Source organism: Aquarana catesbeiana, linkage group LG11 (genome assembly GCF_042186555.1).
Source record: "Aquarana catesbeiana isolate 2022-GZ linkage group LG11, ASM4218655v1, whole genome shotgun sequence".
Taxonomy (NCBI): domain Eukaryota; kingdom Metazoa; phylum Chordata; class Amphibia; order Anura; family Ranidae; genus Aquarana; species Aquarana catesbeiana.
Window position 1 is genome coordinate 61,372,346 of NC_133334.1, and position 144,179 is coordinate 61,516,524.

The 144,179-nt window shown below is 42.4% G+C and overlaps 1 protein-coding gene across 7 annotated transcripts; it reads left to right on the forward strand.

The window, feature by feature from the left end:
* The first annotated feature begins 3,291 nt into the window (after positions 1-3,291).
* WT1 (WT1 transcription factor) lies at positions 3,292-113,022 on the forward strand. 7 transcript variants are annotated; one of them, XM_073604484.1, is made up of 11 exons: positions 3,292-3,883; positions 20,426-20,548; positions 24,708-24,810; positions 73,789-73,866; positions 80,876-80,903; positions 85,695-85,714; positions 91,182-91,284; positions 103,855-104,002; positions 105,541-105,630; positions 107,833-107,916; positions 112,038-113,022. In XM_073604484.1, exons 1-11 carry the CDS (start codon positions 3,496-3,498, stop codon positions 112,157-112,159), a joined length of 1,287 nt encoding a protein of 428 aa, XP_073460585.1. In that variant the 5' UTR covers positions 3,292-3,495; the 3' UTR covers positions 112,160-113,022. The 7 variants fall into 7 exon arrangements, with proteins under 7 accessions (XP_073460585.1, XP_073460588.1, XP_073460587.1 ...); XM_073604487.1 differs by lacking the exons at positions 80,876-80,903; positions 85,695-85,714 and adding an exon at positions 31,185-31,187 and having other exon boundaries at positions 107,833-107,925; XM_073604486.1 differs by lacking the exons at positions 80,876-80,903; positions 85,695-85,714 and having other exon boundaries at positions 107,833-107,925.
* Positions 113,023-144,179: the final 31,157 nt, after the last annotated feature.

A 144,179-nucleotide genomic window follows, 5' to 3' on the forward strand; every position in this document is an offset into this window, starting at 1 on the left:
CACAAACACTACTGCACCAGAATCCCACTCCGCGCCCATTCATCTACGTCGCTTCCCCGCCGCATCTACCGCTGCTTCCCTTTCATCGAGAATTTCTCCCCCAAAAAAGAAATCGTTTGGAAGATAGATGCCTAGTTTTGAAAAAAAAATATTATATGATTTGTGTTTCAAAATAGAAATAATATATTATAAACGAGTTCTATATATAGTATATATAAATATATATATATATTATATGTATATTATATGTATTTATATTATCCATTTATATGCTTTATTTTATTATATATGTTATATTTATAAGTGTGCGTGTCTGTATGTGTATGGATAAAATATGTATTATGTTACAATAGAATTATTATTATTATTTCTATTTGCTATTTTTCTGTTTGCTATTATTTTTCTTTGGCCTAAAATGAAAAATTGTATTTCAATGCAGTAACATATAAACTATTCATCTTTGGCCTAAATCTAATTATATTATTCTCAACTAATTGATTTTCATTGTAGGAATAGAAAAGGGTTTTGGCTTAATAAAACATTCTTTCCTGTAATTTCTATAGTATATAAAGATATCACACTATACTGTATGCCTATGTCGGGAGTATATTTCCAACAATGGACAAGTGCAGTGATAATATTCAGTTACACCTGCTTTATATATTGATTGGTTAAGATATTAGTAGGTTGGGGTCGGCTTGTTTCTTGTTTTTTTTTTTTTACATGTGTTGATGTCAAAATGAACAATAATAATGAAGAAAAAGAAAACCTGTTTCAAACATGTATTTCGTGTATTTTGTGTTGTAAAAGAGTAGTCACAAATGTTTTTGTTATATCGATGTTGAAATTTGTGAATGTAATATATTAGATTTATCTCACAGTCTGCAACTCAACTATCTATCTATCTATCTATCTATCTATCTATCTATCTATCTATCTATCTATCTATCTATCTATCTATCTATCTATCTATCTATCGCTCTATCTATCTGTTTTTTTCAACATAATGTAATATATTTTTTCACAAAATGATTTATTATTATACTCATCATGACATATAACATTAGTTGTGTTACAATCTTTTATGAGTGTGACGCAATAAGGAACCACGCATTTTAATCAGCTTAAATTCGTTTCTTCTCATCCTTGCACTGTTTAATGCATATATCAAGAAGCAGAACAAATATGATATAACATAATAATATAACATAAACATAATATAACAAAAACATAAGAAACAACATAATAATTTTAATATGGATTTCCTGTCTTTGATTTTAATCAAATATAACATGAAACATATTCATGTAGATTGCAATTACAGCATTCAATGCTTTCCCAAGAACACTCCATTATCTATAATATATATTTATATACAGTATATATAATACTTTAGCTATAAAATATACATAAATATATGTGTGTGTGTTTATAAAATAGATAGATAGATAGATAGATAGATAGATAGATAGATAGATAGATAGATAGATAGATAGATAGATAGATAGATAGATAGATAGATAGTATACAGTATACTTGAGCTGTAATATATATATATATATCTATATATCTATATAGATATATATAGATATAGATATCTATATCTATATCTATATAGATATCTATATAGATATATATATATATATATATATCTATATCTAGATATAGATATATAGTATAATTGTTAATATGATTTTTCCCAAGGTAACACTATCAAAATCCCATCCAGGGGCACGCCAGATGTTATCTCTGATGAACCTGGTTTATTTTGTTCTGCTGTACACTCATTACAAAACCCATCCAGGACAGATCACACGGGTGCAAATCACAGAGAAGATCAACTTAAACAAACTGACCCATCAGAACTTTGTCTCACTTTTCAGGACCGTGTGAAAGTGGTTAAGAGAAATAACAAGTCACCCTGAAGTGATAGGGAGGAGGTGAAAGTTCATTATCGTTTAATGTGAATTTAAGGGCTTGCCACTCTAGGTAATGGATAGCTCTCCTGTACACTGGTGACAGTCTGCTATCTCTTGGGAGCATCTAGGATCGGGCATGCAGAAACGATCAGCATCCCCATACATCTGACCTACACAGATCCCCTGTCATGGCATTTCAATTAATACTGTGCTGTCACTGCTACTAGCTAGCTCTGTGCAGTGGGGCTGATTTACTAAAGGAAGCAGAGGCTGCGAAAGTTCACTTATGTTTTAGCAGCTAAGGAAAAGTCCTGTTCAATATGAATACCCAGTAACTGGCAAGGGTAAATTATAAAAAGTAAAATAGTTTTGCTTGCACAGGATTGTGCAACACAGTCTATAGTTACTAAGATGAATGAACATTCACTTTGCAAAGCGATCAGTCTCTATTTTACACTTTCAGTAAATCAGTCTCAATGTAATATGCATGGACATACAAGATGGATGAATGTTTAGCCAGAGGTAGCAACAGATGTGCACTGTGATGTCATTGTGTCTAGCTTTCAACTCTTATCTTCTCCATTGCACATCTACTGCACACATTACATTATACATATAGAGAGAGAGAGAGAGAGAGAGAATGAATAGGGCTCATTACTAAGTTGGTAGAGAACGTTATCTATTACTACATATACATCTATCTATTGCACATCACATATATATATATATATATATATATATATATATATATATATATATATATATATATATATATATATATATATATATATACACACTTCTACCTATTGCAAGCCATATTTATATACACTGTGTATATACATCTATCTTTTGCAAGTCATATATATATAGATCGATCTATCTATCTATCTATCTATCTATCTATCTATCTATCTATCTATCTATCTATCGATCTATCTATATATATATTTGTATATAAATTTATCTTTTCACATCTATGTATAGCAATGGATCTCTCCACCTGCCCCTTGTACCTATGATCTTACAATATACACAACATATTCTATAGCCTACAAATCTGCTGCTTGTCCACACTTTACACAATCATCTAAAAGTTCCATAACTGTAATACATATTCACAGAGAGCTTAATGTAAGTATGTATTTTCATATAAAAGTTGTATGAGGATGTAGCAGGAGGGGAGAGGTGGATGGGGATGATGATACTTACAGGACCCAATTAATTTCTGCAGCATCCTTGAACCCATGCACAGCCCAGCAATGTTATTTTTGTTTCTTATATGAGACGTATTAGTGCGTCAGTATGAGGTTTGTAATAAGTAGAAGAGATGCCCCCCTCCCTCCCTCCTATGTCGGTGGGTGCAGAGTGTGTATGAATGGGATCCGGGCTCCTCCTCCCTTACTATCCTCTATTAGAACATTAGGGACCTGGCCAGGAGGAGACACACGGCTCCGGCAGCTCCCACACTGCACAGCTCCACCGGGACAACGCTGGGGACTGTCAGCTCTGAGTAGTCACCTGTGTCTGGAGTCTGGACCGAGCTCACCGGAGGACCGAACCTGAACTGACGGGTCAGATGGGGTCCGATGTGCGGGACATGAACACCCTCCTACCCCCAGTCTCCTCCCTGACCGGGAACAGCAGCTGCAACATGCCGGTTAACAGCAGCGCCCAGTGGGCCCCGGTACTGGACTTCCCCCCAGGGGCCCCGTACACCTCCCTCGCCCCCCACTCCTTCATCAAGCAGGAGCCCGCCTGGAACCCGGACCTGCACGAGGACCAGTGCCTGAGCGCCTTCACCGTCCACTTCTCCGGACAGTTCACCGGCACCGCGGGGGCATGCAGGTACGGAGCCTTCGGGGCGCCACCCCCCAGCCAAGCCTCCACGGGGCAGCCTCGGATGTTCCCCAATAGCCCTTACCTGTCCAACTGCCTGGAGAACCAGCAGGGCATCAGAAACCAAGGTAAGGGCACTTACCCACCTTCACCAAGTATATCCCATAATAATACACCCAGAAAGTCTGCATGAGATGGGTGAGACACCAAGGAGAACCTGTTATATCATTTTCAGCTGACATTAGATTATATATATATATATATATATATATATATATATATATACATATATTTATAGATAATCTAATGAAAATGATATAACAGTGTCCATAGGTAGGTTCTCCTTGGTGCATATATATATATATATATATATATATATATATATATATATATATATATATATATCGTGTATATATGGTATATATATATATATATATATATATATATATATATATATATATATATACAGAGATAGATAGATAGATACATACATACATACATACATACATAATATTACATAGCTATCTATCTATCAATCTATACAGTATAACTCTAGGGAGAAGTATGTATATTTTTTTTCTGTGAAACACATAGGTAGCAATTATAATATAATCTTATCAATCTTTTTTTTGTGAAACATGCTATTATTTTATATCTTTCTACAAATCTATCCATTTGCCTATTGTGATATATATATATATATATACACATATTAACATATATATAGTTGATATATCTTTCACTCCCAAGCAATATACTGTTATTTCCAGTTATTTCTACGCATTATGCTATAATAGCAGTTGGACAAGTATGTCAGTATGTGCAGAGGGAAATGGTTTTGTGCAGTTATTGCTGATATTTATATTTTAATTAATCTGTATGTGCAATATCAGCATGGCTAACTTGTGCAATCGTTGTACATAATTTGGTTTATTTTTTTAAAAAAGAGGAAGTATTGATAATATGTAGTAACTAATGTACAGAAATGAATAGTAATATATGAGAAATATGTTTTATGCATTTTTCATAATTTGTTTGGTGGTTCTGCCATATTTTCATTATGGAAAGTATGTGTTTGATCAACTAGGTTGTAGGCAGATGTAAGGACATTGGGGGTTATTTACGAAAGGCAAATCCACTTTGCACTGAAAGTGCACTTGGAAGTGCAGTCGCTCTAAATCTAAGGGGTAGATCTGAAATGAGTGGAAGCTCTGCTGATTTTATCATCCAATCATGTGCAAGCTAAAATGCTGTTTTTTATTTTCCTTGCATGTCCCCATCGGATCTACAGCGACCGCACTTCCAAGTGCACTTGCAGTGCAAAGTGGATTTTCCTTTCATAAATAACCCCCATTGAGTCCTAAAATTATATTTATGAACTGGTTTATATATAGTGGTTGTAACAATATTCATAGTATTCACATTTTTGCAAACGCTTGAGAAGAACAGGTAATATTTCCTAAGGTGGCATCTAAGCATTGCTAATCTCCTGTCCAGAAATCCCACTGATAACTGTCATTTTGTCTCTTTCAAAGATTGCTAAAAGAACAACAGGCTGCACAGATATATAGCAGAGAAGCATTGACATATACATAATAAAGTGCCCATACACCTTACAATCTGAATGTATGCATTCTCCTTAGAACTAATAACAACTATAACATGATTTGTTATAAATTGAATGGATTGTTAAGGCAGACACTTGCACTGCATAAGTATTTGTATATCTAAAGGGGATGATACACAGATTGTACAATCTGATTGTTATGAGTGTGTCTCTTTTTATTAATAGTTCCTAATGAGGATGATTTACAATGGAGCAAAGACTGTTCACATAGCTTAGTGGATACAGTGAATTGTGTTCTCTTCCTACCACAAATCACTCCCAAGTTTGAGTTTGCAGGCTGAACCCCTTGTTGGAATATTTTCGACTGCTATAGTAAATTGCATCCTACCCTATGATGGTTTCGGGCTGCTTGTGGTCGCTATTTATCTGATATGTATATAGTTATATATATATATATATATATATATATATATATATATATATATATATATATATATATATATAGTTTTTGGAGATACATGATAAATGATAAATATGTAGATGATTGACAGATAGATAGATTTTTGGGGGGTTATAGAGTCCCTTAAAGTTCAAGTTCAAGAGGAAACAGTAATACAGTGCACATGAGGGGAGGTGGGGGTTGGGAGGAGGGCAGCATGATGGATTATAAGAAAAGGGATTACTGCTGACTGCAGACCTCCTACATAATCCCAATACACACACGTACAGTGTGATCGCACAGACTGGTCTGCTAACTAATGGAGTTTGCTGGTGGCTGCCTGTCCTAAACCTGACACATGAATATGCTAGCAGTAGTATTCTATAAGGCAGTATGCATAAACCGTATAGCATGGAGCAACCGATCCAAATCCCTCATTGATCAGTCCTCAGTGAGCTGGATCTGATTGTATGGATTAATACACCAGCCTTTAGCTTTTCAGCAGTGAACAAGCATGCACTATAACGTGATAAACTTTCAAATATACATTCTGCTCCCTATGGAGGCTGAATTAGGAGTAGAGATGGTATTTTAGCAAAGTTTTGTAAACAAGGTGTTCTTATCGAGGCATTTTTCTTGAATTCCCCGTCTCACCTGAGTATTCAAAGTGAGCACAGGTTCATTGTATTAAAGTGTACTAACATACACTTTGCAAATGAACATTCACTTTGTAAACGAACAGCCTCAAAAACGAATATATCAATGGAAATTGTATTTTCACTGGGTTTAGTAAATAAGGTAAAGCTGTGTTCATAATAAAGCAATCACGTGCTGGTTAGTTTTGATCTGTTTTGCAAGTTCCCTTTTTCACATGCATGGGGGTTAAAATGAATACAGGTTCACTTTATTTACCAGCATCACTATGCTAACATATACGCCTGTAAAGAAACTCTATTTTGATTTAAAATTACTGTTTTTGGGTTACTTTTAGTTGCAATCTATTTCAATCCTCAATAGCCTAGTATGTAGATCCGGGGCTTTTTTTATGTGTAACATGCTATCTATCTACCCACACACAATAGAAGTTGCTAGTGCACGTAAGTTTATTACCATAAATTTTACAAAAATAGCTGTAATCACTGACAGTGAAACATTCTTGATTCTTTTAGATATTAAGGAATTAAATGCAATAGTAAAGTCAGTTTTAAGATTACTTTTTTTTTATAACAGCAAGTAAAACAATTCATCAATCTTTAAAAACAATAAAATATGTTCATTAAAAAAATCTAAAAAACTTTAGAACACTTTGTAATAAAAACAAACAAAAAAAAACCATAATGAGGTCAATTTCATTCTACAGTTGTCAAAATAATTACCATTATCATTCGGTAATTTGGTATAAGAGCAAAAATAACATTGTTAAAAAAAACTGTTAATACATTTTTGTGTTAAATAATTTTCTTCTGAAATGCTGGATTGAAGAAAGAAACCATTGGTGTTACAATATGGATTACTGGGATTAAATTTAGTTAAACAGCAGTAATTTTTGTAGTTTTTTTTTTCAGTTTTCAAAAGAGCTTTATTGTAAATAAAGAAAGTAACATTAGGGCAAAAATACACCCACGCAGGGGTGGTGGAGGGATATTTTTGTAGTTTTATGCTATTTATGTTTTATGTTTTGAAGTGCTATACAGAAGCGTATGAAATAGTATAATATAATGGCATGACGTATAGGACAAAACAAATGATCTGATCTCAAATCTAACATTAAATATAGTGTAAATACAGTATGTACACAAGATATATAATGCACATTATATATAACACATCTATCTAAGAGAATTTACTATATATAATCAATCTACAATTTACTTTTATGATATGCAAATAATATCCACCACAAGAGAATTGCAGATGAAGATGTACTGAAGCTAATTTACAAAGAAGTTGTACACAATTTCACTTATCTAATCTTGTGAAAATAAAATTCCTGTTTACTTACTCCATCTGCACAAGATTGGATAAGTGAATGTTCACAATGCAATTGTGTGCAGATTCTCAGCTCCTTTAGTAAAACAGCTAATGTATATATATATATATATATATATATATATATGTATATTTTTTTCAGCTAACATATATATATATATATATATATATATATATATATATATATATATATATATGTTAGCTGAAAAAAATATACATATATATTAATATGTATTGTGATACTAACATTATGAATAATCACTCTCGATCTGTGTAGTTGATATCTTGGCAATATGACAATTGATTGAATGTAATTGATTCAGCATGGTATCTGAAGACAGCACTGTACTAATTTCCGTTAACAAATATCTGGGATTCATCGTCCACAGTGAGGATGGAGAGTCTCAAGGTTAAACCTTCCATTCTTCTCTTTGGGCATCGTGGGAAAAGCGTTACCTTGTTGGCACAATCCCCCCTTGTGCCAAGTGGTGGGAAGGTCTCCTTTAGACGTGTGCCCAGTTGTTGCCTTGCCATGGGGGCAGCCACCCCCTGTGTGCAGACAGCTGTGGACCATTCATGTTTTTCAACACGTCCTAATCAGCCCAGGCGGCGATAAGAAACTAATTAAAAAGAACTTTCTATGAAAAGATTCCCTTAGTACTGGCGAGCCTTATCGGATTCCTAAAGCTTTGGGTCAAGCGGGACCTGGAACCGTGACCGATTCATGGCTCTGCTCCGAGGATGGGCTTGTCAAGGTCACAGATGAGAAGCATCATTTGGATTAAAATGTGTGCAGTATACAGCCTGCCTGTCTATAGGACACCAACAAGGAGCAAATATTATATCTCCTGCCAGGGGAGTCCTGTACAGATAGTTTGTGAGACTGAATTTCTCTTTGTACACACACACCTCTATCTATCTATCTATCTATCTATCTATCTATCTATCTATCTATCTATCTATCTATCTATCTATCTATCTATCTATCTATCTATCATTTTAATTTTATTTATATATCTAGAAATAGATAGAATTGTGTATACATTTGATAGATAGCTGGATAGCTAGATAGATACTGTAAAGATAGATAGATAGATAGATAGATAGATAGATAGATAGATAGATAGATAGATAGATAGATAGGAGGATAGAAGGAATAGGGTTCATTACTTAGTTGAGCATGTTTACTCAATAAATCAAGTGTATATTTACTTTACTTATCCAATAATATGAAAAGCAAATTCCTGATTACTTTACTTATTTCATCTGCACATGGTTGGGGTTCAAAGTGAACAGACATTCCTTGTTCACAAAATCGGATAATTGAAGTGAATAATCACTCAATTTGTTGAGTAAAGATTCTATCTATCTATCTATCTATCTATCTATCTATCTATCTATCTATCTATCTATCTATCTATCTATCTATCTATTTATATACATTTATATGATTGTTTTATTTTTTCTGTTTAATTATCAACTTATCAATTTATTTATTTACTTATTTATTTTTTTGCATCTACGTTTATTTTTTTTCAACACAATAAAAATAGGACATGTGTGTCCAAAACCTCTACTAATGTAAAGTGTCACACACACACCTTATCATTATTACATTATTATTAAAATCTTATATATAGATATATATCTATATATATCTATATATATAAATATATGGTGGACAGTGTTAATATCACCATATACCTCTTCTATTGCATTGCCCAGTCTTGTACACTTTAGAAACAAACATTTCATACCATCTAATTTTGGAACTTGGGAGATATCTTAAAAAAATGTGTTCAGAATCTAATGGGAATTAAATAATGACAAGCCCATTTTCCAGGCCAGACTGTACAGTGCAGGGTGTGAGATAGGTGACAAGGAGGACAGAGGATAGTGCTTTGTTGTAATTTGTTTTGGATATTTTCCCTTCGCTGGCCCTAATTAATGAAAGTGTCTCCTCACCACTTGATGGATGGTCAGGGGCTGCAGAAAGGGCTGACTCCATTTGTTTGGGATACATATTGAAAGTTTATTTTCTGACAAGTAATTTTCCATTCGGTGGGGTACTGCTATTTTTAACTGTTTTGTTTTGCTAAAAACAAAAATGGACCCAAGCTTTTTACAGTAAGTTTGGCTTATTTACCCATCTCATCAGATACAATACACATATGAATACAGCTATAGCACTCAGATAGAGTATTTGCTGTCAGGATTGAATGCATTTAACAATGATAATTCAATGGTGGAGCCACATCTATTCATAATTAAATTTAGAATATAAATTAACATCTAAAACAATAATACTAATTATAGTAAAAATGAGAATTTTTGCAGTAAATATAATTATTTTATGATGTTAAACAAAATATTTAAAATGTGTTAGATGTTCTCAGAATTGTTTTGCAGTAATGTTTATTTTTTTTACCAGATCTGCAGATGTTTCATCGACAAATGTTACTAGAGTAGTTAAGGATTGCTCCATGAAACCCACAACATCTGTCAACCCTTTATATATACTATATATAGATAGATAGATATATCTATATCTATATCTATATCTATATATATATATATATATATATATATATATATATATATATAGATAGATATAAATATTTATATATAGATATAAATATTTATATCTATATATATATATATATATCTATCTATATATATATATTGACACATTAAAAACATGTTATGTGCAAAGATCGAATTGCATTGGCTTTTTAAATTAAGATATAACAGTATATATATTTTTATAAAGGTGTATATATTACTTTATATAGATGTGGGACACATTTATTAAGAAAGGGAATTCTCCTCTAAAAATTGCAATTAATTTTGCAGTGAAATTTTTCCCTAGTTATAAAAAAGTGTTTGTAGAAAGTAGCACAATAATCCAGTGATAACAGTGCATTATAATAGACAAAATTGTTGAAGTTCATTCTCAATGAATTTAGTAAATAAGGTAACGTTGAGTTCACATTCTCAATACTGTATTTTGAATTTGAACAAACTTAATCCTCCCTACAGAGGAATATGACCTGGTCAGTTCATATTAATGGTAACACTGTCAACTATAATATAATAAAAGTTAAAGAAGAGAAATACGTAGGTTGCCATTGCTGAACTCTATTGTAAAACGCTAGGTGCCTGGCTGTCTCTGGCATTAATCATTTCTAAATCACTAACCTTGAACAAGTATGCAGCAAGTGAAGTTAGTCAACTGCCTGATCTGCAAAAGTATTCCAGGTCACTGGCTTAAAATACTGTAGCGATTGTATCAGCGTGACAGCCAGATAACTAGCAGTTCCAGTCAGAGTTGTCATAAACAGCAGTCTAACATATTTTTCTTTGTATAAATTTCATTAAATAGGAGATTTCATGTTATTTCTATTTCCTCCTATTATAAATGTTCCAGAGTGAAAGCTCATTGATATTTGGAATGATCTACTAAAGAAGTAGAGGATGTTCACTTAACAAAATGTTTACTCTTCAAAGTGAAATAAATTAAACCTAGGTGTTGAATACCCAATCACAAACAAGGAAAATGCAAAAACAACAGTTTTTTTGCTAAAATTGATTGCTTGAGCGATGTGAACTCAACTTTACCTTATTTACTAAATTCATAGAACATTTACTTTTCTTAGTGAGTTGTGTATACTCATTTAATAAATCAGACCTAGGATATCTTTATGTATCAAAATTAGAAAATGCTTTTCTGAGAGGGCGAATAATGGCATTCACATTCAGCTTGAAGTAGTTAACCTCCCTGGCGGTATGATTATTTCAGATTTTAGGTGCTGAAAGCGGTACAATTATTTTGCACAGAAATATGGCGTTTCATATTGTAGGCCTGTAATTCTTAGGAATAGTTCACTTAAATCTGTCCAAACAAGAATCTAGTAGACATCCCGGGTATGATAAAGTTTGAAAAATGAAATAAAAAATTATAATATAATAAATAACTATAAATAATTAAAACACATAATAATATAATAATAATAAAAATTATATAATAATGTAATCAAATCAAAAACACTGAAATTTGCACAGTTGCAGAATTTTAGCTTTTATTACTTTTAGTGTTTGATGACGGATCTCCCCACAAATCACTATCGCTCAATTCTGCAAGTGATTATAATTTATTATCGCTTTTTTCTAGCTGGTCTAAAACCACTTTTGATGTAAAGAGACAGTTTTGGTTGCTATGGACAATCTCCAGTTTCCTGGCAGAAAGAACAGTTTTATATATATAAAACTGCATGCAGGACACTGGGCAGACCACTAGGGACAAAGGGGATGTGTAGTTATTTGATACAGTACTGTAATCTGTAAGATTACAGTATGCTGTATCTATACTATGTGTTTTCACTTTTGAATTTACCGCCGAACTCCGTCCCCGTGCGTCGCAACGCTCGCAGGGAACGGAGCTCGGCACTGTGAATCGAGCGAGACACAGCGGCTCGCCGATCACAGCGGGGAGACATCGCAGGAACCAGGGGACAAGGTAAGTAATCTCTTCCTGGATCCTGCGATGCAAGCCCGAGTCTGGCTCGGGGATACCGCTTTTGGTATGTAAAATCCACCCCGAGCCAGACTCGGGAATACCGCCAGGGAGGTTAAAGCAGTCAGATATGCAATGAAAAATGTTGATGGCTTGATATTTTTTTATAGAGCATATTGTTCTTTGTTTTATTACATGAATTCCATTAGGTTTAATAAATATTAACTGTTATCTTGTATCAAGGGGTCATCTTAAATAGTAATTCTTGGAAAACCTAGGAATTAATAAATGGATGATTTCCACCAAAGTTGGTTGTTTTCTTCCACTTCTAAAGTCCATATTATTATTATTATTGTTGTTGTTGTTGTTGTTATTATTATTATTAATAACAATAATAATAATTTATTAATATACATCACTTTAGAAAATAAAAGGTGACAGTATATTTACTAAACAATTCAATACAAGAATATTTGGAGGGCCTTGCTTATAATGTACAATCTAAAAGGGAGGGGAAAGCGATACAAAAGGTATATACTATTTCAATCCAGCAGGCCTGGTTTGCTGTTGACAGCTAATCATAAATATGGACATTCTTCTTTGCAATAAGATTTCATTAAAATAAGCTCATGCATTCTACGCCAGAGAAGAGTTTATGGCCAATTGTAAGCTGGAATATTTTTATGCTGACTGTGTTTGCCTCAAATATCCAGCAGGGAGAAATCTCTATTTTAGGTTTAAAATGATGGGCCGTGAACATAGGCTCACTGGACCATTGTAAAAATGACACTTCTATTTTATCCTTTATTGAGTAATTACATAAGGAGCTACATTTATTATGAAGGGATCTGTGAAAACGTTAGCATTGACTTGGTGTTAAAAATGAACCAAATAACTCTTCAATTGCAAATCAAGCAGGGCTTTTTTTCTCGGAGAATAGGTGCAGGAACTCCCCCCGTCTGAGTTACCCCTTGTCTCTACCCCCTACCCACCTCTGACCACCATCCCTTGATTCCACCCCCTACCCACCTACCAGTACTGCCCCTTTTAGAGAATACAGAACCAAGTATCGTTTTGTGGTGCTAAATCATTTGTATGAAACATGTTAATGATAAAAAGAAAAGCAGTAAAATAGATCCCCTGCAGCCAGCAACAATAGAATCCCAGCAATAGATCCCCACACAACAACAGACTCCCCCAGCAACAATGGACTCCACCCCAACAACAATAGATTCCCTGCAGCAACAGTGAACTACCCACAACAAAATATCACACCCAGTAACAAAATATCCACCCAAGCAACATTAGACCCCCCCAGCAGCAACAACAGATCTCCCAGCAGCCAGCATCAATAGATCCTCCAGCAGCCAGTAAAAATAGACCTCTCCCTCAAAAATAGATCCCTTCCAGCAACATAAGACCCCCCAGCAACAATAGATTCCCATCAGCAACAATAGACCCTCACACAAAATCAGATCCCCACCAGTGACAATAGATCCCCCAGCAGCCAACATCAATAGACCCTCCAGCACACCCCACACCCCATGCTATTACATATATCCAGTGCTGGAGGTGCCAGGAACTGTATTCCCCCGTGTTCCCGCTGAAAAAAAGCCCTGAAATCAAGTAATAGGTTTTCTTTTAAAGCTGAACCCCAGGCACAAAAACTTTCATTAAATATATTCCTCAATTGCCGCAAAGCATAGAAATCTATTTTGGGTGCACTGAATGTCTTTGCAAACCCAGATGTTATCTTGTAAAAGTAATGGTGACATCATCACTGTGCTGTGCATAGCCTGTGCAGAGAACAAAGCTGTGGGAGGGACCCAACAGGTCCACCCACTACAGACAAACAAATGCAAAAGGGGCGGATACAAGACCAGTCACTCTGCATAAGAAGAGAGTGCAACAATGACTGGTCTTTGTTACAGGAAGCTCACGCACAGAGGAAGTTTCCCACTGGATTACTGCACACCAAAAACACAAAGCACACCAAGATTCAAGAAAGAATACACATGCTTCTTGTATTTAGACATTTGGTTATTCTGGAGTTCTGCTTTAAAAATGTGTTTTCAAAGGCCAGGTGTAAATATTAGAGGTTTTGTGCCTTTTCAGTTGTATTGATAAGCTAAGTTTTGGACTGAACTCAGTTTGGTCCGATCCTACAGGAAACTTTCACATGATGGAAGGCTGCTGGCCCAACTCGCTGCGGATGTGGAATTCTGCTCCCTGTTGTAACAAAGGGGTATGAATGCCGGTGATATCATTGAACTAATATGGCCACATGTCCACAATAGCTTAATGACAATGTTCAAATACGGCCATGTGACCATATTAGGTCAATGATGTCACAGGCATCCCCTCCCCTTAGTTGTGGGATGGGGAATTTCATGTCCGCAGCTGATTGGGCCAGCAGTCTGCTAATATTTGACATGACATTTAACAGTTTCCCATGGACAACTGAGTTTGGCTTGAACCTTAGCTCATCTCTATTCCGTTAGAGAACAGTATGTGTTGTTTCACACAGTAAATGTAAAAAGATCACAACACATAGGGCCTAGGTTCTTTATTGCTATCTACTAATTGACATTCAATGGGTCTGATTTATTAAAGGAGTAGAGATTGCTAATGTTCAAGGTCCTCTTTTTCTATTTCCCTTGTACATGACTGGGTATTCAGTGTGAACACACCTTCAGTTTACTTAGCTAAGTGTATCTTCATTTTGCTAAGTTTGCAGTTTTTACTCCTTCAGTAAGCCAACCCGAAATTCCATCTGAGGCCAAGTTGCATGCCATTGGAAAAAAGCCAACAATCCAAGAGGTAATAGATGCAAAGCTACTATATGGTATTAACTGATCACTAAAGAAGGAGCAAAACTACCACTGCAGGCATAATTATGGCACAAACAAATGGTCTGAAGGAGGAACCTGTTATGGCCTGTACACACGATCAGAAAATCGTACCAAAAATAACCCTTTTAAAGCGATCGTCCGATAATCTGCTTGTTAGTACACAGCTTTCGAGAGCCGATCACGACAATTCGTGAGTAATTATCCGATGGGACAAGCATGAAAATTTTTCTCATACGATACCAGATCATACAATTTTCGTTTAATCAGTACAGTTGTCGTTCGAAAATACAATATAAATACACTACAACACATTACATCACTTCTGAATTTTTATTCTGTCGTAGGAGAGTTTTCGTAACTATAGTAAACTGTTCATTTTCGATATCAGACTAGCATTGAAAAAAAATAAATAAATCATTCGTCTGATAATCTCATTGCGTGTGAAAAAAGAATTGGTAAATATAAAACAATTAGTGATATGCTTAGAATGACAATGCATCACAATCAAAGTCCATATATTACTTCTGGTGATACTTATGTATATGAAACAAAGTCCATAAGGTGCCAAAATAAAATGCTTAGTGCTCAAAAAACATCCGCTTTAAAATTATTCTCCAGTGATCCAAACGTGCTCCTTTTAAAAAAAGACAGCCGCTTATCAGATAATATGGCTTTTGGTTACAGAGATCAAATGAGCCTATGTGCAGTCTCCACAAGGAACCCCCAATGCTCAGGAATAGTTATGATGCTCTCTTTTATTAAAAAGTTAAAATCCACTTACAACGAGGATAAAATGACAAGTGATGTGCACAAAAGCCTGCCGCGTTGTCACCCGAGCTCCGGCCGCGATGACGTCACACGTATGCTCCGCCCAACGTGTTTACCCAAAAATGCCACCTTCAGGGATTGGAGGATTGGAAAAGACACCATTTTCAGGGAAATGCGTCAGATGGAGCATATGTGTGACGTCATGATGGCCGGAGCTCGGGTGACACGGCTGCCAGTTTTTTGTTCACATCGCTTGTCATTTTTATCCTAATTGTAAGTGGATTTTAACTTTTTAATAAAAGTTACCATTCTGGTACACACTATGAGGTCTCTCCCTGCTTGTATCTACACATGTTCCTGGAAAGCGGCTCTCCATCGGAGGTGTTTGATTCCTTTCCCAACAGCGAGAGAATCACAACTACTCCTGAGCATTGGGGCTTCCTTGTAGAGATTGCACACAAGCTAGTTAGATCTCTGTAACCGAGATCCATATTATCTGGTAAGAGGCTGTCTTTTTTTAAGAGGAGCATGTTTGGATCACTGGAGCACAATTTTAAAGTGAAAGTTTTTTGAGCACTAAGCACTTTATTTGGCACCTTATGGACTTTTTTCATATACATATACATCACACGAAATGTCATATGGACTTTGATTGTGATGCGCTGTCATTGTAAGCATATCACTAATTGTTTTATATTTACCAATTTATTTTTCACTTTTTGGAGTCACACTGGTGTTTGCACCAATTTCAATTTATCATTTAAAGGAATAGTGCACCATTTTTTACACATTTTTTAGCAAACTAGTATTTAGATTTTTGGGTTGCAGCCATTCATCACATTTATTGGCCAAGTGCATAAACCTTTTCTTTTTAATCTCATCGCGTGTACCAGGCATTAGGATGGACATATGTAAGCTGCCATTCCATGGAGGATCCAAGTAGCTCTTCCTTGGTCTGTATCAAGTTTAATAACACTTATTGAAAAGTCAGAAATGGAGTTTGTGGCTTAAGTTTTTTTTTTTAGACCATATGTCATTACTGACTTGCTTTAAAAGATGCATTCTCCGGAGTCCATCTGGTGGATCAGAATTTTGTAACAAGCATGCAGCCAGTAAAGTTTTGGGGGAACATGATATGCGCATGCCTGTTACAGGTCAGGGATTCAATGTGGCTGATTTACTAAAACTGGAACGTGCAAAATCTGGTGCAGCTCTGCATAGAAACCAATCAGCTTCTAGTTTTTTTTCTGTCAAAGCTTAACTGAGCATCCCGATGTTAGAAGCTAATTGGCTACCATGCACAGCTGCCCAGATTTTGCACTCCCCCATTTTAGTAAACAAATCCGAATATATCGTAAAAATAATACCTTTCTACTATGTGTTTCTGGTGAAAATTGTGAGCACATCTAGTAGTCTGTAGTATGATGGTGGCACACAGGGTAGCATATCTGTGTGGCTTTGCCGGTATTCTCTCAACCAGGGACCTTACGGTGAGGGAAAAAAAGTATTTGATCCCCTGCTGATTTTGTACGTTTGCCCACTGACAAAGAAATGATCAGTCTATAATTTTAATGGTAGGGTTATTTTAACAGTGAGAGACAGAATAACAACAAAAATATCCAGAAAAACGCATTTCAAAAAAATTATAAATTGATTTGCATTTTAATGAGTGAAATAAGTATTTGATCCCCTATCAATCAGCAAGATTTCTGGCTCCCAGGTGTCTTCTATACAGGTAACGAGCTGAAAGGGAGTGCTCCAAATCTCAGCTTGTTACCTGTATAAAAGACACTTGTCCACAGAAGCAAGCAGTCAATCAGGTGCCAATCTCTCCACCATGGCCAAGACCAAAGAGCTGTCCAAGTATGTCATGGATCATATTGTAGACCTACATGAGGCTGGAATGGGCTACAAGACCATCGCCAAGCAGTTTGGTAAGAGGATGACAACAGTTGGTGCGATTATTCGCAAATGGAAGAAAGACAAAATAACTGTCAATCTCCCTCGGTCTGGGGCTCCATGCAAGATCTCACCTCGTGGAGTTTCAATGATCATGAGAACGGTGAGGAATCAGCCCAGAACTACACAGGGAATCTTGTCAATGATATCAAGGCAGCTGGGACCATAGTCACCAAGAAAACAATTGGTAACACACTACACTGTGAATGACTGAAATCTTGCAGCGCCCGCAAGGTCCCCCTGCTCAAGAAAGCACATGTACAGGCCTGTCCGAAGTTTGCTAATGAACATCTGAATGATTCAGAGGAGAACAGGGTGCAAGTGTTCTGGTCAGATGAGACCAAAATCGAGCTCTTTGGCATCAACTCAAATCACCGTGTTTGGAGGAGGAGGAATGCTGTCTATGACCCCCAAGAATACCATCCCCACTGTCATATATGGAGGTGGAGTTAATGCTTTGGGGGTGTTTCTCTGCAAAGGGGACAGGACAACTTCACTGCATCAAAGGGACGATGGACGGGGCCATGTACCTTCAAATCTTGGGTGAGAACCTCCTTCCCTCAGCCAGGGCATTAAAAATGGGTCGTGGATGGGTATTCCAGCATGACAATGACCCAAAACACTGGGCCAAGGCAAAAAAGGAGTGACTCAAGAAAAAGCACATTAAAGGTACTGGAGTGGCCTAACCAGTCTCCAGACATTAATCCTATAGAAAATATGTGGAGGGAGCTGAAGGTTCCCTCCACATATGTTTTGCGAAGGGGCCGTATACTTATTTCACTCATTAAAATGCAAATCAATTAAAGGGGTTGTAAAGGTAAAAGTTTTTTCACCTCAATGCATTCTATGCATTAAGGTGAAAAAACTTCCGACAATACCGCCGCCCCCAGCCCCCCGTTTTACTTACCTGACCCCTCAAAAGTCCCGCGCTCGCTCCCGACATCCATTTCGCCGCTCAGCCTGGCCGCTGATTGGCTACAGTGGATGGATTGAAAGCAGCGCAGCCATTGGCTCGCCGGCTGTATCACGGGAGCGCGCACGCAAGAACTAACCACCATGCGAGGGAGCTTGCATTAAGGTGGTGAGTCCTTGCGGGGAGGAGCTAAAACAGCCGCCGAGGGACCCCAGAAGACCAGGTTCGGGGGCCACTCTGTGCAAAACGAGCTGCACAGTGAAGGTAAGTATGACATGTTTGTTATTTAAAAAAAAAAATGACCTTTACAACTTTTTTGAAATGCATTTTTCTGGATTTTTTTGTTGTTAGTCTGTCTCTCACTGTTAAAATAAATCTACCATTAAAATTATAGACTGATCATTTCTTTGTCAGTGGGCAAACGTACAAAACCAGCAGGGTATCAAATACTTGTTTTCCCTCACTGTATGTACATAGTGTGTTTATCCTCTCTGATTACATTGTGTTTTTCCAGGTATAATTCTTTCTTCCTTTAACCCCCAAAACACACAGTTTTTTGAGGTTATGCAAGTAAATACAACTTCTGTGAAGATGTAGTCATTCAACTGTAAGTGGGAAATGAGACTGTAAGCTCCTCTGGGGAGGGGCTGACAGAGGTAAATGGTTTGTTGTACTCGTACTTGTATTGTAGAAAGGCTCACTGTAGGTCACTTCAAATATCCAATCATATGAGAGAGAATTAAAAATATCATTATTTTTGTTTGCATGTGATTGGATGAGCACAACTTATGGACTAAGCTACGTGGACATTTATTTTGCAAAGTGAACATTTTGAACACTATTAGTAAACCAACTACTATTAGCTCTGTTCACACCTGAGGGATTTTTTTTATGCAATTGCCAAAGTGAGACAAGAAATTTCATTATTCCCAATGGGGCGATTCACACCTGAGTGTTGTGTCACATGTTGTCTTTCATCTATAACTCAAAAAAGAACCTGAGCTTCTTTGGGGTGGAATTGTGCATTGTTGGCCCCATAGACTTTAAGGGGAGTGCCTTTAAAATGTTTGAAAAAAATGCATGTTTGCATTTTTTTGGAACTCCCATTCACACACAATTCTGCTCCTGTACTACAAGTCATGTATACAAACTGCATATAAACGCTAAAAAAGAAGCCTCTAAATTGCCTAACTGTGCTCAGGCTAAATAAGTGCTAAAGGTGACTTAAAGGGATTGATTTATTAAAACTGGAGAGTGCAAAATCTGGTGCAGCTCTGCATAGAAACCAGCTATCAGTTTTTTTTTTGTGAAAGCTTAATTGAACAAGCTGAAGTTAGAAACGGATTGGCTACCATGCACAGCTGCACCAGATTTTGCACTCTCTAGTTTTAGTAAATCAACCCCAAAGGGTATGTTCAACCAAAACTTGACGGAACGTGAGAGGAAATCTTTTAATGGTTTCCCAGTTAGCAGTAACATCTAATAGAGGTTCTAACCCTTCCCAATGCTATCAAAAACTTAGCTGGACTTGCACTTTAATAAATCTATAGCCATGACTGATAAAACACTGCAGGATAAAACAAAAAGACGTTGATCATGCCTTCTCAATAAAAAAGAAACATCATCACTTTGCATTCCTTAATCTCAATGTTACTCTCTTGTTTTGAAAGGATACAGCGCAGTGGCTTTTGATGGAACGCCAAGTTATGGTCATACTCCATCTCACCATACGGCACAGTTCCCCAACCACTCCTTCAAACATGAAGATCCCATTACCCAACAATCCTCTCTCGGTAAGTCTTGCAGATATGTCATTCTCCATTGACATCCACTGAAAATTCTGCCAAGCCAAGCTATTGTTACTACTGAAATTCTAAACGGTGCCTGTAATTTAGTGGTAAATAATCTGGTCTTGATGATGGAGAGTAGGAAGAGGTTCAACATAACTGTTCCTTCCCAATGATGAAGAGTTTAGTTTATGTAGCAGTATTGGGTAAAGATGTAATGTTCATAACTAATGTAACCTTTGAGTTTCACATGAGTATATTTTAAATATCCACTGTCAATTAAATTTCCCTTAAAGGAAGCCTTTTAAGTGAGAAACTTGGAAACTGCCATTGCTGTCTGCTGTTATTAAAAATGCATATCATTAAAGCTTAAAGTGGAATTCAAGCTTATACTAACTATTCTTAAAAATGTTCCCTCACCCTTCCATTCTTCCTAACCTGCCTACCCTGTATTAAAGAGATCTGTATGCTTACCTTTCTTTAGTCCGGTTTGGTCACGTGGTCCTGCAGCTCTGGCTCCTCTGTATCATGGAACGCTTGACAACGGCTCGGAATTATGGGAATTGTGATCTCATTTTCATGGCCTTGACATTGTCGCATGGAGGAGCTCATCTATGAGGATAGATTAGAGGAACTGAATTTATTCTCTCTAGAGAAGAGGAGATTAGGGGGGATATGATCAACATGTTTAAATACATATGTGGTCCATATAGTGAATTTGGCGTAGAGTTCTTTATTTTAAGGTCATCACAGGGAACAAGGGGGAACTCTTTAAGTCTGGAGGAAAAGATATTTAATCTCCAAATATGGAAAGGTTTCTTCACAGTAAGAGCTGTGAAAATGTGGAATGGACTCCCACCAGAGGTGGTTCTGGCCAGCTAAGTAGATTGTTTTAAAAAAAAGGCCTGGATTATTTCCTAAATATACATATTATAACTGGATACTAACATTTTTAGGTAACGTTAATCCAGGGAATATCCGATTGTCTCCTGGGGGATCAGGAAGAATTTTTTTTACCCTCGCTGGAGCAAATAAGATCATGCTATATTTTTGTTTTTGTTTTTTGTTTTTGTTTTTTTCCCTCCTCTGGATCAACTGTGGGTATAGGATAGTCACAGTGTATATGGAGGTCTTGAATTTGTTCTGTGTGTTTTTTCTCTGTGAGTTGAACTAGATGGACTTGTATACTTTTTCAACCAGAGTAACCGTGTATGTAATTATGTATGTATGTCATTGCTGTCAGAAGACACAGCTACTTAACACATGTAAACATATTTTTACAAGATTTTACATATATGCATGTCTCTTGAGTAATTATTGTTTGTTAAATCTGCATTTATGCACTCACAAAGGGGGGAGGGGAAGCTGCCCCGGGCGCTATGGTTTACTATAGGGATGGCAGTGCCTTCCTTCTGTTACAAGGCTGGGCAGTTTGGCATATGCATACCTCCCAACATTTTGAGATGGGAATGGGGGAAACCTACTAGCAAACGTATGTAGGCATAGGACATGCCCCCTGCCACACCCCCTTTAAAGGAGAATTAACCAAAAACAGAAGGTTAATTAAATCCACAAGGGCTTTTTTTTACCACTACTATTCCTTTACATTGGCTTTTAGATTTAGATGAAAGGTTTAGCACTGGGAAACCCTTTTTGAAAGATAAAAAGTGCATTTTATATACAACTATATAGATCAGACCAAAATGAGGGACAAATGAGGAGGAATGAGGGACATTGCTGCAAATCAGGGACAGTCCCTCGAAATCAGGGACAGTTGGGAGCTATGCATATGTGCCCTGGGCACTGGATGACCTTGTCCCAGCACTGGCTAGTGATGTAATGGGTGAGTCGGCGTCCACATATAAACCAGGTTGGGAGGAGCCCTAGGCACTTGGGGCATGGGAGCCAAACACCCCACACCAGTACAGACGTAACCAGCTTTTGGAGGCCCTGGACAGGCCTGGAGGCCAGGGAAGAGTAGACCTGTACCCAGGAGAGTTGGCTGTAGACTTCCTGACCCTTATAGAGGTGGAGGCTAGGGCGTGATGCAAAAGGCCTTTCAGGCCAGGCTAAGTGTTACCTGAGGGATTCCGTAAGATGTGTACCTAAGGAGGAGGTACCTACAGAGAACCCAGTCCTGTGAGTACTAATGACTCCGGGTGACAGGAGAGACTGTTTGAGGGAGATGGCTGCTCCAAGTGCTGCCTACAGTATGCTTTCACATGTGACTGCTGCCGACCGTCCACTAAATGTGATTAACTATGAATATGTATGTTGATGTGATGTGACTGTTATGCCATTACCTGAGTACCATCAGTAAAGTGCATCAACCCAATTCATATGTGGACATTCCTTCCTTGGGATATAAAAGGCACCGGCTGGGAATGTCATGTGGAGGCCCCAGGAAGAGAGTAGGGCTCTAGATGGTCGAGGGATCAGCCTCAGCAGGAGGGACAGTGTTCTAGCAAAGACAGGAGCGGGGCAAGGACTTGTGCTCTTGGCACAATTATTAGCCAGTGGCAAAGCCCCTCCTACACGTTAGTGCCAACAGGGCCACTTACGGCTCAAATTGCAGCCGATTCTGCAGCAATTGATGGAAATTCAAGTCATGCATGGCCAGCTTTAGGGGTATGCTTATAAAGCAGTGAACATGACATTCACTAAACATTCACTGCAGGTGAATCTTCCTGTTGCACATGTTTCAGTCTACAGTGATAGATTTACCTGCATTTAATCACTTCACTACAGGTAAATATAAAGGACAGCTGTGTTGAGAAAGACACTTAAAAGTGTATTTTTTTAAAACCATGAATGTAACATTCACTGCTTTATAAATATACACTTTTAAGGCTCCATTCACACCGATGCGTTTTTTCATTCTTTTTGCAGAAACGCAGGACATGTTTTTTAACATTCACATCAATTCATTTTTGTGCCTTTTCGTTTTTTGAAAGGGCCAGGGACTTTTTTTAAAAGCGAAACACTGCTTTCTTTGCTTTTTTGGTTCAATAGACTTCAATGGAGATGCTGCAGAAAAGCATTTAGTGCATTTTTAGCAAATTTATTCTGCCCAACAAGAAGTTGGCCAAAAAAAAAAGAAAAAAAGGATCAAAAATGCAGGAAACGCGGAAAGCACAGCAAAAAGCACTGCGGAAACGCTCATAAGCAACATGCATAGGTGAGAATGGAGCCTTAAGGGTTGATTTACTAAAGGCAAATAAACTGTGCACTTTGCAATGTGCAACTGTATTCTGCAAGAGCAGTTGCTCTGGAGCTTAATAAATGACCAGAAGCTCTGCTGACTTCCATCATCCAATCATGTGCAAGCAAAATTGCTGTTTTTTTTTTTTCTTGCACGTAATTGTTTTTTTTTTTGCAAAGTGAATCTTTATCTCATTTACTAAGCTCTGGAGCATTTGCTTTTGCAGAGTGCATCTGCACTTTGCAAAGTGCACAGTCTATTTTCCTTTAGTAAATCAAACCCAGAGTATTGAAACTAATAGAACAGCAGGACAGACAGCTAACATTTTCCAAAGGAAACTAACAAAAAAACACCCAATCACGTGTGAAAGAAGTGAAAAAAATAATATAGTAAAAAAATTTAAATAATAAATAGAAATAAAATAACAAGATTTTTTTCAAAAAGGGGTTAAATCTGCATTTATACACCCACAAAATGTTACTAGGGACTTAAAGCGTAACTAAACCCTCCTACCATTTTCAGCCAAGGAGGTGAAGGTATTTTGCATACATACTTGTTGATTAGTTGATTTACTAAATTAGTGTACTTAATTGGAGGATGCTGCTTTAAGTTTAATCAACCAATCATGTTTTTTGAAAAAATCTTGTTTTTTTATTTCTATTTTTTATATTCATTTTTTTATTATTTTTTCAGCCTCGGTGTTATAGAGCAGATTACATTTTCTAATAATACAAGAAGCCCTGAGAGTTCCCATTGATTAGATGCAGACTGCACTGTCTGAATGCTGAGATCTCATTTATACTGGTTATGTATAGGGAAGTGCAGACCATAAATCAGCAATGAGCGGTGCAGTCCCCAGGCTGTGATCTGCTTGTGGAATGTATGCAGTAGACAGGAGGAGTAATGGATGTGGATGGTGAGTGATCACTGATGGTTTACTAACTACATATCATTTCCCTACAGGAGACCAGCAGTATTCTGTACCTCCACCAGTCTACGGCTGTCACACCCCTACTGACAGCTGTACCGGCAGCCAAGCCCTCCTACTGAGATCTCCATATAACAGGTATGTCCTACACAGCCATCACATGGGATGATTAATCTGTAGATCAGTTTAGTGGTTAGCACCTCTACCTGGTGGAAATTGGGTTGTTGGTTCAAATCCCAACCAAAACATTATCCCATGGGGTATGCATGTTCTTCCTGTGCTTGTATGGGTTCTCTCCCACACTTCAAAGACAAGCTTGTGGGTTTCTTGGCTTCTCTTTTAATTGGCCCTAGTATGTGTATGTATGAATGTGAGTTAGGGACCTTAGATTGTAAGCTCCTTGAGGCCAGGGACTGATGTGAATGTACACTGTATATGTAGAATGCTGTATACAATTATTGGCACTATATAAACACTCCTTTAAAACAAAATATAGGATCTCTAAGGCATTCACTGGAAAATAAAGTTGGTGTAGACTCTAACCAAATGTCTTTTGGTTTGCTAAAGCGCCGTTTATTATGAATAATTGTATATACATATCCATTCATTTGTATGTGGCTCTCATCAATTCTATGGGCCAGCTCTCTGGGCACCATGTCTGATGCGCTTAAAGCGGTAGTAAACCGCACCAATTTTTTTTTTTTTTTTTAACCCTGCAAGGTAAAGGCATAATGTGCTAGTATACATTGCATACTAGCACATTATGAAATACTTACCTTAGAACGTAGCTCCCCAGCACCGCGATGTCACTGCTAACATGCGCTTCCATCTTCACCCGTTCTTTTTCTAGGTTCGCGTCCTCCGGCCGTCTGATTGTCTGCGCCGCAATGACATTATTCTCTCACATGCGCGCGGGAGTCACGGACCATGGCACGGAGCTCTGAAGGCATGGCACTGGTATACTGTCCCTTCAGAGCGCATGCGCCCGTGATGTCACCAGCTGCATGCAGTGTGAATATCTCCTAAGCCGTGCAGGTTTAGGATGTATTCACTGTACCTACAGGTAAGCCTTATTATATTTACTTCCACTTTAAAGCGGAACTTCACCGAAAAAAGGCAAGTTGAACTTTTCCGTCTGATACCCCTTCCTCTTTAACTTTTGGCACTTTATTTTGTATGGGGGTGGGGGGTGGGGGCAGATATCTGGTTTTGACAAGTACCTGCTCCCACTTTCGATCCCCTCTTTGCCCGCAGCCTTTTGGGACACGTCAAAGGTCTCAAAAGGATAGCATGTGCAGTAGGAAGCTGGCTGTTACACTGCAAGGAGTCACAGCTGACTTACCATACTAAACATGCTGGCTCTGTGAACCCAAAGACTGGAGAAGAACCGGCCCGGATGAGGACATCACTGGATCCTTGGACAGGTAAGTGTCCTTTTATTAAAAGTCAGCAGCTACAGATTTTTTTCTTTCCAGGATGAAGATCCTCTTTAAGAACATTTCCCATAAAATTTTCTTTACCAGATCTTTTTCTCTACCCCTTCCCCCCTGATAGCTCGGCTTGGAACCAGCATGCAGAATTCGATAACACATGTGCATAGCAAAGATAGAGGGGGCCAGTTAACTCACCAGCAAAGATATGCCGTTGGATGAGGAGAGGTGGGCTTCCTCACAATTTAGACAGGAGCCAATTAATGCAAAGTGTTGGTAGGTTAATTATCTCCTATGTAAATTTGGAGGAGACCCATGCAAACAAAGCGGCAAAATGCAAACTTAATGCCGATAGTATTGTGGCTGGGATTCGAACCGAGGACCGCATTGAGGCAAAGCAGAAATACTAAACACACCTTTGTCACATCTCTGTGCTGCTGAGCTGCTACACCTGTCTACATGCACCCCAACATTGGCGGCATGTCCTTTCTCAGTGCAGCTTTCCTGATGGTGACAACAGTGGACCATGTCTGCACTGTGTGGGTTCCAAAGATCACCTGTAGTTTTCATCAGAAGCCTGGATGACAATGCAGGAGGACAATTTGGAGAAAGGGAGGGTGCTTTGTCACCCTGTAACCAGAAGTACCTAAACCAGGATAGCAAGATCTCTAGGTATTATTTTAATAAAAGCTGCAGAAATAAAAAAATATGGAAAATATGGAAAAGTACTTCTGAAATACCTTTAAGCAGTGGCTAGACTACCAGCACTTGCGACCCGGCCCTGGCGTTCCTCCACTGTGGGGGGTCCCAAGACGGCAGGAAGGGGGCCCACTGTTCTATCGGGTTGAGGTCAGGACTCTGTACGGTCCATTCAAGTTCCTCCACCCCAAACTCGTTCATCAATGTTTTTTTGGAACTTGCTTTGTGCACGTGTCTAAATCATTTGGTGGAGGGGGGATTATGGTGTGGGGTTGTTTTTTCAGGGGTTGGGCTTGGTCCCTTGATTCCAGTGAAGGGAAGTCTTAAGGCATCAGCATACTAAGACATTTTGGACAATTTCATGCTCCTAACTTTGTGGGAGCAGTTTAGGGATGGCCCCTTCCTGTTCCAACATGACTGCGCACCAGTGCACAAAGCAAGGTCCATAAAGACATGGGTGAGCGAGTTTGGGAAACTTTGAGTTTTGAGGAACTTGACTGGCCTGCACAGACTCCTGACCTCAACCCGATAGAACATCTTTGGGATGAATTAGAGCGCAGACTGCGAGCCTGGCCTTTTCGTCCAACATCAGTACCTGACCTCACAAATGCCCTTCTGGACGAATGATCTACCATTCCCATAGACACAAACCTAAACCTTGTGGACAGCTTTCCCAGAAGAGTTGAGTGTGTAAAGGCAGGCGTCACAATACTTCTGACAATACAGTGTATACTGTTCACTTTGCAAAGTGCAGTTGCTCCAGAGCTTAGTAAATGAGCAGAAGCTCTGCTGACTTCCATCATTCAATCATGTGCAAGCAAAAATGCATTTTCTTTTTCTTGCACATGTTTGGGTATTCTGTTCAAAGTGAAACTTTACCTCATTTACTAAGCTCTGGAGCAACTGCACTTTGCAAAGTGCACAGCCTATAGTAAATCAACCCCTAAGTGTCCAGAAAAAAACACCACCACAGTTCATGTGCCACAAGTCAAGGTAAACATTCCACAGTATCAGAAATTGTCCATCATGGACTGCCACCAAAGAGTGTCACCCCCCTGCCCGGGTGTCTCCTCACCTGATTCTATATGGACCCCTGATAGATGCAAAAAAGATCCAATAGAGTACTATTGTCAGTGACTTTTTAAACCCCTTCACGCCGACCGTATGCAAAAATGCGGCCTCGGCTTGAAGGGGTTGTATCGGGGTGATGCCTGCAGCTGCAGGCATCACCCCGGTACTGTTTTTTAGATCCGGCAGTTGGGTTTCTTGGGATAACAATCAGTGTGGCTAAGAAGTCTGCTCAACTGTTATCCCAAGCAGCAGGAGGGGACATCACCCACTCCTGTAGTCATAAAGGGATGGACATGGTCAGCAACAATAAAGGTAGGCCGTGGCGTTTAAACAATGGTTAATTGGTACTAAGGGGTCCAAAATGTGCCAAGAAAATATCCCCCATGCCATTGCACCACCAACTTGAACCGTTGATACAAGGCAGGATGGATCCATGCTTTCATGTTGTTAACGCCAAATTCTGACCCTACCATCTGAATGCCACAGCTGAAATTGAGACTCATCAGACCAGGCAACATTTTTTCAATCTTCTATTGTCCAATTTTTGTGAGCCTGTACAAATTGTAGCCTCAGTTTCCTGTTCTTAGCTGACAGGAGTGGCACCCGGTGAGGTCTTCTGCTGCTGTAGCTGATCTGCTTTAAGGTTCGATGTGTTGTGCGTTCAGAGATGGTACTCTGCATACCTTGGTTATTTGAGGTACTGTTGTCTCTCTATTATCTAGAACCAGTCTGTCCATTCTTCTCTGACCTCTGACATCAACAAGAGGAATGAAGAAACTGTCTCTACCTTCCCTCCCCTGTGTGGAAGAACTTGTCAGTAGTTATCATGCTAATAACAGAGGAACGGAGCAGCAGAAAGACAGGGGACTTAGGGCTTTGGAGAGAGATAAGTAAACACTACAGATATACTGTATGTGCCCAGGGCAGATTTCATGAATGAGGATAACATCCACTTTAAATCACCTTTCTTCTCCACTCTGATGCTCAGCTTGAAATTCAGCAATGCGTCTTCACCACGTCTTGATGTCTAAATGCATGACATCATGAGTTGCTGCCATGTGATTGGCTGATTAGCAATTTGTGTTACCAAGCAATTGAACAGGTGTACCTAATAAAGTGGCTGGTAAGTGTAAATATACTGTTTAAAGCCTCGTATACACGATCGGATTTTCCGATGGGAAATGTGTGATGACAGGCTGTTGGCGGAAAATCAGACCGTGCGTATGCTCCATCAGACAATTGTTGGCCAACTTTTCGCGGACAAATGTTGGATGGCAGGTTTATAAATTTTCCGTGGACAAATATCTGTTGTCGGATTTTCCGAGCGTGTGTACACAAGTCCGTCGGACAAAAGTCCAAAGTACAAACACGCATGCTCGGAAACAAGGACGAGCCAGAAGCGGTCGGTCTTGTAAACTAGCGTTCATAATGGAGAATTAACATTTGTGACGCCACAAATTATGAAATCTCGAAATGCAGCGCACAATTCTCTTCTTCTTTAATGGGATAATAATGAAGCTGCTTTGCTGGTGATACTGATGGAGTTATTGCAAACAAAATTTCAAACGCTTTTTTTTTCTAGTGATATCAAGAATATTATTATTATGGTTTTTTTTGGGGGGGGGGGTTTGGGCAAGGTACTACAACACCATTATCCCGTAGTTTTTAAGATCAAAGATACAACTATGTTGGTGTCTCTTGTCAATTTTACATTGTATTTTTTAAAATGTAACTGCCTACTCCCAAACTGTCATTTGAAGTAAAACACATAGCCAAGTATTATTCTACACAATTTTTTTATTGTGCATTAAAAAAAGAAAATAAATAAAATTAGACATGCTATCTGCCAATAGAACTTAACCAAAAAGTGCATTCTATGCATCCAAAAATATAGAAAATATACCAAATCAAATCATTATTCAACCAAAAAAATTATGTCAAAGCAATAACTCCAAGGCCAATAATAAATAACATGTTATCTCCTCCGATTCCGCAACATGTCTGGTTGACGAACGGCCATTCAGAAACGAACTAAAAAGCACGAAATGAAAAAACGCGAACTGAAAAGCGCTAAATGAAAAGTGCAAACTGAAAAGTGTGAAATGAAAAGCGCAAATCAACACTCACCAAACTTCTACTAACATGAAATTAGCAGAAAGAGCCCAAAGGGTGCCGCTAAAGAGCTGAAAAACAACGTAGTACATCACTACATTTGTAATTGTTAGCCAACAATTGTGTGGCCGTGTCTATGCAAGACAATTTTGGGCCAATGCCCTTCGGACAAAAGTCCACGGTTTTGTTGGCCAACAATCCGATCGTGTGTACGAGGCTTTACAGTATAGATCTTGGTGGTGGGGTTCCATATAAAGCAACGATCCCTGAAGGGTCAGAAGAACCTTCAGCGAGGAGCTCAGTTATTTATAGATACACCCTTAAAAAATCTACTATAAGATTTCCAGTTTTTCTTAGCAACTGACAGAAGGCTTAGGCAAAGTCTGGGGCACACTTAAAGTATCATATTCCCTTTTCATAACATGTTCGGCAGTGACTAGGAAATCATTTCTCAACTCTCGGTGAACTTGGATGCAGTCCTGTATCACCCTGATAAGGCCTGTCTGGAGACTGGTACACAAAGCCCCGCGCAGCCAATAAGGGAACTATGAGCTGGATATGACACCACGTCCAGTAAATACTGCTTTGCCCCTTACTGGCCAGAGGTCACCCCTTACACTTTCCCTGCTCTGTAATATATGACGTCAGGGGAGATGGTTAAGGCAAGCTGAGGTCAGGTCTGGCCAGTGTAACATGAAACTTAGTGTAACCTCTGGAAGACTCTCAGAAATTGGGATTAGTGACTGAGCTTTCGGGAGAGACCTCATGAGCGACCTGCATTGTCCGGAATTGCCAAAAGTAGCACCAGAAACAATATATTCTCATCAATGATGCATTTCTTGCAGGAGCATGGCTCCCTTGACAAACACAGATGTTCCGGAAATAAGATGTCAAATAAATCCCATATTTTGCTGTTTGAAATAGTTGTGAAACAAGACAGAGTTACGCAGAAATTTGAAGAAAACAAGTACGATGAACTGATCACTGTCAAGCTATAAATATCAAAGCTGAACTACGGGACAAGCAAATATTGTCTAAATATAAGAGGCATGTGTATTCTTCCTTGAATCTAGGTGTGCTTTGCGTATTTCTTCCAGATCTGTGCAGTGATCCAGTGCAAATCCTTGCCTCAGGAGCTTTATAGACCTTGCTTTGTGTACTGGTCCAAATCATTTGGTGGTGGTGGTGGGGGGTTATCAGCAGGTAGAAATTTAGATGATCAGAAAAAATACATGCACCAATGGAAGGAGCCACAGACCAAGTAAATATTTATTTATTGGTTTACAGTAAAAAAAACTGCCAACAGGTTTCGGGGGTCAGAAAAAAATCCGGCTTCATCAGGGCTACAACAAAACACAATAAAATATAAATGTAAATGTGACTGGTATAATCATAAGTCTAACAGTCATAGAAAATCATAGATTATATATATATATTCAAAAGTATTGGGACACCTGCCTTTACACACACATGAACTTTAATGGCATCCCAGTCTTAGTCCGTAGGGTTGAATATTGAGTTGGCCCACCCTTTGCAGCTGTAACAGCTTCAACTCTTCTGGAAAGGCTGTCCAGAAGGTTTAGGAGTGTGTCTATGGGAATGTTTGACCATTCTTCCAGAAGCACATTTGTGAGGTCAGGCACTGATGTTGGACGAGAAGGCCTGGCTCGCAGTCTCCACTCTAATATATGCCAAAGGTGTTCTATTGGGTTGTCAGGACTGTGCAGGCCAGTCAAGTTCCTCATCCATGTTTTTATGCACTGGTCCAAATCATTTGGTTGAGGGGGGATCACGGTGTAGGGTTGTTTTTCAGGGGTTGGGCTTGGTCCCTTAGTTCCAGTGAAGGGAACCCTTAAGGCATCAGCATAGCAAGACATTTTGGACAATTTCATGCTCTCGACTTTCTGGAAGCAGTTTGGGGATGGCCCCTTCCTGTTCCAACACGACTGCACACCAGTGCACAAACAAGGTCCATAAAGACATGAATGAGCGAGTTTGGGGTGGAGGAACTTGACTGGTGTGCACAGAGACCTCAACCTGATAGAACAGCTTTGGGATGAATTAGAGTGGAGACTGCGAGCCAGGCCTTCTCGTCCACATCAGTACCTGATCTCACAAATGCACTTCTGGAAGAATGGTCAAACATTCCCATAGACACACTCCTAAACCTTGTGGACAGCCTTCCCAGAAGAGCTGAAGCTGTTATAGCTGCAAAGGGTGGGCCAACTCAACATTGAACCCTATGGACTAAGACTGGCAAGGCCATTAAAGTTCATGTGCGTGTAAAGGCAGGCATCCCAATACTTTTAGTAATATAGCGTATAATAAATGTTTTGCCTTGATACTCCTTTAAGCAAGTGTTTTTTTTTTGTGAATCTATTACTAATCTATCCCTAAGTTTCTTACTTCTAGCAGCTGCCTTGCAGTTAGCAGCAACATAGTCCGCCTGCTGTGCAAGCTCCTTCAGATGGCCATTGGGCAAAGGCTCATCCTGGGCAAATTGACAGATTCTATCATACATGAGATCCATCAGTGCAATCCCAATATACACTTGCCCAGTTAGTGGTGCTCCTAGTCAATATACCATGGGTACACATGTTGTCTGCCTTTACACAGCCCCAAAACAACAAGCCCATATGCCCTACCAGGGAACACACCAAGACGTCAAGATGGTCGGTGGACCCTCTCTATCCTATCTACTGATAATCGGGGCATCTCTATAGAGGGTTCAGTTATTGGGTCCAGTGGCACTGGTCATTGAGGCTAGCAATAATGGTTATAAGTGAGCGTTTATCTGTAACAAATAAGGTAGGTAGACACTGGTAAGATGTGGTCTGAAACAGAGGAAATACGCATGCACATCCAGAGCATAAAATAGGTAACCCGTGAATTTCTCATGGGACAGGCTGGTGAGCAGAGGACATTTATGGAACAAAAATGACAAGCAAATGATTATTTGAACTGGTGTCCTCTGCAACCTATGCCCATGGAATTTAAACTACTCTACCTAAGAAAAATTCACTTATGAGAGGTGCGTGCACACAGTATATAGAATTAGTATGGTTACAAAAAGATACAATTCCATCAAGTTTAACCAATAAATGTTCCAATTATAAATACAGACATATTTTATAATATTTTAATTATGTTTGTTTGCCAAGTATTTGGCTATCTGCATGCTTGGTTTGCATCTGTTGAACCCAACCCCTAGAAAGCCCCCCTGGCAGCAAAAAAGCTATCCCTATAACAGAGTGGGGGAGTTAAGGAACAGATTAAAGCTCTCTCCACTGCGGGGGTCAAGAACTTACTCTGCAGGCCAAAACAAACTCAAGATGATCTACTACTGAGTTCCTTTAAAGTTCCTACTTTTCTCTAAATCTAGATTTCCTTTCATTTGACTCCAAAGAACATTAATCCAGCCTCATCTTTCCATACACATAATGGTAGAGGCAAAATTTAGCTGCACTGGTTTGGTACTGGATTATTTTTAGCAGAAGCTGAATGGAAATTCTGCACATTATAATGACATAGGAAAACAAGAACAAAAAGGAGAACCGCTAACTGAAATTCATTCACTAACTTGGTCAATGTCAAGTAGTTGTATGTACCGTAGAGATAAAAAAATGAGGGGCCACTCTCAAACTGAGAGTTCTGTTCAAAAAGAGATCAATACTACATGTGTGGACAATACTTATCTGATTTGATATATAAAAAACCCTTATATTTAGACTCTCATTTTGAACTCTCCATTATTTGTCTCTACAATTCTTATAGGAAGTGCTCTTGTAGAAACTCCAATATATATTAGCTGCCTACCCGATGCTCAACACACCCTGGTCCTAGCTGTTTCCTATCTGGGATCCAATGCCTCACCCTTTTTCCCCAAGTGGTTTTATATGGCCTTATTACTCCACAAGGATCCTTGAAGTCATCCATATCTAAAATACCAGTACATAGGAACTGAGTTATACTAAAATTGCAGCTTCGCTAAGAAAATCAAAACTCCACTGTGATGCTGTATGTTCTAATGTACCTTGCTCTATATCAGGGTTTCTCAATCAGTGTTCCATGGAACCCTATGGTTCCTCCAGGGGTTGCTAGGGGTTCCTTGAACAATAAGGCAGGCTATAGGTGCAGTTTTCTATCCTGCAACATGTGGTACCGGGAGAATAATCGCATGCCGAAAATCCAGCATGCTGGTTGTACCCAAGTTGATTGATGGATCGACTTGGGTACATTTGGCCTGCCCATAGATGGTTCAAATCTTGGCCAGTCCCTGCTATGGATGGCTTATGTGATTTCTGCCACTCAGATGAGTAACCACTGACATCAATGAACTTTTTAGCTCTCTGTAAGAGGGGGGGGGTTCCCACAAATATAAGAAGCATTCTTCACACTGACCATAACTACTAATGTACTGTAAGCTGTAGAGGTAATAATTATTAGTAATTATTAGCAGGGGTTCCCCAAAGCCAAAAAGTTATTTTAAGGGTTTCTCCATGTTAAAAATGTTGAGAGAGGCTTTTCTAGAAAAAGAGTATAGAAAATAGCTGTGAAAAATTAGAAATGAATGAAAATTGGAGATTCCGAACATTCATATTAATATCATAATATTATATGAAATAATGCAGAACAGGCATCCCTTTAGATTACGCTTTAGAAGCATCACATTAGTGTTTCAGTAAATGTTTCTAGAAAGCATAACCTGACAACCAAAAATACCTTCACTGAACCAGCCAGCTATATGTTCCATACCACTGGTTTATGGTACGGAAAAAGCCCTAATATTTTAGAACCATTTATTCCTAACTGCACACTTCTGTTTCAAACTTGTTGGCCATCATCAGTGCAGTGCATGGAAACAATAGCTTCTATGGAGTAGGGTTTGGGGAGCAATGAGATAGTATAACCCAACAGGTAATGGTGAAGTGAAGTGAGGTGGGCCAAAGGATACAAAAAGCTCTATACTAACGCTGGTCATACATGGATTGAAATTCGGCTGGTTCAGCAGACACTGGATGAATTTCGGTCCATGTGTGGGCAAGCTGGTTGTCCACAATCTATTGATTGACTATGTGGACAACCAGCCTGTTGGAAAAATTTCTCTCCATCAGCACCGCCGGCTATGGCCGGTGGTGCTGATGAGTGTACTCTGATGGTGTAGATAAGTCACATTTTTATTTGGCACTTGCAGAAAATCTTTGACAGCTGCCTCAATGTCAGCTACTTCAGTCAGTTTTGAGTAAACTTCAGTTAAACTACGGTATAATTAATCAACTAATCGCATGTTCCAAGTCATCTGAAATGTTGCATTGTAATCCATTGAAAAATGACAGGTAAATGGTCTATTCGGTACATGCATTTGATGACAATAACAATAATATAGAAACTAATGTTATGGTCAAAAATAAAATGTAACTGCGGACAAGAATGAAAAATGAATGTCTCACCGCACAAATGCGCTTCTGGAAGAATGGTCAAACGTTCCCATAGACACACTCCTAAACCTTGTGGACAACCTTCCCAGAAGAGTTGAAGCTGTTATGGCTGCAAAGGGTGGAGCCAACTCAATATTCAACCCTAAAGACTTAAGACTGGGATACCATTAAAGTTCATGTGCATGTAAAGGCAGGCATCCCAATACTTTTGGTAATATAGTGTAGTTATATTACCTGTTCGTCCTGCCAGTAGATCCATTATTTTTCCACTTCCTTTAACAAGGTGACAACGTTTCTTCTGCATTTTGTAGCAGCAGTGTCACCTTGTAGATATGTATGTAGATAGATAGGTATGTTTTTTGGTCCGCCACTCACAGCTTTTGGGGATTGTTTACATCTTTACTTCCCACGCCAAGTCTTCCTCTCCAGGCCAGGCTGATGGCCTCATATTCATCTATGAGAGGGTAATGCACAGGTCCTGCCAGCAGAAAGAGTCTTGTGGTATGGGATGTAAATAATCCCAGAGGGCCAGAGGTGATAGATCTCATTAAGTTCAGATCTGTGGAGGGAAAGGGTGGGATGGTTAAGTTCAGGGCACTTATTTTTTTAAACTAAGAGACAAAAAAATTGAAGCAGAATTCCAGCTAATACCTTTTAGGTAGATACAGCATTTTTTTTTTATTTAGAAAAAAATGTAAATCAATTTAATAAAAGTAGACCATTGTATTACCACCAGCAGTGTTACATGATTCATCCTAAACATGCCATTTTGTTGGACAGCTCAGCTTGTTAAGTGGAAAAATAACAGATCAATTATCAGGATCAACAGGCATAAAACTATGTCAAAGGGAAGGGAAAAAAAAATAAACAAAAAAAAAAATCCCCAAAGAACAGCTGTGTTTTTGCTAGTAAGGGACTGCATCATACATGTCATTTTTTATTATGCCCAAAGGAACTGTTTAAAAACTAATCAAGACAGGGGACATTTTAGATGACTTTTAGGGGCGTTAGGCAGGAGGTGACACCCATCAAACTTGACAAGCTGCATTCAATTCGCTGTGTACAGCCCCCTCTGGCTATGTGTTATCCTTTAGGTGAGTGGTCTGTGAGTGGTAAAACTGCGATGCAAACTCCTCTTTTTTGCCGCCCCCTTGCCACCCTTGTAATTGAGCACTTAAAGTGTGGGTAGGAAGGAAAATGAATGAAGGTGACCACACATGGAGCTATCAGATTCAGAGCCATCACAGTGTGTGTTTACAACCAAATCACCAGTGTGTGTCACCCCTGTGATCTGCGGTACTTACCAGGATTGGATCAGTGAACTGGAACATCTCTAATGCCGCGTACACACGGCCGGACTTCCCGACAGAAAAAGTCAGATGGGAGCTTTCGGTTGGACATTCTGACCTTGTGTATGCCCCATCGGACTTTTCTGTCGGCATTTCTGACGGACTCAGATATAGAACTTGTTCTGAATCTTTCTGTCGGAAATGCCGACGGAGTTTAGCCCGTTGGCAAGTCCATTCGTGTGTACGCGGCATAAGGGTTTAAGAAAGCCTTCACATTTTCTGGACTTACTGAAGCTCTTCTCTAAAAAAACTGGAGACGCTTTTTAGCAGTTGATCAGCTTAAATTTGATTGATGTTTATAAAGTACACCTCCACTTACCAATACTCACACTGGTCGTTACCAGATTCATGGCTGTTTCATATTATTGATATAAATGTACAATGTTTGCTATCAGTGTGAACATAGCTCCCAACTGTCCCTGATTTCGAGGGACTGTCCCTGATTTGGAGTAAGGTCCCTCTGTCTCTCATTCCTTCTCATTTGTCCCTCATTTTGGTCTGATCTATATAGATGTATATAAAATGCACTATTTATCTATCAAAAAGTGTTTCCCAGCACTAAACCATTTCATCTGATTTCTAAATTGCTGCATTTGTAAATTCCAAAAGCCAATAAGGAAAGGAATAGTAGTGGTAAAAAAGCACTAGGTGTTTACTCAGGGACAATGAAAGAAAATATTGAATCAAATGGTTTCTACAAGCTAATTGATTTGGTTGTTTTTTTCCATGCCTCTTTATTTTTTCTGTGCAGTCCATTCTTTTATCTCTTTTGGATTTTTTTTTTCTTTGACCTTTTACAATGGATCTTGTAACGAGGAATATTAGATGTGGTGCCAGTAACTTTTTTTTATTTATTTTATTTATTATTATTTATTATTTTTTATTTTTTACATTTTTTATAATTATAATGTCGCATACACACGATCGGACATTCCGACAACAAAATCCATTTTTTTTTTCTGACGGATGTTGGCTCAAACTTGTCTTGCATACACACGGTCATGCAAATCTTGTTGGAAATTCCGAACGTCAAGAACGCGGTGATGTACAACACGTACAACGAGCCGAGAAAAATGAAGTTCAATAGCCAGTGCGGCTCTTCTGCTTGATTCCGAGCATGTATGGAATTTTGTGCGTCGGAATTGTGTACACACGATCGGAATTTGCAACAACATATTTTGTTGTCGGAAAATTTGAGATCCAGATCTCAAATTTTGTTTGTCGGAAATTTCCACAACAAATGTCTGATGACGCCTACACACGGTCGGAATTTCCGACAACAAGCTCCCATCGAACATTTGTTGTCGGAAATTCAGACCGTGTGTACGCGGCATAATTTTATTAAAATTGTACATACAACAAAACAAAAACAGAAGTAAAGATATGGCAGTTCACCAAAAGAGGAGTGTCAAAAGTACAACTTAGGTCTCCGTGGGAAAGGTCGTCTAGAGCTGCAAAGTTCCTTTGATACAGTTGAGTTGCCATTGAATATAGTGATGATTCAGCAGTAAGTTAATCTCCAATGCCCTCACATTGGTCATGTATACGTTACGCAAACGATGCAGACCCAGCTCTCCCCCGGGCACCAAAAGAGATCCCATTTGGGGGTTCCTGGGGGAGTGACGTAATATGACAGCCTATATTTAATGTATAAGTTATAGTACAGAGTTTTCTGTTAGTAGATCCACCAACATGTATCTGTATATTATTTTGTCTGCGACACTGTGCAAATGTTGTACAATGTACTCATTGTTTTCTTATGTCTTTATTAGGGATGAGCTTCGTGTTCGAGTCGAACCCATGTTCGACTCGAACATCGGCTGTTCGATCGTTCGCCGAATTGCGAACGTTATGGGCCGTTCGCGCTAAATTCGTGTGGCGCGTCACGGCCCATAATTCACTGCGGCATCGCAGTGCATTGCTGGCTGATGATTGGCCAAGCATGCACTATGACCCGCATGCTTGGCCAATCACAGCGCCGTCAGTAGAGAGAGCTGTAATTGGCCAAAGCCAGGGTGGCTTTGGCCAATTATGGCTCAGGGGATTTAGTACACACCCCACACTATATAAGGCCGCCTGCACGGCGGCCCTGTGTAGTGTGTGTTCCGGTGTGCTGAGAGATAGAGAGAGAGAGAGACAGTGTCATTTGATTTGAGTTAGATAGATTAGGCAGAACAGTCAGTCAGTTAGCTGCACTTACAGTGTATTGTGTATATATATGCATCCCAGGTGTTGCATATATATATATACACTGTATTCAGTTTAGCTAGATCCGTTCCTGTTATCTTCTATCTAGACTATTTACATTTAATGCAGTGCGTCCTGCTCACAGTGTTCAGCTAGATCCGTTCCTGCTATTTACATTTAGTGCAGTGCGTCCTGCTCACAGTGTTCAGCTAGATCCGTTCCTGTTATCTTCTAGATAGGGATGAGCCGAACACCCCCCGGTTCGGTTCGCACCAGAACCCGCGAACGGACCGAAAGTTCGCACGAACGTTAGAACCCCATTGACGTCTATGGGACTCGAACGTTCGAAATCAAAAGTGCTCATTTTAAAGGCTAATTTGCATGGTATTGTCCTAAAAAGGGTTTGGGGACCCGGGTCCTACCCCAGGGGACATGTATCAATGCAAAAAAAACTTTTAAAAACGGCCGTTTTTTCGGGAGCAGTGATTTTAATGATGCTTAAAGTAAAAAAAAAAAAGTGAAATATTCCTTTAAATATCGTACCTGGGGGGTGTCTATAGTATGCCTGTAAAGTGACGCGTGTTTCCCATGTTTAGAACAGTCCCTGCACCAAATGTCATTTTTAAAGGAAAAAATCTCATTTAAAACTGCTTGCGGGTTTAATGTCATGTCGGGTCATGGCAATATGGATGAAAATCAGTGAGACAAACGGCATGGGTACCCCCCAGTCCATTACCAGGCCCTTTGGGTCTTGTATGGATATTAAGGGGAACCCCGCACCCAAATTAAAATAAGGAAAGGTGTGGGGCCACCAGGCCCTATATACTCTGAACAGCAGTATACAGGCGGTGCAAACAAGACAGGGACTGTAGGTTTGTTGTTAAGTAGAATCTGTTTGTAATTTTGAACATTTTTAACGTGTTTAGCTCCAGCCAAAAAATCTTTTCTAAGCTTTTTGGAAAACATAGGGAAGGGTTATCACCCCTGTGACATTTGTTTTGCTGTCTTTCCTCCTCTTCAGAAGATTTCACCTCACTTTTTTGTCCCAATGAAAAATGTTTTTTGAAAATTTGGGTTTTTTTGTGGAACAAGGATTGGAAAGCATCAGTGGAAAGGAGAAATTGTTTTCCCATATTAACTCTTACAGGAGAGAATTTCCCTTCCTAGGGGTAGATTTCATCTCACTTCCTGTTGTCTCCTTCCGTTTGCAAGTAGGAGTCGTTTGTAAGTTAGATGTTTGAAAGTAGGGTCCTGCCCTATATACTCAGCAGAAATTTGGGCCTTAGGTGTTGCTGTGGCCACAACACTGTAAGCCCTCACAGGGCCCTGCTGTGAAATATTAGATCAAGAATTGTAATTACATGCCCCTGTTGAACAGGAGCTGAAAAATTAGGCCTTAGGCACTGGTGCTGGTGCCACAACACTGCAACCCCTCACAGACACTCTAGTTGGAACGCAGGAACGAGCCCTGCTGCAAATTATTGCTTCAAAAATTGTAATTACACGCCCCTGTTAGACAGGGGCAGAAAAATTGGGCCTTAGGCACTGGTGCTGGTGCCACAACACTGCAACCCCTCACAGACACTCTAGTTGGAACGCAGGAACGAGCCCTGCTGCAAAGTATTGCATCAAAAATTGTAATTACACGCCCCTGTTAGACAGGGGCAGAAAAATTGGGCCTTAGGCACTGGTGCTGGTGCCACAACACTGCAACCCCTCACAGACACTCTAGTTGGAACGCAGGAACGAGCCCTGCTGCAAAGTATTGCATCAAAAATTGTAATTACACGCCCCTGTTAGACAGGGGCAGAAAAATTGGGCCCTAGGCACTGGTGCTGGTGCCACAACACTGCAACCCCTCACAGACACTCTAGTTGGAATGCAGGAACGAGCCCTGCTGCAAAGTATTACATCAAAAATTGTAATTACACGCCCCTGTTAAACAGGGGCTGAAAAATTGTGCCTTAGGCACTGGTGGTGGCGCCCAGAACCAAAAATGTTCTTACAAGCTATCAGCGTGATGATTGAGGAGGAAGAGGATAATTACTCAGGGATAGTCACTCAGCATCAGCATAGGCAGTCTTTGAAGGGATCTGAGATTTCAAAAAAAATTATTCGGTTACATCAGCATCAGGTGCTTGGTAGCTGGTGGTGATCCAAGACTCATTCATTTTTATGAAGGTCAGCCGATCGACCGAGTCGGTGGACAGACGCACCCTGTGATCGGTTACCACGCCTCCAGCAGCACTGAATGTGCGTTCCGAAAGAACGCTGGATGCAGGACAGGCCAGTAGCTCAATTGCATACTGTGCAAGCTCTGGCCAGTGATCCATCCTCAAGACCCAGTAACCCAGAGGATTTTCGGTGGGAAAGGTGTCCAAGTCTGATCTTGCCCCTAGGTATTCCTGCACCATGTAAAACAGACGCTGGCGATGGTTGCTGGAACCGATCATACCTTGGGGCTGCGGACCAAAAAATTGTCTGAACGCATCGGTCAGACGGCCACCTTCTCCACCGCTCCTTCTTTGACTGACCGAAGCCTCAGCAACACGTTGTCCAGAAACAGGAGTTTGTAACCTCCCAGTCTCTGGGAACGCGTTGCACAGACCTTTCTGCAAGGCCTCCCGAAGATGTTTCATCCTCTGCTCCCTCTGCGATGGCAAGATAAGGTCCGCAACCTTACCCTTGTAACGTGGATCAAGGAGGGTTGCCAGCCAGTATTGGTCCTTCTCCTTGATACCACGAATACGAGGATCCTTACGCAGGCTTTGCAGGATCAGGGAGGCCATGCAGCGTAGGTTTGCTGAGGCATTCGGTCCGGAGTCCTCTGGGTCACTAAGAACGACATGGTCCGCAGCCACCTCCTCCCAGCCACGTACAAGTCCATGTGTTTCTTGGGACTGATCCCTTAAAGACTGCTGCTGATGCTGAGTGCCAGGCTCCACCTCCATACTGACACAATCTTCCTCCTCCTCCTCTTCCTCCTCGTCCTCTTCCTGTGTGATCGGCGGGCACGCAGGAACACTGTCTGGATAAAGGGGGCCTTGAGAGCTAAGGAAGTCCTCCTCTTCCTGCCTCTGTTCTGCCTCAAGTGCCCTGTCCATTATTCCACGCAGCGTGTGCTCCAACAGGTGGACAAGGGGGACAGTGTCACTGATGCATGCACTGTCACTGCTCACCATCCTCGTGGCCTCCTCGAATGGTGACAGGACAGTGCATGCATCCCTGATCATGGCCCACTGGCGTGGGGAAAAAAAACCAAGCTCCCCTGACCCTGTCCTGGTGCCATAGTCGCACAGGTACTCATTGATGGCCCTCTGCTGCGTGTGCAGCCGCTGCAGCATGGCCAACGTTGAGTTCCACCTGGTGGGCATGTCACAGATTAGGCGGTTCTTGGGCAGGTTAAACTCCTTTTGGAGGTCCGTCAGCCGAGCACTGGCATTATATGACCGGCGGAAATGCACACAGACTTTCCTGGCCTGCCTCAGGACATCCTGTAAGCCCGGGTACCTGCCCAAGAACCGCTGCACCACCAAGTTAAGGACGTGAGCCAAACAGGGCACATGGGTCATTTGTCCCTGTCGGAGGGCAGAGAGGAGGTTGGTGCCATTGTCGCAAACCACCATTCCTGCCTTAAGTTGGCGTGGCGTCAACCACCTCTGAACCTGCCCCTGCAGAGCTGACAGAACCTCTGCCCCAGTGTGGCTCCTGTCCCCCAAGCACACCAGCTCAAGCACCGCATGGCATCTTTTGGCCTGCGTACTTGCGTAGCCCCTTGAACGCCTACGGAGCACCGCTGGTTCCGAGGAAGAGGCCATGGAGGAAGAAGAAGAGGAGGGGGTGGAGGAGAGAGGTGTGTCACAATCAGCATTTTGGAGGCGTGGTGGCAGAACAACCTCCAACACTACTGCACCTTGTCCTGCATCCTTCCCAGCTGCCAGCAGAGTCACCCAATGCGCCGTGAAACTTAGGTAACGTCCCTGTCCATGCCTGCTGGACCATGAGTCAGCGGTAATATGCACCTTACCGCTGACCGCCCTGTCCAGCGAGGCATGGACATTGCCTTCCACATGCCGGTAGAGAGCCGGAATCGCCTTCCGTGAGAAAAAGTGGCGTTTGGGTACCTGCCACTGAGGAACCGCACATTCCACAAACTCACGGAAGGGGGCAGAGTCTACCAACTGAAAAGGCAGCAGTTGAAGTGCTAGCAATTTTGCCAAGCTAGCATTCAACCGCTGGGCATGTGGATGGCTGGGAGCAAACTTCTTTCGGCGGTGCAGCAGCTGGGGCAGGGAAATTTGCCTGGTACAATCTGACGTCGGTGTACCAAAAGCAGATTGCCCACAAGTACTTGGCTGTGACACACCTAATTCTACACCTTCATTCCTCTCACTGCAGGTCTCAGAGAGGACTGAAGGTCTAGTGGGGTTGGAAATCTCAGCTGATGAGGAGCAAGGAGAGATCCTCTTTGTTCTTTGGTGTGGGTCTTTTAGATACGCTTGCCAACGAACTGCATGGCAGGTCAACATATGTCTGGTCAAGCATGTGGTACCCAAGCGGGAGATATTTTGGCCACGCGAGATACGCTTGAGACATATGTTGCAAATAGCAGCGGTGCGATCTGATGCACTCGTCTCAAAAAAGGCCCACACCAAAGAACTTTTTGAATAACGCGCAGAGACTGCAGCGCCCTGCACATGTGGAGCTTTGGGGTGTGATGCAGTCAATGTGTTGCCCTTAGGCTGGCCCCTGGAGGGCATCCTGCCTCGTTGGTGATGTGCTGCCGCCTCCTCCTCCTCCTCCTCCTCCTCCTCCTCCTCCTCCTCCTCTCTCCTATCAGGCACCCACGTTGAGTCAGTGACCTCATCATCCCCTCCCTCCTCATCACTGGAGCAAACCTGGCAGTATGCTGCAGCAGGGGGAGCATGACTGCCAGATTGCTGTCCTTCTTGGGCACCCCCTCTGTCCGCGCTCATGTTACTGCCTTCATCGAGCTCAGTATCGTCATCAGAGCCTTCCAAACGCTGGGCATCCTCCTGGAGCATGTACCCAACACTGTGGTCAAACAGTTCGAGGGAATCCTCATGAGGACATGGTGGAGCTAGGGAAGGAGTCACTGATGACATTGAGCTGAGGGAAGAGGCCGCTGCTTTGCCAGACAAAGCACCCTGGGCATGGGTGAGAGAGGATGAGGAGGATGAGGACGGCTTGGTCATCCACTCGACCAAGTCTTCCGCATGTTGTGGCTCAACATGGCCAGCTGCCGAAAAAAAGGCCAAGCGTGTCCCATGGCCACGTGCTGATGAGGATGCACCGTCTCCACGACCAGCACTAGACACAGAGCCTGCTTGCCCTCTCTTATTGGCTTGTGACTGTCTGCCTCTCCTTCTTGGCCTTCCAGACATACTAATGGCCTGTAGCTGCACTAAGCTGGGATAGAACACCTGTAATTTTCTTCAAGTAGCTTTATATACTGTAACCAGACAAGCCTGCCTGTCAGTAGGAAGATAACAGGAACGGATCTAGCTGAACACTGTGAGCAGGACGCACTGTACTAAATGTAAATAGTCTAGCTGCCTGACCGTGGTACTAATAGGATCAAATAGAACACCTGTAATTTTCTTCAGGTAGCTTTATATACTGTAACCAGACAAGCCTGCCTGTCAGTAGGAAGATAACAGGAACGGATCTAGCTGTACACTGTGAGCAGGACGCACTGTACTAAATGTAAATAGTCTAGCTGCCTGACCGTGGTACTAATAGGATCAAATAGAACACCTGTAATTTTCTTCAGGTAGCTTTATATACTGTAACCAGACAAGCCTGCCTGTCAGTAGGAAGATAACAGGAACGGATCTAGCTGTACACTGTGAGCAGGACGCACTGTACTAAATGTAAATAGTCTAGCTGCCTGACCGTGGTACTAATAGGATCAAATAGAACACCTGTAATTTTCTTCAGGTAGCTTTATATACTGTAACCAGACAAGCCTGCCTGTCAGTAGGAAGATAACAGGAACGGATCTAGCTGAACACTGTGAGCAGGACGCACTGTACTAAATGTAAATAGTCTAGCTGCCTGACCGTGGTACTAATAGGATCAAATAGAACACCTGTAATTTTCTTCAGGTAGCTTTATATACTGTAACCAGACAAGCCTGCCGGTCAGTAGGAATTTAACAGGAACGGATCTAGCTGAACACTGTGAGCAGGACGCACTGCACTAAATGTAAATAGCAGGAACGGATCTAGCTGAACACTGTGAGCAGGACGCACTGCACTAAATGTAAATAGTCTAGAAGATAACAGGAACGGATCTAGCTGAACACTGTGAGCAGGACGCACTGCATTAAATGTAAATAGTCTAGATAGAAGATAACAGGAACGGATCTAGCTAAACTGAATACAGTGTATATATATATATGCAACACCTGGGATGCATATATATACACAATACACTGTAAGTGCAGCTAACTGACTGACTGTTCTGCCTAATCTATCTAACTCAAATCAAATGACACTGTCTCTCTCTCTCTCTATCTCTCAGCACACCGGAACACACACTACACAGGGCCGCCGTGCAGGCGGCCTTATATAGTGTGGGGTGTGTACTAAATGCCCTGAGCCGTAATTGGCCAAAGCCACCCTGGCTTTGGCCAATTACAGCTCTCTCTACTGACAGCGCTGTGATTGGCCAAGCATGCGGGTCATAGTGCATGCTTGGCCAATCATCAGCCAGCAATGCACTGCGATGCCGCAGTGAATTATGGGCCGTGACGCGCCACACGAATTTAGCGCGAACGGCCCATAACGTTCGCAATTCGGCGAACGATCGAACAGCCGATGTTCGAGTCGAACATGGGTTCGACTCGAACACGAAGCTCATCCCTACTTCTAGACTATTTACATTTAGTGCAGTGCGTCCTGCTCACAGTGTTCAGCTAGATCCGTTCCTGCAATTTACATTTAGTGCAGTTCGTCCTGCTCACAGTGTTCAGCTAGATCCGTTCCTGCTATTTACATTTAGTGCAGTGCGTCCTGCTCACAGTGTTCAGCTAGATCCGTTCCTGCTATTTACATTTAGTGCAGTGCGTCCTGCTCACAGTGTTCAGCTAGATCCGTTCCTGCTATTTACATTTAGTGCAGTGCGTCCTGCTCACAGTGTTCAGCTAGATCCGTTCCTGTTATCTTCTAGACTATTTACATTTAGTGCAGTGCGTCCTGCTCACAGTGTTCAGCTAGATCCGTTCCTGCAATTTACATTTAGTGCAGTGCGTCCTGCTCACAGTGTTCAGCTAGATCCGTTCCTGCTATTTACATTTAGTGCAGTGCGTCCTGCTCACAGTGTTCAGCTAGATCCGTTCCTGCTATTTACATTTAGTGCAGTGCGTCCTGCTCACAGTGTTCAGCTAGATCCGTTCCTGCTATTTACATTTAGTGCAGTGCGTCCTGCTCACAGTGTTCAGCTAGATCCGTTCCTGTTAAATTCCTACTGACCGGCAGGCTTGTCTGGTTACAGTATATAAAGCTACCTGAAGAAAATTACAGGTGTTCTATTTGATCCTATTAGTACCACGGTCAGGCAGCTAGACTATTTACATTTAGTACAGTGCGTCCTGCTCACAGTGTTCAGCTAGATCCGTTCCTGTTATCTTCCTACTGACAGGCAGGCTTGTCTGGTTACAGTATATAAAGCTACCTGAAGAAAATTACAGGTGTTCTATTTGATCCTATTAGTACCACGGTCAGGCAGCTAGACTATTTACATTTAGTACAGTGCGTCCTGCTCACAGTGTACAGCTAGATCCGTTCCTGTTATCTTCCTACTGACAGGCAGGCTTGTCTGGTTACAGTATATAAAGCTACCTGAAGAAAATTACAGGTGTTCTATTTGATCCTATTAGTACCACGGTCAGGCAGCTAGACTATTTACATTTAGTACAGTGCGTCCTGCTCACAGTGTTCAGCTAGATCCGTTCCTGTTATCTTCCTACTGACAGGCAGGCTTGTCTGGTTACAGTATATAAAGCTACTTGAAGAAAATTACAGGTGTTCTATCCCAGCTTAGTGCAGCTACAGGCCATTAGTATGTCTGGAAGGCCAAGAAGGAGAGGCAGACAGTCACAAGCCAATAAGAGAGGGCAAGCAGGCTCTGTGTCTAGTGCTGGTCGTGGAGACGGTGCATCCTCATCAGCACGTGGCCATGGGACACGCTTGGCCTTTTTTTCGGCAGCTGGCCATGTTGAGCCGCAACATGCGGAAGACTTGGTCGAGTGGATGACCAAGCCGTCCTCATCCTCCTCATCCTCTCTCACCCATGCCCAGGGTGCTTTGTCTGGCAAAGCAGCGGCCTCTTCCCTCAGCTCAATGTCATCAGTGACTCCTTCCCTAGCTCCACCATGTCCTCATGAGGATTCCCTCGAACTGTTTGACCACAGTGTTGGGTACATGCTCCAGGAGGATGCCCAGCGTTTGGAAGGCTCTGATGACGATACTGAGCTCGATGAAGGCAGTAACATGAGCGCGGACAGAGGGGGTGCCCAAGAAGGACAGCAATCTGGCAGTCATGCTCCCCCTGCTGCAGCATACTGCCAGGTTTGCTCCAGTGATGAGGAGGGAGGGGATGATGAGGTCACTGACTCAACGTGGGTGCCTGATAGGAGAGAGGAGGAGGAGGAGGAGGAGGAGGAGGAGGAGGAGGAGGAGGCGGCAGCACATCACCAACGAGGCAGGATGCCCTCCAGGGGCCAGCCTAAGGGCAGCACATTGACTGCATCACACCCCAAAGCTCCACATGTGCAGGGCGCTGCAGTCTCTGCGCGTTATTCAAAAAGTTCTTTGGTGTGGGCCTTTTTTGAGACGAGTGCATCAGATTGCACCGCTGCTATTTGCAACATATGTCTCAAGCGTATCTCGCGTGGCCAAAATATCTCCCGCTTGGGTACCACATGCTTGACCAGACATATGTTGACCTGCCATGCAGTTCGTTGGCAAGCGTATCTAAAAGACCCACACCAAAGAACAAAGAGGATCTCTCCTTGCTCCTCATCAGCTGAGATTTCCAACCCCACTAGACCTTCAGTCCTCTCTGAGACCTGCAGTGAGAGGAATGAAGGTGTAGAATTAGGTGTGTCACAGCCAAGTACTTGTGGGCAATCTGCTTTTGGTACACCGACGTCAGATTGTACCAGGCAAATTTCCCTGCCCCAGCTGCTGCACCGCCGAAAGAAGTTTGCTCCCAGCCATCCACATGCCCAGCGGTTGAATGCTAGCTTGGCAAAATTGCTAGCACTTCAACTGCTGCCTTTTCAGTTGGTAGACTCTGCCCCCTTCCGTGAGTTTGTGGAATGTGCGGTTCCTCAGTGGCAGGTACCCAAACGCCACTTTTTCTCACGGAAGGCGATTCCGGCTCTCTACCGGCATGTGGAAGGCAATGTCCATGCCTCGCTGGACAGGGCGGTCAGCGGTAAGGTGCATATTACCGCTGACTCATGGTCCAGCAGGCATGGACAGGGACGTTACCTAAGTTTCACGGCGCATTGGGTGACTCTGCTGGCAGCTGGGAAGGATGCAGGACAAGGTGCAGTAGTGTTGGAGGTTGTTCCGCCACCACGCCTCCAAAATGCTGATTGTGACACACCTCTCTCCTCCACCCCCTCCTCTTCTTCTTCCTCCATGGCCTCTTCCTCGGAACCAGCGGTGCTCCGTAGGCGTTCAAGGGGCTACGCAAGTACGCAGGCCAAAAGATGCCATGCGGTGCTTGAGCTGGTGTGCTTGGGGGACAGGAGCCACACTGGGGCAGAGGTTCTGTCAGCTCTGCAGGGGCAGGTTCAGAGGTGGTTGACGCCACGCCAACTTAAGGCAGGAATGGTGGTTTGCGACAATGGCACCAACCTCCTCTCTGCCCTCCGACAGGGACAAATGACCCATGTGCCCTGTTTGGCTCACGTCCTTAACTTGGTGGTGCAGCGGTTCTTGGGCAGGTACCCGGGCTTACAGGATGTCCTGAGGCAGGCCAGGAAAGTCTGTGTGCATTTCCGCCGGTCATATAATGCCAGTGCTCGGCTGACGGACCTCCAAAAGGAGTTTAACCTGCCCAAGAACCGCCTAATCTGTGACATGCCCACCAGGTGGAACTCAACGTTGGCCATGCTGCAGCGGCTGCACACGCAGCAGAGGGCCATCAATGAGTACCTGTGCGACTATGGCACCAGGACAGGGTCAGGGGAGCTTGGTTTTTTTTCCCCACGCCAGTGGGCCATGATCAGGGATGCATGCACTGTCCTGTCACCATTCGAGGAGGCCACGAGGATGGTGAGCAGTGACAGTGCATGCATCAGTGACACTGTCCCCCTTGTCCACCTGTTGGAGCACACGCTGCGTGGAATAATGGACAGGGCACTTGAGGCAGAACAGAGGCAGGAAGAGGAGGACTTCCTTAGCTCTCAAGGCCCCCTTTATCCAGACAGTGTTCCTGCGTGCCCGCCGATCACACAGGAAGAGGACGAGGAGGAAGAGGAGGAGGAGGAAGATTGTGTCAGTATGGAGGTGGAGCCTGGCACTCAGCATCAGCAGCAGTCTTTAAGGGATCAGTCCCAAGAAACACATGGACTTGTACGTGGCTGGGAGGAGGTGGCTGCGGACCATGTCGTTCTTAGTGACCCAGAGGACTCCGGACCGAATGCCTCAGCAAACCTACGCTGCATGGCCTCCCTGATCCTGCAAAGCCTGCGTAAGGATCCTCGTATTCGTGGTATCAAGGAGAAGGACCAATACTGGCTGGCAACCCTCCTTGATCCACGTTACAAGGGTAAGGTTGCGGACCTTATCTTGCCATCGCAGAGGGAGCAGAGGATGAAACATCTTCGGGAGGCCTTGCAGAAAGGTCTGTGCAACGCGTTCCCAGAGACTGGGAGGTTACAAACTCCTGTTTCTGGACAACGTGTTGCTGAGGCTTCGGTCAGTCAAAGAAGGAGCGGTGGAGAAGGTGGCCGTCTGACCGATGCGTTCAGACAATTTTTTGGTCCGCAGCCCCAAGGTATGATCGGTTCCAGCAACCATCGCCAGCGTCTGTTTTACATGGTGCAGGAATACCTAGGGGCAAGATCAGACTTGGACACCTTTCCCACCGAAAATCCTCTGGGTTACTGGGTCTTGAGGATGGATCACTGGCCAGAGCTTGCACAGTATGCAATTGAGCTACTGGCCTGTCCTGCATCCACCGTTCTTTCGGAACGCACATTCAGTGCTGCTGGAGGCGTGGTAACCGATCACAGGGTGCGTCTGTCCACCGACTCGGTCGATCGGCTGACCTTCATAAAAATGAATGAGTCTTGGATCACCACCAGCTACCAAGCACCTGATGCTGATGTAACCGAATAATTTTTTTTGAAATCTCAGATCCCTTCAAAGACTGCCTATGCTGATGCTGAGTGACTATCCCTGAGTAATTATCCTCTTCCTCCTCAATCATCACGCTGATAGCTTGTAAGAACATTTTTGGTTCTGGGCGCCACCACCAGTGCCTAAGGCACAATTTTTCAGCCCCTGTTTAACAGGGGCGTGTAATTACAATTTTTGATGTAATACTTTGCAGCAGGGCTCGTTCCTGCATTCCAACTAGAGTGTCTGTGAGGGGTTGCAGTGTTGTGGCACCAGCACCAGTGCCTAGGGCCCAATTTTTCTGCCCCTGTCTAACAGGGGCGTGTAATTACAATTTTTGATGCAATACTTTGCAGCAGGGCTCGTTCCTGCGTTCCAACTAGAGTGTCTGTGAGGGGTTGCAGTGTTGTGGCACCAGCACCAGTGCCTAAGGCCCAATTTTTCTGCCCCTGTCTAACAGGGGCGTGTAATTACAATTTTTGAAGCAATAATTTGCAGCAGGGCTCGTTCCTGCGTTCCAACTAGAGTGTCTGTGAGGGGTTGCAGTGTTGTGGCACCAGCACCAGTGCCTAAGGCCTAATTTTTCAGCTCCTGTTCAACAGGGGCATGTAATTACAATTCTTGATCTAATATTTCACAGCAGGGCCCTGTGAGGGCTTACAGTGTTGTGGCCACAGCAACACCTAAGGCCCAAATTTCTGCTGAGTATATAGGGCAGGACCCTACTTTCAAACATCTAACTTACAAACGACTCCTACTTGCAAACGGAAGGAGACAACAGGAAGTGAGATGAAATCTACCCCTAGGAAGGGAAATTCTCTCCTGTAAGAGTTAATATGGGAAAACAATTTCTCCTTTCCACTGATGCTTTCCAATCCTTGTTCCACAAAAAAACCCAAATTTTCAAAAAACATTTTTCATTGGGACAAAAAAGTGAGGTGAAATCTTCTGAAGAGGAGGAAAGACAGCAAAACAAATGTCACAGGGGTGATAACCCTTCCCTATGTTTTCCAAAAAGCTTAGAAAAGATTTTTTGGCTGGAGCTAAACACGTTAAAAATGTTCAAAATTACAAACAGATTCTACTTAACAACAAACCTACAGTCCCTGTCTTGTTTGCACCGCCTGTATACTGCTGTTCAGAGTATATAGGGCCTGGTGGCCCCACACCTTTCCTTATTTTAATTTGGGTGCGGGGTTCCCCTTAATATCCATACAAGACCCAAAGGGCCTGGTAATGGACTGGGGGGTACCCATGCCGTTTGTCTCACTGATTTTCATCCATATTGCCATGACCCGACATGACATTAAACCCGCAAGCAGTTTTAAATGAGATTTTTTCCTTTAAAAATGACATTTGGTGCAGGGACTGTTCTAAACATGGGAAACACGCGTCACTTTACAGGCATACTATAGACACCCCCCAGGTACGATATTTAAAGGAATATTTCACTTTTTTTTTTTTACTTTAAGCATCATTAAAATCACTGCTCCCGAAAAAACGGCCGTTTTTAAAAGTTTTTTTTGCATTGATACATGTCCCCTGGGGTAGGACCCGGGTCCCCAAACCCTTTTTAGGACAATACCATGCAAATTAGCCTTTAAAATGAGCACTTTTGATTTCGAACGTTCGAGTCCCATAGACGTCAATGGGGTTCTAACGTTCGTGCGAACTTTCGGTCCGTTCGCGGGTTCTGGTGCGAACCGAACCGGGGGGTGTTCGGCTCATCCCTAGTCTTTATTATAAAACAATAAAAACCTATTGATTAAAAAAAAAGGTACAACTTAGGCCCCCTTCACACATGCTCTCTGATCAGGTCCGCCTGTCCGTTTTTAAGGAGGACCTGATTGGATGCTCCATTCACCTCTATGGATCGACGGATGTCAGCTGTGACATGTCCCCTGACACCCGCTGCTATCCGATCCGGTCTGCCAAATCCAGACAAATGGAAACCCTATTTTACATCCATCTGGCGGTCAGATCTGATCGGATGAAAACGGACAGGGGGATCCGTTTTTCATCCAATCTCCCATAGAGGAGAGCGGGGCTCTGACAGGTCTGTCTCAGCACAGTGAGCGGAGATGGACCTGTCACCTGCCTGCTCAGACGGGATCAGCGGAGCGATCCCTGCTGAACAAGCAGAGTCCAACAAAACGGACAGCCCGTGTGAAAGAGGCCTTTCAGGTTTATGGTTAGTAAAGAAAAATAACATAGACCTAGGGTTTCCACCTGTCTGGGATTCACCCTGACAGTCTGGGTTTTGAATCATGTGTCCGGGTTTCAGACCGCCTGAAACCCGGACACAATAATCAGACTGTACGTGGCTCAGAACAGGGCCTGACAGGATGGTGAGAGGGCACTATGCACGCTGCATTAGTATTCTCTTTGGAGTGCTCAAAGGTGTTCAAGTTCTGTTACAAGCTTACAGTGTATGCTAAAAAAAATTAATTCCTGTGCGCCACTAAAGTGTTCGAGTTTGACTTGAAGAAAAAGTGGCAACCCTACATAGACCCCCTAGTGCAATTTAGGACAGGAGCAAGACTGAACATTGCACAAGGTATCAGTAATTCAGAACATCAAAAATAAAACGTGGGTCTAGGAGCTGTGAGTGGGGCCCACATTGGATAGGGAGGGAAGGAAAGGAGGGGATTATAGGAGGTTACAAGGGATGAGACAGGTGGCATTAGGTGTTTTTTGGAGGAGAAAGGTCACCATATTTGGATTGGTCCCAGGTATGGTTTCCCAACATTTATTAAACTATATAAGAGAGTCGGTAACAATAGCAGTAGGGAATTCCATTCTCTAGATGTCTGCCACAATATGTAAAAGTTGGGGTTTTGTAGGGGGGTCAGTAGACAACCATTGGAGGGGGGTGGCTTTCCTAGCAGCTAGGAGAATGTATGAGATCAGACACTTGGTTGATTGGGACATGGGAGAAGGGAAGACCCAGGAGATAGTGAACAGGGTCTAATGGAAAAGACCTTTGAAACAAATGTTGAAGTAATGACATGACATCATTCCAAAAAGATCTTGAATCTTGAACATTGCCAGAAGCCAGTAACATTTTTAGGACTGTAGTGGGTGCTGATTTGTAAGAAGATTACTGCCTGTTCTGTATTCATGGAAGTCAAAATAAAAAGCTACACCTGATATTGATTTAATATGGGATGCAGTTTGTCCTGTATTTAATACATCTTTTCACATATAGCACTAGGTCTTCAATGTGCCTGAGTTGGGATGAGCTTTGAGTTTGGGTCAAAAGCCTTCCAGCCCACATGCCAGCTTGTTTTACAAAGTAAATGACTGGCTTTCTGCAGCTACTAATGCACAATGTGAGATGTTCACAGTGTGCAGTGAAATCAGTGTAAGCAATATCAGCATAATAGAGGAGACTGTATAACTGTGCAAGACTGAAGGGAAGGCTGTAGTTCAGCATTTAAGGGTGGTTTCACACTGCTGCGTTGCATTTGGCCCTGCAGCGCAGTGTACCTGTGGTTCTTGTACAGGTTATCCATGGTTTCCCATAGATTTCTATTGGATCGCGCCTTCCTGGCTAGCAGAACACAATGATTACTGCTAGCTGCTATAGCCGCCCGAAATAATCGCATATAAAAAAACCTACAGACTGGTTGTACCCAAGTCGAAGGATCAACCACCTTAGGTACAATCATGCCCTGTACACACGACCGGTTTTGCCATCGGAATAAACTCTGAAGGTTTTTCCGACGGATTTCCGACGGAATTCCGCTCAAGCTGTCTTGCATACACATGGTCACACCAAAGTCCAGAACGCGGTGACATACAAAACGTACAACGGGACTAGAAAATGGAAGTTCAATAGCCAGTAGCCAATAGCTTCCATCTCGTATTTACTTCAGAGCGTGTGTCGTTTTTGGTGCATTGGAACAGCATACAGACGAGCGTTTTTTTCGATAGTAATTTGTTCCATGGGAAAAATTTAGAACATGTTCTCTATCTAAGTCCATCTGAATTTTCAACGGAAAAAGTCCGATGGGGCATACACACGGTCGGAATATACGATGAAAAGCTCCCATCTGACTCTTTCTGTCTGAAGTTCCGCTCGTGTGTACGCGGCATCAGCCTGCCCATAGATGGATCAAATCTCAGCCGGTCCACACTGAACAGGCCACGGTTCAGTCCACGTTCGCCCAGATTTAGTCTTTTATGGGTCATCGTGGGTCTCAGATAATTCCTTTTCAGTTTCAATGTGCTGAACGACCTTTCTTGCACACAACTAGTCGCCGTCATGCTCAAATACTAGGGTTGGACAAAAATATTGAAACAAGTATGGTGAAAGAACGAAATTTTTACCTAATATGGTGTTGGACCGCCTTAGGAATCCACGACGGCCTGTATTTTCATGGTAATGGACAAATATAACTCTTGGATGGTGGATACCGGAATCTGATACTGGTTGACCATGTTGACTATGCTTATGCTTATCAGATGACGTTTACCCAGAAACTGTATATGCCGCCATAACCTTTGACACTGTACCTCGCGACACTACAAATAAATTGGCTACTTTAGTCACAGGGACACCGCTGAGCTGGCACCAATAATTTGCCCTCTTTGTAGCTCAGTAAGCTCTGACAGTGAATAATGAAAGCGCACGCACTGAATAACGAAAGTGAGGCTTCCCACCTGTTAGCTAGGTGGTTCATCACACAGCGGAAGCAAAAGAATGTGAGGAAAGGGGGGATAGCTAGTTTTAGGGCACCCCTTACCCTCATTGGATGGTGGTGGTAGGAGTTTCAAGCCCCCATTGATTTATTTCAATTGGGATTTTTGAAATAGGTCAAAAAAGGTAAGTTGATTGGGAATGTTCTGAAAGTTCTGGGGGTCCTCTAGGATAGGTCATTTAAGGTCACCTGCCCCCCCCCCCCCCCCCCCAGAACATTCCAGAAATTCCCAGGACCCATATTTAAGTAGGGGGCTGAGGGGGTCTTTGCCAGTCGCCATAAGAAATATTTTAACCCCCCCTGCCATGGATTTTGTCTGATTTTGTTTACAGATTTAACCACTTGCCGACCAGCCACAGTACATGTACTGCGGCAGATGGGCTTTATTGCGCAAAATTATGTACCTGTTAGTCATTTCGTACAATAGCCAGCGGAGGGGGTGGGGACGCTGATTGGCCAGAGGGGGAGCCAGAGAGATCAAAACGGTGGTCTGCCGATGTAAACAAGTTCTGTCAGGGATGAACTCAGTGATCTTGTGTTCCTGCTAATCAGGAACACGAATCACTGTGTTCATCTAATGAGTCCATCCCCCACACAGTTAGAAAGCATCCCCTAGGGACACACTTAACCCTTTGATTGCCCCTGGTTTTAACCCCTTCCCTGTCACTGTCATTAGTACAGTAACAGTGCAAATTTTTAGCACTGATTACTGTAATAATGTCACTGGTTCCCAAAAAGTGTCAAAAGTGTCAGTTATTTATTTATTTTTTTTTACCAAAAATATGTAGCAGAATACATATTGGCTTAAATTGATGAAGAAATTAGATCTTTTAATTTTTTTTTATTGGATGTGTTTTATAGCAGAAAGTAAAAAATATTGTTTTTTTTTTCATAATTGTCAGTCTCTTTTTTTGTTTATAGCGCAAAAAATAAAAACCGCAGAGGTGATAAAATACCATCAAAAGAAAGCTCTATTTGTGTGAAAAAAAGACATCAATTTTATTTGGGTACAGTGTTGCATGACTGCGCAGTTGTGAGTTAAAGTAACGTAGTGCCGCATCGCAAAAAATGGCCTGGTCATGAAGGGGGTAGAACCTTCCAGGGCTGAAGTGGTTAAAGTATTTATTGATTAAAAGAGTTACGGTAAATTATTAATTGTTGATTTTTGTGAAAACCGATAAACAAGGCCGCAACTTTTATGAATCCAGTTTAGTGTGTCTAGTGTTCTTTGTGTGTTTGGAGTTTATGCCGCCTACCGTCCCGTGTTACATCACTTCCGCTTTCAACACGAAACATGTCACTTTCACACGTGCAAATCATGCAGTGTTTCCATATTTTTGTCCAATCCCTGTATATTCTAAGAGCTACAATAACACCTGGAAAGGTATCAGCAAACATCTTTAATAGTAAAATAATATGAGCAGTTTAAAACATCTGCCAGAACCCTCGGCACTGGCTGTGGCCAAACCGCAGTGAGGCAGTGCACAACCGTCCTAAAAGATAATATTTTAATTTAATTTTTTTTTCCCTTTAAACCTTTCCAGCTCACCTCCAGTGTCCGTTTAACCCCCTCTGGACCACCCTGCAGCAGAGCGGCCCTCCTGCGTGAAATCACGTACCTGTAAGTGATTTTGTGCACTGGATCTGGGGCACGCGCCACCGGCGACCCGCTCCCGCTGTGATTGGACCCGATGTTCGCAGACACCTTGCGATCATTCTCAGGGGAGGCAGAACGGTGGTCTGCCTATGTAAACAAGACAGACCGCTGTTCTGTGAGAGGGGAAGATGGAGATCTTGTGTTTCTGCTAAGCAGGAACACGGATCTCTGTCTTCCCCCAGTCAAAGCATCCCCGCACACACAGTTAGAAAGCACTCCCAGGGAACACATTTAACCCTTTGATCGCCCCTGATGTTAACCCCTTCCTAGCCAGTGTCATTAGTACAGCGACAGTGCATTTTTGTTTTAGCACTAATGACTGTATTGGTGTCACTGCTCCCCAAAAAGTGTCTCTTAGTGTCAGATTTGTCCGCCGCAATCTCGCAGTCCCGCTAAAAATCACTGCCTTCATTACTAGTAAAAACAAAAAGAAAGAAAAAAATGCTATAAATCTATTCCATAGTTTGTATACGCTATAACTTTTGCGCAAACCAATCAATATACACTTATTGGGATTTTTTTTACCAAAAACATGTAGAAGAATACGTATCGGCCTAAACTGATGAAGAAATTCGATTTTTTTTTACATTTTTTTAATTGGATATGTTTTATAGCAGAAAGTAAAAAAATGTTTGTTTTTTTTCAAAATTGTCTGTCTTTCAAATACCACCAAAAGAAAGGCTTATTTGTGGGAAAAAAAGGACATCAATTTTATTTGGGTACAGCATCGCATGACACGCAAGTGTCAGTTAAAGTAACGCAGTGCCATATTGAAAAAAATGCCCTGGTCAGGAAGTGGGGTAAAACCTTCCGGGGCTAAAGAGGTTAGAAAAATCAGAGAGATGGGAGGAGGGGCCAATAAAGGTAACCCTCTATCAATAGGACGAATGTCCAGTACCTTATCCTATTGGAATAATATACAAAAATCCTTAAACAAACGAATTAAGAAATTTAATGGTTATACTTGAGTAAAATATCAAAAGATTTTATTGTACAAAGTTTAAAAACTTATTCATGACATAGAAATACATATCAATACATATAATAACATCAATGTAAGAGCGATTCTTATGATATTCTTATACAATCATCATCACCCTGCTGCAGCCAGGTGGTGATTGGCTCGCTTGGAGCAGGGTGATGATGATTGTATAAGAATATCATAAGAATCGCTCTTACATTGATGTTATTATATGTATTGATATGTATTTCTATGTCATGAATACGTTTTTAAACTTTGTACAATAAAATCTTTTGATATTTTACTCAAGTAGTACCATTAAAGTCCTTACTTAGATTGTTTAGGGTTTTTTGTGGTTGATGAGGTTAATAGGGGATTATATATAATATAGGAATAATATGATATAATATAATATATAATCTAGGCATAGGGAATAGAGTAATAAGAAAAAAACCCAAAGGGTAAAATCTGCGCTTGGAAGTCAGAATAGAATAACCAAACAGTAGCTGCCAGCACCCAAAAGTCTAGTATCAAGCTCTAAATCACAATGTAAACCAAGGAGAGTGCAGCGCTAGACTTTATGTGAAAAAAAATCAGGACTGAGAAAACTAAAGCAGAGTCCCCAATCCCCAGACGACGTCCTATCGTGACAAAACGCATAGGGAGGAGCCTGCGACGGTCACGTCATTACGTTTTTGGATGGGCTTACGAACGTAGTAAGTGAAGTACAACAAATGGAGACACCGCCACTTGTGTTTTTATACTACATCCCATTGCTTCATATTTGACCGCAATATTGTAAGTACGATTCCTCTTTTTTATCAAAATAAATTACTTCATTTGTACATTTTACACTATGGAAGCATTCTGTTTTATATTTCCGGGAATCACCCACCGCTAAAGCTGCTGTTCCTGTATTGCGTTTTTGGTTTTTGGGAGACCGAATTCCCTGAGCTGGGCGAGACTGCCGTAATAGCAGTCACCGCCATCTGGTAAGCAGAATCTATTACTCACCTAGGGTGCACAATCACACGGACGTTTCATTCCTTTTTTCCTGCATCTTTCATGGGTGTCCTCATTTGTTAATTTATGGACTAAATACTTTTGCACTGACTTTTTCTTGATATATATATTCTCATATTTTTTTTGTCCCACATGCTTTTTATATTGTATCAAATGTTGATTTATCTTTATGATTTGCTCAAGTTTTTATGTCATTGCTCACTTGATTATATATATATTTTATTAGTCACCACATGTTGATTATCTTATGGGACTCTGCTTTAGTTTTCTCAGTCCTGATTTTTTTCACATAAAGTCTAGCGCTGCACTCTCCTTGGTTTACATAGGGAATAGAGGGATTTTGGGGGGGAAGAAAAAAAGCGATCATGTGGCCAATGTGATTGGCTGTCACAGTGGTCACATGATCGAGATCTAGTCCCACCGATTACCGATTGTTAGTGGGGTCCTCCAAACTACATTTTCAGTCCGCCAGGGTACAGCATATTGACCTTTCCCCTGACCATTGTTAGATCTGCACGTTGGCTATAGCAACTCAGCAAACGCTGGAACACTTTGTAAGTGATTAAGTAACTTTGTGACTGTAGATATCTCCCAGAATAAGCACAAGGAGATCTCTTCAGAAACATGTTATGACTAAGAGATATGGAATCAGGTTCTAGACACATTCATATTTTTCGCTCTAAAGTTCACACTAGGCTGTTTTTATATTTTTAACCCAGACTACAATTTACAAGCTATTATTAGCCTATACAACCTTAAACTGAATGTCCGCCATGGCTGACCTTTCCATTACCGTCATAATGGTCTAAAAAAGAAATTTGAGTATTTTCAACACATGCGTTAAAGTGTTAAGGGCTCATGCACACTGCTGCTCAAAAAAAAATGCTGCTTTTACAGGCAAAAACTCAGCTTCTAGACAATATACCAACAATATAGCACCACATCTTATAGTTAATTTGTATATTGGAGATTTGTAGGATTTTATTAAATCAATAGGAAAAATTAATAAAAAAATGTAAAATTTACATAAAAACAACACAGTTGCATTAGAAAAGACTCATACAGTACAGTCCTTTAAGGTACAGCACGATGGTGAGGTTTACAACATGTTTCTCCCTAAAATGGGGATTTCTCCAGCTTCCTCTGTAGCGTTTTCAGGCAGAAAGTTGCACGATTTTTGCCACGTTTTTGCCATGATTTTGACGCGTTTTTTGCCACGATTTTGTACAGGTTAATAGGTCACCAATGTAAAAAGCAGAAAAAACAACCAACTCTGCCTAACAAAAAAATTCCATAACTTGTTTGAGCTTCAGGTGTTTCGGGGCTTCTGGCTTCAGGCGTTTTGGAGAGGAGATGTGAACCCTCTCCATAGAGAATAATTGTTTTTTTTTCACTCCAGCGTTTTGTAGCTTGAGGCTTCAAGCTACAAAATGCTCAATTGTGAATGGGGCCTTACAGAGTCTAATTTGCAAAAAAGGTGAACACAAGGATGAGAAACTCCTATTTGGGGACGCTCAGCACATGATCTGAGGTCCTGTAGGGTTCCCAGCAGGCATTTCAGCTTTTATTTCAGCTTGAAGAAGCCTGTGCATTTTTGGGCTCTTTTGCACATTTTTATTGAGCTCCTTTGAGCTTTTTCGAGCATAAGCGTTTTTTTTTTTTTTTTTACAAACCCTCCCTTCAGCTAATTTTTCCTATTTTTGTGTGTTTTTTTAGCTTCTTTGAGCTTTTTCATGTTCCTTTGCGCTTTTTAGCAAGTTTTCGTGTGTTTTTGAGCACTTAGGAATCTTTTCTGCTCAAAAGCTCCTCTCAGAGACGCAAGTTTGGGGGGGTTTTTTCTGCCTGTAAGAGAATATGCCTGTAAACTCCTAAAAACGCCATAGCGTGCATGGACACATTGGTTAACATGGAGGGGAGTTGCCAGGCAAAAAATAATGATAGGTCAAAAATACTCAAAAGCTTGTAGGATCAGCTTCTTTGAGCTCCTTTGAGATGCAGTGCAAAAAAAAAAAAAAAAGCTGCTTTTACAGGCATTTGAGCTTTTATTTCAGCTTGAAGAAGCTTGTACTTTTTTGGGATCTTTTGCATGTTTTTATTGAGCTTCTTTGAGATTTTTTGAGCATAAGCGTTTTTTCACAAACCTTCCCTACAGCTCATTTTTCCTATATATTTTTTTGTGTGTTTGAGCTTCTTTGAGCTGCAGTGTGCATAAACCCTTACAGTGTAAATTGGCCACTATTGTTTTGGTTAGTAATGTTTTTTTTTTAGCCCTGTAACCTTTCTAACATTCTGATTGGATAAATATTACAGCTCCAGTTTTGTGAGCATTATTATCTGCGGATTGGCTACATATCAGTTTAGCTTTGATGAAGGTTCCTAAATTCTAATTGCTCAGTGTTGTAAATCTTAATGCACTGCTCTGAATGGATGCAAGCGTGCCTATTCCAAATATTCTAATACTCTGACTATGGCTAAATACTGTAAGCCTTGATAGGCCGTTTCTAAATCCAAAGATCAAATCTAAAGATCAAAGATATAATATATTGCAGCATACCAGTCTTAAGATGTGGTAGCTGCATTAGTATTCTTTTTTAGGCTTCTTTTTTTTCCATCTGGGGTGAGTATTGGGGAGTGTCTAGAGCAAAGGTTAGATCAGGACTTTTTGAAATTGGTTAAGAGCATCAAATAAGTCCAATGCACTTCGGAGGAAGGGACTTCACCTTCTGTAGGTTTTGAACAGTGGATTATTAGAATCCTGATTATTAGTCAATAAATGGATTAATGGATTATTAGACTCCTTATGAGATGCAATAGAAGACCTATGTTAGGGCTTGATAAAGACCAGTGGTCTCCAAACTGCAGCCCTTTGCCAGCCTTTATCCGGCCCTCTGGGACACTATTCCCCCCAATGATATCAGGCACTATTCCTCCACAGACACCAACAGTGAGGCATAATTCCTACCACTGACACCAATGATGGGGCATTATTCCTCCCACTAATATCAATGATGGGGCACTATTCCTCCAACTGACACCAACAATGGGGCACTATTTCATCCACACTGACACCAACAATGGGGCATTATTCCTCCCACTGATGCCAATGATGGGATACTATCCCTCCTCCTACTGACCCCCAAGCCCGAGGCCAAGTTTATTTTCACTGTGCTGGGTCAGGGACATTTTCTACTCCCACCGGTCACAATCCACCCCCCCTCTAAAGTCTGAGGCTGGGTTCACATACAGTAAGTGCGCTGTGCGACATCGCATGTGATTCGCATCGCACTGCTGTGCACATCACATGCAATGTCTGTGCGATGCAAATACAGCCATACAGATTGTATGGCTGAATTTGCATTACATTCAGACCAAAGTCATGCAGGACCCTTATTTTGGTCCGCACCAGAATCGGATCGCATGGGTGTGAACACCCATGTACTAATTGACAATTCGCACTGCGATATGCAAACCGATCTGGGGGTGTCATTAACTTTGTATTGACACTCTCAGCGGTTCGCATATGGCAGTGTGAACTGCCTGAGAGTCGGGTGCAATGCGGGAACCTGCAGTGGATTCGCAGACAGGGCCAGTGCTACCACTAGGCCAACTAGGCAGCCGCCTAGGGCGCATTGGTGCCTAGGGTGCCCGGCCACTGGTGTTCCTACTCTCTTCTTTCTGCAGCAAGCAACTAAGTCTCAGCATCAGCAGGCAGCTGAGGTCTGTGTCCTGACTCCCGAATGCATGGAAGCAAGCAAACATTCATTGATGGGCACTGGTAGGCTGCATTGATGGGTACTGGTGAGGCTGAATTAATGGGCGCTGGTGGGCTGCATTGATGGGCGCTATTGAGGCTACATTGATGGGCACTGGTGAGGCTGCATTGATGGGCGCTGGTGAGGCTTCTTTTGATGGGCACTGGTGGGCTGCATTTGATGGGCTCTGGTGGGCTGCATTTGATGGGCGCTTCATTAAAAAGGTGGGGTATACATGGGCAGGGTAAAGGGGGTGGAGTCAGGGATGGAGCCAATGGGGGGGAGCAAAATAAGGTTTCGCCTAGGGTCTCAAAAATCCTTGCACCAGCCCTGTTCGCAGGGCTTCCCGCATCGCTCCAATGTGAACCAAGCTTGAAGGACAGTAAACTGGCCCATTGTTTAAAATGTTTGGAGACATCTGATAAATTCTGTCAAATCTTAACAGCATTTTGAACTTCTGGCAGTTCATCTGGTGACCCTGCCAATTTTAGAATGACAACACTCACTCAGTGTACTGTATCAGTAGAGCAGCAGCGTTGTCACCCTAGGACAGGAAATGTGTAAGGCAGCCTTTCTCAACCTTTTTATCCCTGAGGAACCCTTAAAATCATTGTCAGGTCTCAGGGAACCCCTGCTAACACCAAATTTATTAGGGGTCAGTAGAAAAAATGCCCCTTATATTGGTGGCCAGTGGGAAGGATGCCCAATGTACAGTGGTGGTCAGAATGCCACGCTTACAGACAGCTAAAAAGATAATTGGTGTCATGTTGCTGACTTTGCCTGGTGCCCATGGCACTGGAAATATGCCATGGGCATATCATTCACAGCTCAAGGAACCCCCTAGCAACCTCAGAAGGAATTATAGGGTTCCATAGAACCCCGGTTGAAAATGGCTGCTGTCTGTAATAGGCATGAACTCAGGTTTGGTCCAAGTTTGGGTTCGATCTATACCCAATTTGGACCAGACCTAAGCTCATCCCTGGTATGGATTACTGAACACCTTCTCCTCACCATATCTCCATGACTTAGGGAGGAGATGCTCTGTAGTCCACAGAGAGAACTGGGAACAATGATAACTCATAAGAGTGCAGCACAGACAGAGAGCATAGGAAGATAACATTTCTGGATTTCTGCCAGGATCAACAGAAATTTTTTAGCGCTTATGAAACAATTATAATTAAATTCAACATATATTTAACAGGCCAAAACAGATAAAAAAAAATAACAAAAATTCAATGTTGGGGTTTACATAAACTTTAATATTATGATACTCTAATTCGTTATAGGTAAATCTTTTTGTGAATGTTCTAGAGCTTTGATTGTCCAGACACAAACATGGCAGAAAAAATAAATACTAGGCACTTACATCCTCAGAAAAATAAATCTGCAGAATCATTGATATAAACCTTTCATGAATTCTTATTTAAAAACATAATGATTTCTGCAGGTCCATATTACAGTCACCCTTTCAGATCTGACTTATACATGTTCCATTCGGGCCTATCACTCAGTTCCAAGTTTGAAGAGCAATACAAATCACTTCATTTATTTCAGGCTGTGTTCATCCAAGATCGTTCAAAATAATTGTTCACTCATACAATAGAAGGCCAGGTCTCCCATTTAGGATCATGCAGTATAGTAAAACTGTCGTCACCTCGGTAGTGCTGGAGATTTTCCCTCTTCAAACTCTTAACAGCATTCCAAACTATTAACTGTCTAAGTGCATGTGTCATCACAGCCAATCTGATTTCAGCACTAGATTTTCCCACCTTTTTTATAGTGTGTATTTATTTATTTTTTTATTACAGGTACTTATAAAGCGGCATCAATATACACAGCTCTTTACACATATGAAAGTGTGTGATACTCACGCCTTGGTTAGAAGAAAGGAAAAAATCCTGAACGGCCACACACTGCTAAAGGCATCTTTATTGAAGAATTAAAATCCAAAAACAGTCACTTCGTATGCATGAAAAACAGGGAGAAGCAGCTAACGTGTTTCACATCATGTATTGATGCTTAGTCAGCTATGATCAATACGTGATGTGAAACGCGTAAGTTGCTTCTCCCTGTTTTTCATGCATACGAAGTGACTGTTTTGGATTTTAATTCTTTAATAAAGATGCCTTTAGCGGTGTGCGGCCATCCAGGATTTTTTCCTTTCTTCTAAGCTTGAGCAGAGCCAGCACCTGTAACTTCGCAATAGGGTGGGTGTCTTCAATAGGCCTGGAGCTTTTGGAGTGCCAATTTTCTCCCACTCGCGCCTTGGTAGTGTGGAATAATTGGAAAAAATGTAGTAGCGCTGCTACATTTTTTCCTATTGTATTCGTGTGTGTATCCCAGTTTAGTAGCTGCTTTTAGTTTAGGTTATGTGTTATAATAGTGCGGTATAATTTTTTATGGTTTTTAGCGTGGAATAGTTGTTTAGGCCGCTGCTGTGAGTGCTATACCCCTTGGGAGGGAACAGAGAAGAAATAATAAAAAAGATATACAGTGCTTGCCTCACCACACCTGGTGGTCAAATTGGTTAAACTATATGTGAAAACTCTATATCTGTGTTAAGACAAGTGACTTTAAATGAACCATTCTGTGCTATTGTAATCCATAATTGAATGTGTGACTACTAAACAAATACAGAATCCATAAAAAAGTTCATAAGAAAATCAATATGTTGATTAAGATCAATAATAAATTAATAACTAAATAAATAGGGACTAGTAAACCAATGATAGATATGATATATAGTGACTGGTGTGATAAAGTAATAAATACAATAATATTGTGACTTGTGATACATGTGCAGACAGAGTCTATTAAAGTGCTCTTGTGCTCCAACTGTGACTTTCCTCTTGTGAGTCTATATGGTTCCGCACTCACCAGATAGGATGGACTCCTCTACCTTATGGCAAAGAGAGTCAGCTGTGCATTTAGGTCTCTTGGGGGGGGCCTATCCCACCTCGGTGTCTGCTGGGTACTCTCGCTGTGGTGGCTTGCCTCCTATGGCAGCGATCCTGGGCCAAGGTATGCAGGCATATAATATACAAAGAAAAGGCTCCTCATGGGGTGTAAGATCCTTTAAAAAGTGACTCAACCGAACATCCCCCGTATTGCTGCATTATTCCGAATTAACGAATTTGTCGAAGTTTATTAAAAAAACTAATTCGGAACGAAGCGAATTGCATATGTCTAATTACTGTTTACTGTAATCTTTTGTACAGCAGCACTTAGGCCATTGCAAGATAGTGATTAATGTTTTGTCTCATCCCTGTAACTGATACATTCTGCTGGAGAGCTTGTTCTTTTGAAAAACAACAGACTTGCTGGCTGGATCACCAGGTGAAAATAAAAGGAAGCAATAAAAAAAAGAATGCAGGCATCACATCCAAGAATTGGTAAGCTGCATAAATGTTTGCTTTTGGGCTTAATACCACTTTAAGCTTAAAACCACAGCATACTCTGCATAAACTAAATCATGGAAGCACCCAGTATTATGTGTAAAATAAAGGCTGCTTGCAAATAATGTCAAATGATATTTGAAAAAATATAATTATTTTTTTACTTTTGCTAAACTTTTATTTTTACATTTATTATAAATCAAATAGGTTAATGTGATAATGGATTTATTTGCTATAAATATCTATTTTAGAGCTTCCTCTTACCATAGAAGCATAGTTATAAACTAGGTTATGGACAGCCAAATTCTAGGTCAGGAAAACTGTTTCTATGGAAAAAGATAGCTCTGAAAATAGACTTATTTTAGTAATATAAGTATATTTACATAAGTATTTAGTATATCATATTGATTGATGATATTTCTACTTGAGCCAAAAAAAAAATTCAGGAACCCAAATTTAAATTGAAGTGGAAAACCAGTTAAGATTTTTGTCATCAGAGATTTCATAAGTATAACTAAAATAACTAATGAAAGCAAATATAAGCAAAATCTTTCGATGAATGTGCTCATATTTTTATATTTAACGCTTGAGGATCCTGTCCTGTATCAGTAAACAGCATAAAGACAGTGGAGAGTGTGGGAACCAAAGGGCCACACCTTTCATCAGCAGTTACAAATTTGGATGATCAGAGAAAATACATGCACCAATGGAAGGAGCCACAGACCATGTGATAAAAGAGTCCATATTCATCTATTGGTTTACAGTAAAAAAAACTGCCAACAGGTTTCGGGGGTCAGAAAAAAATCCTGCTTCATCAGGGTTACAACAATATATATATTTATATATATATTTATTTATAATATATTGTTAAAAGTATTGGGACACCTGCCTTTACACACACACACACATGAACTTTAATGACATCCCAGTCTTAGTCCGTAGGGTTCAATATTGAGTTGGCCCACCCTTTGCAGCTATAACAGCTTCAACTCTTCTGAGGAGGCTGTCCACAAGGTTTAGGAGTGTGTCTATGGGAATGTTTGACCATTCTTCCAGAAGCGCATTTGTGAGATCAGGCACTGATGTTGGACAAAAAGGCCTGGCTCACAGTCTCTACTCTAATATATCCCAAAGGTGTTCTATCAGGTTGAGATCAGGACTCTGTGCAGGCCAGTCAAGTTCCTCCACATCAAACTCTCTCATCCATGTCTTTATGGACCTTGCTTTGTGCACTGGTCCAAATCATTTGGTGGAGGGGGGATTATGGTGGGGGGTTGTTTTTCAGGGGTTGGGCTTGGCCTCTTAGTTCCAGTGAAGGGAACTCTTAAGGGGTCAGCATACCAAGACATTTTGGACAATTTCATGCTCCCAACTTTGTGGGAACAGTTTGGGGATGGCCCCTTCCTGTTCTAACATGACTGTGCACCAGTGCACAAAGCAAGGTCCATAAAGACTTGGATGAGTGAGTTTGGGGTGGAGGAACTTGACTGGCCTGCATAGAGTCCTGACCTCACTCCCATAGAACACCTTTGAGATGAATTAGAGCGTAGACTGCAAGCCAGGCCTTCTTGTCCAACATCAGTGCCTGACCTCACAAATGCGCTTCTGGAAGAATGGTCAAACGTTCCCATAGACACACTCCTAAACCTTGTGGACAGCCTTCCCAGAAGAGCTGAAGCTGTTATAGCTGCAAAGGGTGGGTCAAATCAATATTGAACCCTACAGACTAAGACTAGGATGCCATTAAAGTTCATGTGCATGTAATGGCAGGCGTCCCAATACTTTTGGTAATATAGTGTAGTTATATTACCTGTTGATCCTGCCAGTAGATCCATTATTTTTCCACTTCCTTTAACAAGATGACAATGTTTCTTCTGCATTTTGTAGAAGCAGTGTCACCCTGTAGAGTTGAAGCTGTCATAGCTACAAAGAGTGGTGTTCTGACTCAACTACAAGACCATAAACTTTATCTCCAGCTTCAAATAGGGCTTACACGACCTGGTGTTCTATCCCTTGCATCAATTCAGACAACTCAATGAATAAACTCACTGTGTGGAGAGACAGACGATGAATCCTTTCGAATGTTCCGTTTAATGATGGCTATAGGTAGAAAAATGTTGGTGTTGTAAGCCACATGGAAAGTTGTTACAGCATGGTGGTATACTGAGCAAATGAATCAGAGACAGGAAGAGGAGGGAGGGGAATTTACAGCACTACGGTGGGAGAGAGAGTTCAGATAGACAGAAGGAACAGAGCATAAAGACACAGAGCAATGATAAATCACAAAGTGTAACACAACAGGTGGGCCAACTCAATATTGAACCCTACGGACTAAGACTGGGATGCCAATACTTTTAAAAAATATAGTATATAAATACATATAGGGGCAGCGCAGTGGTGTAGTGGGTAGCATTCTCGCCTAGCAGTAAGAAGGGTCACTGGTTCGAATCCCGACCACGACACTACCTGCCTGGAGTTTGCATGTTCTCCCTGTGTCCGTGGGGTTTCCTCCGGGTACTCCGGTTTCCTCCCACACTCCAAATACATGCTGGTAGGTTAATTGGATCCTGTCTAAATTGTCCCTAGTATGTATGAATGTGAGTTAGGGACCTTAGATTGTAAGCTCCTTGAGGGTGTAGGGACTGATGTAAATGTATAATGTATATGTAAAGCGCTGCGTAAATTGACGGCGCTATATAAGTACCTGAAATAAATAAAAAATAAATAAAATATATGTAAAGGTATTTTAGCTGATCAAACAAATTATGCCGGCTGCTTAGAATACCATTGGATAGTGTGGATATTAGCATATATATTAGATATATATTAGCTATATATTGATAGCTGAAGGATACTGCGCTTTAAAAACCATGAAAAACACATGCAAAATTGTAGATGGGGCTAAAACTGAATGCTAAATTATAAAAAAAATGTTTACAACAATTCTATAAGTTATGTTAAATATTTATGGGAATTCGAGGTTTTAAGAAGCCGAATACATGACCCCTTCTGGTATTGGAAAGGTTAATGAACTTAATTAACCAGAGGCAGATCAGTGCCCTGCTTTGGCTGCACTGTTTAGTAACAAAGGTAATAGCTTTCCAAGGGAACACAGTGATATGCAATACATTTAGATTAATGACAATCTGGAGAAAAATGAGACCACTTGTTGAAAAGAACCCAGCAGAACAGGGCGAAAAAAAAAAAAAAAAAAACATTTAAAGTTAAAAATGACGTGTCATCTCAACACAAGTGTAAAAGAATCTCCTGCTGTAATTTTCCTGAGCTGGTATTTCTAATAAAAAAAATGGTCCTGGAGGTATTAATTACACTGGCGGTACAGGAAGAATTTGTGGAATTGCTAAATGCAGTGGTACAGACTAGCACGGGATGACAGGGGAAACTGCAGGAGAGAAGATAGTTTTAGAATTGATATGAAGGATATTGTGCGAGCTTCATGCCAGTCCAGACCCTGTAATGAGCAATTGCCTTATTCTTTGCTTGTCTTTAATAGGCAGATATAATTCCAGACTAGGCTAAGGACCTGCAAACAAAGACAATTAGCTTGGCGACGCCTGAAAAAGAAGTATAACATTGAAGAATGAATAATGTAGGCTGCTTATGTAATACCAATTCATTAGGTAGCATTTGCTTACAGCACTGGTATCATTAGATGCAGAAGGGTCAGTCTTTAATAATGGCACAAGAGAGGTGCATATGTATGTAATAATTATTATTATACAGGATTTATATAGCACCAACAGTTTGCGCAGCACTTTACAACGTTAGTGAAAACAGTACAGTTACAATACAATTCAATACAGAAGGAATCAGAGGGTCCTGCTCGAAGAGAAACGTTTTCAGGGATCGCCTAGGCTCGGGAGAAGTCCTAGAGGAGAGCATGGGAGAAGGTGACAGAGGAGCTAGAGAGCAGGAGGTCTTGGGAGGAACAAAGGGAATGAGTAGGTTGGTATGTTGAGAGTAGGTTAGTGATGCACCTTGGGGCAAAGTTGTGGTTGGCTTTGTAAGTTATTGTTAGTATTTTGAATTGAATTCGTTGGGTGAGTGGCAGCAAATTTGTGGCTGTGGTTTGTAAAGTGGATGACTCTGGCAGGAGCATTTATGATGCACTGATTCATGATGAACTTATAGTTTAAAGTTGAACTCTGGAACTCTGGAGAAGTATTTAGTGTGTTTTCCGGCCTTAATATTAACTGGGGCAGGTCGTGAATACTGCCACTTGATCCCATACTGATAATGGCCCCGTATATGACAATGTTCCTCCAGTGGATAATCAAAAAAAAAAAAACCTGAGCAGTAAGCAGGAAAAGTAGGACTACTCATGTGACTAGGTGTGTAATTGCCATCATCTCTATGGTAACAAAAAATTTGGAAAAACCTTAAGTTTGGGAATTTTAAGGCAATGAAAAAAATAATTTAGAAAGAAATTCTATATATAAGAAATTTATTTTGACATATAAAAAAAGACAAATTGAGTAGAAGATTTGACATGTTAGATAAATTGTACAAAAGTTAAAAACAATGCATAATGTATTGAATGAAGCTGGAAGTGGTATTTCCGAACTTCTTGCTACGTAGCCACCAGCAGAAACCGGATGGTAACGAGTAGAGGCAGCAGTCCTAGGCTTTTATGACGCACGCCAGCTACTCCTTTTTTCACAGGCTCCCGGGCCCTATACCCCTTCGAACTATGTGTTCCACTATCAGAGCATGACTTGGGGTGCTTCCCCTAGCTAATACTAATTGATGGTTACCGCTCACTCCTCTCTGGAACAATCCAAATCTCCAGCATCTCTTCTAAATTTCATAGCCGATCATCTGTGTCTTTCCGATCATGTGACCCTTGTAATTGTCTGTCACATGACCGGGAACTCCCAATCAAAAAGAAGGACTGGGAGTGGACTCTCAGCACAGAACAAGGGTTTCCTTCTGAAATGTGTCTTATAATGTGTACTGGGTGGGCATTAAGGCCCACCCAACCCACTACCACATATATGTGTATGGCCAACGGGAACAGGTTAATAGAAAATAGGTTGTGTTTATCGCTATATATATATATTTTTTTTTTTAATCTTGTTTTTGGTATATTTTGTAAATATATAAAAATCACAAATTATTCAGTCCAGCTTGATCAATTGGGGTTGATTAATTTGGGGTGGAGGAACTTGACTGAGTCCTGACCTCAACCCGATAGAACACCTTTGGGATGAATTACAGTGGACACTTGTGGGCCAGGCCTTCTCACCCACATCAGTGCCTGATCTCACAAATGCGCTTTTGGAAGAATAGTCAAACATTCCTATAGACACACTCCTAGACCTTGTGGACAGCCTTCCCAGAAGAGTTGAAGCTGTTATAGCTACAAAGGGTGGGCCAACTCAATATTGAACCCTACGGACTAAGACTGGGATGACATTAAAAGTTCATGTGCGTGTAAAGTCAGGCGTCCCAATACTTTTGATAATATAGTGTATATGTTTACATTTCTAATATTTATTTAGCAATTGGTTGCAAAACAGCTGGAATAAATGGCTCCCTGTAGAGTAAGACCCCATACACACTATACAACTTTTGTTGTCAGATTTCCTTTAGATTTACCAAAACCATGTAAAGCAAGGGCCTGCCTGATTGCATACAAATTGAAACTCTTATGCCGCGTACACACGACCGGTTTTGCCATCAGAATAAACTCAGAAGTTTTCTCTGATGGAACTCCGACGGATTTCCATTCAAGTAGTCTTGCCTACACACAGTCAACCCAAAGTCCGACCAAAGTCTGACCGTCCAGAACGTGGTGACGTACAACACGTACGACGGGACTACAAGTTCAATAGCTAGTAGCAAATAGCTTCCGTCTCGTACTTGCTTCAGAGCCGATAGGAATTGGTTCCGTCGGAAATATTTAGAACATGTTCTATTTCTAGGTCCATCAGAATTTTCGAAAAAAAAAGTCAGATGAGGCACACACATGATCAGAATAGACGATGAAACGCTTCCATCGAACTTTTTCTGTCGGACATTCCGCTCGTGTGTACGCGGCTTTAAGGTTTGACCTCATATTATATGGTTTTGGTACATCTGAAGGAAAAAATCTACAGAAAATTGTATAGTGTGTATCCAGTTTTAGCTATACATGTTGAATGTAGCTGGATCTTACTGCAATTATATGCAGATGACTGAAGCGTTGTGCAATCATATGTGCAATCCTGTGACTCCTACTACATGCTGCTAAAGTTTTCTTGTGTATAATCCCAACAGACACATACTGTACCAAGTTACAATCTTCATTTAAAGCATATCTAAACTCCAACAGTGAACTTCTTCTATGTGGTGTCTTTTGTTCTGGTAAACATATTGTTAAAAGTGTTTTTTTGTTAGATCGGTTTAATAAACTAAAAAAAAAACCCTTGATCTTGCCAGGAATTTTGTAAGCTCATAACTTTCTATGCTGACTGTTTTTGATTACATTGTTCTCTGAGAATTACTGAACCATGCATGTTATAGAAAACAGAAGAGGGGTGGGGTTTAATTCCTACCTTGTGTCTTTTGTCCTGATATAGTAAGGTGAGTGAGTGTTGTCAGCCTAGAAAACAAATGTAGTCACCACATTTAACCTCTGGCCATGGCCTTCAAGCGAATCTTTAGGTAGATCTTAAGGCTGGACAATGTTTGACCATGTGATCACTGTGATTGCATACCTCCCAACATTTTGAGATGGGAATGAGGAACACCTACTAGCATATGTATGTAGGCATAGGACACGCCCCCTGCCACACCCCCTTAAAGAAGAATTAGTCCTCATGCACACGGACGTTTTTACAGCTGCTTTTTTGAGCTTTTTTTGCAGCTTAAAAAGGCCTGTCTATGTTAGTCTATGGCTTCATGCCCACCTAGGCGTTTTTGAGCTGCAAGTGGCATAGGCGTTTTTAAGCTGTAAAAAAACCCAGGACCAGTGGGTTCTGAAAGACGTTTTTCAGCTGTAAAAATGCTCTAATGCTGAAAAACGCTCAAAAACGCTCAAAAACGTCCTTCATCAACGTTTTTTAGCGTTTTTGATCCATTGAAAAAAAAGAAAAAAAAAATTTGAAAAAAAAAAACGCTCAAAAACGCTAACGCGGAAAAACGCTCAAAAACGCTAAAAAACGCTATTGCAAAAACGCTGAAAAAAGCTGAAAAAAGTTAAAAAAAATCACTGCAAAGATACTGGCGTTTTCATAACGTTTTTTTAACAGCCTGTGTGCATGAGGGCTAAACAAAAAAAAGGTTAATTAAATCCACAAGGGTTTTTTTTTTAACCACTACTATTCCTTTATAATGGCTTTTAAAATTTGCAAATGCAGCAATTTAGAATTTGGATGAAAAGTTTAGCTCTGGGAAACACTTTTTTGAAAGTTAAAAAGTGCATTTTATATACAACTATATAGATCAGACCAAAATGAGGGACAAATGAGGAGGAAAGAGGGACAGAGGGACATTGCTTGAAATCAGGGACAGTCCCTCGAAATCAGGGACAGTTAGGAGCTATGTGATTGGCCACCACATGATTGGGAGTCCACCCCACCTCGGGGGCGGGGGGCACACAATGAGCCTTGGGGGGGGCCTGTATTTGAGCTGAAGTGGATAGAGCATAACCTTGTCTGGAGTATAGTCAGTGTACAGTAAGTCACTTTTTTCACAAGAAGCCATTTGTTCCATTGGTTTAGTGATCAATAATCCAATTGATTAATCACTAATGATTTTAGCAGCTCAACTAAGCTACTAAAAATCTCCTGTATAACTCAAACTAATGAGGTGACTGCCAGCAACTGGTAACATCTCTCAGTAGCAAGATTTAAATTGCCTTGTGTAGATTATCCCTTACCCCTAGAAATGATAGATAAGGTTGGATGGGACCAGATTGCTGAGTTTCATTTATCGCATCTGTTCTTTTACTACAGTGATAATCTGTACCAGATGACCTCCCAGCTAGAATGCATGACATGGAACCAGATGAATTTGAGTTCTTCACTGAAAGGGTAGGAATTCTCCTATAAGTTTACATGTCCATTGTGTATATAAGAACTGCACTGTTGTATCTTCATAATTCTGCTTCTATACACTGCATTATTTGTGTGTAATGAGTACTGTGACTGGCAGAAAAACACATTATGCTTGCTTGCAATGTATGGTGTAATCAGCACCAATAAAATCAAATTCAAGAAATGAGAATACATAAAAGGATGAAATGTCATTGGCTGCTGTGGTTTAGTGCTATTTTAACGTAGTCATTTTACTTTATTAAAGGGAATTTGAAGCTTTTTTTTTCATGAGATAAGGCTTTATTTTTTTTTTTATATTGTGTGTGTGTGTAAATTAGTGATGCACCGAATTTTCGGCCGCCGAAACATATCGGCCGAAAATGGCCTTTTCGGCAAAATGGCGAAAAGGAAATCTCGCCGAAAATGGGGACGGAGCCTGAGCGGGGCCCCGTCCATGGTGCTGCCCATTACGGGAGTGTCCTTCTGGCGCGGCGCGCCGCAATCCTCTCCTCTCTTCTCCTCCTCCCCTCCCTCCCTCCTCACCGCGATCTCCGTTGTGTCACGGATCTTAACACAGACCGTAGTAACAATGTCCCGCCTGACAGACGGCACACTGATCCAATGGGGGGACATTGAATCAGTGTGACGTGATTACAGGAGGCGGAACATCGTTACTGCGACCCGGGCAATTCAAAAGCAGCTCCGTGACACACGGAGATCGACGCTCTGATTCGGGAACTGGCAAGCTGCATGACGGGCACTGGCAGGCAGCAGAACGGGCAATGGCAAGCTGCATGATGGGCACAGGTGAGGCTGCAGCTCATAGGCACAGGCAGGCTGCATCTTATGGGCACATGTGGGCTGCATCTGAGGGGAAAACGTGGGCTGCATGACGGGCACTGGTGAGGCTACATTGATCTCTTGTAAAATGTCCGCAGTCTCTGACCATCTCCTCTACCATGTCCGCAGTCTCTGACCATCTCCTCTACCATGTCCGCAGTCTCTGACCATCTCATGTAATGTGTCTGCAGTCTCTGACAATCTACTGTATCATGTCTGCAGTCTCTGACCATCTCCTGTACCATGTCCCCAGTCTCTGACCATCTCCTGTAATGTGTTTGCAGTCACTGACAATCTCCTGTACCATGTCCCTAGTCTCTGACAATCTCCTGTACCATGTCCCTAGTCTCTGACCATCTCCTGTAGCATGTCCCCAGTCTCTGACCATCTCCTGTACCATGTCCCCAGTCTCTGACCATCTCCTGTACCATGTCCCCAGTCTCTGACCATCTCCTGTACCATGTCCCCAGTCTCTGACCATCTCCTGTACCACATCCCCAGTCTCTGACCATCTCCTGTACCATGTCCCCAGTCTCTGACCATCTCCTGTACCATGTCCCTAGTCTCTGACAATCTCCTGTACCATGTCCCCAGTCTCTGACCATCTCCTGTACCATGTCCCTAGTCTGTGACAATCTCCTGTACCATGTCCCTAGTCTCTGACAATCCCCTGTACTATGTCCCTAGTCTCTGACAATCTCCTGTACCATGTCCCCAGTCTCTGACCATCTCCTGTACCATGTCCCCAGTCTCTGACCATCTCCTGTACCATGTCCCCAGTCTCTGACCATCTCCTGTATAAAAATATTTTTAAAAACAGTCACTTTCGGTATCGGTGCTGTTTCGGTATCGGTTTCAGCACCAAAAAACCCATTTGGTGCATTCCTAGTTTAAATAATCACTATATTACCAAAAGTTACATACAGTGCCTTGAAAAAGTATTCATACCCCTTGAAATTTTCCACATTTTGTCATGTTACCACCAAAAATTTGAATGTATTTTATTGGGATTTTATGTGATAGACCAACACAAAGTGGCACATAATTGTGGAGTTGAAGGAAATTGATAAATGGTTTTCAAAATTGTTTACAAATAAATGTGGGAAAAGTGTGGCCTGCATTTGTATATGCATTTGCAACTAAAATCTAGTGGAACCAATTGACTTCAGAAGTCACCTAATTAGTAAATAGAGTCCACCTGTGTGTAATTTAATCTCAGTATAAATAAAGCTATTCTGTGAAGCCCTCAGAGGTTTGTTAGAGAACCTTAGTGAACAAACAGCATCATGAAGGCCAAGGAACACACCAGACAGGTCAGGGATAAAGTTGTGGAGAAGTTTAAATCATGGTCAGGTTGTAAAAAAATATCCCAAGCTTTGAACATCTCACAAAACACTGTTCAATCATCCAAAATGGAAAAAGTATGGCAAAACTGCAAATCTACCAATACATGGTTGTCCACCTAAACTGACAGGCCGGGCAAGGAGAGCATTAATCAGAGCAGCAGTCAAGAGGTCCATGGTAACTCTGGAGGAGCTGCAGAGATCCACAGCTCAGGTGGTAAAATCTGTCCACAGGACAACTATTGGTCGTGCACTCCACAAATCTGGCCTTTATGGAAGAGTAGCAAGAAGAAAGCCATTGTTGAAAGAAAGCCATAAAAAGTCCCTTTTGCAGTGTGCGAGAAGCCATGTGGGGGACAAAGCAAACATGTGGAAGAAAGTGATCTGGTCAGATGAAACCAAAATTGAACTTTTTGGCCTAAAAGCAAAACAATATGTGTGCTGGAAAACTAACACTGCACATCACCCTGAACACACCATCCCCACGTGAAACATGGTGGTGGCAGCATCATGTTGGGGGGATGCTTTTCTTCAGCAAGGACAGGGAAGCTGGTCAGAGTTGATGACAAGACGGATGGAGCCAAATACAGGGCAATCTTAGAAGAAAACCTGTTAGAGAATGCAAAAGACTTGAGACTGGGGTGGAGGTTCACCTTCCAGCAGGACAGCGACCCTAAACATACAGCCAGATCTACAATGGAATGATTTCGATCAAAGCATATTCATGTGTTAGAATGGCCCAGTCAAAGTCCAGACCTAAATCCAATTGAGAATCTGTGGCAGGACATGAAAATTGCTGTTCACTGACGCTCTCCATCCAATCTGTGCAAAGCTGGTAAAGGCATGCCCCAAAAGAACTGCATCTGTAATTGCAGTGAAAGGAGGTTCTACAAAGTATTGACTTACGAGGGCTGAATACAAATGCACGCCATAATTTTTACATATTTATTTGTAAAAAAGTTTGAAAACAGTTTATCATTTTCCTTCTACTTCATTATGTGCCAATTTGTGGTGGTCTATCGCATAAAATCCCAATAAAATACATTTATGTTTTTGTAACATGACAAAATGTGGAAAATTTCAAGGGGTTTGAATACTTTTTCAAGGGACTGTAGTTAGTCAGGTTGAAAAAAGACACAAGTGTCCATCTAGTTCAACCAAAAAAAAAAAACAAAAACAAAAAAAAACAACTATACAATCCCATATACACAATCCTATACCCACAGTTGATCCAGAGGAAGGCGAAAAACCCCAGCAAAGCATGATCCAAATTGCTACAGCAGGGGAAACAATTCCTTCCTGATCCCCCAAGAGGCAATCGGATTTTCCCTGGATCAACTTTACCTATAAATGTCAGTACCCAGTTAAATTATGTACACCTAGGAAAGAATCCAGGCCTTTTTTAAAGCAATCTACTGAGCTGGCCAGATCCACCTCTGGAGGGAATCTATTCTACATTTTCACAGCTCTTACTGTGAAGAAACCTTTCTGTATTGGGAAATTAAATCTCTTTTCCTCTAGACATAAAGAGTGCCCCCTTGTCCTCTGTGATGGGCAAAACTATTGAGACGCTTGCCTTTACATGCATATGAACTTTAATGGCATCCCAGTTTAAAGCCTCGTACACACGATCCAATTGTTGGCCAACCGAGCGTCTGATTTTTGTCCAAAGGGAGTGTGCCTGGATCTTGTCTTGCATTCTAACGGCACACAATTGTCGGCCAACAAACATGAACATAGTGACGTACTAGGAGGAATTTCAGCTCTTGAGCCCTTTGGGCCCCTTCTGCTAATTTCGTGTTTGGTGAGCATTGATTCCCAGCATGAGTGTTTGTACTTTCAACTTTTATGTGATGGACTTGTATACTGACGATACAAAAATCAGACAACAGACCGTTGTCCGCCGGAAAATTTACTAGCCTGCCATCCAACATTTGATGGCTGAAAGTTGGACAACAATTGTCAGATGGAGCATACTAACGGTCAGATTTTAGGACAACAGTCTGTCAACAGACAATCCCCTGTCAACAATCGGATTGTGTGTACGAGGCTTTAGTCTGTAGGGTTCAATATTGCGTTGGCCCACCCTTTGCAGCTATAACATCTTCAACTCTTCTGGAAAGGCTGTCCACAAGGTTTAGAAGTGTGTCTATGGGAATGTTTGACCATTCTTCCAGAAGTGCGTTTGTGAGGTCAGGCACAGATGTTGGATGAAAAAGCCTGGCTCACAGTCTACGCTCTAATTCATCCCAAAGGTGTTCTATCGGGTTGAGGTCAGGACTCTGTGCAGACCAGTCAAGTTCCTCCACCCCAAACTCACTCATTCATGTCTTTGTGGACCTTGCTTTGTGCACTGCTCCAAATCATTTGGTGGAGGGGGGATTATGGTGTGGGGTTGTTTTTCAGGGGCTGGGCTTGGCCTCTTAGTTCCAATAAAGGGAAATCTTAAGGCGTCAGCATACCAAGACATTTTGCACAATTTCATGCTCCCAACTTTGTGGGAACAGTTTGGGGATGGCCCCTTCCTGCTCCAACATGAATGCACACCAGTGCACAAAGCAAGGTTCATAAAGACATGGATGAGCGAGTTTGGGGTGGAGGAACTTGACTGGCCTGCACAGAATCCTGACCTCAACCCTATAGAACAGCTTTGGGATGAATTAGAGCAGAGACTGCGAGTCAGGCCTTCTCATCCAACATCAGTGCCTGACCTCAGAAATGCTCTTCTGGAAGTCTGACTCACACCTGTACGCTCTCAGCCCTCCTCACACCTGTACAGAGCTCTCCTGCATCCGCCCCTGCCTTCTCCCATATCCGCCAGACAGCCGGGCCCTTCTAGAGCCTCAGGGCCTCGGGCCCCTTACTAGTGTATGGGCTCTGTACCCCCCTGATGGCGGTCCTGCCCACCGGACTGCCTGTGCCCTCTAAGCCCGACTCCCTTGCCCCACTGCTACTTCTATTTGACTGGCTCTGAGGGGGCCCGTGTGAAGACGGCCCTGTCTATGGGCAGGCTAATTGTACCTAAGTTGATCCATCGAGCAACCTGGGTACAACCAAAATGTTGGATCTATAGCATGCAATTATTGGCAGCAGTTATAGCTGCTAGCAATAATCGTTGTGTTCTCCTGGCAGGGACGGCTCCCTGTGCCATTCTGCCTAGCTCCTTGGGAGGGACCTGTGGGGGCAGGAAACAAAATCACATAATTTATGGCCTTCCTTAGCTGCAGATATATGGGGATATACACATGCCACCACCATGATGATTTGTATTGCAGTGCTGTAAAAATTATTTCCTCCATTGTGTTTGGCAGTAAATGGGGGCATGCATGTGGTAAGTAAACAAGACCACTGGGCAACTGCCCTTCAACTGCGTGCATTAGAGCAGGATTTCTCAACTCCAGTCCTCAAGGCGCCCCAACAGGTCATGTTTTCAGGATTCCAATCAGATGAAACGGCTGTGGCAATTACTAAGGCAGTGAAACTGATCAAATCACCTGTTCAAAATAATGGCAAGCCTGAAAACATGACCTGTTGGGGCGCCTTGAGGAGTGGAGTTGAGAAACACTACAGTAGAGTAAAGTGATGCAGGCTTTTAGGTGTTAAAACAGGTACTGAGGAGCTGACATATCATTTTCTCACTGCCTATCAGACACCCTCTGAAAAGTGATCCACTATGGATCCCTCTTCAGAGGGCTAAAACAAGTGTAAATTAGTGTGATTTATGCAAAACTGTCTAAGTTGGCTATCATGGTTTGCAGGTGTTGCAAATACACAAAAAGTTGCATATATTTTCCAAATGAGAAGTGTCTGATTTGCAATAGATTTTCTCACTAATGTACTCTGTATTAAGGCAGAACTCCAGGTTATGAAAAAAAGAAATACTTGTCCAGCATGTATTTAAAAAAACAACAACTTTTGCTGCAAGTTGTTGCAAGCTGACTTTATCCTCTGCCACTAGTTGGCGCTCCAGGTAGAATGAGGTGTAGTCTAGCACTGTTAAAACCATTTCCTGTAAGCCCAGGCTGTCATGGACACACCCCCTGGTGAAGACAAGATTAAAGAAATGTATCTAGTGAATACAATTGGGGAGGGTATTTAAGAAAGGTGGAGATGGGCTTATTTGTACAATAAAAATGTTACATAATTTAAAAAGGTTTATAAAACAGAAAAAAAATTAATTTACCCTAAATTATAAAAAATTTAAAGCTAAATTCAAAACATATAGATGATGATGGTGATGATGGTGACACTGGAGATGATGAAGGTCTACAATACTGCTTTAAAATGTGCCTATGCAACTGAAACATCATAGGTTTATCCATATACATACATTTAAAAACATTTTTAAAGTGAGCTGCAGAGCGGAAACCCATCAACCTTGACCAACATCTGAACTCTAAAAGATTAAAGATGGGACATAATCTTCAGGGAACAGCTAAAATACAAGACACAATAGAAATTGTACAGCTCATGTCTTGCAGTTCTAAAACTTCACAGGCTGTTAAAAAAATGACCTGAATGTTCTTCAAGGATAAAGGAAGAAAAACTATATAGATGATCTATGGCCACACGAGCAAAGATGAAAAGTTCCTTTCCCTTTTTAGACCAAAGTTGCCGAATCTGTGGAAAATCAGCCCTAGACATAGCCTCATCTCCAAGATGTAAAGCCAAAATATTTATCTGCCTTTGTTTGGCTCGGATGTTACAATGCAGTTAGGTATGTCTAGCATGAAGGGCCATAAACATAAGTCTGAAATATTTGTGAACTATATGGCCGTCTATAAAGTTTTTTTAACTTTTTGCTGTTTAGTAACTTACACAAGTCTGGCCACACGATCCTTTTCATCTCATGTGCAAAAAATGATGCACAATGTAAATTCAAGAGACAAAGAAATAGTAGGCTGATTTCACAAAGCTGTAATACAAAAATATGGGTCTTTATTTTATCCGTGTGACTGTATTTCTAATTTTTTAAAAATGATTCCTTTATCAATGTGCTAGCTTTATGAATTTTACTTTCTGTTTTTAAAAGAAAAATATGCTCTTGGAGGTGTGGCCATTGTGGGGATGTTCTGTACACCTAGTAGACATGTCCACGACTGATAGGCTTTTGGTCTTGAGTGTTCGGCCTGTTCCACCCGAACATCAGAAAGGATGCTAAATTTGCCTTTCTGCACTGCCCTATCCTGGGCTTATTTGCTTATCAGCAAAAATTGTCATCCTATTTGTTTATATCAGCTAAGAGAATGATTGCCCAAGCTTGGAAGAAAAGAAAGAAAGAAACCCACAGTCCCAGGGAGTGAGAGATGGTATGACGGCTATGATGCTCAATCAACACATGTCCAGTATCCTTATGCCCCATACACACGGTCGGACATTGATCGGACATTCCGACAACCAAATCCATGGATTTTTTTCAACAGATGTTGGCTCAAACTTGTCTTGCATATACACGGTCACACAAAGTTGTCAGAAAATCCGATCCTTCTGAACGCGGTGATGTAAAACACGTACGTCGGGACTATAAACGGGGCAGTAGCCAATAGCTTTCGTCTCTTAATTTATTCTGAGCATGCGTGGCACTTTGTGCGTCAGATTTGTGTACACACGATCAGAATTTCCGACAACGGATTTTGTTGTCGGAAAATTTTATAGCCTGCTCTCAAACTTTGTGTGTCGGAAATTCCGATGGAAAATGTGTGATGGAGCCCACACATGGTCGGAATTTCCGACAACAAGGTCCTATCACACATTTTCCGTCGGAAAATCCGACCATGTGTACGGGGCATTAGGCTTCATGTACACCCTGCCTACATTTATCGCGGCCGTGGGAATACGCAAAACATCGGCGGTCAAAACATTCCTATCCTGAACGCGATTCAGGAGAGGGAGGTTGAGGGAGGTTGAACCTCACCTAACTGCAGCAGCTTCTAAACTCTGCTAAAAGCTTATGTGTACATTGACAGGCCTTTATAGAATTGAGTTTAGGAGCTTTGGCAAAAAAAATTCCAAAAGCTCCTAAACTAGGAGCTGCTAGTTTACATGAAGCCTTACTGACTGTCACACAAAGTTCTTGAAAACTTGGGAACCATGGTGGGCATATGCCTTCCCTGCTCTCCCACTAAATAGTGTGGGTCAGCTTTGACTGGCATCCCCAATGATCCCTAGTCCCTGTCCGTTCCTTCCCCCCTCTTCTTGTTTCCCCCTGTCTATCTTGTTCTCTTTCTCTTATTATTTCCTTCTTGACAGGTCCCTATGCCCCTTTTTGAATTCTCGGTGAGTCCAGGCTGGAACTCCACATATTCTGACATGCAATGCTGGCTCCGAGGACCTCCTCACAATCCTTTTTCTATGGCGTATTTATGTATGTTAAGGTTGCCTGTGGAGGATGTTTCTCCTCTTTTGTTCATAATTTGCAAGTCTCTCTTTACCCATGTCGTAGTCCTAGCCCCTGGGTGGGCGGACCAGGTGCTCCTCTTTGTTATTTTGTTTTACTGGTATATTAAAATAAAAATTATTGAACAAGAAAAAAAAATTCTCTGCATGTATAAAGTGTAATTACCTAAAGGTGCCTGCACATTGCTAAACTACTTTCCAAAATTTTGGGCTGTTCTAAAATGAAAAGCCTTGGCATTTCCTGGTAGTGACAAAGCTTGCCTACCACTTCCTGCTAGCCAGAGAGACAGCTCCGTCATAGTATTGGGCCAAGTGGTGGACATAGTTACCAAAAAGGACCCTATGCAAGACTCATTTTTGAACCTGTTACTCAGGTCTGATCACATGATTGGCTCTCCTGTGCCAGCTAGCAGTGGCATCAGGGAAGAGGAGGGAGCGCTGACAACAGATGGCCCATAGTAAGCATATGGGTGACGTCACCGCTCAGGCATTCCAGCCGCTGTCAGAACGCTCTCTCATCTCCCCTGTAGCCAACAGTTGCTGACACAATGGATATCATGTGATCGGACTGGAGTGACCTGAGAATAGGTAAGTACTGTATATGCATCTTTCTTCCACAGGTAAGTTAGTTTAGGTGTTAGTAGTAGGGGAGGGAGCAATTTAAGATTAGTTAGATCTATCCCGTAACTTAACAAATCAGATTTTGTTGCACTGTAGTCAATGGATCGGTACAGTGCCTATTTTATTTTACCTCAAAGTGTATTTATTCATTTTGGATTAAGCTGGGGGAAAGGTTAAACATCTCATCTGTGCCTCTTTGGGGCAATCACCCATTCACTTCCTGTCCTGTGTGGACACAACATAGAGGGAGAGGACATATCTCCAAAATGAGGAGAATGTCTTCTTAGACAGGTATCACCAAAGCAAGTGTCTCCTTTGGATGGTTTCCCCTCTATTCTAATTCTGGTGACAACTCAAAATTTTGAACTTTCCTACACTTTCAGACCAAGTGACAGTGGATTGATTCTCTCTAATTGGGGCACAGAGAGTGCTAAAAACATAAGCTAAAATATTGACACAATCTAGCAACTGCATGTTAATTGAAGCAGACCTTGCAATAAACTGCAAGGTCTGCTCAAATTGTCTCAGCTTCAGGCCTATTAATGGTAAAGAGACAGTGACTACAAATAACGCCCTCCTTTCCAGTCATTTCTACTTACCCAGCCACACACCCCCACCACCTCACCGCTGCAGCATCCCTGGCTATGTAAGCTCTGGCATTAACTGCTGTCGGAGCAGAGACAGAGGGGTGATATCATGGCACCCGGTGATCGCCTGGTGATTGGCTGCTTAGGCCCCGGCCACTGGTGATCACACATGCGCCTCTATACCCTACTTTATTAGTCAGGGCTTTGGCAGTGTGGAGGGGTAGTAAAGGAGCAAGGTTGGGTAAGTATACATGCCAGGGGGAGGGGGGGGGGATTGGCAAAAACAGGTCTAAGTTACAGTGTTTTTTAAAAGATCATCTGTAGAGTGATTTCTATCTAGAAAATGTGTGAGGTGTTGGTAATGTTAGGGTATATTAACATTTTCCACTAATTTATTAATTTGCTCACAACTAACTACTGTTACTTGTAAACATAGAAGCTCAGCTTCTCCCGTTGCCTCCCACAGAACCTTCCTGCCCCTGCATTCAGGGCTGGAACAAGGGGGGGACAGCTACCGGGGCATGCTGTTTTCATGGACGGGAGGTGGGGCAATGCATGCTGAGTTACCACTTGGTGCCCGGATGCTGACACCCTTCTGATGATCCCACTGCTGATGCTAGCCAATAGGGAGAGGCAGGGTCAAAAGTGAGTGTGCTCTCAGTGCTCTGTGTTTATCATATGCAAAGGTGAGGGCTGTGGGAATGCAGAGGTCAGAGCCCAAGAGGTAAAGGAGGGTTGGGGTAGGCGAGGAATAATTATAACTCACACGGAGGCACCATCCCTAGTAGAAACAAAACTGGAAAGATATGGAGTGGGACTTTGCATGTGCCTCAGTGGAGTATAAATAATAATTTATAACACAATGTTTTCTTAAAAGAGATATACAAATACTTTATTTACCATCCTTGGATGGGAATAATCAAAACATTACAATCTGAATAAAGATACAATTTACTGTTAAGTTGACCTAGGTTGTGCGAGTCCTGGGAATATCGGAAGTATGGCCTACGTGTTTCGCGGGAACCTCGCCTCGTTGGGGCCTTTTAGAACAGCACAAACAGCAAATACATATTAAAGATGTCCTAAAGATACAAAGTTTCAAAATTAGCTATATCATAAAAATATTGGGTAAAATATTCAAGGTACATGCGTAAAAAAGAAAAAAAACCTAAGCGAAACATGTAGGCCATACTTCTGATATTCCCAGGACTCGCACAACCTGGGTCAACTTAACAGTAAATTGTATCTTTATTCAGATTGTAATTTTTTAATTATTCCCATCCAAGGATGGTAAATAAAGTATTTATATATCTCTTTTGAAAAAGCATTGTGTTATAAATTATTATTTATACTCCACTGAGGCACATGCAAAGTCCCACCTCATGTCTTTCCAATTTCAGAGCTGAAGAGGGTTGCAGAACTGAGGTGCTGTAGAAAAAGGCTTTTAAGCTTAGCTTTTGAGGGAAGGTTGCAGAGATAAACTGTATAATAGGGATGCAGAAGTGAACTGCGGTGAGGGAGTGCAGAAATGAGCTGTGGATGGAAGGGGGGGGGGAGGGGGTGCAGAGGGGAGTTGCAGATGGGTGGGGGGTGCAGAGGTGAGCTGTGGACAGGAATGCAAAGGTGAGTTGTAGACAGGGGGTGCAGAGGTGAGCTGCGGACAGGGGGTGCAGAGGTGAGCTGCAGACAGGGGGTGCAGAGGTGAGTTGCAGACACCTGATTCAGAGGTGAGTTGTCAGTTTTGGACAGGGGTGCAGAGGCGAGCTGTGACCAGGGAGTGCAGAGGTGAGCTGTAGATGGGGGGTGCAGAGGTAAGTTGTGGACAGTGGGTACAAAGGTGAGTTGTGATGAGGGGTGTATAGGTGAGTTGCAAACGGGAGATGAAAAGATGCGTTGCGGACAAGGGTGAAGAACTGAGTTGCAGATGGAGGGGCAGAGGTGAGCTGCAGACAGCTGTGGACAGGGGTGCAGAGGTGAGTTGTGGATGGGGTTGCAGAGGTGAGCTGCGGACAGTTGTGGACAGGGATGCAGAGGTGAGTTGTGGACCGAGTTGCAGAGGTGAGCTCCGGACAGTTGTGGACAGGGGTTTTCTTCCTGGATATTCAACAGACCAAAAGAGAGCAAATAAGAGATGTTCATTATAGGCCATATATACCCTTTACGTCTAACAATAACATATTCTTTTCCTACTACGGTGTCTGTCCTTTTTCCGGGGTTGTCACAAAGTCTTATATGGTTGTCAAGAAATCCTAAAATAATTGTCTGCCTAATCTTAGTTTCGGATAGTTGGCAGCCTTTTGAATCACCACATACTTATTTCTCTTTGGGACACCAGCTGCACAATATTGACATCCAAATTCCCAGCTCCACCCTTCTTCCAGTGGTGCCATCACAGAGACTAATATTCTACATGATAGATTTCTTCATATATTTTTAATTATGGATGATGCAGGAGGAGAAGTGAGACTTCCCCCAGCTGCAGCAGAGTAAGACCCCCTAGGGTCGAGAATTCCAATCTTGGCGCTGAAGTGCAAGAGAGACACAGGAAATCTATGAGCGAGTCATCAGCATCCACCATAACTAAAATTCCATGTTCAGGTTGACCAAGCCAAAACTCTGAATATTCTTTAGGGCAGGGGTCTCCAAACTTTTTACTTCGAGGGCCACATTTTATATTTTACGTCTGGAAAACCCATTTATAAATAAATCCACAGCAGAATGAGATGTGCTGGAAGTGAAGATGGCCGAAAAGTTAGAGGGGTTTTTAAACTAGGCGATGGGGGGGGGGGTCTAGAGGTAGAGATGGTCAGCAATGAACATATTCCAGAGGGTAGTATTGGGGGCATTAGTTTTAGGTTGACTTAATCACATAAACCCGAGGTAAGTATTGTAACAAGTCCTATTTGCAATATCGGAACACCCAATAAGAGGGCAGTATGCGACCCGTCTAGACTACGTGGCATGTTCACCAATGACAAGATGGATGAACTAGAGATACTGTTGAACGAGGATGATTTAGATTTTGTGGGAATTTCAGAGACCTGGTTCAACAGCTCTCAAAATTGGCTGGCAACCATTCAAGGATATTCCCTTTATTGCAAGGATAGAGAGGGTACAAAAAGGGGGAGGGGTATGCCTATATATTAAGAATAATGTACAAGTGAATGTGAGAGATGACATCAATAAGAGAGCTAGGGAGGAGGTGGAATCCTTATGGGTAGAGCTTCAAAGGGGTGAAGCTAAGGGGAAAATAATACTGGGAATATGCTATAGGCCTCCTAACCTGAGAGAGGAGGGGGAGACGGACCTCCTATCACAATTTGGATTGGGAAGTGTTATCATAATGGGCTATTTAATTTATCCAGACATAGACTGGGTGGAGGGAACCACGCATTCGTCTAAGGCCCACCAGTTCCTAAATGTCTTGCAAGACAATTTAATGGGTCAGATGGTAGACGCACCAACTAGAAACAAATCGTTACTAGATCTACTGATTACCAACAATACAGACCTAATAACGGATGTGATAATACGTGGCAATTTAGGAAACAGCGATCACAGGTCAATTGGCTTCAGTATAAATCACACAAATAAGAAACATAAGGGGAACACAAAGACACTGAATTTCAAAAGAGCCAACTTCCCTAAACTACAACCCTTGCTAGAAGATATAAATTGGGATAAAACCTTATGAACAAAGAACAAGGAGGAGAGATGGGTTTGCTTTAAGAGCATAATAAATAAGTGCATTAGCCAGTGCATCCCATTGGGAAATACATTTAAAAGAGCGAACAAAAGTCCTGGATGGCTTAACTCCTATGTAAAAATGCATATAAAAGCAAAGGAGAAGGCCTTCAAAAATACAAGGCTGAGGGATCATCATCAGCATTCAGACTTTACAAAGAATGCAACAAGATATGTAAGGGTGCAATTAGGGAGGCTAAGATAGAACACGGAAGACACATAGCGGAGGAGAGCAAAAATAATCCCAAGAAATTCTTTAAGTATAAAAACAGTAAAAAAGGGAGGACAGACCATATTGGCCCATAAGGAATGAGGAAGGACATCTGGTTACAAGGGATGGGGAGATGGAGAAGGTATTGAATTTATTCTTCTCTTCAGTCTTCACAAGGGAATCGGGGGGCTGCAGTAACTAAAACTGCAGTGTTTGTCCTCATGACACATCACAGGAAGCACCATCATGGCTAACAGAGGACAGAATTAGAAATAGACTTGGGAAACTTAACATTAATAAATCCCCAGTACCAGATGGCTAGCACCCGAGGGTACTTAGGGAACTAAGTCAAGTAATTGCCAGACCATTGTTCCTAATTTTTACTGACAGTCTACTTACTGAAATGGTACCAGCTGATTGGAGAAAAGCCAATGTAGCACCAATATTTAAAAAAGGGCCAAAATACATCCCTGGGAATTACAGACCAGTTAGCCTAACATCAATAGTATGCAAGCTCTTGGAGGGGATCATAAGGAACTATATACAAGATTTTAGTGATGAAAAAGGTATCATTAGCAGTAATCAGCATGGATTCATGAAGAATCGTTCTTGCCAAACCAATCTATTAACCTTCTATGAGGAGGTGAGCTGCCGTCTAGATAAAGGAAGGCCCATAGATGTGGTGTATCTGGATTTTGCAAAAGCATTTGACACAGTTCCCCATAAGTGTGTTTACTGTACAAAGTAAGGTCCGTTGGCGTGGACCATAGTGTGAGTACATGGATTGAAAACTGACTGCAAGGGTGAGTTTAGAGGGTGGTGATAAATGGGGAGTACTCAGAATGGTCAGGGGTGGGAAGTGGGGTCCCCCAGGGTTCTGTGCTGGGAACAATCCCGTTTAATTTGTTCATAAATGACCTGGAGGATGGGGTAAGCAGTTCAATCTCTGTATTTGCAGACGACACTAAGCTAAGCAGGGCAATAACTTCTCCGCAGGAAGTGAAAACCTTGAAAGAAGATCTGAACAAATTAATGGGGTGGGCAACTACATGGCAAATGAGGTTTAATGTAGAAAAATGTAAAATAATGCATTTGGGTGGCAAAAATATGAATGCAATCTACTCACTTGGGGGTGAACCTCTAGGGGAATCTAGGATGGAAAAGGACCTGGGGGTCCTATTAGATTAACTCCAGGGATAAAGTGATAATTCTCCCACTCTACAAGATTATGGTCCGGCCTCACCTGGAGTATGCTGTCCAGTTTTGGGCACCAGTCCTCAGGAAGGATGTACTGGAAAGCTAGTACAAAGAAGGGCAACAAAGCTAATAAAGGGTCTGGAGGATATTAGTTATGAAGCAAGGTTGCAAGCACTGAACTTATTCTCTCTGGAGAAGAGACGCTTGAGAGGGGATATGTTTTTAATTTACAAATACCATACTGGTGACCCCACAATAAGGATAAAACTTTTTCACGGAAAGGAGTTTAATAAGACACTTGGTCGCTCATTAAAATTAGAAGAAAAGAGGTTTAACCTTAAACTACGTAGAGGGTTCTTTACTGTAAGAGCGGCAAGGATGTGGAATTCCCTTCCACAGGCAGTGGTTTCAGCTGGGGGGCATTGATAGTTTCAAAAAACTATTAGATAAGCACCTGAATGACCGCAACATACAATGTAATACTGACTTATAATCACACACATAGGCTGGACTTGATGGACTTGTGTCTTTTTTCAACCTCACCTACTATGTAACTGTGTATATGTAAGAATAGGATATTGACCTACTGCTGACAGCGGGGCTGGATGGTGCTCGTGTAGCTTTTGCTGGCACCTAAATGCTGGAGCATCATGCAGCGATGTTAAACTTCCAGCGTGCATGAGGCTTTACGTCTTTGTCCCCATCATTCTCCCCATACATCTGTGTCCCCATCAGTCTCCCCATACAACTGTGTCCCCAACATTCTCCCCATACATCTGTGCCCCATCAATCTCCCCATAAATCTGTGTCCCCATTAGTCTCCCCATACATCCGTGTCCCCATCAGTCTCCCCATACATCTGTGTCCCCATCTGTCTCCCCATTCATATGTGTCCCCATCAGAGTCTCTCCATACAGTTGTGCCTCCATCACTCTTCAGGGTATCCCCACAAATTGGTGTCCTCATTAGAGCCCCCCACATTTTTGTGTCTCCATCACTCAGAGTCTCCCTGCACATTTGTGTCCCCATCACAGCCAACCCCCGCCTGCATATTTGTGTCCCCATCAGAGCCATGACCTTCCCCTCTGCATATTTGTGTCCCCATCAGAGCCATCACCTTCCCCTCTGCATATTTGTGTCCCCATCAGAGCCATCAGCCCCCTCCCCACCAAGTTTGTGTTTCCATCAGAGCCATAAGCCCCCCCCAGATGTTTGTGTTCCCATCAGAGCCATCAGCTCCCCATGTTTGTGTCCCCATCAAAGTCATAAGCCCCCCCACATTTGTGTCCCCACCAGAGCCTTCAGCCCCCCCACATGTTTGTGTCCCAATCAGCCCCCCCCACATGTTTGTGTCCCCATCAGCCCCCCCCCATGTTTGTGTCCCTATCAGAGCCATCAGCCCCCCAGATGTTTGTGTCCCCATCAGAGCCATCAGCCCCCCCCACATATTTGTGCCCCCATCAAAGCCATCAGCCCCCCCACATTTGTGTCCCCATCAGAGCCACCAGCCCCCCCACATGTTTGTGTCTCTATCAGGGCCATAAGCCCCCCCACATATTTGTGTCCCCATCAGAGCCATCAGCCCCCCCAACATGTTTATGTTTATATCAAAGCCATCAGCCCCCCCCCACATTTATGTCCCTATCAGGGCCCTCAGCCCCCCCCCACATATTTGTGTCCCCATGAAAGCCATCAGCCCCCCACATTCGTGTCCCCACCAGAGCCACCAGAGCCCCCCACATGTTTTGTTCCCTATCAGAGCCATCAACCCCCCCCAATTTTTGTGTTCCTATCAGAGCCATCAGCCACCCCCCACATATTTGTGTTGCTATCAGAGCCATTAGCCCCCCACATGTTTGTGTCCCCACTAGAGCCATCACACACCCTCCTCCCCATATGTGTGTGTCCCCACCAGAGCCATCAGCCCTCCCACAAGTTTACAAGTTGATTACACTGGCTGTGCAGACCTGCTGCACCTCCCGACTCTCGCACCGCTGGTTTTACACACTGATTACTGGTTAACAGCGAGGCAGGAGGCGGGAGCCGAGAGGGGGCAACAGGTCTGCACTAAAGCACCTCATTGGTTCCTAGGATGCCCGCGGTCCTAGCAGCCAACACAGTGAGGGATTGCGGGTCCTGCGCTGCATATTGCTGGGGGTGAATATGCAACACAGGTTCCACAACTAACAGGACTGAGGACTCCATCTGCGGGCCGGGAAAAATGGCCTGGCGGGCCACTTTGGAGACCCCTGCTTTAGGGCAATCAAAAATAACAAAAAATGAAAAGTCTTCATCAATGGTCTATATAGGACAGATGATATGTTAAATTTTTCTACATAAGGACTAATTTTGTTGGTGTGTTTCTGTTTACAGTCACGGGACGACCTATGAAAATGACAGTCACAGCACACCCATGTTGTACAGCTGCGGGGGTCAATACCGGATACACACTCATGGTGTGTTCAGAGGATTACAAGTAAGCTTAGTGCTTCTAACTGTTCTGAAAATATATAGGCAAGTTTTGGTGTCCCTTCACAGTTTGAAGGCTGACAATGCCCTGCAGTGGATGAAAAAACATGTACAATTTTTGCAACACATCTCACCACAACTTAGAGCATAGTGATTGTGGTGTGCTACAGCATACAGTAGGTGTGTTGCCAATCACTGTATTTATGTGTTGGGGATGCTGCGTTTTAACGTGTATTACCACAGCGTATAGATGTGAAGCCATGCTTAAGCTGCATGTAAACACAATATCTGTTTTTAAAGAGGAGTTCCACCCAAAAGTGGAACTTCCGCTCATTTGTCTCCTCTCCCCCTCCGGACGCACAATTGGCATCTTTCGGGGGGAGGGGGGACAGGATACCTGTCTTTGACAGGTATCCTGTTTCCACTTCTGGGGATCCAGGCCGTGGCCCGTGACATCACCGCGGGACTCCCAACTCCTCTCCCTGTCGCCAGGCCAGTAGGAGAGAGGAGTGGGGCTTCGCGCATGTGTAGTAGGGATTTCCAGCGTGAAGCCGTAAGGCTACACTGCCGGGTACCCTTACCCGCAATGGCAGCGGCAGCACCCAACAGCTGATGGAAACATCAGCTGCGGTGCCGACATCGCTGCACTCCAGGACAGGTAAGTGCCCTATTGTTAAAAGCCAGCAGCTGCAGTATGTGCTGCTGGCTTTTAATTTTTTTTTTTTTTTGGGCGGGACCGCTTTAAGTATGTTAGGCATCATGCCTTACTTTTACAGATTCCTTAGACAACTTTCCAGGGCTTTTTTTTCTTAGAGAATAGGTGCAGGAACTCACCCTCCCCAGCCAACTCTCCGCTCCCAACCCCGTCGTTCTGCGGGAAGAGAAGTAAAAGTAAAGCAGCGCCAAAGAGCACCAGAGAAGTAAAGCTTTCACCTCCTCTTAAAAGCTACTGTTCATGGTCTGTTGCGTGCGCTAGCTTTTTTCCAACACAGTATAGTCCTGACTCCCGTTCTGCCCTGCCTCGCCTCGCCCGCCCTGCACTCCTCGTCTTGCCCCGCCTGTCAGACGTGTGTAGCACGGAGTAAAGGAGGAGATTTAGAACACTGCACTCGGCTCTGAGCTACACAGGCGGGATGGGAGCCGGCTCTCGAAGCCTCCGAGAAACTTAAATAAGATGCAGTGGTCGCGGAGTGGGGACTTGGGGCACCCACTGACACATGTACTGCTATACACATGTCCTGCGTGCCAGACACAGAAGGTGGAGGAAGCGAGTAGTGCAAATACTTCTACTGCCTTCTGTGTTAAGCGACAGGATGGAAAGGACAGGGCTGTCAAAGGTCGCGGAACGCAGTTCCGCCACATTCCGGCAGAAAAAAATCCCTGCTCCTTTCACACTAAGCCACCCCGGGCCTCAGCGGTAAAGCGGCACTATTTTTAGCGCTGCTTTACCGTCGTTTTAGCGTCGCTATTCGGCCGCTAGCTGGGCGGTTTTAACCCCCCGCTAGCGGCCGAAAAGGGGTTAAATCTGCACGCAAAAGCTGCTGCCCCATTGTTTTCAATGGCTGGGAGCGGTGGAGGAGAGCGGTCATTCTGGGAAGCCGTCATGTGACATCCACCCAGAGCGAGAGCTGCACCGCCCAGCCGTCATTTGACGGTGGGCGGGCGGCAGGTGGTTAAATAAAATTCAGTTTTTTGGCATGATCAGTCATATTTTCAATATTAATGCCAAAATTTCACAATTTCTGCCAGGGCACATGTGAGGGTATCGCTGCGTGCATTAGAGCGAGAGCAACAATTCTAGCACTAGACCTCCTCTGTAACTCTAAACTGGTAACCTGTAAAAAACTTTAAAGCGTCGCCTATGGAGATTTTTAAGTACGGAAATTTGGCGCCATTCCATTTTAAAGCGTGCCATGTTGGGTATTTATTTACTTGGCGTAACATTATCTTTCACATTATACAAAAAAAAAATGGGCTAACTTTACTGTTTTGTTATTTTTTAATTCACAAAACTGTTTTTTTTCCCAAAAAAAGGAGCAAAAACCGTGTGAGATAAAAAGTTGCAATAACCACCATTTTATTCCCTAGGGTGTCTGCTAAAAAAACATATCTAATGTTTGGGGGTTCTGAGTAAGTTTCTAGCAAAAAAATTATGATTTTTACATGTTGGAGAGGAGTGCCAAAATAGGCCCGGTATCGAAGTGGTTAAAGAGCCACAAATGTGGGAGATTAACCTTGCCACCTTCTGTGTCTGTACCAAGGCCAAACATTCCAGGGTATGTAAACTTTTGATCAGGGCCATTTGGGTGATTTCTGTTATCATTATGATTTAAAAAGGAATCCAAAAAACTATGTGATAATAAATGGCTTCATGTGATTGCTATCCTTAAATAAAAGACAGTTTTTTTTTGCATGATCAGTCATATTTTCAATATTAATGCCAAAATTTCGTAATTTCTGCCAGGGTATGCAAACTTTTCAGCATGACTGTAGTTACATTGATCGAGCTCGGACCAATGTAGAAATCACTGTAGCAGCCGTGCCTACTGCATTGATTTCCAGCTTCCAGGGGGATCTCACAGGTATGGCACATACTTACTTACATTTGTCCAAGCTGGACCAATGTAACTATATAAAATTTCCAGGAATTGAGAATTAAGCGCTTCAGTGCTATGATAGTTTGAATGACAATTACTCATTCAACACTGCAGCCAAATCATTTTTTTTATATCATGGAGCTTGGTAATGGTCCACTAAAATGAAAATGTTCATGTTTAGCATCCTAGTGTCCAACACAGGATATTTGGAAGAGCAGCAGGGGTTTTCTAAGTGTTCAGGGTGGGATCTGTGGCGCAGTGATTTGAATACACAATGGTCCACTAAAAACATTATTATTGTACAGGTCATACACAGAGTGAAGAAGAGGAGGTAAAGGGGTTAGTATACACAGATCACTGGGGACAAGATGGAACTGAGACCTACAAGAGAGGAGAGGGGTGAAAGGGTTAAAAGACAATCCACTATCATAGTAATAAAAAGTCCGCACTTGAATCTGCTGCTGTCTCTGTTCTGCTGTTGATGAATGATTCATTAATTCGTCAGATCCTCCTTCCTCTTCTTCCTACATTGTGATAGGAAATGGTAGCCTCTCAGATGTAAGTCGTATAGTGTTTACATTTATGATCACAGCAATAAGGAGGCACAGAGCTGCTCTAATTGGCTCTGTACATTGTGTCTGGGATTGGAGCAAGCCGATGATAGCTCAGATCACAGCCATTACCCCCCCCCCCCCAAACAGGGCCGGTGCTACCACTAGGCAAACTAGGCAGCCGCCTAGGGCGCACTGCTGTCTAGGGCGCCCGGCCACTCTCTTCTCTCTGCAGCAAGCATCAGCAGGCAGCCGCCGCTTCGTTCGCACATACTGTAGTATCAGTGGCACAGCTGTGGTAGAGGACTGTGTCTGTGTCGTGACTCCCAAATGAATGTAAGCAAGCAAACATTCATTGATGGGCACTGGTAGGCTGCATTTGATGGGCGCTGGTGAGGCTGAATTGATGGGTGCTGGGGAGGCTGCATTGATGAGCGCTGGTAGGCTGCATTGATGGGTGCTGGTAGGCTGCATTTGATGGGCGCTGGTGAGGCTGCATTGATGGGCGCTGGTGGGGCTGCATTTGATGGGCTCTGGGGAGGCTGCATTGATGGGTGCTGGGGAGGCTGCATTGATGGGTGCTGGGGAGGCTGCATTGATGGGCGCTGGTAGGCTGCATTGATGGGTGCTGGGGAGGCTGCATTGATGGGTGCTGGGGAGGCTGCATTGATGGGCGCTGGTAGGCTGCATTGATGGGTGCTGGTAGGCTGCATTTGATGGGCGCTGGTGAGGCTGCATTGATGGCCGCTGGTGGGGCTGCATTTGATGGGCGCTGCATTTGATGGGCGCTGGTAGGCTGCATTTGATGGGCACTGGTGAGGCTGCATTGATGGCCGCTGGGGAGGCTGCATTGATGGGCGCTGGTGAGGCTGCATTGATGGGCGCTGGTGTTGCTGCATTTGATGGGCGCTGGTAGGCTGCATTTGATGGGTGCTGGTGAGGCTGCACTAATGGGCGCTGGTGGGGCTGCATTTGATGGGCGCTGGTAGGCTGCATTTGATGGGTGCTGGTAGGCTGCATTGATGGGTGCTGGTAGGCTGCATTTGATGGGTGCTGGGGAGGCTGCATTGATGGGCACTGGTAGGCTGCATTGATAGGTTGTTGGTAGGCTGCATTGATGGGCGTTGGGGAGGCTGCATTGATGAACGCTGGTAGGCTGCATTGATGGGCAATGGTGAGGCTGCGTTTGATGGGCGCTTTAATAAAAAGGTGGGGTATACATGGGCAGGGAAAAGGGGGTGGAGTCAGGGGTGGAGCCTAGGGGGCGGCAAGATGAGGTTTTGCCTAGGGTGTCAGAAATCCTTGCACCAGCCCTGCCCCCTGATTATGATTTCTGAAGTGACGTTTATAAACAGGACTTTAGAATTAGATGTTCACTTCCCTGCTAAATTAATAATTTCTTGTCATCTGTTGCAGAGATTCCTACCTGAAGTTCTTGCCCTTCCTAAGGCTACATCCACATGGCTGAATAGCAGCAGCCAGGGTTGGCCGCTTGTAAATGCTGCCTGCAAATACTGCACAAATCAGTGTCTGGTGGCGCTGCTGTGTACATGTAATTACTCATGGGAGTGGTTACATTTGAATAGAAGCTCAGACCCACCCGTGAGGAAGACAGTGTTCATCGAGGTTCGGTGTTTCTGTTTTTGTGGGTCGGCCAGTTTTTATGTGGCCATAGCACAGAGTGTTGCTGTATTTAGAGGTGGCGTTTAGCTGGCTCTGACCACAGCAAACTATCCACAGATTTGTACCTATGTATAGCCTAAACCATTACCATGAAATTAGCAGCAGTATTGTCAGCCTACTATATGAGCTCTTACATTTGGCCATTGGATTGCCTGTCTGATAATAGACCTGATAAGCTGCCCAATGGCCACCTGAAATCAATGCACATAACAGGCTGACAACGCTACTGCTAACTGTGAGACACCTGCTTAGTGTTGTCAGCCTGAAACAAGAAGTGTTGATACTTTCAGGATCTCCAGGTAAGAAATTTTGCAACTGATTCACAAAAACAAATTGTTTAACCGCTTCAGCCGCGGAAAATTTTATCCCCTTCCTGACCAGAGCACTTTTTGCGATTCGGCACTGTGTCTCTTTAATTGACAATTGCGCGGTCGTGCGACGTTGGACCCAAACAAAATTGACGTCCCTTTTTTCCCACAAATAGAGCTTTCTTTTGGTGGTATTTGAGCACCTCTACGGTTTTTATTTTTTGCGCTATAAACAAAAAAACGGGGACAATTTTGAAAAAACGCAAAATGTTTTACTTTTTGCTATAAATATCCCCCAAAAATATATAAAAAAACTATTTTTCCCTCAGTTTAGGCCGATATGTATTCTTCTACATATTTTTGGTTAAAAAAAATCGCAATAAGTGTATATTGATTGGTTTGCGCAAAAGTTATAGCGTCTACAAAATAGGGGATAGTTTTATGGCATTTTTATTATTAATTTTTTTTTTTTATTAGTAATGGCGGCCATCTGCGATTTTTATCGGGACTGCGACATTATGGCGGACACATCGGACACTTTTGACACTATTTTGGGACCATTGTCATTTATACAGCGATCAGTGCCATAAAAAAAATGCACTGATTACTGTGTAAATGATACTGGCAGGGAAGGGGTTAACCACTAGGGGGCGATGAAGGGGTTAAGTGTGTCCTTGGGAGTGATTCTAACTGTGGGGGGGATGGGCTTTAACTCACATGACAGTGATCACTGCTCTCGAGTAGATCAGTAGGCAGAACGGGGAAATGCCTTGTTTACATAGGCACTTCCCCGTTCTGTGGCTCCATGACACAATCGCCGGGAGACCGGCAGACATTGAGTCCGCCGGTCCCGCGGGCACAGTCACGCTGTACGTGGCGCGCGCGCGCCTGCTATCCCTGCCCCTTAAAGGAGACGTATAAGTATGCCCATTTGCCCACCGCTGCCATTGTGCCAACGTATATCGGCTTGCAGCGGTCAGCAAGTGGTTGATTTTTTCTTGGTTCATTTTTAGCTATAGGTAAGCCTATAATAAGTCTTACCTATAGGTACAGTAAATATCTCCTAAACGTGCACCATTTAGGAGCTATTTACTTACGAAGCAGCCAGTGACGTCTTGGCGCATACACTCTGAAGGAACAGCATACCTGTGCCATTCATTTAGAGTCTTATGCTATGAACGGGACATCATCGCAGCTTGTCCAATCAAGCCCGTCAACCTGAAAGAAGGATGGAAGCCCCGTCAGCGGTGACAGCGCACTGCTAGAGGGCTTCGTTTTAAGGTAAGTTTCACATAATGTGCTAGTATGCGATGTATACTAGCATATTATAACTTTGCCTTGCAGGTTTAAAAAAAAGGCGGCGGTTTACTACTGCTTTAAGAAAACTGTATACATTTTTTGGGGGGGGAGGGAGCAGAAACCCTCTTTTCAGAGGGTTTCAGCTCCCACATCCTCCCGGGGCACCGCGGCGCCGGAAGTAAGTTCACCTCTCTCCCCTCCCTCTTGGCAATCATCTGGGACACGTCACAGTTCTAGGAAGATTGCCCGGCCATTCACAGCGAGCAGCGTGGCTTGAGCATGCGCAGTGCGTGCCCGGCTGTGAAGCCACAGCAGCTGCAGTATTTGTAGCTGCTGACTTTTAATTTTTTTTTTTTTTTGGAACTCTGCTTTGATGGTAATCATACTTAAAAATAGATATTGGTTTACATACACTTATTATCTGGGTAGACTTTTTTGAATTTACACTGTTCAAGTGTTGGGTAGATGAGATTAGCAAGCACTTATTTGTTCCAATTTTTTAAAATGACATTTTAATGCAGCATTAACATTAATAATATTAATATTAGTAATCAAATTGTACACAGCAGGGTCTTTGGCCCATAGTGTTGTGTGCTGGAGAGGTTATCCACTACAATATAACACTGACGGGGACATTTCTCATCCTTGCTAGATCAGCTGTTTTATTTTCAGTTTTCCAGCCTGAGATACAATATTTCAGATCAGTTTGTTCTGCACAGAACAGATAGATGACGTCCTCTAGTCTACACAACTGACTCCTTTGTTCCTCACCTTCTCTGTTATAGGCATATCAGTATGAATTGCAACAAAACATTTCCATATGTAAGATCCTCCATGTCTTTGAACTGAGCTGGTTTGCAAATGACATAGAATAAATAACTTAAAGTAGATAAACATACATTTATATTCAGACAAAAATAGTTAAAATAGAAATAAAAATAGAAAAAAGGGCAGAACTGTTTTTTTTTTTCCAGTCATCAGCCTATATTTCTAGGTGTAAGCCCTAACTAAATAACAATTAGTTTGTTAGAGCACAGAGTACCAAAAGCAAATGCCATATTAATTAAAAAAAATAGTTTTTACCTTTTTTCATCATTTGCTGCTCTTTTCAGCCATTTATGTCTTCATACATACGGTACACTGCAGCAGTAGCATTTCTCTGGGTGGGGTTTCTAAAGGGTGACAACAGTAGTCCAAGCTTGTGTAATGTGTGCTGAAATGGCCATTCCAGTCTCCATGAGGTTCATTTCACTCCCAATAAATATTCAGGCAAATTTTTCATTATTCTGAGATTCGGATATATCTGCATACCCGAATTACAGTATAAACAAAATTTACAGAATGCTCCGAATAACGAAACAAAATTCATCCGAATTTCCGAAATTCAAATTTAAATTCAAATTTTACATCGAACGCTGGTCGAATTCTAACTGTAAACATATTTCTGAAACCAAAGACTGTGTGTGTTATTAGAGAACCATTTCAAAATAATTGTTTTTATTAAGCCAAAAGTGATTTAAGGCCCTTTCACACTGAGGCGGGGGCGGCGTCGGCGGTAAAACGCTGCTATTATTAGTGGCGTTTTACCGTCGGTATTCGGCCGCTAGCGGGGTGGTTTTACCCCCCGCTAGTGGCCGAGAAAGGGTTAAATACCACCACAAAGCGCCTCTGCAGAGGCGCTTTGCCGGCAACATAGCCGCGCCGTCCCATTGATTCCAATGGGCAGGAGCGGTGAAGGAGCAGTATACACTCCGCTCCTTCACCGCTCCGAAGATGCTGCTAGCAGGACTTTTTTCCCGTCCTGCTAGCGTACCGCTCCAGTGTGAAAGCCCTCGGGGCTTTCACACTGGAATTAAGGCAGCGGCACTTTCGGGTCGGTTTGCAGGCGCTATTATTAGCGCAATAGTGCCTGCAAACCGCCCCAGTGTGAAAGGGCTCTTAAAGAGTGATTGTAATCATTTGATGAAGATTTTTCTTTTGTTTGTTCACTTTGCCACATTTGGATTAAAAAATTAATAAATCTAAGGTTTTCGATTCGACCGACTCAAAATTTATCGACTCAAACATTTTGAATAAAAAAAATCGATAGGTTCAAAGAAAATTTGAAAAAAACATAAAACGAATCCCGAATACGAATTCTGAATGCGAATTCCGAACACGTGTCCCGAATATGTATTGAACAAATCAATTGAATTTAACAAAACAAATTAACTAGATTAATTAATCACAACTAAACAAATGTTTTCATCATGCACATGTCTAGTCTCCATCTGAAGCCCTGGTGACAGAGTGACAGCACAGGAGCTCATCAGGAGTCAGAGAAGTGAGTTTTGTCATCCAGGCAGTGCCAAAAAAAGAGCTGCATGGTAGGATTGGAATACCATAGCTCCCAACTGTCCCTGATTTCGAGGGACTATCCCTGATTTGGAGTCCCTCTTTTCTCCTCATTTGTCCCTCATTTTGGTCTGATCTATATAGTTATGTATAACGTACACTTTTTACCTTTCAAAAAGTATTTCCCAGGGCTAAACCTTTCATCCAGTTTCTAATTTGCTGCATCTGTAAATTTCAAAAGCCAATATAAAGGAATAGTAGTGATAAAAAAAGCACTTGTGGGTTTAACTAATCATTTTTTTTTGCATAATTCTCCTTTAACCACATACATTTATTGCAGCAGGGCGGCCCTTATGCACAAAATCACGTACCTGTACGTGATTCCCGTTGTCAGCTCTGGGGCGCGCGTGCCGCTGCGCCCGCGTTCCCACTGTGACTGGACACAGCGGGAGCCAATCAGCAGGTCTGGTGGCCGCAATGGAAGAGGCAGAACGGCGGTCTGCCTATGTAAACAAACAGACCGCTGTTCTGTCACAGAGGAAGAGAGAGATCTTGTGTTCCTGCTAATCAGGAACACAGATCTCTCTCTTCCTCCAGTCAGTCCATCCCCCACACAGTTAGATTGCATTCCCTAGGAGCACACTTAACCCTTTGACCGCCCTGATGTTAACCCCTTCCCTGCCAGTGTCATTTATACAGTGAGAGTGCATTTGTTTTTAACACTGATCACTGTATTGGTGTCACTGGTCCCCAAAAAGTGTCACAATTTTTAGTTAACGCAGTGCCGTATGGCAAAAAATGGCCTGGTCAGGAAGGGGTAAAACCTTCCGGAGCTGAAGTGGTTAAAGGGGCGCAACAGGGGGTGTGTCCTATGCCTACATAGACAAAAAAGTGTTTCAAGAGTAGTAATGTGGGGCCTTAAAGGTGTTGAAACCTTCTTGCAGAATGATTACCAGTACACAAACATTTTGTTAAAAGAAAAATATCTTTATTACAAAACTAGTTAAAAATAGTACTTGGGGTGTGTACCCCTTTAAAAATGTAAAGGGGTACACACATTTAGAGCAACCTAAAGAGCAACCCATACTCTGACCAGGCCACCCCTAAAGATAGAGATCCTTCCCTATAAGCATAAATAGATATTGAGATCTACAGTATCTCACACCCCTCACATTTTTGTAAATATTTTATTACATTTTTTCATGTGACAACACTGAAGAAATGACACTTTGCTACAATGTAAAGTAGTGAGTGTACAGCTTGTATAACAGTGTAAATTTGCTGTCCCCTCAAAATAACTCAACACACAGCCAATAATGTCTAAACTGCTGGCAACAAAAGTGAGTACACCCCTAAGTGAAAATGTCAAAATTGGGCCCAATTAGCCATTTTCCCTCCCCGATTTATGTGACTCATTAGTGTTACAAGGTCTCAGGTGTGAATGGGGAGCAGGTGTGTTAAATGTGGTGTTATTGCTCTCACTTTCTCATACTGGTCACTGGAAGTTCAACATGGCACCTCATGGCAAAGAACTCTCTGAGGATCTGAAAAAAAGAATTGTTGCTCTACATAAAGATGGCCTAGGCTATAAGAAGATTGCCAAGACTCTGAAACTGAGCTGCAGCACAGTGGCCAAGACCATACAGCAATTTAACAGGATAGGTTCCACTCAGAACAGGCCTCGCCATGGTCAACCAAAGAAGTTGAGTGCACATGCTCAGCGTCATATACAGAGGTTGTCTTTGGGAAATAGACGTATGAGTGCTGCCAGCATTGCTGCAGAGGTTGAAGGGGTGGGTGGTCAGCCTGTCAGTGCTCAGACCACACGCTGCACACTGCATCAAATTGATCTGCATTGCTGTCGTCCCAGAAGAATGCCTCTTGTAAAGATGATGCGCAAGTAAGCCCGAAAACAGTTTGCTGAAGACAAGCAGACTAAGGACATGGATTACTGGAACCATGTCCTGTGGTCTGATGAGACCAAGATAAACTTATTTGGTTCAGATGGTTTCAAGCGTGTGTGGTGGCAACCAGGTGAGGAGTACAAAGACAAGTGTGTCTTGCCTACATGATGGTGGGAGTGTCATGGTCTGGGGCTGAATGAGTGCCGGCACTGGAGAGCTACAGTTCATTGAGGGAACTATAAATGCCAACATGTACTGTGACATACAGAAGCAGAGCATGATCCTCTCCCTTCAGAGACTGGGCCGCAGGGCAGTATTCCAACATGATAATGACCCCAAACACACCTCCAAGATGACCACTGCCTTGCTAAAGAAGCTGAGGGTAAAGGTGATGGACTGGCCAAGCATGTCTCCAGACCTAAACCCTATTGAGCATCTGTGGAGCATCCTCAAACGGAAGGTGGAGGAGCGCAAGGTCTCTAACATCCACCAGCTCTGTGATGTCATCATGGAGGAGTGGAAGAGGACTCCAGTGGCAACCTGTGAAGCTCTGGTGAACTCCATGCCCAAGAGGGTTAAGGCAGCGCTGGAAAATAACAGTGCTACACAAATTATTGACACTTTGGGTCCAATTTGGACATTTTTACTTAGGGGTGTATTCACTTTTGTTGCCAGCGGTTTAGACATTAACGGCTGCTTGTTGAGTTATTTTGAGGGGACAGCAAATTTACACTGTTATAATTTACACTGTTATGCAAGCTGTACACTCACTACTTTACATTGTAGCAAAGTGTCATTTCTTCAGTGTTGTCACATGAAAATATATAATAAAATATTTACAAAAATGTGAGGGGTGTACTCACTTTTGTGAGATATTGTAGATTAATAAATATCGAGTATTCGTGGTTACACATCGAGATGTAGCAAAAGGGATGCATTTCGCCCTGTCGGCTTCTTTAGGCGCTCAAGGGTTGCGGTTAGAGAAGGTTGCTAGGAAGAAAGAAAATAGTATACATAATATACATCCAATACATATAGTTGATTACACACATTTAGTCATATTGGAATATTTTCAAAACTTACAATAAGTATGAAACAGAGATCATCTCAGGAGGATCCAGTGAGCACACCTATAATCTCTCCCAATGCAGCCAAATGCAAGACAGGCGCAAGGTGGTAATCAATACACTGGGTGGATGACACAGACCCAGGAACCCCACCAGGGAGCTACAGACACAGTCTATCAAAGGGGGTGGGAAATCGCATCATAACACCTCATATCCAAACAATACAAAATGCACTGTCAGAAAGTCAGAGGAATTACTAATGGACCATTGTGCATAAAGACATACAAAACCAAACCAGAAAATATCCACAAGTACACACCTTGCTTGTATATTAATTGTAATGCACTTTAAATTCCTTTCAATGTAAAGGCAGGTAGCTGCACTAAAGGTTCATAAATCTATAATGACATAAAATCGGTAAAAATTTTAATTAAGACCCCATAAGGTAGATATCCTGATGTGTACATTAGGTCATTCAGAAGTTAAAAGAGAGGGGGATTCGAGTGATGTTACACCAGCGTTCAGACAGTGATGGCTTCTGCTCCAGGGTATACCTCCAATGATCGCCTATTAAATGCCTCCATATTTTTTCTAATAGGTGTCCCTAGTTACAATTTCAAAAAGTTGGGAGGTATGGAATACTGAATAACTACATTAACATGCTAAACTTTATATGGGACATAATGGTTGTATTTACCTCATATGGGCCTCCTCACTGACTGTCAAACGAGTGTGGCTCACTTTTCAGAGGTGCGGCAATTTAGCTGCAAATGTAATTTTAGCCGAATGCTGTGAAAACACTAACAACTTTGATACCTTTGGCTTTCTTTTTAGGATGTTAGACGTGTCCCTGGTGTGACCCCAGCTATAGTCAGATCAACAGAAACCAATGAAAAGCGACCTTTTATGTGTGCATATCCAGGATGCAATAAAAGATACTTCAAACTGTCCCATCTGCAGATGCACAGTAGAAAGCACACAGGTAAGAAAACATGCTTCAGTAAAGGCATCCAATGTTGTGTTAATTTCTCAGAATCAGCTGTAGCTATTCATCCAGAAATACATTGGAAGAGGACCCATATTCTCATCAAAACATAATGAGTGGTCATCACATGGATCAAAACCTCCCCCTGTACTCTAGCCTGGAACTCCACTGTTTGGAGTTTCATTCCTAAGCTGGCCATATGCTAGCAGAATTTTTTGGGAATTTTTTCATTTTAACAATGTTCGTTGGAAACTGTTTTTTTCAAGAATATTTTTCAAACAATAAATGTGGTTTTCATTCTGAAAAGTTAATTCACTCCAAAATCAAGGAAATAGGAAAAACAAAAGAAGGGCACCCCTGGTGTAAAACCTTCTTCCTATTTTCCTTACACCAGGGGAGTGCTTCTCTTGCTTTTCCTATTTCCTTGCTTTAGATACGGATTGCTTTACAGACCTTGTTGACAATTTCCGGGATAGCAGCTGAACCCGTTGGAACAGTTAAAACAGTGATTAGTGAATGGATGGAATGTCTAATTAGCGCAGGAAATTTCTTTTCTCTGTGATTCCAAAATTGAGTATTAAAAGCAAACTTTTTTTAAGTACATTAAAACAACATTGTACTGATGAGAATTTTCATTTGAATGTTTGTACATATGTCAGTTCAAAAACTTACTAGCTTTAGTAACTGCCACCACTTTCCCTGTAAGCCCTATCCCTTGTTAGTGGTGTGTATTAACTTTACATAGAGGGTAAGAACCTCCAGTGGCTTTTATTGTTGCTTCTGTAACGTTTTGGGAAATGTCTTCCTGAGTACCCATTAAAATAGGAAGTGAGCAAAATCCCTCCAACATGGAACTGAGCAAAATCCCTCCAACATAGAACTGAGCAAAATCCCTCCAACATGGAACTGAGCAAAATCTCCCCAATGAAGACAGAGCCAGTAATAAAACCTTAGTTTATGGGGTAAAGGTAAGATTTATACTTACCCTACCTCTGTCTAATTCCCACAGTCCCGAGGAAAGAAGGGCATCACACTTCTTCCGCTAGATCCTGGGGAACACAGGGGAGCCAGAATCTCGTGAGAAGATGCTCTTGCATCGCACTGAAGGGTCTTCTCATGAGATTTGGTCTGCTCTGTATTTCCCAAAATAAAAGAAACATCATGCTCTGTGATGTAGAAAAATTGATCTAACCTGGAACTCTCCAAACAGGGACAAAGGAAGAAACAAAAACATTTTTCTTAAATAGTTTGGGGTAGGTCGAGAACTTCTCTCAAGTGCTTTTTTTTGTCACAACTGGGAAGATCTACTTCTTGTTTGGTCACCAGAACTGAACATGAGATGAAATCTCCCCAAGAGAGACACAGAAAGATAGGAAAATCCTACCAAAGTTCCAACCCCCTCCTAATGCTAAGCTAAGCGATATGTTCTGGATGGGGTTCTAAATGTGCCATCTGCTTTGTTTTGTTTTAGGAATGGACAGTCCATTCACAAAACCTAATTTCTTACATTGTCTTACATATTTTTTTTTCTACAGGTGAGAAACCTTACCAGTGTGATTTTAAAGACTGTGAGAGGAGGTTTTCTCGCTCGGACCAACTTAAGAGGCATCAAAGACGACACACAGGTGTGTAGAATCTCTGTATTACAAGGAACAACTTTTTTAAAACACATGCTTAATTTTGCCACTTTTGAGTCAAACCGGTCAGCAGTAAAAAATAGTTCATAGCTTGCCTGGCTTTATTCTTCCTTGTCCCTGCTAAAAAAAATAAACAGAACAAGAAATATATTTAATGTTTTTTAACAAGTTGCTTGCCACTGCATTAACTTTCCATATCAGTTGTGAAAAACAATGGAATGACTCAAACCTTTTAGAATAACTTTACTCACAATGAGGTATGCATGAAGTTATTACATCGAAACTGAGTTTACTGCAAAATTACTAATTTAAAGCAGAACTAAACCCATTGATTTACATGTGTTCAGTTACATTTAAAGCATGCCATGATTGGTAAATATCACATTTGCTTGTGCTGTCAAGTAAACTGGCAAGCCATCGAATGGCTGGTGTCATACCCGATCACATGTATAGCACCACAGTAACTGCAGATCAATTAGGGGCTAAGATGGCAACTTCCTTGGCTGTAAAGGATAGGAGGGTTTAGTTTCGCTTTAACTTTGGCAAAATTCATCTCCCATTGAATTCAATGTATTTTAAGACATCAAAACACTCATTGTGATTATCACCAACACTTATGCCGCGTACACACGGGCGGACTTTTCGACCGGACTGGTCCGACGGACCGAATCTGGCGGACAATCCGACCGTGTGTGGGCTTCATCGGACCTGCAGCGGACTTTTTCGGTCAAAAATCTGACGGACTTTAGATTTGAAACATGTTTCAAATCTTTCCGACGGACTCGAGTCCGGTTGAAAAGTCCACTCGTCTGTATGCTAGTCTGACGGACAAAAACCGACGCTAGGGCAGCTATTGGCTACTGGCTATAAACTTTCTTATTTTAGTCCGGTCGTACGTCATCACGTATGAATCCGTTGGACTTTGGTGTGATCGTGTGTAGGCAAGTTGGGAAAGTCAGCCGAAAGTCCGTCGGATAGACCGTCGGACCAGTCCGGTCGAAAAGCCCGTGTGTACGCTGCATAAGGCAAAGACAACAATTGGGGACAAATTTCTCCCAAATCATAAACCTAAAGAAAACTTGATTGCCAAAATCACTTTGTTCATCCATACTCAAAGTTAGAGTATAATGTGGAGAAAAAATTTTGAGCTTCACTACAGGAATCCACAATGGGAAGCCCTTTGCTGTTTAAATCCAATAACAAAACCGTAATATATTGCAGCTTAAGCGGAGGTCCACCCTGTTTTACAACTTTTGCTCAATCACATTACAGCAATGTATTCAGTTATAAATGGAACATTTTTTTTTTTCTAGTGTACCTGTGTTTTTCTCATGTTCATCTCTGCTTCCTGTATGTGTCCACTGCGGATATGGGCGGGTATTTTGCGGGTATTCCATCATTTCCTGTGTGCCGCACTGTCTCCTGGGAGCTCGTGTCATTGTTCCCAGGAGTCATTGCGGAGGCCTGCCGCGAGTTCTCGCAGGATTTCGAAAGAGGAAGTGACGCGATTTTTTTTGTATTTGTTTGGTTGTCATCGTAACGGGGCGGGAACTTCTGACGATGAAGTCCATTCTGATGGCAACCCGGAAGTTTACGGCGCTGCTTGCCGTAAACACTGAGCATGCGCGGGAACGAGCGGTGAATGCTGGGAGCTTCACCGGATCCCGGAAATCACATGCCCACAAGCAAGATGGGAACGGCCAGGATCACTTTTTATAATTACTTCTTACAAACGAAAACGGACAGCAGCAGATTTAAAACACCCAAACAGTGAGTATTAATTTATGATTGGGAAAGTGTCTGAATGACTACAAAAAAAAAAATTGAATGGTCATGGGACCTCCACTTTAACAGACCTCAGATGTGGTGGTTGCATTCATTTTATTTTTTTCAGGCTTTTTACACCTTTTTTTTTTAACACTGGTTATCACACCAGTAACTCACTTCCTGTCCTAGGGTGACAACACTCACTCACTGTACTGTATTTATGGAGAAACAGCATTGTTACCCTAAGACAGGACTTCAGAACACATCTTCCTCTCATTATCTCTCTAACATGGGGGAAATAGTCTGTAGCCCAGCAGAGGTGAATCGGGAAAGTCTGATAAGATTTCAGCATAGAGTGGATAGGAAGCAAATAAAAGATGTTAGGGTTTGCATATACCTGAAATCCTCTAATTCTGTCTTCAGGTGTGAAACCTTTCCAGTGTAAAACTTGCCAGAGAAAGTTCTCACGGTCTGACCACCTAAAGACACATACCAGGACTCATACAGGTAAAACAAGTGCGTAAACCTTTATTCACATTTATATTTTCTTGAATTTTCTTGCTGTTTATAATTTCTGTGTTCACTAAATATAGTAAAATGTGTCTGATAATAATGTTTTAACATAACACTTACAGAAGTTATCAAAGGGACAATGACATATTTTCATTAGTGGACACTATGGATATGATATATGGCTTCTACATATTTATCGGTCCCTGTTCATCTTGGAATCTTTTTGTTTCTGAGCAAGCAGGGATGTATATTAGTGTTTACCACATACTTGTCATACAGTCATAAAAAGGGAGGGTAGATATCCTCTTGTAATTGTTCTGGTAGCAATTCTGGGGGCTATAAGGCAGAGATACCATAAGTGGGGTGACAAATAAAAACATTTAGGTGATTCGATAGTCCAGCTTTTCAGAAAAATATAAGTAAAAAATATAAAATATAAGTTTTTGGTGGACTAATATTTAGAAGTACAGTATATCTCAATGCAAAATTTCCAATTCCTGTTTCCCTCCACTATTTTAAAATCGTTTTGGCTTTTGACATACTTTAATTGGTTTGTTGATTTCAGCGGCGAGAGCCTGCATAGTTTAAAAAAAGTGTTAAATCCCTAACCTTAATTTGATCTTTAGTCTACATCTCAAACTAAATCCTTACCTCACCCAAAGCCTAAAAACTCCACCACTAAATTAATCGTTGACTTTGAACCTTACCCTAAACTAAAGTGGACCGGACGATGCAGTAATTAGCAGGGTCGACATAAACTGTCTTGGCCCCTTCCCCGTTTAAATTTCACCCAATATCCCCAGGTGCAAAATCTACCTGCAAAGAAGAAAGTATATATAAAAGGTAGGTATATACGTATCTTATCCCCATCTTCTACTCCCTGTGTCTAGAGGAGGATGAAATCAGAATCCTTCTGGATCAGTGGCAGCTGGTGCTCAATATTTTAGGGGGGAGGCAGCAAAATGATGCCACCCCCCTCGCGCTGGAGATGGTCGGGAAGGTGGCAATTACCCCACCCCATGCGGGAGACAGACTGGAAGGCTCCGACCTGTCTTGTAGATAAGGGGATTCTGCAGGCGGGACCCGGACATTGAGTTCTGGGCTTTCACCATCGTATGGATCCCGTTGCTTCTCCTCCCGGCCAAACAGGCAGTGTGTCCTGAGACCCGGTTGGCCGGGAGCCCTAAGACTTTCTGGGCAATCGGGTCTCAGGACCCGCTTCCTGATTGGCAGGGAGGAGAGTCAGGAAGACAATAGCGAATATTAAATCACTATTGTCACACAACAAAAAAAAAAAACCATTGGAATCTATGCATCTGGCACCCTACATATAGATTAGGGGCTGGGCGAATGGATTAGGGGGGCACCACTGTTCTGGATAGAACCCGGGAAATACTGAGGAGCCAAAATCTCATGACAAAAATCTCTTGCAATGTACTGGAGTGTCATCTCCTGAGATTTCATCTGCTCTGCATTTTCCAGAAAATACCCAGCAATGTGGAAGAAGGGGTTAAGGCATGTATGAATTTAACTCTTTCCTTTACAGGTACATTTTGCACTTGGTAACATCAAGTGACCTTCAAAGAGGGCCCAGACAGTATATGTTGACCTTGCATTAGACTGCAAGGTCTGCTTTAATTATACTCTAACCTTAACACTTAACCCAACTATTAAAATAAATTCTGGTTCTAAAATAAAACTATACAACAAAGGCCTCCTTACAAATACGACATTAAACTTACACTTATCCTGCTGCCTTCCTCACTAACCTCTGCTGTAGTGAAGATAAACTGCTATCTCAGATTCCTGTAGAACCCAACACTTTACAAATTTTTCCATTTTTTTGTCCCCGGCTGCATTTAATGGTTTGATTGACTTGCCCCCCATGCCACTACGTTGTCCTGTGTCCTGTAGTGGGAAACTGGGAGAAAGCACAGCATACTACTTTACTCTATCCAAAAACAGGTTTTCGCTATACATACGGTATGCTTTAGGTTAATTTGTTGCTTTGTCCTGCATGGGTATAACACAGGGTCACTTCAAAGCAGACCTTCCATGAAAATCAAAGGTCCCTTCAGTATAAAGGAAGGGCAAAACATTTGTGTATACATATAAAAAACATTATAAATACCTTTTCCCCCTTTTTTATAAGTGATCACATACCCTCTTTCCAGTGAATGTGGGGGGAGGTTGGGGGGGGGGGGGTGGGTGTGTAAGCTCAAGTCTGGTCATTGAAAGAAAGCAGGCTCAGTTCTCAGCACAGATAGAGAAGTGACTGTGCTGTGCTCCCGTGCTCAGTTTTTAATAGGAAAGCAGAGGGACTGGCAGGAACACCAGATATTTCACACAAAGGAAGCAATACAAAGAGAACAGGATACTTTTTCATACAAGTACATGGCACAGCAGGCATATATCAGGAATATGACATATTGGGGGTTATTTACGAAAGGCAAATCCACTTTGCACTACAAGTGCAAACTATAAGTGCAAAGTGCACTTGAAATTGCACTGAACGTGCACTTGGAAGTGCAGTCGCTGTATATCTGAGGGGTAGATCTGAAATGAGGGGAAGCTCTGCTGATTTTATTATCCAATTACGTGCAAGCTAAAATGCATTTTTTTTATTTTCCTTGCATGTCCCCCTCAGGTTTACAGTGACTAAACTTTCAAGTGCACTTTCAGTGCACTTGTAGTTTGCACTTGTAGTGCAAAGTGGCTTTGCCTTTAGTAATTAACCCCCTTTGGGTTGATATATTCTTTAATAGTTTAAAGACATTTTTTTTTAAGTTTTTACAAAAAAAGGAATTATTTTATTCTCAACTTCTGACATTTCCTGATGGTGTGGGTGAAGTCTCCTTGCTTCACTGCTGCCTCCCGGGAAAGGTGAAGACTTGAAATCCCTGAAGAATATGCTGCAGTCTATTTCAGGATTTTAAGCTCCCAGCAGTAAGTAGTCCCAAATGAGAAGAAATCCTTACAGTTAAAAATGATTTATATGCTCATCCTCAGAATTTACTGTCTTAACTTTTCACAAATATAGGATTTAATTTTGCTGTTCAGGATCAGTTCTTTGACACCCAATTTTTTATTCCAACAACAAATGGTAAAACTGGTCCATGGCACCATACAGACTGCACACTTATGCCGCGTACACCTGATCGGAATTTCCGACAACAAATGTTCAATGTGAGCTTGTTGTCGGAAATTCTGACAGCGTGTATGCTCCATCGGACATTTGCTGTCGGAATTTTCGACAACAACTGTTTGGGGGTTGGCTCTCAAATTTTCCGACAACAAAACTTGTTCTTGACATACGGAATTTCTGACAACATTTGTGTGACCATGTGTATGCAAGACAAGTTTGAGCCAACATCCGTCTGAAAAAAATCCACGGTTTTGTTGTCGGAATGTATGATCATCTGTACGCGGCATAATGCCCTGTACACACGATAGGATTTTCTGATGAAAAATGTGTGATAGGACCTTGTTGTCGGAAATTCCGACCATGTGTAGGCTCCATCACACATTTTCCATAGGAATTTCCGACACACAAAGTTTGAGAGCTTGCTATAAAATTTTCCGACAACAAAATCCGTTGTCGGAAATTCTGATCGTGTGTACACAAATCTGACGCACAAAGTGCCACGCATGCTCAGAATAAATTAAGAGACGAAAGCTATTGGCTACTGCCCCGTTTATAGAACCGACGTACGTGTTTTACGTCACCGCGTTCAGAACAATCGGATTTTCCGACAACTTTGTGTGACCGTGTGTATGCAAGACAAGTTTGAGCCAACATCCGTCGGAAAAATCCTAGGATTTTGTTGTCGGAATGTCTGATCGATGTCCGACCGTGTGTACAGGGCATTACACTTTCTTTTTACAACACATAGAAATACTGACTGACTTTTTTTTTAGATGCCAACAATCCAAGAACATCTGGCTTAACTTTTCATAACACTACACATCAAGCAAACATGTCAAAATTAGTCATATCAGACAACTTTAATTCAGTCTGTACAGATACATTTAGCCATATGTCTACTTTGTCCTATTTGTACATTCATGCTGATAAGGTTTTCCTTCATGATAACTGGACATTTTTGTGTCAACAGGTGAAAAGCCTTTCAGTTGTAGATGGCCCAGCTGTCAGAAGAAGTTTGCCAGGTCAGACGAGTTGGTCCGCCATCACAACATGCACCAGAGAAATATGACCAAGCTACAACTGGCTCTTTAGGTGGTGGGGCCAAAGACCCCAGTGGACTTAAACCTCTACTACATTATAAATAAAGCTTCCAAAACAACCAACTGGAGGGCTCCTGGCATGTTACAGGAGAAGTGGGATTCTGTACTGCCATTGTACGAGAGACAGTTTGCAAAGAAAGTTCTGCTAATTGGTGGGACAAATTGTCTAGTGAATGGCTATGTTTGGCCTTGTTATCTTTGTGCTGTTTGTTAATTATTTAACCAGTGAGGATGTGGTGCTGTATGCAGCATGAAAAACAAATGTGTATTGGTTATCTCATGTCATGGTGTGATATCAAAGCCACCACTTTTTCCAGGTGAATTACTAAACATTGATGTTGTTCATAGTTTCAATTGCAAAGGCTTCACCTAACAATGGTGAAAAAAAGGGAAATATATTATAGCACCTTGAGCTATACAAACCTGTAAACAATTCTGGAGCATGTCTTAATGCAAAAGACATGGTATTTCAGTAGTCACCAAAAATCTCAGATCTTTTGAATAGGCAGTAAATTTGGTTCCATTTAATATCATCTGCATCATGTAAAAACCATGCAATTAAATTTGCAAGACTATCCTTATTATGGGCTTCCAGATATTGGAGCACTTGTTGCATTCACACAAAGTGAACATAAAAGTGTACATGTTTCTGGAACTATCTGTGTTATCACATGAGTATTATTGCACATACAATACTTTCTTATGGCAGTAGTCAACTCCAAAAACCTAACTCATGATTCATGTTACTAATACACCCCCCCCCCACCTTTCAATCTTCCCTAGTCCTTTATTTACTCCTTAACCCTTGCACTAATGCTCAGCCTAACCCCAAATGTCAAGCCTATTCCTCTATCAAACCCCCCAACCTAACACTAGTCTAAGGACCAAAGCAGAGTGATACAACAGCTAAATTCTTAATGTCTACAGTATATTTATTTTATCTGGAAAATGTTTGTTCCAAATCAAACTATGAGATTATAAAATATTGGACCAGGCAGAGAATGCTTTAAAAAAATCACCAAAACTTGTGCTAGTTTGTAGAATTTATGGTCTGTTCTGATAACATAAATGAGTGGCCCAATGGTTTAGAAGACCAGTGTAGCAAGGACAACCAGTCTTTCAAAATGAGGAACGTCAGGGGTAGAAATAGGAACAGAACATCCACACTCTAGGAACAAATATTTTTTTTTAATTTCTTTCACTGTTTTACACACATAACTCTCCCGGGATCTCCTCTCCGACATGTGATCACCGGTATTTCCCAGTTTCACCTGGAGTTTCAGCGCCGCAGTCAATCAGTTACTTGGCCTTCTTCCCCCATGGTCAGTACCCTATTCTGCCCCTCTACCCTCATGTACACTACTGCAGTCACCCGGACTGTCCTATTCTCCCTGGATTCTGAACTTTGTCTGTGACACTGTTTAAACATTCAGACATTAGTGAAATACTTCGTCCTACACGACATATTGAGACATAAAAGGAACCAGTGTATTTTTATTCCTTTTCAATGATTGTCATGATCTTTAAGTCAAACAGATTTATATGTTAAACCTCAGCATTTTTGGGAAACACATTTGATAATAACATAACCAACATTTTTGTAAGTATGGCTATCGGTTTCCTACATTGATTCTAATAGAAAACAGATAATTTGTTGTTCATTATGGGTGGTGTGGTGAAGTGCATGCTGGGGCTGAAACTCTAAATCATTTCAAACATAAACCAACTTCTTTGGACAACTGTTGCTCTTTACACCAGCCTACTATTACATTGTTTTTGTAAACCAGGCCATTGGTTACATATATATACATGTGGGGCTCTATCATTCAGAGCCCAGCTATTTTGTATTCTTTGTTCAGAGACCAATATTACTGCAGCATTTTGGCTTTATGTAAAACAGGCTAGTCATACCCTGCCCCAGATTCTATGTCTATTCCATCCCAAAGGGTCATTACAGGAGATGGATATTTCTGCTGGAGACCTGTGGGTATGTGAGAAGTAGGTGTGTCCTTCACAATGCTAGCGTCCATCCAACAATAACCAATAATAATTCTGCCTGGAGTCCATACTTTGATATGTTTAAAATGTATGTATAGCCCAATTTCTTTCATTTTTCATTTACAGTAGGAAAAGATTGCAACCCCTGTCAAACTTTTATTGATGTCTGTGTCCTCGCTGGGGAGATTCACTCTTGCTATTTGTCAGGAAGACCATCGCCATAGTGGAAGAATGTGATGTGAAATCCAAAATGTTATAGTTGTCATTCGACAGGAATAGAGAGACATCTTCCACTAGGGAGATTTGTTTCCTTGACACCTCTCTGAAATGAGATTTTCCCTTAATTTGAAGTCATTTACTCTCACTTCCTAGTTGTGTTACCAGAACAGAAAATGAGGAGAAATCTCTCCAAAGGGACACAGATACGAGCTAGGGTTTTTTTTACTTCCCTAATCAATTCAATACAAAAAAAAAAAATGTAATTTTAATTCAAGCTGTGGTGTATAAATGGTTCTAATTTTCAATTCCTGATCAGTTTCAATACAACTTAGAGTTAACTTGGTTCATTTAAATCAGAAAATGATGACTTTTTACTGAACGGATAGATTACTATACATGCCATTTCTGTTCTTTGTGCTTCTTTAATTGAATATATTTAAATATTTTGGTTTTCAAGTGAAATTGAGAGAAAGCTGCTTAATGTATGTGCATATACAACTTTAGAATGGAAACATATTAGTTATTTCATCCGATGATGGGAACTTTTTTTTTTTTTCAACCTACCCTAGGCTTTATTGTTGCATGTTAAAAAGCTCATTGGATCCCATGTGTTATGTGTTACAGTGTCAGACTCAGTACTAAGAACTGGAATTATTTTCTCACTGTGCTTAGTCAGATTTAACATTTTGATGTTTTCAAGGTTACTTTTCCATATCCGAGTTATCACATGAGTATTAAACAGGGTTATAAAAGTGGGTAAATGAAAGGAGGGGTGGGTATCACAGAAAATAATCAAACCTTAGCTATAATATTTTCAGTATAATCTAGAATTTAAAGCTGAATTACTCTGGACACACCCCAAGCTTCCATTTTTCCACCTTTGTAGCTCTAATTTAGAAGGTTGTGAAGTTTAGGACCACTACTGTATATCACTAGCAAGGTTCTTCTACAATTTTTTCCCTTTGAAAAGGTTGGTGAACATTCCAGTGATGCCCCAGTAGACTATGGGGTTGATTTACTAAAGGCAAAAAAACTGTGCACTTTGCATAGTGCAGTTGCCCTGTGCAAGTGCAATTGCTCCAGAGCTTAGTAAATGGGGTAAGGCTTCACTTTGCAAAGAGTACCCAATCCCGTGCAAGGAAAATTAAAAAAACTGCATTTTTGCTTGCTTGATTGGATGATAGAAGTCAGCAGAGCTTCTGCTCATTTACCAAGCTCTGGAGCAACTGCTCTTGAAGAGGGCAACTGCACTTTGCAAAGTGCACAGTCTTTTTCCCTTTAGTAAATCAACCCCTATGTCTGGGACATAAAGAAGTCTAGCAATAGATTACCATTCCTGAAAGTGTGCAAGTGTGAGCGGGTGGAATGTTTTTGTATTTTTATTATAAAATGTTGCATTGAAGAATTATTTTTTGTAGACTTTAATTTATTTTACAGCTTTTATTAGGAGCAGGCAATCTGCTGTTAATTATGCTTGGGGACCAAACTTGCTTTCAAAATTTCCATGGCACAAGTTATCTCTGGAAAATGTCTTATTGATTTCTTGAAGACAATTAGCTCTGTGACTTCAGATAGAGATAAAGTGAGCATAAATGTCTAGATTAGCACTGTCCAGATAATTAAGTGAAAAGGGCTCGGATTCCAGCTATATGCTTGAAGGCCACTGTGGGCTACTTAGCAGATATTAAGAGTACCCTAAGGGAAGCTCCATACTACAGTCCCCCATCCCTGACATTATGAGAAGGCCAAAAGCTAGATAGTTATGCTCTAAAAAAATATCTAATGTAAGATATTTCAGAGGGAAGGTGTCATGTTCAAATCCAGGAAGCAGTTTGATATTTGTGAGGGCTGCACTGGTTTTGTGGCCGATAATTGTAAATATGCTGCTTAAACTGTAATAAAAAGTTATGAAACGTGACTGGTCTATAATTTTTGTCCCTATTTTCGTCTACATGTTTTGTGTACCATTGACATGGACAGAAGCTGTGCCCCACTCAGTGATGGCTGAACTTTCTGCAAGAACTTTACTGCATATTAATGCACTAACCAGTGGCGTACCTACGGGGGGGGGTTTCACCCCAGGTGCCACAAATTGGGGGGGGGGGGTGTCAGGCCAGCTATCAGAGCCGGGACAAGGCAGTGGTGGTTGCAGGAGGTGTTCTGTAGCTGTGCTGGCACTCTGTGTTCATGCGAGTGTGCAGCGTCTGTTGTTCAGTGTCACTGAGCTCAAATCCGGCTCTATACTGCCACCTCTGGCTGCTTCATGTATGTGTGCCCCTCGTGTATGCTGCCAGCAATTTATTTACACAGGGACATGTGGAATCAAGACCTGGGACAAGGAAGACCCAGGGCTTTTTTTCAACAGAAACTAGGTGGAAACTCAGTTCCATCACCTCTGGCTCAGGTCTTCTGCTCCCTGCTCACCACTATCACTTGGTAACACTGAAGTCCAGCTTCTGCGTTTACAAGTGATAGCTTATCTCCCATTAGCTCCCACAGGTCAGATCTCCTGCGCAGATCCCACTAAGTGCCAGACAGGGACAAGGAAGATACAGAACAGGTGCTCAGGGTTCAATGCAGTCATGGGCAGGAGAGGGTGCGTGGTAGGCCGCACCCTCTGTGGTCTCCATTTTTTCCCTGGTGACCAGTTGTTGATGCTCCTACTGCATCTCCCTTGCAAGTGACTGTAGTATAGTATAGTATGCTGGAAGGTACTTCAGCCGGATAGGTGTTTCAGCTTAATATTGGAACAAAGGTAAGATATATGACAGATGGTGGAGCTTTTAGGGAGGGGGGAGAAAATGAGGGCAGTGGAGGGAGGGGGGGGGGTTGTATGCAGAGGGAAGAGCTACTTTTTGATGCCATTTGGCAGGTATGTGAGTGTGGCGGCTTGGTTGAGTTCCTGCACCTATTCTCTGAGAAAAAAAGCCCTGGGAAGACCACCTTACAAGTGGGGGCTGTGAGTACAAAGGAGGAGGTTTTTATGTACGGGGGGCAGAGCTATGTGTGTGTTTACAGATGTGTGTGTGTGTGTGCGGGCCAGCTGAGTATGTAAAGGCGTGGGGGAGGAAGCTGAGTGTTTACAGGTGTGGGGGGGGGGGGGGGCAGCTGAGTGTCTACAGGTGTCAGGGGGGCAGCTGAGTGTCTACAGGTGTGAGGGGAGGGGGAGGGGCAGCTGAGTGTTTAAAGGTATGAGGGGGCTAAGTGTGTGCAGGTGGGTGGGCTGAGAGTGTACAGGTATGAGGGGGCTGAGTGCATACAGGTGGGTGGGCTTAGTGTGTACAGGTATGGGGGGGCTAAGTGCATACAGGTGGATGGGCTGAGTGTGTACAGGTATGAGGGAGCTAAGTGCATACAGGTGGGTGGGCTGAGTGCGTACAAGTGGGTGGGCTGAGTGCATACAAATATGAGGGGGCTGAGTGCTTACAGGTGGGTGGGCTGAGTGCAAACAGATATAAGGGGGCTGAGCGCGTACAGGTATGAGGGAGCTGAGTGCATACAGGTATGAGGGGGCTGAGTGTGTACAGGTGGGTAGGCTGAATGTGTACAGGTATGAGGGGGCTGAGTGCGTACAAGTATGAGGGGGCTGAGTGCGTACAGGCATGATCAGTGATGAGGAGGGGGTGCCAGATATAGAATCCGCCCTGGGTGCCAAATGCTCTAGGTACGCCCCTGGCTCTAACCTTTCTGTTTTTACTTTGGGGTTCCCGTCTGTTTATACAATCTAAAGTTACCATTACCTGTAGACAGGTGCTGATTTATAACAACATTTTTGGGTTGTCACCAGAAAAGGAGGTAAGGGGAAATAATACAATGGGGATGGCTTTTCTGGTGATAACTATGTAAAAGGAGCATTTAGCTAACTTTGAAAAGATTTCTTCTCACTTCCTGTAGCATCTTCAAAACAGCAAGTGAATGAAAATCTCCCCAATGGGGCAAAGAAAGTAAAAAAATAAAATGACCCCCACAGGAGGTCTTCTGTTTCATTTACTGATAAGTACCAAAATCTAGCCAAAGGACAAAAATATTCTTTCTGGTGCTGTCTCCTGTAACCCTTCTTTCCTATGCATAGGCCCATTTATGGTTTATGCTAAATACAAACCTTTATTTAGGTGGTCGGTGGGTGGAAGGTGGCTTATTCAGAGGGGCATTTTAAAATGGTGCCTTAGCATTGATCCTAGGAACATTGATGTAAATAGGAAAACGTTAATTAGTCTTCCCTGGGAATGTTGAAATATGTTTCGCTACAAGATTACCCCGGAGTAAATGTAATTTTACATGGTAGACCTGGAAAATGGCATCTACCCAGGTGTCAATGCTACTTTTGTAATAAATGCCACTATCCATTGTAGCAAAGAGTATAGAAGGTCTCTGGAGAGGCTCATTATCCACATAACCTGAAAATATTTGTAGAATGTCAAGCTCTGCATATTCTTACATGGTTCATCCTCTAAGGAGGTCAGGAAAACCATAGGATTTATTAGCTCTGTGTTGAATAAATATAATAGAGGCATGACAGCTGGAAAAAGCACTTCCACTATGCATGCGTTTGTCTTTTCATAGCTTCAAGAAGGTTCAAAGCATCAAAGGCACAAACTAGATTATTTAAAAGGAAATCTTTAACATCATTGAAGTATATTTATACTGTACATAGATAAAATCAGATTATTAAAACCAATAATGTTAATGTTTAAACAATTTTGTATCTTTGAACCGAAAATGGGTTACGTAAATTGGTAGCATAATATTAGAATAGGATTAAGTCAGGTTGACGAGAGCACAGATTAGCATAATGGTGGCTTTTTCCAGGGTTTGCATTTGCTAAACATTCGGATGAGTTTGCTTTTACTTATGTAACGGTACCCCTGTAGGAGCTGCTGGATATTGTGGTCCACCCATCACCCTGCCCAGCCTGGCATTCACTTCCCAGTCACTCTGGAGACAATGAACAGTCCGTATGTTTGTTTTTGTGTTTTTATCGAGGGATTTTGAACTTGGATAGGGTAAGGGAAGTTATGGGATGTCCAGGATCAATAATGGAAACAATAAAATGATCAGTTGGAACCTCTATTTACACTTCTAGAATCCCAGTCTCCTCCAGCACAACGCTTATTTGTAGACTGTTCCTCTCTCTCCTGTACAATACTTGGTTCCTGGTACAGCTAGCACATGGTAGGCCCAACTCTACAAGATTACCCCAGTCTATCAGACCATAGCAACTGCCATTTGCAGGCAGGGACCGCGGACCCCTTAAGTGTAGCAACAAATAGAAAAGTCTTTAGTGCTAGCTATATACTCCCCTCCCTCAGTACAGACTTCTCCCCCTCAGTATAGACCCCCCACTAAATACAGACCCCTTGTCCATCAGTATAGACCCCCCTGACTAAGTATAGACCCCTCCCTCAGTATAGACCCCCTTGAGTACGGACCCCCTCCCTCAGTATAGACCCCCTTGAGTATGGACCCCCCTCCCTCATTATAGACCCCCTTCAGTACTGACCCCCCTCCCTCATTATAGACCCCCCTAAGTACAGAACCCCCCACTAAGTACACCCCCCACAGTACAGGCCCCCCACTAAGTAGAGAACCCCCCACAGTACAGACCCCCCACTAAGTAGAGAACCCCCCACAGTACAGACCCTCCCTTCCACTTGTGCTAGTGGAGAGGTGGGTGTCAGAAACGTGCTGGGGGGGCACTTTTTACCCTTTTCCTGGTCACTATCCCTGTCCCTCCTCTGTCCATCTACATACACATAATATAAGCTTAGAACAGACCTCAGATCAGCACCAGGAATGCACAGCGGTGTCCCTCTTCCCTCTCCGTGTACTTGTAAATAGCCGAGGAGGGGGAGGCGGCTTCGGTCTGCTCTGTGTTACGAGGCAGGGAGACATCCAGGGGCAGAGCTGCGGAGATGGTAACCCCGACTGACTGCAGTGCTGGTGGATTAGTGTATTTAGAGCTGCCCCCCGCTGACAGCTTTGTCCGGCATGGTGGACAGCGTTAGGTGCGGAGGAGGAGAAAGTTAACTTCTCCTCTGCTTTGCATGCTGGGCAGAGTCACGGCTGTGAGGTCACTGGTTGGTAGACTCCAGGCGGCTATAGCAACCAATGACTAGAGTCTCGGGTGGAGCTGGAGGCAGACGAGCGCCAGCGCTATGGTGGGGTTTGCTCCCTCTGTCAATTCCATTCCGGGACACTGTATTGTCCCGGAATGAAGGTGCCCGGGACCCGGGACAGACCTGCCAATTGCGGGAATGTCCCGGGCAATCCGGGACACGTGGGCACCCTAGTTCAGACCCTTCTTTGTTTCTCCGCAAGGCCCCGACTTGCGCCCGAACCCCTCAGGCCCAAGATCACCCCCCCCAGACTGGGGAGTGTCTCAAAGGCCCCGACAACCTAGTGCTCCATCTCCAGCTTCTTCCACCCAACAACTCCTCCCCAGCTGGGCTGACCCCAGGTATTTAAGGAGGCCTGCCCCTTGCCAACCCAGGTTGGGGATTGGTTAGTGCTCCTTAGAACACCCCAGACAATGCCACCTCTCTTCCTTCTAGAATCCTCTGGAAGTAGAAGGGAGGTAACCAAAAAGATGATGCTATCTGTGAGTCACCAGCCTACTCTGAGCCACTCCCAGCCCACACAGATAAAAACAAACAGGTCTATTTTACTGCTACTACTTTTAGACCTGATTAACTTTACCTGCACTTACAAAAACTTAATTCTAGCACCTACCTAAAGTAGAGGGTGCTACACTCACCCCCACCCAAAACCAGCTGGTCCCTCAGCTGGGAAAAATTTGAAAAAAGTGGCTCCTGGGCCCAGGAGCAAGGGCATCCCATAAAATAAGTTGGAAGGGAAAAAGGGAAATAACTTGGATGGGGAACTGTACAAATAAATTACGTACAAAGATATAAATCTCTGATAGGCATTTACATATGTACAGTTTGAATAAGGCACTCCTAACTACAAATCCCTGCAGCTAACAGTATATACATTAAGGCCAGAGCATCTCTCCCTTGAGAAAGACCAAAGACCAAAAAAAAGTACATCCTCTTCTCAGACCTAACTGTACACTATACATTATTTCTGTTGGGAGGGGGTTAGCATCCTGCCAACAGAAATATAAAGCATAAACACACACATTTCTTTTTTTTCCTGTATTTTGTTCTGTCAGAAGGGGGTTATAACCTGCTAACAGAACAATAGGGAAGAAAAAAAACCTATATACAGTGTGAATGGTCCTCTTCTGGATGCCTGATGGTATCTGGCACTCAGGACATAGTAGACAGAGATGCTCTGTCCCATCTACCATCCCCAGGGCAAATCCCCCGCGGTGCTCCAATCGAATGCCAGTGTCCACCAGCGTCTGCTCCGGTACCCATGTCAGTGATGGGAGGAAACGATTACCCCTCTGCCTTGTGGTGTCTGCTGCTAGCAGGAAACTTTCGGACTTTTCCAGGGCGTGGCACCGCCCCCTCACTTCCATACAGGCTGGCGCCTGTGGAGCTGATAGGCAGACTCCTCCCTGGGCAAGCTGCTGTAACCCTTTATTAGACGTACTAAAGTTTGCAGGCATGCTGATGCTAGCAGGACTTGTCCAGGCATGTCGCTCGGCACCAACTGTGCCCGAGCAACTGGGAGCAAATGGCCACTAACTTGTCCGGTTGTTGCCGGTAGCAACAATAAAGTTTATAGCCAATGTCCTACTGAAGGGAACAATTTTAGTGCAGTCCTACCTACAGGCACCCTCCGGATGACCTTGATCAACCCGAGCAACAGCAGACACTTCCAGGCACACTTTACTGATTAATGCAGGAGTTTTGAGCAAGAGTTCAGAATGCCCAGATTAAATTTACCTGCACTTACAAAAACCTACTTCTAGCACCTACCTAAAGTAGAGAGTGCTACACTTATGTGAGCATTTGATGCTTGTGAATAAACACAAATGTCATCAAGATGAGTCAACATCATTCATTTTGGTAGTGAATTTTTTTATTAGAAGATCACTTTTAATTGTGCTCTACTGCTGGCTGCAATCAGTAAGCAAAAGATCACTATAGCAGGAATCTACTGCTTCAGTGAGAGGCTGGGCACAGAGCTGCAGCAGTTCTACTAGAGCCTCTGTACTAGGGTGAAGTGTTGTGATGTGAGTTCAAAATGGCACCCTGGACTCAAGCACCTTATTCCAGATTGAGTAAAAATAATTAATGTCCAGCACATTAAAAAAAGGGGGAAAAAAGCATCTCTGGCTGCAGGACTCACCCAATCTCTGGCCCTGTCCACTGCAGACTGACTTGATTACCGATCCAGGATCACTCCTGTTCCAGGATGAATAAATGACAACTGGTAAGCCCATAGTTGGCTTTTAACTCCAAGCGGTGTCACTCTCCTGGCTAGGCTGTCTGGCAGAATGTGTATTTTTTTACAAAAGTGGCTGAAGAACAGAATACAAATCCTTTGACAGAGAATACAGTTCATATACAGTATGTGTATTGAGCTGATTGCGTGGAGTTCAGCATTGCCAAAACTGGTAGCCAGTATTAGGAGACCTTATAGACTTACATTTCTCCAACACATTAACTGCTATAAGACAACTGTTTTTACTACTTGATATATAAAATAGTTTTGTCTAGGTCATAGCAAGGCTGGAAAAATCTAAATTAATCAAACACAAACTAACTAAAATAATGTAGCAAGATAATCATAAGGAAATATTTTTCCTCCAGAGATGATTGGCTGAGCATCCTGGTAACAGTGCACCATACCCATCCTGCCAAAATTCATTAATATCACTCCGTTTATCTGGCCTCTAGTGTACTGTGCGGATTCATTAGGACAATATGTGATATGGTGCTGAAACAGAAGGCTTGCTGTCTCGGCCCAGCGACAAGGAAGTATGGTCCCAGCTGAACTTTTAACAACTGATAAAGTCTCTGTTGGAACGATTCCTTTTTTACTAGGCCATCTGCGTTCAGTCAAGGATAATTCAGCTTTCTGGAGAGCCATCCATCAGAGTCAGCCCATGGTGGACAAAGTTCCTGTGATGCACAAAACTTTACAAAAGCACTAAAGCTGGTTCATAAACTTGTTCCAAACCAAGAGGTCAAAGCTGGTTTAGATGAACTCATGTCATTATAAAATACGGAAGCTCTGAAGTCACCATTATATTTACAAAACCGGTGATCTATGCGTTGTTATCAGGACTGTCTATCATATATTTAGTTGCTTTTCAGTCTCTCTATAAACCCTAAATTCACGAATTTTCCCTTGTACTGATCCGCTTTTAATGGCTTTCCAGTAATTTTATCACCTGTTTATAGAGTGGTGCATTTGGAGAATTAAATGTCGGTTAGATTGTTTATTTTTCTATTTAGATGTTGTCTAGACTCTTTTGGTTAATAAAAATTGAGGTTATAGACTAACTCTAGACAGCAAGAAAAATAATCAGTGAACTTTTATACAGCAAGTACTGTCTGAGCCTCCATTCACACCTAAGCATTTTGTCTTCCGATTCTAGTATTGCAATAAAGCTGAAGTTGAAGAATCTCATTATCCTCAATAGGCTGTTTTCAACTGAGCATTGTGTCACTTGTCACCTGAACCTCGAAAACCAACATAAGTTTTTTAGGAGTAGAATTGCGCATTTTTGGCTCCAAAGACTTTAATAGGAATGAACAAATAGAGCTTGAAAAAGGAGCGTGCATTCCTCCCACCTCCAGGGTGCGTTAGCCCAGAAAAGTGCCGCAAACACACCTGTAACGTCATCCCGACCAGCTCTGTGGTCCAGAGTGTGCGTCCCAAGCCTCCTCTCCAGCTCTCCTCCACTACATCACCATACTGCTGGCCAGGAGAGACTACAGAGCAGCCGTGACAACTTGCCTCTGTCAGACCAACGCGATGATTGCCTCGCTGAGCGTTTACCCAGAACTGTACCTGTAATTGTAAACTTTAATGTAAATTGCTATGTTATTTTTTTAAATACACACTTATTAGTCTACTCAGAGGCACCTGCATTTGTTTTCTTTCTTAAATAGGAATGCCTGGAAAACACTAATGCCCCGTACACACGGTCGGATTTTCCGACGGAAAATGTGCGATCGGAGCGTGTTGTCGGACATTCCGAACGTGTGTGGGCTCCATCGGACATTTTCCATCGGATTTTCCGACACACAAAGTTTGAGAGCACGCTATAAAATTTTCCGACAACAAAATCCGATCGCGTCAATTCCGACCATGTGTGGCCAGTTCCGACGCACAATCTACCACGCATGCTCAGAAGAAATTCCGAGACGGAACAGCTCGGTCTGGTAAAATGAGCGTTCGGAATGGATACAGCACTTTCGTCACGCTGCAATGTTTTAAATAGTTTAATACAGCGCACTCTGTTCATCTTTATAATGTGAGAAGAATGAAGTAGTTTTGCTTGCTCATATTCACACAGACTTCTCACAAACGTATTTCTTTATTATTTATCGGGATTCCCTCAATATATTTTGATTTGTCACATCTGACCAATTTTTTTTTTGGTTGTTTTTCATTTTTTTAAAAATTTTTTTCAAGACTGTTTATTTTTTTGGGAGGGTTTGTATTTTTTTCAAGGCTGTTTTTTTTTTCTTTTTTTTGCTTTTTACTCCAGAATATTTTTGTGTGTGTTTTGGGTGTCAAGTTACCACAACACCATTGATATCTTGTATTATTTAATCTCAATGAGATTGTTTGGTGTTGGTGTCCCTTGTTAATTTCACATTGTATTTTGAAATGTACCTGCCTCCTCACCAACAAACTGTTTTTTTTTAAGGAAAACACACATAGGCGAGTATAATTGAAACAAAAATTCCTTTATTAAGGGCTCACAACTAAACAAAGAGGGAGGCAACGCTGGAGAAACAGCAGAAATTAGTGAAGCCTTTGACCCCCAGGGCACACACCAATTCTTTTCAAGCAAAATTGGTCCAGAAGTCCAAGAGATCCTGAAAGCAGCAGATGATATCTGTGTCCCCAGGCTGTGGTCATACAAGAGGCTGCATCTTTTGTCAGACCAGACTGAACCCAGGGCCATCACTCTCTGGTCTTCCTTCCACGCTTCCTTCCACGCTGTGGCTGTGGTGGTGGAGTTGTGTCAGCAGGAGGAGGAGGAGGAGGAGGATGGTCCAACTCAATCACATCGGTATTGGGTGTGATTTCGCCACTCACCCCCTTAGTTAGGACTCTAAAAATAAGTTTCTCACACATGAGGCGTTGACCCTCCTGCATGCCCTTCAGTTTGGTGGCAGCCATGCAGGCAAAGGCCTCTTCAGGAGTGGGTAAGGCTCTGAGGGACGCAGAAGCCTCCTGAATGAGCCTGAGCGCTGAATCCTGCACGTGACTCCCCTTCCTGGGTCTTTTGTTTGGAAGGCGGAGGGGAGGAACCTGCAATTCGGTCAGGCTCCGACTGGTCCCAGGCTTCTCCTGGCTGCCAATTAGCCCCGCCTCCTCCTGGCTGCCACTAACCCCCGCCTCCTCCTGGCTGCCACATTCCACAGCCTCGTCCTGGCTGAGGTCTTCCTGCGTATGAAAAAGTGACATTGTTTTATATTCATCAATCACACACAATTTTCAGCTCATGACTGTTGCAAATTGAATGTTAACAAATATAAAAGACTATCATTCTAAGCCCAGCATTTTTCATTCTTGTCCCAATTATTTTTGGCCACTACTGTCTATTGATATGTAAAACACTTTCTTAAATCAGCAATTAGTGATCAATAATAACATCTAGTAAACATCATTTATTTATTGACCAGAAATCTGTAGAAGAATTCTATACCTGACTCCATCTGGGCTCCTCCACTTCTTCCTGGCTGGAATTCCCAGGTTGGACATCGGAAGCCTCAGCTGGGGTGGAAGGAAGAGTGGAAGGAAGGATTGAGAGGGATTTCCTGACTCCAGTCTGGTCTGACAGAAATCGCAGTCTCTCATAGTACCACAGTCTGGGGACATAAATGTCATCTGCTGCAGCTCCGGATCTCTGGGAATTCGTGACCTTCTTGCGCTCCCTAAGATAAGTGCTCCTCAGGCCACCAATTTTGGTTTTTAAATAGGGGATGTTTGCCGTGGGGACCACCGGCTTCACCAACTCCAGAAGTTTCTCCAGCGCTGTCTGCCTCTTTTGTTTATTATTATAATGTGGATGTTTCATTTGCCAGAGACAGGGCAACTCCCTGTACTTGTCTATGAACAGGGGGAGGAAGTTGTGGTCATTGAAGCCATCCATTTTACCTGCAAAACACAACACGAGACAAACCCTAATGTCAGGCAAAACTCTCCTAATCTAGTTACAATATAGGCCTCAATCTAGAAGCAGTATAGGCCCAAGTTTAGATCTTACCTTCGTTCTCACAACGCCTACGATATTCCTTCCTCCGCTCACAGATCGTACGTACTATGCACGCGTGTTACGCTTTATACACACTGCGCATGCGTGTAACTCCGCCCGCCCCTGACATTCTTTATAGTCTATTCCCCGCCCCTTTTCGTTCGGCGCAGTGGGGGAAGAGCACATGGCGGAGACACAGCAGGTGCGTGCTAATTACAGCAACGAGGAGGAGGGGGAGGAAAACCCAGAGCCTGAAATGTCTGGATCCAGAAGGAGACGATTTAAGGCATCAAATTTGTCCTTTGGGGAGATGTTGGAGATGGTGGATATCCTGAAGAAGGCCAACTATGACGTGAAGTATGGACCTTACCCCAACCCCAATGTCAGAAAGGCCAAGTTCATGGCGAAAGTGGTCAAGAGTCTGCACCGGAATTTCGGGGTACGACGATCGAAAGATCAGCTCAGGAAACGGTGGTCGAACCTTAAATTAAGAGAGTATGAGCAGTACCGAAAGATCCGGAGAGTGCTGCAAAAAAGTAAGTAGTTGTCCTGTGTTCCGATTCTTTTTATGTTTATTAAGTTCGTGCTGCTCCATGTGCTTTTCTTAACTGTTATCCATTTCTAAATGTGAACTTTCATGTACATGGGCACATTATTCGTTCGTATCAAACATTTTTCGTGCAGCCTAGAAAACACCATTGTTTTGGCCATATGCATTTGCCCACATTTTTTAGGGCCTACTTGTCTGAAACTAATTTGGTTGTGTAGATGTGTTTGTTACTAGAATGAAATGCAAAATAGATTCTGTGTAAGGAGAGGACACTCAGCAGCTGGTTACACATCTGGACGCTGGAGCACTAGTGTGGGACACAAGAACACCCTTTTTATTAGGGGGTCCACACAGGTGCCCCAGTATATACTATAGGGGTGTCTCCATCTGTGAAACAAAACAGGTAAAGTATTGAAGCTTGACAAAGGACACTAAAAATTCTACCCCCAAAACACGTCCCTTGATCCCCCATGATGGCAGCTAGCACATGTTGACATTCGGCAATTGGTGTGCATCTTCAAAATTTGAACGCAATATCAAACACAGTTTGTAAATACTCATGTCTGATATTGCCTTCAAGTTCTACCAAATGTGAACTTTGTAAGTTCAAGATTTGTGTCTTTCTTGTTGGTTTTAAACATGCCTGTTTTATCTTAAATGGACATTTCTACTTTTTCTAATGTGATCCCAAAAATTGTTATACAACAAACATGTTGGTTTGTTTTAAAAACCTTTTCTAAATGCACATGTGATTGTGCAGGTATTAAAAAGATTGATAATCAAGAATGTGTGGATTATTGTCTCAACGCTCCAACACTTTTGTGGTGCTCTAATTGGTGTTTTCTGTGACAATGGGTGTTATTTCCTAAGGGCAAATCCACTTTGCACTACAAGTGCAGTTTCAAGTGCTCTTGTAGTGCAAAGTGTCTTTGCCTTTAGTAAATAACACTCAACAGTGCTTTGTAAGGTTACACAATCACGCCATTTTCAGGACTCAACACATTTCTGTCTGGGTCAGCTAAAACAAACACAAGCAGTAAATGTCACCAAAGATTTGCTTATTTTTTTAAATTTATTTGAAAAAGGTTTTACACATTGTCTGGCATATTGATAGCCCCCCTACCCGCAAAGTATTCAAGGTATCTTAGCCGGACACCACGGGCACTCGGGGGGGCAAGCCAGGACGGCCACTTTCAAGCGCCGTCAGGGTTGGTTAATTTTGAATTCCGGCCTCAGGCCCAACTGAGCTAGCATAGCTGGCAGAATGTTGCCGTAAAAAGTTGTGTAGAACACAGAACGCCAGGATAATGTGATTCAGTTTGTACTCTGCCATGTGTATGGGTGTAAGAAATAGGCCGAATCGGCTGGCCATGATTCCAAACATGTTCTCCACCACTCTTCTGGCTCTGGCCAGCCAGTAATTAAAAACCCTCTGGTCCAGGGTGAGGGTCCTCATCGGGAATGGCCGCATAAGATGGTCCCCCAGCGCAAAAGCTTCATCCGCAACGAAGATGAATGGGAGTCCTTCCACATTGTCTTCTGGAGGTGGCAAGTCCAAGCTGCCATTCTGGAGACGCCTGTCTGGGCAATGACTCCACCATCGGACACTCAGCCATTCTTCCCCACGTCAATATACAGAAATTCATAAGTAGCCGACACCACTGCCAATCACAATACTATTGAACCCCTTATAATTATAATAGTACGACCCCAGTCTGCCATTTCTGTGGCATGGAAGGAAACTGTGGAGTAAAAAAATAAAAGAAATTAGTCTTTTTGCACATTCTTGGCCAACATCAAGATACCATTTATTTATGGGAATTTTTAAAGACCAAAGTATAAGGTACACCTATCAGATCCCCCCCCATGGGCCATTTCTAACATTTTAGGGGGGGGGACTCTTGGACAAGTAACCCTCTCTACTTCATTGAGAGATGAATGCCTATATAATGTGTATTACTTTGAACAGACCCTCCTTAGTTACACTATTGGCAGCCCACTGGACAGGTAAGAAGTGTCATAATACAAAGATATAAATACACGCTGTACACATTTGACCACATTTGGACATTCTGCTATTACCTATCAAGATAATAATAGGATACAAAAACTTTAAACAGTACCATTTGAAAGTATACAGGCAGGCCCTTGCACTACATGCTTTGGGGAATTCATCCATAAATCTGAGCACAAAAGAGATGGGTATAGTGTGTATGGGTTTGGCAAAGTCAGCAGATAGATGATTGAGGATAGATTGAGAATTGTTATCAGATGACTTAGCAGTTGGGGGGAGGGAGGGTTCAAAATGATTTGGGGACACCCAAAAAAAGCCTCTGGCACTCTGCCTGAATTTGAAGCACCAATCACATTTCAAAACATTTTAGGGGTGTTTGGGGTAAAGCACTACTATGGAGCTGATAAAATACATTGTTAAGTGACTACATGAGGTGAATATAGGGCAGGAGACCATGCTGGGGAGGTAAGTGAAGGCCAATACGTATGAAGGACAACAAAAATAATTACATAAAAATCCAGCATGAATGAGGACAAAGGGGACATTCACAGCATATTACAATCATGGTAATTAGGGAATGAGGAAAGAAATACAATATATTATCAAACATTAAATACAATAAAATGTGATATTAAAGCGGAGTTCCACACAAAAATGGAACTTCCGCTTTTCGGAACCCTCCCCCCCTCCGGTGTCACATTTGGCACCTTTCAGGGGGGAGGGGGGTGCAGATACCTGTCTAAGACAGGTATTTGCACCCACTTCCGGCATAGAGTCCCATGGGAGACTACGCCTCTTCCCGTCCCCGCCGCGCTGTCTCCTGGAAACACACAGCTCCCAGGAGAGAGCGGGGACCATTTGGGACGCGCAGCGCGACTCGCGCATGCGCAGTAGGGAACTGGGAAGTGAAGCCGCAACGCTTCACTTCCTGATTCCCTCACCTAGGATGGCGGCGGCAGCTGCCGAGAACCGAGCGGGTTCTCGGCGTCCCCTGCCGACATCGCTGGACCCTGGGACAGGTAAGTGGCCATGTATTAAAAGTCAGCAGCTGCAGTATTTGTAGCTGCTGGCTTTTAATATTTTTTTTTTTTGGCGGTGTGGGTGAACCCCCGCTTTAAAGGATAAAAATCTTACCTTAAAGTGGATGTAAACCCGATTTTTTTTTTTTTTATATCATACTGTAGAGTATGAGATTTGCTATCATTTGAGCCCAGTCTTGCCACACAGAGTTAATCCATCTCTGAGCAATCCTCTTTTATTGTTCAGTGAGACAATTCTTGACAAACTGAGGAAAACTTTGTCAAATCCTCCCCCTTGCTGTGAGTGACAGGTGATTTACATCTCGTGCATTAGCCTAAGAGACATGCAGTATTTTTTAATTCCCTCCCCCACTCCTTTCTTCAGCAGCTCTGCAAGGATTGGCTGTTCCACATCTCACCATAATTTGGCATGCTGAAGTCATGTGGTTACTTTCCTGTCTTTCCACTGGATGTTAGAGATCATAGCAGAAGTTCAGCAGAAGTTCAATGTTAGAAATACACAGGAGAAAATGCATATTGACAAGGGGAGTGTAGAGGTGGGCGGGGAGTCTACTGACATCACGACTCCACCCACCGAGCTCCAGACAACAGACCCACCCACAGAATCTGCAGTTTTTCGGGTCTAATAACAGACAGAGGGGAGACATTTGACAGGTAAAGATACATGCAGGAGGTGTGTATATCCTTATAGATAACCCCTATGGCAGTAGTTTAGAAAGGATAACATTGGGTTTACATCCACTTTAATATACTCCTTATGCAGGACCTGGATGATGGTAGAACAGGTCTCTGGGATAATGATCCCCAGAGCCTGGGGGGAGATGCCTGTCGAGAACTTGAGGTCCTGCAGGCTTCTCCCCGTCGCCAAGTACCGCAGGGTGGCGACGAGCCTCTGCTCCAGAGTGATGGCTTGCCTCATGCAGGTATCCTGCCTACTAATATAAGGGGTCAGCAAAGCCAACAAACGGTGAAATACGGGGTCCGTCATCCGAAGAAAGTTCCTGAAATCATCAGGATTATTCTCACGGATCTCACGGAGCAAAGGCATATGACAGAACTGGTCACGCTGGAGCAACCAATTCTTGGTCCATGAACTCCTCCCCACCCTGTTCATGGACTGGACTTGTGTCAAGGTCAGGACCCCAACACCAAGCCCCCGCACAGCACGAACTCTACGAGGAGTACGTATACGCAATATGGCTAGAAAACGGTCGGCTGCTCAGAATGAAGTAACAGAACGCACTGAAGAACAGCAAGGCCTGTGAAGAGCGACCTGAAAAACAGTAACGAACGAACAAGAACAGAATGACAAGAGTCACGTGTCACTTGCTGCACGCACTGAAGAGCAGATACAAACCCACAAGCACATACTGAACAGCAGAAAACGATCTGAAAACCACGAGTCTGAAAAAGCGCGAATCGTCTCTCACCAAACTTTTACTAACACGAGATTAACAAAAGGAGCACAAAGGGTGCCGCGCTAGGTTCTGAACTGGCCTTTTCTAGTCTCGTCGTACGTGGTGTACGTCACCGCGTTCTTGGCGATCGGAAATTCCGACAACTTTGTGCAACCGTGTGTACGCAAAACAAGTTTGAGCCAACATCCGTCGGAAAAAATCCATGGATTTTGTTGTCGGAATGTCCGATCAATGTCCGATCGTGTGTACGGGGCATAAAAGTGATTGTAAATACTCCTAGATAGAGGGACATTTCTAAACACCTTCATTTCATATTTCTTTCTGTCTAACCTATGCAGAAAACCTGAACATGAAAAACACATATGAGTACATATCTTATAACAACCAATAAGATGTAAAGCTGCTTTGGAAGTTTGTGATTGGAGAATCAGGAAGAGTGATAAATGTTGTACACCAAATGCTTCAAAAAATAACGCTTTGAGGTTGCCTGTGGTTTCTGGATGCACTAAATTATGCAGATTAATGAAAATTATGAATATTCCTATTTAAAGTATGTGTCAATCCCACTATGTTTTGTATAACCCCTCTTTATTTATTGGAAAAAAATAATAAAAATGATTGAAAAAGAAAATTAGGAATATTCTTATTTTAGCACAGCTGCATTGTCCTTGCCATTACCCCTACTCAATGCTCACGTGGCTTTCATGGACTATACTTGAAGTGGAGCAAGCCCTGTATAGCCACTGTCGGGCTGGGGCTGTATTTGGGATTTTAATACCTTGAAAAATATTTAATTCCCTTATAAAATTGCTTTACCTGCAATACAGTAATTGGGTAGTTGTCAGCTGAATGTCACATATAACCTCAGCCATAGCCTGATGGGGCAAAATGCTAAAAAACAAACAAATTTATCAGTGACTAAGTCTCATCTGATCACAGTTTTCCTACTTCTTCTTCCAAAACATGACACATCTACTACTCAACATCAATTTTATTTCTCTGTGCAGAAATTAGCCAAGTGATAAGATAACAGAAAAAAAAAACCCTTGCTCTGGATTTGAGTGAAACTTTGAAACAGCAACATATTTGTAGATGCAATTAAAAGGTATCATCTCTCCATTAACGGATTAAGCCTTTGGGATAGATTGGCTGCTTAACTGGGATAGTTAGTAAATCACTAAAAGTGCAGGTCGTAACATATGAGGAGAGTATCTGCCTGTTTTATGAAATACTTTTCCAGAAACATTCTTTAAAGCTTAACTACAGGCAAACAGATAAATACACGAATGTAATACATACACAATATTACCAAAAGTATTGTGACGCCTGCCTTTACACCGACATGAACTTTAATGTCATCCCAGTCTTAGTCCGTAGGGTTCAATATCGAGTTGGCCCGCTCTTTGCAGCTCTAACAGATTCAACTCTTCTAGGAAGGCTGTCCACAAGGTTTAGGAGTGTGTCTATGGGAATGTTTGACCATTCTTCATCCCAAAGATGTTCTATTGGGTTGAGGTCAGGATTCTGTGCAGGCCAGTTAAATTCCACTTCAGACTCGCTCATCCATGTCTTTATGGACCTTGCTTTGTGCACTGGTGCGCAGTCATGTTGGAACAGGAAGGGCCAAGCCTCAAACTGTTCCCACAAAGTTGGAGCATGAAATTGTCCAAAATGTCTTGGTATGCTGAAACCTTAAGAGTTCCCTTCACTGGAACTAAAGGGCCAAACCCAACCCCTGAAAAACAACCCCACATCATAATTCCCCCTCCAACAAATGATTTGGACCAGTGCACAAAGCAAGGTCCATAAAGACATGGGTGAGCGAGTTTGGGGTAGAGGAACTTGACTGACCTGCACAGAGTCCTGACCTCAACCCAATACAACACCTTTGGGATGAACTAGAAGTTGCCACCCCCTATATTTACATTCTCCATAGTTCCACTATTGACCATTAACTATAATATCTATGTAATAACGCCCCAGGGTTACAGTGTAATTTACCTACTTTCTCAAGAAATAAAAACATCACTGATGTTCTAATGCTTCTTATTCCATCCAAAACAAGAAAAAAAAGAATTGAACCCAAATTCATTCAGGTGAAAAAGCTATTGCTAAATCCATTAGAAGACAAATCTTTCTACGAGGAACAGGTCCGATCGGCCTTTTCTCTGTTTATATATTTGCACAATTCTATAAAATAGTTTAGTGAGAATGAAGCCACACAAACGTATTTCTCTGTTTTCTTTTGAGCTATCAGTACATTCTTTTCTGAGTAATTCATTTCTGAATCCTGCATCAGCAAGACACTGTATTCTCTTTGTTTCAGCTGCTGACTCAAAGATAACATTCATATTTCAAGATACCCAAGCTACTTTGGCTGACAAAAAATATTCTTTTCATTTTGAGGTTTGCATGACGTAGTTTTTAAAAGATATTAATGCAGTGATCACTCCAAGCTGAATAATTAACAAAAAAACAAAACAAAAAAAACCACATCTGATTTTGAATGGAGTCTTTCAGGTTTGGTTCACACAAGTCGCGCTCCATTCAGTGCAATGGAACCATTCTAATCGGAATGACTCAAGTCGCTCCGACTTAGAAAAAGGTTCCTGCAGTACTTGGGGGCGACTTCAGAGTGGCCTGCATTGACTTAACTTTGAAGCTGCCCTAGTGTAAACTGAGCTTCAGGGTGGTCTTCATTTAACCAATATATATATATATATATAAAAAAAAAAAAAAAAATGGGGGATCTCTCAGTTACTTATTTGTTTTGAATATTGAATATTCTTATATGTCTTGAATGTTCTATTGAATGTTCTAAATAGAATCATCACCAAATCATAACACTCGTTGGACATATTTGTTGAGTCTTAATTACAGATTATGCATATTACAACATAATTCATCCCCAGAACAAACAATGGGGTGTCCAGTTATTGGTACACACAGAATATCTTTCACCTCCCATTCTCTTGAGCAGTGGCGGCTGGTGCTGTATATTTTAGTGGGGGGCATCAAACAAGACACCTGTCGCCACCCCCTGGTCGGTCTGTATGTGCCCCCACCAGCCCCACACATAACCCCATCTAGCAGCTTCGGCTCCTTCCTGCGTCTCCTCCTCCTCACTGGCAGCTTCCTCCTTGGCGGCTTCACCCTGTGTCTCAGGCTTCAGGGCGGCTTCCTCCTTGGCGGCTTCCTTCACCCCTCCCTCGGCGGCCAATATGAACGCTTCTCCTCTTGGCCAATCGGGTCTTAAAACCCGCTTCCTGATTGGCCGGGAAGAGAATCAGGAAGACAAGAGTGAATAATAATTCTCTATTGTCACACAACTGGGTGGGCTCAGGGTGCAATACGCTGCGCCCTGAGCCCACCCTTTTTTGAAGCCAATTAGAGCCTCAGGCTCTAATCATGTGCTTCTAAGAAAAAAAAAAACCCCATTGAAATCCATGCATCCGGTGCCCTGCATGTAGATTAGGGGCCGCACACATGGATCGGGGGGCGGCGCCCCTGCGCCCCTAATGGACGGGCCACCACTGCTTCTGAGGAGGTAGATACTTGGCCCAAAGAACACAAAGGGGTTAATATACTAAAGGCAAATAGACTGTGCAGTTTGCAAAATGCGGTTGCACTCTGCAAGAGCAGCTGATCCAGATCTTATTAAATGAGCCGGAGCTCTGTTGACTTCCATCATCCAATCATGTGCAAGCAAAAAGGCTGATTTTTAAAATTTTACTTGCATGTGATTGGGTATTCTTTGCAAAAGTTAGGCTTCATCTCATTTACTACGCTCTGGAGCAACTACACCTTGCAAAGTGCACAGTCTTTTTGCCTTTAGTAAAAAACCCCAGGTTGCTTAGGCCAAAGGTCTACTTCCACAGGAAAATGGGAGGTGAAGGATATTCTGCGTGAACCAATAAGTTGTCAGCAATTTATAAACAGATGAATATTGTTCCAGTTGAAAAGGCTCATATGGTGCTGGGCATCCCTTAGTTCCCATCCCCTTCCAAGTTTTACCCCTCGATAAAACAAAAAAAAAATTTTCACTGACTGCTTTATGTCTCGGAGTGCCTGAGAGTGAATGCAGGGCTGGGCAGGGTGACAGACAAACCGCAATTCTCAGCAGCCCCTGCGGAGGTACCACTACACACACATGGTCTCATGACCCCCTACACAGACGTTCTATCTGCCAAGAAATATTTTAACCGATGGCAGAGGTGGTTGAAAAAAGGAGTAAAGTTATAATTAAAACCAAAGATAATTTTGCAGAGAAGATTTGGTTGCACTCCCTGGTGCCATTTCAGTATATCCTACCACTGTGGAATAGTTGTCAACATTCTATGATTCCGTCCACTAGTGTACAATTGTTCTTTAGCTGAATTTATGTCACTTGCCACTCAACTATTTTACTTGCCTATATGAAGGTGGTCTGACCATGAATGATATAACATCTCTACTGTTAGGTTGGCAGAGCTCATATTATGTTAGTTCTAAAACTAATATTATTGTAACAGGGGCGGCGGAAGAACGGAAGTCTCAGACAGTCTGCCTATTACTCCAGTCTCCAGCCTCCTCCAGCATGATGAGCATCTAGTGTCATGTCCAGGCTGTGTTACACTGTCACGTCGGTCGGCTCTGAGAGACTCGAGTCCGACCTCCGACGTGACGGTGACTCACTCACTCACTGCAGTGTGACTGACCTGACTGATGTCACTCGTTGCTAACGCCAGGGCCACCTGGCGTCTAGCAACGAGTGCAGGGAAGAGGCTCCACCCACCTATCCTTCCTTCAGTGTGAGTGACCACCGCCGCCCGTACGTACCACACACGAGTCTGTCTCTCGGCGCCGCTGATCGGCACATGTGAGAGAGAGACTCGGGCCGGCAGCGGAGCGGCAGGAGACAATTACATTTCATCAGAGTGTGCTATTATTTCGGGGGGGGGGGGGCAATTGCTCTGTTGCCCCACCGCCCCTGGCCTCAGCAGCACAGATTAATGAATAGGAAATGCCCTGAGGCTTCCTGCTCATTCACAAACTGAAGCATAGTAACCACAGTTTACTATGCTTCGGTGATAAATGGACACAGAAGTGATTGGTACCATGGCTCACTGTGTTCTTTCAGGAAAGAAAGGGGCCAATAAATTGCATATTTACCAGCCCCTTTCCTCACTCTCTATCCTGAAACATCTCCCTTTGTGTCTGCAGTAGCTTCTGGCGGGAGAGGAGGGAAGCCAGAAGTGCTGCGGGGAAAGGGGAAAACGAGGGGCCCGGACAGCAGATGGAAGGGGCATGTGTGCTAGAACCAACCCCCTGCAGTGCAGCCAGTGGGGGAAAGAGGAAGAGAAGCTGGAAGTGCTGCAGGGGGAGGCAGAAGATGGTGGCTGCAATAAGTACAGCCGGCCCTCCTGCTCAGCAGGTGCCTGGGCCCCCTTTTGAACTGATGGTGCCCGGGCCCAGTACAGAAGGGGTGACTGTGTATGTATGAATGTGAGTTAGGGAGTAGGGACCATAGATTATAAGCTCCTTGAGGCCAGGGACTGATGTGAATTTACAATATGTAAAGTGCTGTGTAAATTTTTGGTGCTATATAAGTACCTTTACTAAATAAATAAATAAAATGAATAGATTTTAATCTAGCCAGCCAGAGTAGAAATGACCTACTACATGGGGTATTCAATATGATTATGATTTCTTTTTGGGAAGGGGAGATCAATTAGCGTTAGACTCCTTTAACATGGGGCATGAATTTGAGGTTTATAATAAAGTCAGTGAATGGCATGACACACCATAAATGTATGTTATATTTAGATTATACACGGCAAAAAATGGTTAACAAAGACAAAAGTAACTGAGCTGAGCACCACCTTGTACCATGCTATGATATCACCACGGGCATGAAATAAAATAAAAAACAATGTTCTGTACAATGACAAGATACATCTGCTCTGTGTGCTTCCATACCGTCTCTCTGCAGTCTGTCTGTCCTGCTGCTCACATTCTTCAGGGAAGGAGCACTGTAAACTCCGATGTATACTGTATGATACTAGTATGTGTCAGGTTTGGAGCAGGAATTATACAGCACATAATTGAGGTTCGTCATAACAAACATTTGAGGAATTCCAGCTGCTGTGTGAAGAAGTATAAAGGAATAGGAATTTGCTACTGATGTGTTATTTCAGATTAACTAGATGACATAAACAATAAACATAAGAAACTGTGGGTTATTATCGGGAAATCCAATTCTGAAAAACTCTTAAAAAGGCAAAGCACTAAATAATTAATTTAATTCAGCAGAAATGTCATAATACAGTGAGAAGTACACATACCTAAAGAGGAGCTCAGTCAACAAAAAATGGAAAAATATTTTTAAGCAGATTATGGTACCTGCCAACCCCAAAAATTCCTGAACTATGCCTACCTATATATGTAGCACCCCTTAGCTGGAATTCATGGCCAAGTCCCAAGACAGTGGCCTGCAGGGAAGTCTTTGCCAAATATGTATGATGGGAAACCCAGGGACTAGGTTGTTAAGCCAGTTTCTGGTCCAGGAGTCCACTCAGTTTTGCAGGGATGGAATGGCATAGCCCAACGCCATCCCACCAACTCTTTTTCACTTATAGGTCCAGCACATCTTTGTCCATTAGGCCTGATCAACTTTGTTGGAAGAACAACAGCAATCTGCTAACATACTATGACTATGTATATGCATTATATCTATCTATCCAGCAGGTGGCGCTGTAGTGTAATAGTGTGTTATCTATGGTAAGGTAATCAGAGGAAGTACCATCCTTATTGTGTTATAGGCACTTGTTTGTGTTCTCTTCCTGTTCTATGATAAAAGGCATGTGATGTATTTCTCCATGTAAGTAAAGGTGTTCTGCTGCATACAACAAGCTTCTAGCGCATAAAGATTTCAATACTAAGCTTATAGGTTATGGGTCCAGGCACAGCCAGCAAACTCAGCAGCACCCAGGCACTGGAAAGCATTCTGCAAGTCTGTGAGTACTGTATGCAAGCTACTAAAAAGATGGCAAACAGTTTAGATGTTAAGGTTGCAATTGCAAATCTGAACAATGCCAATTACCAGCTGTGGAAGTTTAAACTAGAAATTTTTCTAGTCAAGGATGGCTTGTGGCAGGTGCTGCATACAGACAGACAAACGGAGAGACGGGGGACTGGTATAGGAAAGACAGACAGGCAAGAGCAACTATAAGTTTCTAGTGGAAGATGACCAGCTTATCCACATAAGAACAGAGAAAACAGCCAAAGCTATGTAGACTTCAGTACAAATGCTGCATGAGAAAACTGTTTTTGCTAAGAAAAATGTATAATGCCATGTACACACGAGTGGATCTTCCGTCGGAAAAAACTTGGATGGTTTTTCCGACGGAATTCCGCTCAAGCTTGCCTTGCATACACACGGTCACACAAAAGTTCTCTGAACTTTCGACCGCCAAGAACGCGGTGACGTACAACACTACGATGAGCCGAGAAAATTAAGTTTAATGCTTCCGAGCATGCGTGGAATTGTTTCCAAGCATGCGTAGGAATTTTGTGTGTCGGAATTTGTACAGACAATCGCATTTTAGGATAGGAACTTTTTCCGACCGAAAAATTGAGAACCTGCTCTCAATCAAAAGTCCGATGGAGAATACACACGGTCGCATTTTTCGACCAAAAGCTCTCATCGGTGGCCGAATTTCCGTTCGTGTGTCCGCGGCATAAGATATGACTAGAAGAAGGCCAGCAAATGTGTGATCACATGAAAGCTATGCTAGAGATCATAGAACAACTACGCGCTATTGGAGAGGACATAAAGATAACCATATTGTTGCCCTGCTCCACTGCAGCCTTCCAGAGACATATACTGCTCTTATTAACGCTTTGGAAACTAGACCCGAGCAGGAACTGACATTAGAATATGTCAAAGGGAAATTAATTGATGAGTATGACAGAAGAAAAGAAAATACGCACCATGATGACAAAGCTCTTAAGATCTACAAAGCACAACAAAGAAAGCAGAGCCTGTTTCCGCTGTAAAAGGACCGGTCATTTAAAAAAGGACTGTTCTATGTGGAAAGCCGAGCAGCAAAAGCTAGAGCTATCCACAAAAGAAAGATTTAACGTAATCACAAAGGAAACTGAAGTCAATCATGGAGTGGCTCCTTTAAAGTGACACACAACCAGATCATCAGAGCAAAATAAACACAAGGAGTTTTGGGAATCTGCCCTAAGCACCTCTTTTAGCGATGACCAATTGCTACATGCTTGCGTGTTTGCACATAAATGCGCAATCAGTACACGCCTTCAGGAAACATTGTACAAACTATTGACTAATTTGTACAATACACCAATTAAGATACATAGATGGATCCCCACATCTCCGGATCTTTGTTGACGCTGTAACCAGGAGAAAGGTACGTACTACACATATGGTGGGATTGTATCCTGATACAACCATTCTGGCAAAAAGTCTGTGCGTTCACTTTAAGGGGGTATTTTTCTGATCTATTTTTACTTACCATGGTATGTCTATTGACAGAAGTGGGACATATATTAAAAAAGTTTTTTCCTCGATATTTCCATGTGAGATTATTATTTATAAGGGGCTCTTTTTAATTTACATTTTAATTAATAACTTTCTGATTGCTGACTAGGAGGTACATTTTCAATATTGTGTTATGGTATCAGTTGCCCAAGAGTAAGATGGCGACTACACAATCACATCCGGGACTCAGACCGAAGTGTGGTACTATAAGAGGTGGTGACTCAGCACGCTGCCCGTTCCCCATTGATAATGTTAGCTATGACGAAACGCGTCTGAGGAGGTACGTGCTGACATCACCACGCTGTCACGTCGAGGAGGACGGGACTTGTTTGCTTATGCCGGCCAGCTTCATATTTCCATGCGAGTTTTTTATCGTATGTTTGTAAGTGCATTTCTTTTATCTTTAATAAATTAGTGTTGATGATATCACGCCATTGGTCTATTATATATTTTTTTGTGTTATCATCTACTGTCAACTATGGCCCCGTGAGACCACTTTCTTTATCTGCTGAGCGATTGATCCATCTACCACACAAGTCGTTCCCTGGATCAAGCCGTGGTTCTGCTTTCTGTTGGTGCAGTTATTTGCTCAGTTCGATCTGATGTTTGGTAAGGAGGCTCTCTATGTGGTGACGGTCCCATTCCATTCGATTTATCCACTGGGTGGATGTTTGTTTTTCTATTTGCTATATCCTTCATGCCCTTTTGCCATTTAAATCTGGTAAGGAGGCCCTCTGTCTGGTGATGGTACACCTATTGTCATCTCATTCACTGGGTGACTATTAATAATTTCTTTTGCTCACGTCTGGTTGCTCATTATGTGAGTGTCACTAGATCTATTGTACACATATAATTTATAATTTTGACAGTATCACGCTATGTACACAATTTTTGTTTTACATCTAATAAATATCTCTGGAATTGATGCTAACCCATGCTGAGGAGTTCGCAAGGTCTACACTTCATGCTGTACAACCACCAGCCCAGGCTGGGGTATTAGCCACTCGTCTATTTTGGCTTACACTCTGGTAAGCATGCACTTCTTATGATTTTTCTGTGAGGAATATCTAGTTCATCCTGACTGCTGAAGCATCTGGAATTTTCCATATATGTCTTTACCAATCTGGACTTTATTAGCGCAATTTTTTTCTTGTTTATAGATGGGTCCCCACAGCTCCGGATCTTTGTTGACGCTGTAACCAGGAGAAAGGTACATTACTACACATATGGTGGGATTGTATCCTGATACAACCATTCTGGCAAAAAGTCTGTGCACTCATAAAACATGTGACAGAAACATCAATCCAACTGACTGCAGCATGCTGCCTGCTTCACATTTCGAATCGCTCAATGAAAACATTCAAACGATCACTGACCAGATTCCTAATAACTGCTGCAAAAGCAGTGATCCCTAGTCATTGAAAATCCACAAATTCCTCCACAATTAATGGCTCTATCAGGTACACAACCTTAACGCAATGGAGGAAATTAGGGCAACTGCTCACGAAACAACTGAAAAGTTTAACAAAACATGGCAACCTTGGGTCATCTTCAAATACTCTACAGATTATGACTCACTGACTGGAAACTAATCATGGCAACGCTTGGACCCCTGCTCTATACCTTTCCTATCTCTTTTCTTTTTCTCAACTTTTCTCTTTCAACTCTACTATCTTCCTACACTTCCTTTTACACATTGTTACTTATGCTCACATAGCAGATACCATGCTTACACGAATTAGAGCAAACACTATACGCAACATAATGATTAATGATGACATCAGTTCTTGTTTTAAAATCAAGATCTTACGTAACTGACTATATATACTGTCTTTTCAGCTCGTTTTGTGTATTGCCTAGGAACAATTTGATGAGGTTAAGTACAGGGGGTCCCCGGGTTACGAACAGGATAGGGACTGTAGGTTTGTTCTTAAGTCGAATTTGTTTGTAAGTCGGAACAGTACCTTTTTTAAGTGCAAATCTAGTCTCAGAGACAGGATGTAAACCCAAATCAACAGAGAAAGGCAACCGGATGGCTGGGGTGGCATGGTTAGTTCAAATATGTTTTGTTTCTTTTATTTTTTTACTTTTTAATCACTTTTTTTTATTTGTATTTATTTGTAGCTTGTCGTTTACTTTTTTTTATTTTTGTATAATTTTCTTATTTTTAATATTATTTTTCTTATTCTTTACATTTTTTAATTTTTTTTTTTATTTTATTAATTTAATTATTACTGTATTTCTTATTTTTATTTTTTTTATCAATTTTTTTTTCACTTAACTTTATTGCTATCACACAGGAGGAAACAATTCCCTGTGTGATAGCAATTGGAGGTGACAGGTTCTCTTTATTGACCCTGTCACTTCCAAAACAGGAGTCCAGGATCGCAGCTGAGCACAGCTCTCCCCTCTCACTATTTTCATGGCAGCAGCAACAGGAGACTGCAGAGAGGTACACTGTATGGCACAGCAGGGAGATGGATGGTGAAAGCAGCCATCAGAGGCCAGGCAGGCCGGCCGGCCGGGCGGCCGGCCGCGGTGCACCATCGCGGGGCAGCGGCGTAGGAAAGACCGGGGATCGTGGAGGCTTCGTAGGCCGCACAAGGCCTCGGCCACGACGGGCAGTTTCAGCGGCCTGGCAAGCCACCGGACCATACCAGGCCTGTGGATGGGCAGGCAGGAGGACGAAGGGGACCCGCAGCCAAGACAGGAACGGAGGAAAGGCTCAGGAGAGGAAGATTCGGCCAGCAGTGACGTCATTCGGGCCCCGTTCGTAAGTAGGGGTCGTTCGTAAGTCGGATGTTCGTAAGTCGGGGACCCCCTGTATGTGTTATGACAATCATACTATTCATGTGTATTTGTATACAATGGTTATACTCTGGTACAACGTAACAATTGTTATCATCTTTACATTTGCAATAAAAATATTATTGTGAAAAAAAAAAAAAATGACACAGAGCAGCAAGTCGCACGGCTGGCGCATAGACTTAGGAGTGACAAGCCACATGACTAGCGATGAGACCTTCTTCACAAACATTGATTGAAGTGCAAATGTTTTCCTAGCAAATGGGAAAAGCATCACATCAGGAGGTAAAGGCCAGGGTTTCCTGAACTGCATTACACCACAAGGAGGCAAGCAGAGTATCTTTGTAAAGAAAGTGCTGTATGTTCCAGACCTAGAAAGCAGCCTTTTATCAGTGAAAAGTCTTGCAAACAACGGTCTTACAGTTAAAGGATTACTAGACCCTCGTGTTTTTTTGAATAAAATAACAAACATGTTATACTTACTTCCATTGTGCAGTTCATTTTGCACAGACTGGCCCGATCCTCCTCTTCTGGGGTCCCTCATCGTCACTGGTGGCTCCTCCCTGCATCGAGTGCCTATGTCGGAGACACCCATGCAGGCGCGCTCCCAAGTCCTGCTTTTGTGTGCATTGACTCAGAAACCAGGACTCGGCCACGCCTCCCGGTGCCCGCGTCATTGGATTTAATTGACAGCAGCGGGAGCCAATGTCTGCACTGCTATCAATCTATCCAATCAGGAGACGAGACACCAGCTAGAGCTGGTGTGCTCATTCCCAGGGAAAAGAAAACCGGGTTCAGGTAAGTAAAACGGGGGCACTGGGGGGCTGCAGCACTACAGAAGGTTTTACACCTTAATGCATAGAATGCATTAGGGTGAAAAGCCATGAGGGTTTAAGTTCCAGGGTGATAAATGCACAATTTACAAAAATAAGTAATGCCTTGCAAAAGGAAAACTGGTTGATCACCTCTACAGGCTCATCACCACAGACCAGCAAGCCAATATAATCTCTAATGACTTACACAGCAAATGTATTCACTTATGGCACAAACAGCTGGGGCACAGAAGTCCTG

Bases quoted from the DNA above. Each gene is read 5' to 3' on its own strand.
- WT1 (XM_073604484.1), top strand. From the start codon at position 3,496: ATGGGGTCCGATGTGCGGGACATGAACACCCTCCTACCCCCAGTCTCC. The intron at 85,715-91,181 runs GTGAGCTCCGGA...TTCTGTTTACAG, and splicing joins TTGTGGACCGAGTTGCAGAG to TCACGGGACGACCTATGAAA. The intron at 91,285-103,854 runs GTAAGCTTAGTG...CTTTCTTTTTAG, and splicing joins GTGTGTTCAGAGGATTACAA to GATGTTAGACGTGTCCCTGG.